The 144,179-nt window shown below is 43.7% G+C and overlaps 3 protein-coding genes and 1 pseudogene across 5 annotated transcripts; all 4 read left to right on the top strand.

Moving 5' to 3' along the window:
• Positions 1 to 28,848: 28,848 nt before the first annotated feature.
• LOC134385058 (AP-1 complex subunit sigma-2-like) lies at positions 28,849 to 29,329 on the top strand. Its single transcript, XM_063106926.1, has one exon. The coding sequence runs from the start codon at positions 28,856 to 28,858 to the stop codon at positions 29,327 to 29,329; it is 474 nt and encodes a 157-aa protein (XP_062962996.1). The 5' UTR covers positions 28,849 to 28,855.
• A 27,333-nt stretch (positions 29,330 to 56,662) lies between these two features.
• Positions 56,663 to 104,096, top strand: LOC134384285 (elongation factor 1-alpha 1-like; annotated as a pseudogene).
• A 174-nt stretch (positions 104,097 to 104,270) lies between these two features.
• Positions 104,271 to 118,301, top strand: ETV3 (ETS variant transcription factor 3). 3 transcript variants are annotated; one of them, XM_063106436.1, is made up of 6 exons: positions 104,271 to 104,370; positions 106,302 to 106,357; positions 106,956 to 107,193; positions 108,435 to 108,550; positions 113,715 to 114,788; positions 115,501 to 118,301. In XM_063106436.1, exons 2-6 carry the CDS (start codon positions 106,312 to 106,314, stop codon positions 115,638 to 115,640), a joined length of 1,614 nt encoding a protein of 537 aa, XP_062962506.1. In that variant the 5' UTR covers positions 104,271 to 104,370; positions 106,302 to 106,311; the 3' UTR covers positions 115,641 to 118,301. The 3 variants fall into 3 exon arrangements, with proteins under 3 accessions (XP_062962506.1, XP_062962507.1, XP_062962508.1); XM_063106437.1 differs by having other exon boundaries at positions 106,299 to 106,357; XM_063106438.1 differs by lacking the exon at positions 115,501 to 118,301 and having other exon boundaries at positions 113,715 to 114,912.
• Positions 118,302 to 138,180: 19,879 nt separating this feature from the next.
• On the top strand, positions 138,181 to 143,283 carry ETV3L (ETS variant transcription factor 3 like). Its single transcript, XM_063107021.1, has 5 exons — positions 138,181 to 138,256; positions 138,354 to 138,591; positions 138,836 to 139,025; positions 139,422 to 139,542; positions 142,808 to 143,283. Exons 1-5 carry the CDS (start codon positions 138,196 to 138,198, stop codon positions 143,281 to 143,283), a joined length of 1,086 nt encoding a protein of 361 aa, XP_062963091.1. The 5' UTR covers positions 138,181 to 138,195.
• Positions 143,284 to 144,179: the final 896 nt, after the last annotated feature.

Raw genomic sequence — 144,179 nt, 5'->3', positions numbered from 1 at the left:
TTTTATTTTTTCCATAGAAATTCACATTTTTTAACATACTGTGTAATAGTTTCTTGATTATGTTAATGTTTGCCTTTCACTCTCCTCAGCTAGAATATAGATCACAGAAGAGGAAGTTCTGTGTGTTATATAGGCGGATGTATCCCAAGATCCTAGAATACTTGACCTAGGTGTATTTATCCAGATAGTTAATACTACCTGCTGTAACAAACAACCCTAGAATCTCATGATTTTCTCAATCACATCACTGTGTTACAGGTTAGCAGCTCTCCTTAGAAACTTACCTTCAAGGATCCAGGCGCAGGGATCCAGGCTTCTTCTTCCATCACGCGGCTCTACCAAATTGGAGTTCTTTGCTTCAAGCCACTGAGACAGACAGTCATACAGTTCTAAATTGCCTCAGCCTAGAAGTTAAGAAATTACATTCCATTCATCAAAACTTAATCACATAGTCCATCTAACTACAGGAGAGTGGGGAAAATGTATCTACCTGTGTGACCAGAAAAAGACAAAGGAAATTATTTGATGAATGTTATTCTTATCTTCGTAGTTGTTCAACTAATATCTGTTGAATTAATTGAATTAATTCACTTCCAAGACTCTTCTGGTCTACTTTGATTTTTTTTCTCTCTGGCATAGACCTGCAACTTGTACATTTTTTAAATAATACTTTGTGCTTTATATTTCTTCTGGAGTCTGTTTTAGTAGGTTATATTTTTCTAGAAAATTATCCACTTAACCTAAGTACCTAAGTGTTCAAATACATTAGCCTAAGTTATTTATTATAATTCTTTGTAATTTTTTTCTTTTTTTTTTTTTTGTATTTTTATTTGCTTCTTTTGTATAGTAGTATCATTCTTTGTAATCTCTGCTGTCTCTATGGTGCTCTCTTTTTTATTTCCAAATTTTTTGTGAGCCTTTTCTTTCTTTTTTGTGGTCATTCTTGCCAAGTTTTTGTCTACCTTTCTGTCTTTTCTAAAAACCAGCATTTGGCTTTGTTGAATATCACTACTGCATCTTTATTTCAATTGCATTAATTTATCCTTTTATCCTTACATTTTATTCCTTTTATATTCAAGTTTATTCTTTTTTTCTAAACTTACAAATTGGACAATTTGCTCATTAATTTTCAGCCTTTTTATTTTCTAATATAAATATTTTTTATAAAGAAATTTCCTCTAAATAATATTTTAGCTGTAGCTCATAAATTTATACATATGCTATTTTATTATTATTTAGAAGATGGTTTTACAGTTTTCAAAACAGGGACTTGTATAGTTATCTTTCATCGATTTCTACATAACTAGCATTGAAATTGGAGAAAAAAGATACTAACTCTTTAATAATTATTCAAATTTGCTTTTGTCCTAGAATGTAGTCGTTTTACATATATTCCACAATATGTATCTGAAAATAATATGCATTCTCTGACTATTGGGTGTTAGGCTTGGTTTTCATCTATCCAATCAGTCAACTGTATTTTTCAAATCTTTCCCCTCCTTACTAATTTTTGTGTGTATGCTTTTTCAATTACTAAGAGTTAAGATCTACTATGAAAACAGATTTGTCTTTCTCTCCTTGCAATTCTGTCACCTTTACATTATGTTTCATGCGGCTGTGTTATTAAAAGCATTTCATACATTGCAGTATATTTAGAATTGTTATATGATCCCCTTTCTCCCTAATAATGTCTCTTGAAAACGCTGGATTTGCATGTATAAATAACTAGATTGAGTACAGCTGGATTGAGTTTTCTATTCATTCTGTTCATGTCCATTGTCTAATTGGTGAGGTGTTTTGCCATTTAAAGTATTGTGATTATTGACGATGTGGCATTATTTCTATCATCTTTTTATATCCTTCTATTTGTTCTGTTCTGTCTATGCTTCTTTTCTCCTTCCCTTCATGTAATTAGGTTTAAATTTTTATTCCATTTTCTTCTCCACTTTGGTGGAAGTTATACACTGCATTTCTTTTCATTTAGAGATTTGACTTAAATTATTAACATGAATACCTAATTCAAAGTCTAAATCAATATCTCACTCACTTCCTGGAACTGGAAAAGACCTTTGATCACTTTCGCTCTTCTCATCTCCTCTTGTCCTAAACATTATTGTTATCCTATATTTTTGTTCTACTTTTTGCTACAACAATTATAATTATTTTTATGCAATCAGTGTTCAAGTTTTCTCTGTTTACCACTTTCTATCCTCAACATTCCTTTTGTTTTCAAACTGCTCTTCTAGATCATTTTTCATCTCTATGAAGTAGTCCTTTAGTGTCTATTAGTGGTAAATGTTCTCAGTTTTAATTTGAATGGAAATATCTTTATTTTGACCTTATTTTTAAATGATAGTTTAGAAACAAGTATAATCCATAACTGGCAATTATTTATCTCACAAACATTTGAAAATATTACACATTATGTATTACCACTGTGAAGTCATTTTCTGGTCATTCCTTTGTAGAAGATCCACCTTTTCTATCTCCGGTCGTTATAAAATTTTATCTCTGTCTATGGTGTGTGCTAAAGCTGTAGTACATTTGGTTTAAGTGGAAAACCGCCCCAAACCCAGACAAATCCAGTGCCAAATGAGGAGCTGAGAGAGTTAGACCAATGAATAAATAGATAAAGAGGAAAAAATGAACACAGACTGTCATAACGATAAATGCTTCCAAGAAACCAATGTGTATGGAAAACAATCAAAGGCCCTTGGGGAAACTGGGGCAGCCCACGTCTAGAGTTAGCTGTCTGAGGCTAACGAGCCTCCAGCTTCCGCCACTGGTGCTAGACCACCTCCCGCACCAGTGGTACTTGGAGATACATGATCCCACTGTGACCCTTAGTGTGATAATCAGTCAGCGGAGGTCCATGCCTGACAGGCCCAGGCTCCAAGGCCATGGCTACCTGGATTGGCTCACAACAGCAGGTCTGCAGACAAGTTTGAGATATTATCTAACTATATATACAGTTATTTTTATATATATGTGTGTATATATATATACACATATATATATGTCATATTTATACATAGTTACCATCAATACTTTTTTAGATTTACTAATATCTTACACATATTTCTCTGCTCAAAACTTATCTTTCTCATTCCTTTCTGCCTGTTTTTCCTTGGAAATATTTTGTTTTTGTGTTATAGGCTTCACTCCTCCATTTATCTCTTTGAACAGTTTAAGCGTAGTTCTCTGAAGTTCTCTTACACTCTAACTGTAGTTCCTAGACAATGGCTCCCCCTTCTTGGCCTCTGCAGGCTCTCAGAGGGATATGCATTTCTTGGCCTCTGCAGGCTCTCAGAGGGATATGCATTTCTTGGCCTCTGCAGACTCTCAGAGGGACATGCATTTCTTGGCCTCTGCAGACTCTCAGAGGGACATGCATTTCTTGGCCTCTGCAGGCTCTCAGAGGGATATGCATTTCCTAAAATGTTGGTGTTTTTTTTACTGTTATCATATGTTCAGCAATAATTGTTCTCTGCAGGAGTCCCTACATATGCCCCAAGTTGAGAAATTCTCCCCCTGGGTCTGTTTAGTGTTTTCTCTGCTCAGGCCCTAAATGAGAGCTACCAACCCCCTCTGCTTTTGGATTAAGAGTTACCCTTCATTCCTTGCTCTCTCTAATAAGTCTTTCTCCTTTCCCCCCTTTCATTCAATATTCTGATTGTGCAAGACAGCCTCTCAGTGATAATGACTAAGGCCAAAATGACAATCAGTCCTAGCCAGTTTGGGCCAGATCAGAGATTTTGCATGCAAGCATCAAGTTTGCCTAAAATTTCACCTTCTGATGATACAAGGTCAACCCCATTCATTTTAATGCTTAAATTTCCACCCTTTTGGGAATGAACATTGGTCACATTGAACACATGCCACACTGCCATGTGTGCTCATTCCCACTTGAATATAAAATATTATTTCTGTAGAAATAACCCAGCCCTTGTTGAATATGTATGAGTTCCCATAGCTGGACCCTTAGAAGATTGTGACTCCTGTCTGCTTGGGGAGCTTGGCATAGGTCATGAGACCAGCCTCTCTCCTGGCTTGTGTAACCCAAATAAACTTCCTTTCTACATGGTCAAAGGCCCTGTCATTGTGATCCTTTCAGCGTTTACAAAAGACAAAGACCCTGAGGGTGTTTACACGTGACAACACTAAGGCTTTGCCTATATTTAAAGTAGCCCTTAACCTTGATCACCTCTGCAAAGTCCCTTTTGCCATGGAAGGCAGTATTGTCACAGAGTCCAGGGATTAGTGCACCTCCACATTCTCACTAAGACAATGAGTGGATAGTGAAGACAGGTGGTCTGGGTGGTCAGCAGAAAAGGCTGGAGAGGGCTGGGTCAGACCTTTCCACAAGGTTCACCTATTAAAGCCCACAGCAGCCCCCACCAAGGAGGGAGTATGGACACTGTATATCTATTTTTACCATCAAGTGCCCCTATCCCAGGACAGGGGAAGATCTGAGGCTGTTTTCCTAAGACAACTCCTGGCTTTGGCATCTCAGGGTCTTTCTCTGAGAAACAGAAGTCTGGGAAGAGCCTGAGATAATACAAATTCCTCTTCCCATTCCACAAGAAGGTGGGTTTGGGTCCACAGACTGAGACTGAGGCTCAGGTCCAGACTAGCACAGGTGAAAAGGACGGTGGCTTTGTCCTGGGTGTATAATGTGCTCCTACCACCCATGCTGTGTCCACTGACCCCAGCCCAGAATCCAGAACCCAGATCCTAACTCCTCCTCTGGGGAACAGTCAATTCCTCTACACAGTCCCCATGCCTTGGCTCATGTTCTTGGAATCATATGCACCAGTGACACAGCAGAGGCTGTGGGGATCTGCCACCTGCACAGTCAGACAGAGTTCTCTTTCAGAAGGCTTCTGGAGGAGAGCATCCAGGAGCCATGTCAATGACAGAGGGTGAACCTTGGCCCAGCAGGCATGATGATCCTGAGTGTGAGGGTACCTCGGGAGAGTCGGAGGAAGCAACCTGGTCATGTGCACCCATAGAGCTCTGGCCATGAATTCAGGATAACACAGACCAGGGGCAGCTGCAGATGAAGCAGAACTGGAAAGGGCAGGTGTCTGCTGGAGTCAGGCTCAGAGTGCAGGTGTCCCACCAGTGCCAGATACTCCTGCTTCCTCCAGTTGAATGATCTTCATGGCCTGACCTGGGTTATGGACCTCACTGTAGACAGTATTGAGAGGCCCCTTTTCTTCCAGATGTTGTTCACTGATAGCCTGGAATGCAAGACAGAGGGTTCATGGACCAGCTAAGGGATGGATGAATCCAGAGGGATAGGGCAGAGCCAATGCCCACTAACATACACTTCTTATGAATTCCCCAAAATGCCCAGCACAACGATGGCTTCACTTGTAAATTTTCTTAGTAAATAATGACTAAACAGGCAGTGGGACCAGAAATGACATATGCCTGGGTATAAAAGCCCAGGGTTGGGCAGTGAGGGACCTGAGAGTGCCCAGACTGGCCACTTCTCCCACCTCTCACCTTGTCCTTGCCCTCCTGAGATGCCTTCTCCATGAGATCTGCATAGTAGATGCCACCATCATCTTCCATGTGGTCCTCCTGCAATCCTGCACCTGAGTCACATACAGACAAAGCTTGAACCTGTGCCTTGGAAACCTGTATACTTCCCCATTACTATGAACCCCAAAGCCATGGCCACAGCCACCATCCCCTCTGCCAGGCCAATCCCTGGCAGCTAAAGCAGGAGAAGGGAACCAAGGGTCCAGCGCAAGAGGAGGAGGTATCTGGGCCCAGAAGAAATGCAACCTGCCTCTTCCAGTCTCCATCTTCTTCTTCTCACGTGTCTTCCACAGGTACAGTCCAGCACACAGGATCAACAGCACAGCCACTGTGGTCCCTAGGATGCCTGGCAGGAGATTAGCCATGGACTGCCCATGTGAACCTGTTTCCATCACACAGTGAAGAAAGTTAAGGCAGGAGAGAATTGGGAATGCCCATTGCCAAAGGGAGACAGCAAGGGAGAAAGCAAGTGGAGAGTTGGTAAGGGGCCATGTGTAGAAGCTGAAGAGGGAGGAGAATGGCAGCTTCACTCATTCAGCCGGTTACTGAGCGCCTACTTGGTGCCAGGGACACTGAGATAAACAGGACAATGTCCACACCCTTGAGAAGCTCATCATCCAAGACAGAAGACTGAGAAAATACCAACTGCCAGATGGAGGGATGGCAGCTGCAATAGAGGTTTACCTCTTGTGCAAGGACTTCAGGTAGGGGCTCCCAGAGGAGGTGCTAGATGAACTGAGTCTCGAGGGAGGAGTAGGAGTGTCCCAGATATTCAGGGTGGAGCATTCCAGGAAGGAGAGGCACAACATCCCAAAGTCCAGCCCTAGGAGTTGGCAAAACCCCACTGCAGCAGGCAGGGGAGAAACAGGGCAGGGAGGAGCTGCGGATGAGGAGGAACAAGAGGGAAGCAGGAGTCTGTGTCCAGAGGATCTGTGGTCATGCTAAGGATTGAAATTTAGCTGAGACTCCAGGACAAGGGTGAGGGAGGAGGTAATGGGGTTTTTAGTAATGCTGACATGTCAGATCCCTGCAGCAGCTCCTAGAGGAAAGGTCAGAGAGAATAAGATGCACACAGAGTACCAGGTCATTCATTCACTCAGTGATTCTGTTTGTGAGCAAACATTGCCAGAAGCTGGCTTGGCACAAGGCCTCAAATAATAAAATGTGGCCTCTACGCTCAAGTTTGTCCCACTGATGGAGGACAAACCCATCATTACTACTCAGTGCAGAGAGGCCATGGACAACTCCTTAAGGAGGTGGTGCCTGAGAGCAGGACCAGCTACATCATTTTCAGGATCCTGTGCAACTGAACTTTGGAGGCCCTTGTGCAATAATCGATGCAAATTTCCACGTAGGAATGGCAGAGTTTTACCCACATATGGGGCCCTTCTCAGTGTGGGGCCCTGTGTGACTGTGTTGGTGTCATGCCCATGAAGCCGGCCTTGCTGAGGGGAAGGCTTGAGTAGGAATAAAAGAGGAGGTGAAGGAAATTGGGCATGGGAGGGCTGGTGGAATAGGAAACAACATGTCCAGAGGCTCAAAAGCTTGTAAAAGCAGGACACACTGGGGATCTACAAGCACGCCGTTCAGTGTAAAGTGTGTGAGTGAGGCCGGCAACATGCGTGGAGGAGCATCTGAGCCTGTAATCCTACAGGGAACAACTGGAGATCCCAGAGACAACACAGCAAATGCCTCAATCCAATCTGCTTCTCCGAAATGCCACTCTGCACACGCAGTGGATGATGGATGGGGTGGGGAGAGCTAATGGCAGGCTACTGCCTGAAATAGGAGGGGAAAAGCATGGGAGGAAGGTATGGACAGGAGAGACATTTGAAGGCACAAACAAGCTAGATGTGACTCCCAGACCTCTGTATGGGGTGACAGGTAGAAGGTGGGGCTAATAAACATGGCAGGGGGAGAAAAGCCCAGAATCCTCTGGCCCCAGTGCTACCTAAGCTCCAAGACAGCCCTCTTCTGCAGGTTGCACTCACCTTGGTTGCAAACTTCCTCAAGGTCTGAGGTGGCATTTTTCTGGTCCACCTGGTTGCTGACCACACAGGTAAGGCTGGTGTTGGGCTGGCTCAGGGGCAGGCTGACAGCCAGAGTCCAGAGGTTGGGGGCTGGTCTCCATGTCCCTCTCCACTCCAGTTCCCTTGGAAGGTCCTTACTCTCCCAGGTCACATTCATGTCCTCTGTGGCCCCTGGGGCCCCACACTCCAGGGTGACATTGCACCAGCCTGGTGTGATGGACAGTGGCTTGACCAGGATCTGGGGACTGGGCACCGGCTCTGGGACAGGAGGGAGGAAAGAATGGAGCTTCACATGTGTGGGATGCTCCGCACATTGCACTTTCTCACCAACCCCCATCAGACCCGTGGTGTGCTCCATATGAGGAAAGGGGTGTGTTTTACAGATAAAACACAATTTCTCAAACCTAAATGCTGAGCAAGTCACAGTAAAAAAGGAGCCACTGCATTCAGCTCTTTATGGTTTCGTTAGATTAAACACGTATTGAAAATCTGTCACAAAAAATATAGGATTCCACCTTCCCAAGATTCATTTTAAAAAAAAACAAAAAAAAAACGGGTCTCTCCAGGAGGTGGAAGAAGTCTGGGGATAAGGGCTGATCCTGGGCCAGGTCCTTCCCTTGCATCTCCAGCAGAGAAACCTCCTGACACTGCCTGCCCTTGTGCAGCAGGACATCAGGGCAGCTCTGGGAGGCCAGAGAAAGGCCCCATGCTCCCAAAAGCAGACACATTTATGGGAAGTGCAGTGGCAGGGACTAGGAACAACAGCCTCAAGTGTGGTTAGGACAAGCCACTGAAGTTGTGGTACAGACAAGAAGAGAAGAATCAGATTCACAAGCCAGTCTTAGAAATCACATGGGGCCAAATGCTGCAAAAGCCACTCTCTCCATAGCAGGCTATTTATGCAGAAGGGAACTTTATGCAAACAGGAATTCTAGGGAAAGAAGGAGTTGGCTAATAAGTTTTCTAAGAGGTGTCACAATGTAAACTTTCTCCTACACCTATTGAGGCTTTAGAGCTGGAATTGTGAAGTCTGTGTGAGTGAGGCTGGCCTCAGGCTGGTGCTGGATGAGAAGAGAGGGACAGGGAGGACTAGAAACACCTGGATTTCTAGTTGAGGTGGGCAGAATCCTGGCCCCAAAGATCTACATGTCCTAATCCTCAGAAAACACGAGCATGCTAGTAACATGGCAAAGGGCAATAACTATAACAGATAAAGTTGCTAATTGACTGACCTCAAAATAGGGATATTATTCTGGTTTATTTGGATGGGCCCAATGTAACCACAAGAGATTTTAAAAGCAAATGAAGGAAGGAGAGAGGAGGTGAGAGGGACACAGTGTGGGAAGGACCTGACCCCCTTCGCTGGCTTTGAAACGGAGGAAAGGGAGCCTCAAGCCGAGGAATCACGGAGGCCACTAGAGGGTGGAAAAGTCAAGAAAACGTTTTCTCACCAAGAGCCTGAAGAAAGGAGCACAGCCCTGCCAACACCTTGATGTGACCCCAGTGTCTGACCTTTGGCCTACAACACGGTAAGATAATAAATTTATGTTGTTCAAGCCAGTAATTCATATCAGCAATAGAAAACTATTACACAAATTAAGTGACATTAATCATATAGAGAACAATTAATATTATTGCAAAAATTCCCATTTTCTCCAAATTTCCATTATCCTCTCCTAAAATACTGAAGTGATTTTTTTCCCCAGTGTGAATCTCAGTTCTGCCCTCCATTTGTGGTGACCTCACTTACCCTGTTTTCAGTGGAGAAAGAGTCTGAAGGCTTGTATCTAGAAGGAGTCTCGCAAAATGGGGCCGACAGGGCACTTCTAGGGACAAAAGAAAGAGACAAGCCACGGGGTTGATGTGAGGGGGTGTCACTTACCATAGACAATGAGATGGAAAACCTGGATAAATTCTCTTCCTCCAGGATACTTGGCCTGAGCCCGGTACTGCCCACTGTCCTGAGGAGTCAGGTCCTCAATCCTCAGGGATGTCACATTGGGCACATGGACCCTCTGCTTGTATTTGTCCTGGAGGCTGATCCAGGCTGGAGCGTCTGCCCCACTGTGGACTCGCAGCATGACTCTGTAGTCTGACTCGGGGCCAAAGCCCCATGAGATCTCCTCCAGCTTGGCTCCTGGATCTACTCCCGGCTTCGTGGCCACAAGAAACAAGACAGAACCTCCTCGGATCCCCTTCAGAGGAAAGTGGGCTCCAAAATCCTTAACTCCAGAACCACGTGCTCCAGAACTCCTGGCTACAGTGCTGCAGATACCTAGGGTATTGGAAACAGGAAACAGGAGTCTTTTCTCACTGAGAATAAATTAGAGAAACACAGAACTTTTCTTTTAATGAAATCCACCCCAAATTCTCCCTTGTTTCTGGGAAGGCTGCCTACTGCAACGAATTGGAAGCAATTCGGAGATCAAGTCCTGGTTCTAGTGGAATGTAGCCTAACCTTCAGTTTTCTCACCTGCCCCACAATGATAGTCTGAATCACATTAGGTCATGGATCAAAAGCACCTGACACAGGCTAAGTGGGTAACTGCAGGGGCGGCTTCTGCAGTGGCTTCCAAAGATCCCCCCTCTTTGTGTTCACACCCTTGTGCAATCCCCTCCCCTGAAGTGTGGGCTGCACCTAGTGACTTCCTTCTAACAAACAGAGCACAGCAATGTGATGGGGTGTCACTTAGGTATACCAGGTTATGCAAGACTATAACTTCTGTCTTCTTCACACTCTCTCTGTCTCTTTCGTGCTCTCTCTTGCTCACTCTCATGAAGCCAGCTGCCACGCTGTGAGCTGCTCCATGGAAAGGCCCACATGCCAGTGAAATGAGGGCAGCCTCCAGCCAAGACCTCGATTTCATCCTAAGCCAGAGGACCCAGCTAAACCACACCTGGATGCTGTCCTCAGAAATTGTGAGACAATGCATGGTACTGTTTTAAGGCACTAAGTACTGGGGTGAGAGGTCACACAGCAATAGATAACTGGTGCAACTACAAGGGTTGCTTACCTTCCTCCTTCCTTCCCCGCAGTGTGTTAGTCAGCATAGGCCAGGCTGTGCTGTGGTAACAATCACCAAATTCAGGGCCTTGGGACAAGGTAAGTTTGCATCTCACTCACACTACATGTCCCATGAGGGGTAGTGAGGGAAGAGCTGTGTTATACATGGGTGGGGGCTCTGCCATCTTCTAGAGGCTCCATATGGAACCACAGTGTCCTCATAGCCTCTTTAGCCCCCACAGCAGGGAGGGAGGCAGGAGAGACACGGGTGGCATTTTCATTACATCATCCAACTGCCAGGGACTGAAAGTAGACTGTTGGGTGAGCACCGTGTCCCTGACACCAAGAGAGCACTTCCCTGAGCAGTCCCCAAGAGGTCCCTGGTCAGTCTTCCTCAGTCATTCTCCCTGCAGAGCCCTGACCAAAGGGCACAGCCTTCCCAGCCCCCCTCCTCCTGAGCCTCTCCTCACCCATCAGGCACAGCCCCAGGGGACATGGAGACCTTCCGTCCTTCCTGGGGACAAGGATAGGACCGATCTGAAATTGCCAGGAGAAATTGGCCACAAAACAACCTTGTCCTTAAGGGATGAACAATCTCCTCCTTTCAGCAGGTCACCATCTACCTGCATTTGCTGATACCTGCTTAGGCACCCAGTCCTTTCTCCAGATCAGTAAATTCTTCCTTGTATCAGGCCTGGCCTTCTGCTGTATGTTAAACCGATTCCAGTGTTCACTGGAAGCAAAGAACAGCTCGTGCCAGGACTCACAGGGAGAGGTGCTTCAAACATCTCGTTTCCTTTACTCACTGACTCACTCCATCAGGCCTCTGCTCTGGGACAGGCCCTCATCACCCTCTCAGGACTAGGCCCTCAAACCAGGCTTGGCACCCCTTAGCCCCAAGGCCACAGGCCTTCAGGACCACATAGTGGGTCAGGGTCAGTGCTCCGTCCGTCCCTGCTTCGGGCCATCCAAAAGTAGGAGGTTGTCCTCCAGCCTCTGCATGGCTCCTCCCCAGTCCTTCCTTCCACATCTCACCCCTCTGACATCCAATCCAGAAGGAGGCTTGCTACAAACCCCACACTGTCGTGCAGAGCACACAGCCTAGGGGGCAGGACAGACACACAACCCAGCCCACAGAAGGTCACTAAGAAGAGCTGGATGAGGCTATGTTGCCAGATTCCTCTAAACAAGTCAGGACACAAACGCTGTGTCCCCACAGGTCCCCAGGACACAGGGCCCCATTGTCAGTAGCAATAGGCACAGAAATGCACTCTCCTCCTCTCCTAGCTCCAACCTGACAGAGAATAACAAATGCTGGCAAGGGTGTGGAGAGAAGGGAACACTCCTACACTGTTGGTGGGACTGTAAATTAGTACAACCACTGTGGAAAATAGTATGCAGGTTTCTCAAACAACTACAGATAGATCTTCCATACGATCCAGCAATCCCACTTCTGGGTATATACCCAAAGGAATGGAAATAATCATGTCAAAGGGATACCTACACTCCCATGTTCCCTACAGCTCTGTTCACAATAGCCAAGATACGGAACCAACCTAAATGTCCATCGATGGATGACTGGATAAGGAAACTGTGGTATATATACACCATGGAATACTACTCTGCCATAAAAAAGAATGAAATTCTCCCATTCACAACAACATGGATGAGCTTGGAGAAACTTATGTTGAGTGAAATAAGCAAAGCACAGAGGGAAAAATACCACATGTGCTTGCTCATAAGTGGGAGCTAAAAGAGAAAGTAGGAAGGAAAGAAAGACCACAGTGGTGTGTTGGACTTGCAGAGGGAGAGAGCATACGTAGAGATACAAAGTGGAGTGGGGGACAGAGGGATGGGAAGGGAGGTAGGGGATAATTGGGTGGGGGACACGGGGTATAATCACAGTTTGTGGTAATGGGCATGCTGCCAGTATGGATCAGGCCATCACATCTTGGGCATGAGGGGTGACAATCAGCTTTGTACCTCATAAATATTCATAACCAATAAAAAATCTTAATTAAAAAAATTAAAAGCCCTTGTCAAAAAAAAAAAGATAACTAGAAATAAGTCCCTATCTATAAATAATAACTCTAAATATAAAAGAATTAAATTTCCCAACTTAAAAATATATATACACCCAGGGATCCAGAGTATGTTGGAATTACTAGTGCGGTTCTAGTTACAGGCCTAGCCCAGGCTGTCCTAGCCTGGCGTGCTGGCTGGAGTATGGGGACATGTGACACCCACTGCTATATCGAATCTTGATGGATCTTGTCACTTGAACAGAAGAATCCCTACTTCTCTAATAGTGACCAGTGACAGGACACTGCTCTGACTGGCAATTGCATGTTCCCTGTCAGGCTCCCTGTCCACATGTCCACCCTAAGTGAGGCCAACTACCAGTCACAGTAGCCTGGTGCCTCCTAGTTAATGCGGCCCACAGGGCTTACGAATGTCCCAAAGAGGAAGGGATGGGACAGAGGCTGGGGTGAGACAGCCAAGGTTTGGGGTGGCCACTGCCACTGGGCTCTGAAACCCTGATTATGGGGCAGATTTGCCTCTGTGGCCTGGAGCGGGAAGAGGGAGAAAGGACAGACAAGTGAGCTGAACCCACTTAGGACATTCCTTCAACCTCTCTGGGGAAGAAGATGACCACACAAGGGTGACCATATCCCTGAAGGGAGGGTCCTAGACATGGTGTTGAAGCTGTGGAAGAAAGGCCACCCATCTTCCAAGGTCTCGCCTAGATGGCAGATCAGAATCAACAGTCTGAAGCCACAGGACTGCAGAGTAGATCCCATTTCAGTTCACACACACGCTTTCTCCCAGGGCCTCACAGACCCTGAACCATGGGCCACCCCATCTTCCACATCAATGAGCTCCCACGCTAAACCCCAACACCTATACCCATCAACCCCCAAAGTCACACTTCCCACAGGAAGGCACTGTGAAATGTCTCAAAACCCTGAAGGTCTAGTTTCTCCTTCCTTCCCCAAAAGTGAGACCCACTCACATTACATTCTCATAACCAAGGGAAAACAACTGAGGGAATTTTTCGTGATGACCTCTTTCAATGCGATTTTTTGTTTGTTTGTTTGCTCATCTAAGAATGCATCTGGCAACATTTATTAATAAAGAAGAAAAAAACACAAAGGTAGTCTCCAGCAAGCACCACAGGATGCAGGGAGGTGAGGTGCAGACATATTTACCAGAATCTAGTGTCTTCCAGTCAGGAGGGACAGGAAGGGGGAAATATTTATTATAAGTTTAATTGTACCTTCAGAAAAATATACATGTTGAATGTATCTCAGTATCTTAGAATGTAAACTAATTTGAAAATAGGTTCTTTGCAGATACGGTCAAGATGAGGCCATTAGGCTGGGCTTTGATCCAATATGACCAGTGTCCTTATAAAAAGAAGATATTTAGACACAGGCACAGACATGCACAAGGAAGATGATGGGAAGAGACACAGGCAGGACTCGCGTGAGGACGGAGGATTGAAGTGATGCAGCTACAAGACAAAGGGCACCACAGATTGCAAACACCAGAAGCCAGGAGACCCAAGGAAGGATCCCCTGGTTACAGACTGAATATCTGTGTTTGCCCGAAATTCATTACGTTGAAGCCTTTCCCCCGAGTGTGGCTATATTTGGAGATGAGCCCTCTGATGAAGTAAATAAGGTTAATGAGATCATAAGGAGGAGGCCTTGATCCAACAGGATTTGTGTCCTTGGAAGAGGAGACACCACAGAGCTCTTTCTCTCTCTCTCCCTCCGTATACATACACCGAGGAAAGCCATGTGAGGGCAGAGTTAGAAAACAGCCTTCTACAAACCAGAAAGAGTCCGCACCAGAAAATGAATTGGCCAGAACCTTGATCTTGGACTTCCAACCTCCAGACTGTGCAAAAACAACTTTCTGTTGTTTAAGCCACCCAACCTATGGTAATTTGTTATGGTAGCCCGAGCTGACTAATGAACACCTGCAGGTTTGGGAGGGAGTATTGCCCTCCTGACACCTTGATGTTGGGGCATCTAGCCTCCAGAACTGTGTGACAATAAATTTCCACTGTTTTACCCACTTAGTTTTGGTACTCTGTTATGACAGTCCTAGGAAACTAGAAAAGGAACTCAGGAAGTTTGGCACACAGGGACTAAATGTTGACACTTTGAGGATTTCTTTGGTAGCTGGGGCTGGGTCATTTGCCAGCAAATCACCTGAGGTGTGAGCTCAGGAGTGAGACAGACCTGGTTGGATCTGAGAAACTTAATTTTCAGTATCTATTCCCCTTTCCTTCCAAGTCCCAGATCCAGCCTTTTCTGGCTGAGGGATCTTTAGTAAGTTCCTAAATTGTCTAAGCCTTGAGTTGCCATGTGTGAATGATGGGTCTAATAATTGCAAGCTCTTACTGGGCTTCTGTGAGCATTAAATAGGATCACACATGAAAAGCACTCTCCAGTAAGTGTTTAGTTGTAATATCATTACTATTATAAGGGACCACCAGCTGTGGAATCCACAGTTAGCTAGATTTCTCCTGATGCTTCCACCTGGGAAAGAAGTCACCCATTCCCCATGATCATATTTCCCAGTTCCTACATTTCAGCAGCTCCTTCAGATACTGAATGTGTAATGATACTCAAGACAACCGACCAAGGTTGGCCAGTTACAGAGGAGATTGCATTGCAGCATCATCAAGTGGCTTTTTAATTTTTTTATTTTAATCAAATTATGCATTCATATGGCAAAGAAAAGGAAGGAGGAATAGATACTGAAAATTAAGTCTCTCTCTTATCTCTGTCTTGCACTGCCCAGTTCTGTTTCCTGGAGGCAGACACTATTATCAGTGTCTTGTGTGTCCACCCAGAGAGAATCTACACATTTACAAGCACAGGAGTGTGTCTCCATGTGCGCAACACACCCCATATGCCTTGTCCTGCTCCTTGCTTTTCTCATAACAACGTACGTTGAAACACATAGATGTGTCTCATTTACTACCTGCATACTATTCCATGTGGGACTCTAGTTCTCATCTCCTTCTGATGTTTGAGTTGCTGCTTGCCACTGCAAACAATGCTGGAATGAATCGCTGTGTATTTGAGCCTTTGCACGCACAAATGTGTATATATTAGGAAAAATTAGGATGGATTTAATGGAGCAAAGGCATATATACCTGAACTTTTCATGGATATTATTAAATATCTCCAAAGAGTGTTCCTATCTACACTCCTACAAACACATAATGATCAAACTTTTTATTCTTTGCCAAATTGAGAGGAGAAAATTAAATCTTGTTATAGGTTTAATGGGCATTTCTCCTATAAATAAAGTTCATCATTGTCGTTTCATACTGAGTCATATTATTTCCTCTTCTGTGAACTATAAACTGTCTGCTAATATCCTTTGCCCATACTTGGTTTTTTTCTCTTAGTTTATAGGAGTTAGACATATTTTAAGAAAATTAACTTTTTTTCTAATATACATAATACAAACATTTTTAAAGTTTGTTTTTCAACTTTACCTATGGACCATTTGCCATGCCAAAATGTTACCTTCGTGAAGTCAAATGCAATAAATTTTTTAGGGCTTACTGGTTTTACATCTTCCTTAAAAAGATAGCACCCACTTCAAAAGTATGCTTTTAATGGTCTCCAGTTTCCTTCAGGTACTTTTATAGTTTCAAGTCTTATGTTTAACTTTTGATCCGCCTGAAATTTATTTTGTGGTCAGTGAGGCAACGGAGCTGAGCAGTGTAACTGAGTGGTTGAAAGCTTGGACTTTAGAGTCAGCAAGACTGAAGTGGTGTCCACTTCCTCCATTTTCTGGGCCGTGTGAACTTGAGCAATTATTTAACCTCTCTGGCTTCAGCTTTCTCAACTGTGAAATGGAAGTAATAGCAGTACTTGCCTCAATGAACTATTCTTTGGATTTAGTAGAGAAGACCTTTCAGCACAGTGGTCAGTAATTATTCTATTAATCTTAGCTGCTCTCATTCTCATGATGAGTGTCACTTCCCCGAGCACACCTGGGTCAGACATCGCCAGTTCCCAGGCCAGAGTCCTTTCCTCCATCAGCTGCCCTCCCAGGGGTCTCCTCCTGGGTATAAAGGTAGGTTTCAGGGAGTCAAACGCCCTGTGGGATCAATCCCATACTTGGCTGCAGGGTGTGAAGGTCCAGCCAGGCCCTTTCTGTTTACCAAAGCCCCGAGTTTAGAAGGGAGCTCATTGCTCTATACCCACACACAGACACCATCAACTCCATGTTGTCAAGTACCTGAGGACTGCTGTATAATCAGGAGAGTGGTAAAGATGAAGGGAAGGACAGACTACTTGTTATCCAAAGCCTGGGCTAAATAAATTTTATATTATTAACTCTGTCTTGTCCACTTTCACTTTTCTTTAGTGGGTTGTCTTGTAATATAAAAATATGATATGTTACACTGAAAACAATTACGTGGGTATTGGAGTTGCTTCAAGTAAAAATTCAAAGTGGCCCTCCTTCCAAGGGTACACCCAGTAATCGATGTGTGTCCTCCAGATACTTCTCTATGTACCACAAACACCATAAACACCAGCGAGCACAGGGCGTCTATTTGTAAATTCATTTCAGCGTTCCTGCGGGCCTCCATAGGTGTCTTCTGTGGTTCTCTCTTTGAACTGGTTGTAACATCCTGTTGGTTTCCTCATTAATTAACCAGCAAAATAAAAGTATCCTTTAACACCTCAGTCAGCCATCCCACTCAGTATTAATCACGTTTAAATATACAATTTTTGATACCACAACAGAAACTAAACATAAGTGCTCTTAAAGGTAGGAGACAGAGATGATGCCCTTGAGACGGTAGTCTGAGTACACCAGCCCCCAGACCCCTGTTGGGAACAGAAGAGGCAGAGAAAACAGAGGGTCAGGTGGAGGAGGCTGGAAGGGGAGGATTTCTTCCCTCCTTTGTACGGCTGAGGAAGTGGCCACAGGGACTGCTTGGGGTCTTCTCTCTGAAGGAGCCCTAAGACAGAGCAAAGGCTTTGACTTAGCCACAGGAGAGTCCTGTCTGGGCAGACTCACCAAATCCTAGAATGTCACAGTTGGGCGGGGCCTCAGAGGTGATCAGCCTAAGCGCTTCCTTTTACATAGAAGGGGCCTCCCTAGGGGGTGACTTGTCCTGAGTCATTCAGGGAAGAGCCAGACCTGGAGCCCAGGTCTCCTCTCCCAATCCCAGGCCTTTGCTCCCCATCACTTCTTCCACCTTCTCCCCACCCTCCCCAGGAGCTCAGCCCCTCACTGCTCTGCTATCTGGTCCCAGCAGGACCTGAGCAGCTGCTGAGTCTCTGCTTCCCCTCCTGGGAAGAGGAAGCAAGTTCTGTGAGTAGTTCATCAGAGCAGAGACCTCTGGCTATCTGAGGGTCAAATAGCCAGCCTGGCCTGACTCATTACATCCTGGAAGGGGGAACCAGGGGGAGAAGAGGCTAAGCCCTCAGGCTGCCAGGGAGGATCTCCGCAGAAGCTGGAAAGTGAGCAAGAGCTGCAGGGAAGATGATGGAAAATTCAAAGAGAGAGAAGGTAGCAAGAGCTCTGGGATCTACAAAAGATGTTCATTTGGAAGAAGAAAAAGCCTGGAAATGTGTGGTCATTCACAAGGTAGAGTTAAAAATTTATTTAAATAATGTGAATTTAAGACTCAACAATCAACATAATTTTTTTAAATCTTTCTGATCATTCCCCCTAACACCACACTGGGAGACCAACAGTAGCTCCTCTCCACTCACACATGAAACCGAAACTCCCTCTCCCCGCGCTGTCTCCACTGTCTCCTTGTTTCTGCCTGGAGCACATAATTTCTTCCTTTCTTCCTTCCTTCCTCCCTTCCTTCTTTCTTTTCTTTCCTTCCTTTTGTTTGTTTTCATAATCCTCCAAACAACAGTGCCTATGGAGAAAACTGTACAATTTAACATATTTCTTCAGGTCAACAACATTGCTGTCAATAGAAATCAACCTATTTAAAGGAGACCTAACATCTTGCTATTGCAAAACTCATTTTTTATTCAAGACTTCCCGTTTTACGGGTGCTCTCTAATCTATAAAATTTATATAGTTCCCTGCAAGTTCATTTAGTGGCTGGGACAGTATAACAAACAAAAAAATTTAAAAATAAAAGAGTTCACCAAATTCATACTCACTGTTATTTTCTCATTAGTTTTTATTGAATTTCATTCTACATACAAACATATAATCTTCCATAAAATCATAAATGTAATAAACTGCCTTCACTAGGGCAGTCTTTCTTTCAGATCCCTTTTTTACTTAACCCCTTATGTTCTCTTCTTTCTTCCCCTCCATGTTTTTCTCCCCAATTTCATGCCCCCCTGTAGCACATATTACCAATCTACTCTTATAACCATATGGGAGTATAGACATCCTGAAATTTTGGAGGCTGCTTTTCTTTTCATGAAATAAGAATTTCATTGTATTTGCTTTTCTGAATAATACTCATGGAAATCAACCTCATGGAAATTAAAAATCTGTCCCAGACAACTGGTATACTTGTTTTTTTAAGCCTCCACAATATTCCATGGCACAGATACTTCTCAATTTTCCAATCATTACCAAACTAAGGGGCATCTCCTCTTCTTTTCCAGGGTTTTGCCCAAGAACAGTGCTGTGATAAATATGCTTTCATCTGGGGTCTCCTGGGTTCCAGCAGCACTTCAGGGTGGAGGGAAAGGCACCCACAAGGATAAGAAAGGACATCCTCCTAGAGTCCTCATTTTACCCAAAGATAAATTCTAACATTTTAAATGAAAACTAACACTAAAGTGGAATGCAAATTACATAAGCAATTTTAAGATGAACCTGAGACTTCCAAGGACCCTCTCCTTTGTAATGATCTTCTTGGAGCTGATCCCCAAGCCCAGGCTGGAGGGTGCACGTTCACACTCCCTTTTCAGTGGAGAAGCACAGGAAGTGCAGACCAGGGGAGCTTCCTTTGGCTCAGACACTGGGCTTTTAGGTTGGCCCCATCCTCCACAGGACAGCTGCAGAGACCATGAGGTCCCCTCTGAGCCAGGAGTGCCCCTCTCACCCCCTCTGTTTCCAGGAGCCAGGTTTTGTCTGCCCCCATCCCACTCTCCAGGCAGCCTCAGACTCTCATGGTTTCCCTGTGATTGCAGCAGAAGCAGCCTCACCTCCTGGGTAAAGATTCCCTTAATGCAGCCAAGGCTGCCTTAGCTCAGGGTTCCCAGCTTGTGACCACCAAAAGACATTTCATTCTTTCCATCAACCTGGGGCTCTAACCAAATACACTGCATTTGTAAGTTATATCAGAATGGTTTTCCTTTTTTCTTCATCAAAGACATCAGAATCTAAATACCCTCCTACAGCTCAGGGGCCCGGCCATCCCAACCCCACTCAGTTGCCCTCCCTTCCCAGGGAGCCCAGCACTCACTGAGCAGGAGGATGACTCCCAGGAGCCGGGAGGTCCAACAGAGATGGGGGTTTTCCAAGCAGGGCCCCATTGCAGGCTGTCTGCTGTCCTGTTCAGCTACAGAGGAAACAACTGAGGGGGAAGAGTCAAGACAGGAAGAGAAGCCTGAACTCTATGAGCCCTTACGAATTTTCCCTCTGAGAGGGCGGGGCTAGGAAGGCAACTACTGGGGAAACAGCAGATCAGCCTAGAGAAAGCCACTTAGCTCTTTCATTTACGCCAGCAGCTATGGTACACACTCAATGACTATTTACAGAATAAATATGTAAACAACCACACTCTATTATGTGTTTGTAACTGCATTGAACAGACCCCTCCCTGCTTGGAGTTCTCATGCATACACACACACATACACACACACATACACACACACACACACACACACACACACACACACACACACACACACACACACACACACCCTCACCCCTTCCCTGGGTTAATAGCTCTGGCCCAGGCATCCCTGCTCACCAGTGCCAGCCTGTGCTCAGGCACAGAAGTCGCACTCTTACAGCAAGACTGGGCTAGGACCCTCCTGAGTTCAGTGGATTTCCTCTGTCTCTACCCCATTTAATAAAACAAATTTCTTTTCTGATTTTCAAAAGATTTTAAATGTCAGTTACCTAGGTAAGAATCTGTGAGCAAGAGAACAAAGCTCTTCGTCAAGAGTGTTAACTCCAACATCACCAAGGCAAATATTGGTCCTTATCTATTTCTGGGAGCCATATGGATTTCTCAGCTGCCACTATATTATTAGTCATTGTCTCTATACACTCATGGCAAAGACAAAATCCCACAGAAGCTGACAGGCTCTTTGCTGCATCTCAACGAAGAGTTTTCCTGTAAGCCTCTGCCAGCCCTGCTCCTGCTACCTCAGAGGGGCGAATAGAGAGCTGCACATTTCGTCTTAGGCCTCAGCTTTAGCTGCTTCAAACTCACCTCCACCTACTGAGGCTCAGGCCCTGGCCTCTTCTCTCCAGAACAGAATACCCTACAACATCTGAGTGCCACGACCTCCCCCCTCCCCCCTTTATTATCCTGGAAGCAGCACCATCTTCCTAACTACTGGGAAGTGACTTTTTCTCCTCCCCTCTGAGGCTTTCTCCTCAGCTGCCCAGGCAGAACACCCCAAAGCTGGATCTGCAGGACTTGACCCATGTGTAGTGCTGGATCTCAGATCCTTCTGCCCCTTCCTGTGTAGGTCGTGAGTCAGGTAATTAAAAGAAGATATCTGGTAGCTTTGTGCAAGGTAGACGTATTTTACTCTTCAAATGTGAGCTTCACAGACATGATTTATCCTTAGAAATGAGCTCTGCCATTCTCCACTGACCCTCCATGCTCTGCCATCCAGTGGTTCAGAACAGTTACCTTTATACTCGCAGTACACAATAGTGGACACAAGCAAGCATTATATAATTATGACAATCATGCTGAATCAGTTAATGGGTACACATGTGCAGTTACACTACTTTTATAATTTGTTTCTAGTGAATGTGTTGAATCTTGCCCATTTACAGATGTAAGGCAAGAGATCCTGACTAAACTTTTCTACTTTCCTTACACCATGACCTCAAGGTAGTGAGGTCCTACATATAAAACCCATTTTAGGGATATAAGACCCTAATCCCAAACAGGTTATGTTACCTGTAATGTTTGCACAGCTTATTAAGGGCAGTGTCTGGACTCCTGACACAAACTCAAGACTCAGTATCACAGCCGCCCTCCCAACCCAGTGTATGGCCTCAAATGAGTCACCTGGAGTCCAGTCTATGCTCTCCCCAAAAGCACTCTGCAGGTTCCCAGACTAGGTGTTACTGGACAAGGTTCTTTGACTCCAAGTGTAACAGAAATTAAAACAGTGTCAATCAGTCCGTACAAGCAAGGCTTTATTAGAGTTTATGCCTCAGCACAAGGGAGAGAGCATGGAAGGCTCAGCCTTCTACTGGCATCCCAATGGGGAGGTCTGGGAGAATCTTAAAGGGACTCAGGTGGGAAAGGGGTATCTTCTATGCATATAGAAGTGGGGATTTCTTGGGACTTGTGCACTTGGAGGTCATGCTTCTTCATGTGTCGCATGTCTCATTAGCATGTTAAATTTCCACCCCTGGGTGTGAATTTTAGTATTATAATGAAGGAAAAAGTCAGTGAAAGGTCAGCACTGGAGTCCATCTTGGCACAGGCTGGTTTGATCCAGTTTTTGCAGCTAGGTCTTTTCCTTTGGGTAAACATCCAGTCCTTGCATCCTGCAAGATACTGCAGAAGAGATAAATGTCTTAGCCTTCTCTTTATCCGGGTATGGGCTGGATTCCTGTGATTGGGAAACTATTTGTCTCAGCCCTTTGTAGTCAGAGGTGAGGGGACCAGAATCCAGTCCCTATTCTGTCTCAAAGAGAGTTTTCACATAGGCTTGATTCCTCCTACCTCACCTCCTAATGGGAAGTTACTTCAAAAGACAGTGCATGAGTCCCATGGTCAGAAACTTATTATATGGAGTTAGGATCTGGGTATCTCACCTACTCGTCACTTGGGGTGATGAGGATCAAGTCTCACACCCTGTACCACCACTACCCCCATGTCTACAGCTCTCCAGAAAGGACTTCTTTGAGAACCACTTGGTTATGAAATTGATTTATATGGGAGGGGGTAGGGAGAAGAATCCTACAGAAATGGAACCAGCCGTGTGGCTGGAATCCAGGAACTCAGGGAGAGTGTCAGCCAGTAGACTTTCCATGCTGGCAAAATGCCACTGACTTAAAAAATCCAGGCACCTAATCTCATTTTCAGCATCCCAGCCATCCTGTGGTAAGGCATAACTCATACACAAGCACAAACCTCAACCACTGAAACTTTGGTGAGTTTATGACAGCACTTCAAAAAGTTTGTGGAGAAATAGACCCCCAAGACTATCCAGTTTGGTGATGTGTAATTGTTCATAGTAGTCTCTTATGATCCTTTGTATTCCTTAAGTATCTGTCATAATCTCTCCACTTTATAATGTTTTTGTATTTGAGTTCCGTTTTTTTTTCTTGGTTAATGTAGCTAAAATTTGTCAATTTTGTTTATCTTTTCAAAAACCAACTCTTAGTTTTATTGATCTTTTTTATTCTGTAGTCACTATTTCATTTAATTCTGCTCTAATGTTTATTACTTCTTTTCTTCTATTAACTTTGGGCTTAGCTTGTTCTTTTTTTCTAGTGCCCTGAGATGTAAAGTTAGGTGTTTACTTGAGATCTTTCCTTTTTGAGGTACGCATTTATCGCTGTAAGCTTCCCTCTTAGAACTGCTTACTTCTGGTATGTTGCATTTTCATTTTTGTCTCAAGATTCTTTTTTATTTCTCTTTTGGTGTCTTTTTTTTAATTTTTGATTCATTGAATATTAAGGAGTGTGTATTTAATTTCCACATGTTTGTGAATATTTCAAAATTTCCCAAGTTGTTGACTTTTAGTTTTATACTGCTATAGTTAGAAAAGATACTTCATATAATTTGGATCTTTTCAATTTTTTTATGACTTGTTTTGTGGCTCAACATATGATTTATCCTGGAGAGTGCTCTGTGTGAACTTATAAAGAATGTATATTCTGGTGCTGTTGAATGGAACATTCTGTATTTGTCTTTTAGGTCCATTTGGCCTATCGTGTTAGTCAGGTTTATTGTTTCCATATTGATTTTTCTGTCCGGATGATCCATCTGTTGAAAGTAAGGTACTGGAGTGACATCATCGAGGTGGCAGAATAGATGATTCCCAACATCATACCTTCACAAGTAACCAATTTACAATTATTAAAAAGCAAAGACTGCCAGCCTAGAACTGCTGGAGCCAGGGGAGGAAGAGGAGAGATCCATGGAGTTTGAAAAGGCATAAGAGGGAGTGGTGAGAGAGTGTAGGAATGGCACCTATCATTCTGAACCACCACAGTAAGGAGGCTGGAACTAGCTGTTATACCAGCCAGAAAAAGCCACAATGGCCTCCTTCTCATAAACCTGCTTGGAGTCTGTAGGAGAAAGAAGAGCTTCTTAGTGTACCACACCAGCACACAGGCCATAAAGACCACTTGCAGGATTCCCCAGGGCCCACAAAGGAGCAGGCAGCTGCAACCAACTAGAGAGGAGAGCCACCCAGAGACTGGTGAGATATCACAAGGGATGCATACATGGCCTGCCCCACGGTAAGCAGTTGGAGTGTGGAGTAAAGGCTGGCCCACTGGGGAAACACTGGGCTCAGCATAGGCAGCTTGTGTCAGTGGAAATCAGGCAGGGCAATAGAATTGTAGAGGGCACAACCTGCAGGAAGAAAACCCATCCCAGCCCCAATTTCCACATAGCCCAGATCAGAAGTGATTCATGATCATTACAAAAAGCCTTTCCTGGTGAATCAGCAGCAAATAGTAGTCTCCTCAAATGCCTAGGCATCAATGTAAAGACACAAAGATCGAGAAAGAACAGAAGAATATGTCGCCACCTGAGTAAACAAACAAATCACTAGCAACAGACCCAGAGAATGAGCAGATCTATGAAACATGTGACAGAGAATTCAGAATAACCCTCTTAATGATGTTCATGGAGTCACAAGAAAATACAGATAGAACATTAAATGATATTTGAAAAATAACTCAGGAGAAGAATAAGAAGTTTGACAAAGGAATAGAATCAATTAAAAAAAATAAATAGAACTTCTAGAAATAAAGAATACAGTAGCTGAACTGAAAAACTCAATAGAAAGCTCAAAAAACAGACAATCAAATGGCGAAAAGAATCAGTGAACTCAAAGATAAAACACATGAAATTATCCAATCAGAGAAGCAAAAAGAATAAGAAAAAATGAAACAGAAACACAGCACATATGGGACTCCCTCAAGCAAAATAACTTCTGCATAATTGGCATACCCAAAGAAGAAAAAGGAAGAAATGTAGAGGGCATATTCAAGAAAATACTGGCTGAAAATTTCCCAAGTATGGAGAAGAATGACAGCATCCAGATATAGGAAGTTAAGAGGTCACAAGTCAAATTCAATCCAAAGAGGAACAACCCAAGGCACATCATAATCAAATCATCAAAAAACAAAGGCAAGGAGAGATTACTAAAACCAACAAGAGAAAAGAAACACATAACATTGAATAGAGCCCCAATACATCTCTCAGCTTACTTCTCAGTAGAAACCCTACAGACCAGAAGAGAATGGGACAATATATTCAAAGTGTTGAAGCAAAAAATAAAAATAAAAAAGACTGTCAGACAAGAATTCTGTATCCAGCAAAACTAACCTTCAGATATGAAGGAGAAATAGTCTTGCCCAATAAACAAAACCAAGGTAATTCATCAACACTAGACCTGCATTACAAGAAATGCTAAAGGGAGTTTTTCAATCTGAAGGAAGATGATGCTAAGGAGCAGCAAGAAAACATTTGAAGGTACATGACTCATTAGTAAAGGAAGTTCACAGACAACCTCACAATAATCCAATAGTGTAAGGATGATGAATAAACTGCTTACATTGCTAGTATGAAGACTAAAGGACAAACCTAACAAGATGGTAACATATAAAGGAACCATATAAGAGAAAGGCAATATTACAAGATATACCCTGAAACAAAAAAATTGGCAAAAAGTGGGGGGGGGGTGATGCCAAAGCATAGAGTTGGCTTTGGTTTTTATTTTTTCTTAGATATCAAAGTTAAGTTATTACTAGTCTAAAATAATGTGTTATAATTATACCATGTTTTGTGTAAGTCTCATGGTAACAATAACAGAAAAACTTAGAAGAGGCATACTAAAAATAAATAGCTAGAAAGCAAAATGTAAAGCTAGAGAAAACCACTCCACCACAAAAGAAAATAGTAACACAACAAAAAGGAAAAAAAGATACAGAAAACAAAATAGAAACATGGCAGTAATGAGACCCTGTATATCAATAATAACTCTAAATGTAAATGGACTCGATGCCCCAATTAAAAGACACAGAGAGACTGAATGGATTATAAAACAAGAACCAACAAAATACTGCCTACAAGAAACTCACTTTACCTATAAATACACACACCAGCTGAAAGTGAAGGGATGGAAAAAGATATTTCACGCAAATGGAAACCAAAAAAGAGCAGCAGTAGCTATGCTTATATCAGATAAAATAGACTTCAAGCCAAGGAAAGTAAAAAAAGATAAGGAGGGTCATTATACAGTCATAACGGGATCGATTCAACAAGAGAATGTAACAATTCTAAATATATATGCACTCAACTCCCAAGCCCCCAGTTATATAAAGCAATTACTATTGGACCTAATGGGAGATATTGACTCCAACATAATAACTGTTGGGGGGACTTTAATACTCCACTTTCAGCAAAGGACAGATCATACAGACAGAAATTAACCAGGAAACATCAGAATTAATCTCTACTGTAGGCTGACTTGACCTAACAGACATTTATAGAACACTTCATCCAACAGCTGCAGAATACACACTCTTCTCAGCAGCACATGGAACATTCTCTAGAATAGACCATATGTTAGGACACAAAACAAGTCTCAACAAATTTTTAAAATTGAAATCATATCAATTACCTCGTAGGACCACAATGGAATAAAACTAGACATCAAAGGGACAGTAGAAATCATACAAATACATGGAAATTAGACAATATGCCCCTAAACAATGAATGGATCAAAGAAGAAATCAAGAAGAAAATTAAAATATTCACAGAGACAGTGAAAATGAAAACACAACATATTAGAACCTATGGAATACAGCAAAGGCAGTCCTAAGAAAGAAGTTTATAACAATAAGGACATACATCAAAAAGAAGAAAAACTCCAAGTAAACAACCTAACTTTCCAGCTCAAGGAGCTGGAAAAACTGAAACAAACCAAACCCAAAATCAGTAGAAGAAGAAAAAATAACAAAGATCAGAGCAGAAATAAATGAATTGGAGGTTAAAAAAAACAACAAAAAAAGATCGATGAAACAAGGAGCTGGTTTTTCAAAAAGATAAACAAAATCTATAAAAATTTAGCTAGACTAACGAAGGAAAAAAGAAGACTCTAGTAAAATCAGAAATGGAAAAGGGGACATTACAACTGATACCACAGAAATACAAAGGATCATAAGAAACTACTACAAACAACTATATGCAAACAAACTGGAAAACCTTGAAGAAATGGATAAATTCCTGGACACATACAACTTACCAAAGTTGAATCATGAAAGACTGGAAAACCTAAACAGACCAATAACAAGTTATGAGATTGAAGTAGTAATACAAAGTCTTCCAACAAAGAAAATCCCAGGACCAGATGGCTTTACTGTCAAATTATACCAAATGTTGAAAGAAGAACTAATACCAATTCTTCTCAAACTCTTCCAAAAAAATTGAAAAGGAGGAATGCTTCCAAACTTATTCTATGAGGCCAGCATTACCCTCATACCAAAACAGGAAAAATACACACAAAAAACTACAGACCAATATCCCTAATGAACACAGACGTGAAGATCCTCGACAAAATACTAGCAAACAGAATCCAGCAACACATTGAAAAGATCATACATCATGATCAAGTAGGATGCATTTCAGGGATGCAAGGACGGTTCCTGTTGGGAAAATGGTCAGGGCCCCTCAGATGTTCGGAATCTTGCCGAGCATTTGCTGTGAACAGGTTGTGTGTGGGTGGAGTTAGTGTGCCTGTGGGGCACCGCCACCTTGGCTGGAGCTTACTACCTCGAATGGCCGCCCTGCTCAAGCAGCCATGCCTTTCCAACCTGCAGCTTCCAAGGACCTGTTTGCCAATTATCTAGCCCATAAACCTGTGTGTGAGGGGTCTGGTGACCCAGCCTGGCATGTGAGGGGTCTGGTGACCCAGCCTGGCATGTGAGGGGTCTGGGGAGCCAGTCTGGTGTGTGAAGGGTTTGTGACCCAGTCTGTGAACGGGCTTGAGAGGTCTGTGAACTCCAGACCCAGCCCTAGCATGACAGTTCCACATACACAAATCTATAGATGTGATGCAACACAGCAACAGAATGAGAGGAAAAACCATCTGATAGTGTCAATAGATGCAGAAAAAGCATTTGACAAAATCTAACACCCCATCGTGACTCAACAAATTAGGTATAAAAGGAATGTATGTCAACACAATAAAGGCCATATACAACAAACCCACAGCTAATATCAGACAGAATGTACAAAAATTGGAGGATTTTCCTCTAAGATCCAGAACAAAACAAAAATGCCCCTTTCCCCAGTCTTATTCAACATAGTAATAGAAATTCTAGCTTGTGCAATAAGGCAAGAGAAAGCAATAAAGTGTATTCACGTTGGAAAAGAAGAAGTTGAACTATCTCTATTCACAGACGACATAATCTTATACATAGAAAACCTTAAAGACTCCACCAAAAAAATTACTAGAACTAACGAATGAATTCAGTAAAGTGGTAGGATACAAAATCAACAAATAAAAATCAGTAGTCTTCCTATATGCCAACAACAAAATAGCTGACGAAGAAATCAAGAAAATAATCCTATTCATAACAGCTACCATAAAAATGAAATACCAGGGAATAAATTTAACCAAGGAGGTGAAAGATCTCTACAAAGAAAACTATAAAACATTGGTGAAAAAACTTAAAGAGGACACAAATAAATGGAAAGGCATCCCATGCTCATGGGTCAGAAGAATTAACATCATCAAAATGCCCATATTACCCAAACAATCTACCCATTCAAAGCAATCTCTATCAAAATACCAGTGATGCCCCTCCCCATGGCAGCACAGCCCCTGCCGCACTTGCGCCCTTGGCCGCCATGCAGTTTATGTTGCTTTTTAGTCATCAAGGAAAGCTTCGACTGCAGAAATGGTATGTCCCACTTTCAGACAAAGAGAAGGAAAAGATCACAAGAGAACTTGTTGAAACCATTTTAGTATGGAAACCTAAAATGTGCAGCTTCCTTGAGTGGCCCGATTTGAAGATTGTTTACAAAAGATATGCTCGTCTGTATTTCTGCTGTGCTAGTGAAGATCAGGACAATGAGCCAATTACCCTGGAAATAATTCATTGTTACGTGGGATTACTTGACAAGTATTTTGGCAGCGTGTGTGAACTTGATATCATCTTTAATTTTGAGAAGGCATATTTTATTTTCGATGAGTTTCTTTGGGGCAGGGAAGTTCAGGAAACATCCAAGAAAATTTTTCTTAAAACAATGGAGCAGGTTGATCTACTGCAGGAGGAAGCTGAAGCCCCATGTAGTGTTCTTGAAGAAACTGGACTGACGTAACTGTCCCCCCTTGTTGATGATTTCTTGTGGCATTTCACACACTGTAGATGGTCACTGCCTTCATGGCCATGTTAGCTAATGGTTTAAGATGTCTTATCAGTATTACTGTTTGGCTAAGGTGCTTCACACAGGCCTACACAATTTTTTTAAGGGAACTTTGTTTAATCAAATGATAAATTAAAGAACGTAAATATGAATTAAGATGATGCAGAAAAAGAAAGATACCTTTTCTGGATATTTTTAAATTTATAGGTCAGTCAGTTTCTCTTAATCTGACTAAGCGCGTGTATGAAAATGACACATCTACATAGATGTAAAATCAAATAGTCAGGCAATATACACTTATTAATTACTGTATTTGATAAAGGAAACTTAAATTATACTGTGAAACCTGGTTTGATGAAACCAAACACTAGTGCAGAATTTCAGTATATATAAGAATAAAGGGAATTGACATGTCACGTATCAAATGAATGAAAATTTAACTCTGTTAAAACTTAAAAACAAAAACAAATTTTTATCAAAGACCCGTATTGAAAACTATGTATCTTAAAGCAAGGGGAATATAGGTTATTTTAAATAACTAAATTGGAATAATGTTGTTTTACACTAAAATGTATTTCTTAGGCATTTGAACCTGGGATGACAGATTATTTCATAATGTTGAGCACCCAATTTTTAAGGCCAAGGCATATTTGATTTCTGAGATGAATTTTTTGTGGTCATAATCATTTACTTAGTTGGTTTCCTTTTGATACTCCCAAATAAACTGGGAAAGTTAATTTACTAGGAATTCTTCATAACAGTATCTTACAGAAAATGTGTTCCTCTCTTCACAAAGTACTGCATGTAAAGTCACTGTTTAAAGCACTAATGTGCCTTCTGGGTGCTTGTTAAAGCCAAATTTATTTTGCTTCCCTCCTCTTAGAAGTGCTACAAACTTTACAACAGCTTCCTTTCCTTCTATGGCACTGCCTAGTTATCAGAAGTCATATAAATTTTAAAAAGACACCTTTCATATGAAAAAGTGAATTAAGTGAGATAAAATGGCATTAGTTGGCCCTATATTTTTAAAGCTATATAATTGTTCAGCGTCACTTTTATATTGTACTTATACATATCTAAATATGTCTTCATGGTTTACATTTTCACTTGCGTATGCTGGGCTGGATTAAGCTTTGTTGTGACTGACCAATATTGAGGCCACGTGAGCACTGTCTTATCACATAGCCAATTAGTTATAATAAATGTTCAACGTATAAAAAAAAATACCCATGACATTCTCCACAGAAACAGGAAAAACAATCTTAAAATTTATATGGAACCACAAAGATCTCATATAGTAAGAACAATCCTGAACAAAAGAACAAAGTTGAAGACATCACACTTCCTGCTTTCAAAATATAAAATAAAGCTATACTGTAAACTAAAACTGCATGGTACTGGCAGAAAAACAGACAAACTAACCAATGAAATAGTACAGAGAGCCCCAAAATAAACCAATGCACTTACAACCAACTGATTTTCAAAAAAGGTGCCAAAAACATACAATGGGGAAAAGACAGCCTCTTCAACAAAAGGTGCTGGGAAAACTGGATATCTGCATACGGAAGATTGAAACTAGACCCCTCTCTCTCACCATACACAAAAATCCACTCAAAATGGATCAAAGACCTAAATTTAGGAATCAAAACTATAAAACTACTAGAAGAAAACACAGGGAAAATGCTACACAAAATGGGAGTGAGCAGTACTTTTTTAAGCGAGAGTACAAAGGCACAGGCAACTAAAACAAAAATGCATAAATGGGACTACACCAAATTCAAAAGCTTCTGCACAGCAAGAGACACTATCAACAAAGTGAAGACACAACCTACAGAATGGGAGAAAGTGTTTGCCATTACACATCACACAAAGAGCTAATATCCAGAATACATAAGGAACTTAAATGACTAAACAGCAAAAAAACGAATAACCTAATTAAAAAATGGGTAAAGGACCCAAACAGACATTTCTCAAATGAAGACATACAAATGGCCAACAGGTACATGAAAAAATGCTCAACATCACTAATCATCAGGGAGCAAATTAAAACCACAATGAGATATCATCTCACTGCAGTTAGAAAGGCTATTATCAACAAGACAAAAAAATAACAAATGTTGGCAAGGATGCAAAGAAAAAAGAAACTCTCCTACACTGCCAGTGGGAATGTCAATTGGTACAGCCACTGTGGAAAACAGTATGGAGGTTCCTCAGAGAACTAAAAATAGATCTACCCTATGACCCATCTATCTCACTGCTGGGTATATACTCAAAGGAAATGAAATCAACATATCAACAGACACCTGCACTCCCATGTTTACAATTCACAATAGCCAACAGATGGAATCAACCTAAATGTCCACCAATGGATGAAAACATTAAAAAACAACCAACAATAATGACAACAAAAAAAACTGTGGTGCATAAATGCACAATGGACTACTACTCAGCTATCAAAAAACTAATATTAAGTGAGGTAAGTCAGGCACAAAAAGACAAATACAGCATGATACCACTCATATATGGAAACTAAAAAAAAAGGAAAAGAAAAAAAGTGGTTCTCATAGAAGTAGGGAGTAGAATAATAGTTACCAGAGGTGGAGAGGGTATGACAGTGGGGGGAAGAAAAGTTGGGGATTAATGAGTACAAAACTATGCTACCTACTCTAAGTGAATCAATGTGCAGTATATGCATGTATTGGAGCAGAATATTGTACCTCACTAATATGTACAAATAAATGTTAAAATATTTTGAATTAAAAAATAAAATTTAAAAAAAGAAACTAGTATATTGAAGTCCCCTACTATTATTTAGTTTATAAATTTAGGTGCTTTAATTAGTCTGTTTTTGTGTTGATATAACAGAATACCTGAGACTGGGTAATTTATAAAGAAAAGAGTTTTTTGGGCTCATCTGAGACAGCTGCATCTGGTGTGGGCCTTAGCCTGCTTCTACTGATGGCAGGCAGCCAGTGAGAGCAGAGAGATCACATAGTGAGGGGAAGCAAGAGAGAGTGGGGGAATGCCAGGCTCCTTTTAATAATCAGCTCTCGCAATAACTAACAGAGCTAGAACTCACTCACTAACTCTCACCCACCAGAGAAGGCATTAATCTATACACGAGGTAACTGCCCCCATGATCCAAATACCTCCCAACACTGCCACACTGGGGAATCGTATTTCAACGTGAGCTTTGGGGGGACAAACATATCCAAGTTATATCAGTGCTCTGATGTACAATGCATATATAGTTACAGTTGTACTTACAATTATATTCTCTTGATGAATAGACCACTTTCTCATTACATCCAAACCATGTCTCTTGTGACAGATTTTTACTGAAAGTCTATTTTGTCTGATATAAGTATGGCCACCTCTGCTCTCTTTAGTTACGATTTGCATGGAGTATCTTTTTCCATCTCTTCTCTTGCAGCCTATGTGTGTTCTTAAGTCTAAAGTGAGTCTCTTCTAGGCAACGTATTGTTCTTTTCTGTGTAGAATTTAATGCATTTACATTTATAATAATTGTTGATAGGTAATGATATGCTATTGCCATTTTTAATTGATTTCTGATTGTTTTACAATTCTTTGTTCCTTTCCTTGTCTGTCTTCCTTTGTGATTTCTTGATGTTTTCGTAGCATTATGCTTTGATTCCTTTCTCTTTATATTTTGTGTACCTATAATAGCTTTTTTTTTTCCTTTTGGATTACAATAAGGCTTACACAAAACATCATATAGTTATAACAGTCTGTTTTAAGCTGATAACAAGTTTACTTCAATCACATACAAAAATTCTACAGTTTTACTTCTCCCCCCTCCCACATAGTTTACACTTTTAATGTGATCTTTTTAGGGCTGGCCAGTTAGCTCAATTGTCTAGAGTGCAGCCTTATAACACCAAGGTCACAAGTTTGGTTCCCTGTACTGGCCAGCTGCCAATAAATAAAGCAATCTTTTTATCTTCTGCATCTGTTACAAAATATTTAATACTTTACCCTTTAACATTTATACTAGAGTTAGAGTGATTTACACATTACTTTATAAGAGGACTTTGAATTTGACTATATAAGTACATTTACCAGTGACATTTACACTTTCATATGTTTTCGTGTTGTTGGTTAGCATCATTTTGTTTCACTTCAGATAACTACCTTTACTATCTTCGTAAGACAGATCTACTACTGATGAACTCTCTCAGCTATTGTTTGTTTGGGGATGTCTATCTCTTCTTCATTTCTGGAGGACAGCTTTCTCAGACATACCATTCTTTGTTGGTAGGTTTTTTCTTTCAGTATTTTGAATACATATTCCCACTCCTTCCTGATTTTCAGAATTTCTCTTGAGAAGTACACTGTAAGCCTCATTGGGGGTTCATTTTACATGATGAGTCTCTCTTATCTTGCCACTTTCCAGATTCTGTCTTTGTCTCTGAATTTCGGCAATTTGATTGTAATGTGGCCTCAAAGTATTCCTCTTGGGTTGATCTTCCTTGAGGCCCTTTGAACTACATGAATCTGGATATTCACATACCTCTCAATATTTGGGGGGTTTTCAGCTAGTATTTTCTTTTATCTTTTTTGTTTTGGTTTGGTTTTTGGTTTTTGGTTTTTTGCAGCAGCCCTGTATGGGAATCTGAATCTGAACACTTGCTTCACGTTGGTGTTATGACACCATGCTCTAACTTACTGAGCCAGCCCTCAGCTTATAACAGAAATACCTGAAACTGGGTAATTTGTAAAGAAACAATATTTATTGCTTACAGTTTCAGAGTCTGGAAAATCCAGAGTCCATGGAACACATCTGGTAAGGGCCTTTTCCTAGTGGTGACTACCGTGATGCAGGGTAGCACATGGCAAATATGGCAGGAGCAGAGAGAGAGTGAGCCTGACCTCCTCACTGGCTCTCCTTTTAAATCACCAGAACCATGCCCATGACCACCATCAAACCATCAGTGGATTAATCCATTTACTAGCGTATGGTCTTCACAGTCTAGTCACCTCTTTAAGGTCTCACCTTTCAATTACCACAATACAATTTTCCACACTCTTAACATTGTCACAGTGGGGATTAAGTTTCAGGGGAACATTCAGTCCACAGCAGTTAGTATTTCTTTAAATAAGTTTTCTTCCCCTTTTTTTTTCTCCTTTGAAGACTCCCATAGTTTGTATTTTCATACAAAGGTGGTTTCCCATATGTTGCTTATACTTTCTTCACTTTTTTTGATTCCTTATTCTTTGTGTTCCTCTAATTGTCTAATATCAAAGGACCTGTCTTCAATTTCGGTAACTCTTTCTTTTGCACGATTGAGTCGGCTGCTGAAGCTCTCTATTGAATTTTCCAGTTTTGTCATCATATTCTTCAGTTCCAAAATCTTTGTTTGGTTCTTTTTCATGGTTTCTATTTCTATATTAAACTTCTCATTTAGTTCATGCGTGGTTCTCTGATTTCCTGATTGTTTATCTGATTTCTTTTACACCTTATTGAGATGCCTTAAGATGATTATTTTGCATTTTTTGTCAAGTAATTTATAAATCTCCATTTCTTTGAAGTTTATTACTGCAGTTTTATTAGTTTACTTTAATGATGTCATGTCGCCTGATCCTTTATTTTCCATTTAGCCTTGCATTTGTGTCTGTGCATTAAAAATCAACCACCTCTTACAGCCTAGTTATGGAAAATAAAGACCTTCTCCTGTTGCATCCCCACGCTGATAGGATTTTTTCTGGGATCAAAGCTGAGTGGGGTTGGAGCCAGGTCATATAGCTGCTGCTGGGTCCACAGGGTGCCAATGGTTGGCAGGCCTGTTACTAGGGCCTCAAGAGGGTGTGAATACTGTTTGGATCTTGGGTAAATTGGACTGCCTCCAAGATCTTGGTCAGTAGGGCTGGCACAGGGACAAAAGTCAACAGTTGGGTCCACAGATCGTGGTCCTATTTTCTGGTGCATAAATGGGTATATCTTCCTCCTGGTCAATGAAAGGGTTCCTGCAGGATCATTGAGTGGGCCACTGGGTGGGCAGAATTGGCCCAGGACTGTGACTGAGCAGACTTGAAACCAAGTCCAGGGCTGCTTTAGGGCCAACAGTTTGCAGGCTTACCTCCAGGTGAGTGAACAGGCATATCTCCTGCTGGGTTCCTGAATAGGCAAGACTGCCCCAGATCACAGCTGAACAGGGCTGAAGCTAGGTCACAGGGCTGCTTCAGAATCTGAAGTCTGAACAAATGTGTATCCCCAGTGGGCCCATGGGTGGGCAGGAATACTCTCTGACCACAGCCGGGAGGGGATGAACCATGTTTCGGGGTCACATCAATATCCACAGTGAAACTGAAGTTGACAGGAAGTAGAGCAAGTTATAGGTCCGCTTCAGGGTTCACTGCCAGGACCGAGGTTGGCAGGCCTATCACCTGAGGCCTGGGTATTTGTGACCTCTCCCAGGTCCCTTGACAGATGGTTCTGGTGGAAGGACCAAGGACAAACAAAGTTGTAGCCAATTCTACAGGAAGATGGAGCTGTTTCCAGGTTTGTAGCCAGGAACACAACCAGTAAGCCTGCCTCTGGGGTGTTAGCCTGTCCTTTCAAAACAGCCCTCCTCAGTCTTGGGCTCCACTGGAGTTTTGCAACCATTTATCTGTATCCCAACTCTCTCACAAACATACTTTTGCCTGTAGAAGTCTGCCAAAGATTTGTTGCTGTGGGGAGATCTGAGTGGGGTACCCCCTATTCCACTATCCTGCTCTCAAACTTTACTTTTTAAAAATACACTAAACTATGTACAATCAAGAAGTTCACTGAAATCCTAGTAGGATAAGTTCAAAGAGATAGCATATCAAAGTCAGTATATGAAAGTCAGAGTCTTCAGCCTATCAAAGTCAGACTCTTAAAAGACAATACCTAACAGAGACTCTTCAAAGCAGAAATAGAGGGGAGATGCAGCATGCACAAGGGATTTCCAATAAGATTAACAGCTGATTTCATGGATGCCGAAGGCTCTGGGGTGACATACTCAAAGTGCTCAGGAAAAAAATCTTACAGTCAAGGATTCAATATCCCACAAATCTAGCCTTCAAAAATGAAGGAGAAACTAAGTCATGCCTAGAAAAACAAAAACTGAGAATGTGTCCCTGCTACAGTTGCTGTATACCAAATGCTAAAGGGAGTCATTCAGGCCAAAATAAAGGAACATTAGACATTAACTAAAATCCATATGAACAAATAAAGAACACCCTAAGGGTAATTAATTAGATAAGTATAAAAAAATGTGAATGGCTTTTTTGTGTTTATGACAGTGTATTAGTCCATTTTCTGTTGCTCATAACTGAATACCTGAAAGTGGACAATTTATAAAGAAATGGAATTTATTGCTTATAGTTTTGAAGGCTGGGAAGTTCAAAGTTCAGGAGGGACAACTGGAAAGGACCTTCTTCTTGATGGTGACTCTCTACAGAGTCCCGTGACAACACAGGGTATCACATGGCAAGAGTATATCCATGTGCTTTTTTCTTCTCTTTATAAAGCCACTGTCTATTCCCTGATAACCCATTAACCCACTAATACATGGATGGATTAATGCATTCAAGAGGACATAGTCATCATGATCCAATCACCTCTTAAAGACCCCATGTTTCAAATACCATAGTCGAACTTTCCACCTACTTAATACTGTTATTATAAGGATCAAACTCCAACATGAGCTTGGGGGGACTTTCAAACCACAGCATAACAGTTTTTTCTCCTAATTTAAAATAAATCTGCAGAGTTCCAGTCAAAGTGGCAGAATAGACGGTCCCCAGCATCACTCTCTCCCACAAATCAACAAATTTGCAACTATAAAAATGTAACAACAGCCAAGCTGGGTCTGCTGGAGCTCAGGGGAAGAGGAGGAGAGACCTATGGAGTTCATGAAGGTGGGAGAAGCCATGATGACAGAAAGAAAAAACTGCTTAGAGCATTTTGGGCCACAGCCACTTTAATGCTGGAGCTGCTGAGCACATGGAGCAGGAGCTGCTGAGCACATGGAGCAGGAGCTGGCAGAAGCTGCAGCTGTGCCCTTCAAATGGAGTTGCTTGGAGGCAGCAGGGGAGAAGAGAGCCTTGGTGGCTTCCAGGACAGCAAGACCACTAATAGGGATCCTGAGGACCCACGCAGGAGCAAGGAGCCAGAACAACTGAAAAAGGGGACACATTCAGAGGCTGGTGAGTCATCGTAAGGGACTGGCAAATGGTCTGTCCCCTGGGAAGTGTTTGGAGCGTGGGCAGTGAGGGGGATGGGCCCACCAGGAGAACACTGGGACACAGCAAGGACAGCTGATCCATGCCCCAATCAGCACAGGGCTACTGAGAGGAGACTGGTCAGGAATGCAGAATAGCATGGGGTACAGTTTGATAAAAAAAAACTCAGGCCCAGATCAGAGTTTCTACACAACCCAGGTGCACTGGGTGTCTGGAGAGCCAACACCTTGGGGCCCCACCTGGGGGCCCAGAGTATGGAGCCAGGGACCAGAACCCTGCCAGCACTGCCAGCACCGCCAGCACCTCAGGGGCCTGCCCGGAGTTCTGAGGCATAGAGCCAGAGACCAGACCCCCCCACCCATAACCAGGCACACCACCAGTGCCAGGGAGCTTGCCAAAAACATCACCTCCATGTGGGTGGCCCACCACAACCACCACAGTAACCACAGCTGCTGCAAAAGTGGCTAGATGTCACAACTACCATGCAGATGGTCCACCAGCCACTGGAGTGTATTGACACAGGGAGAGTCACCAGAAGAGACCAAAGAAAAGAAGAGGATGTCTCTGTCCACAAAGCCTATTCCAGAGTAACAGAAGAAGCGTCTGCTCTATGATGTCATTGGGGGACCTGATCTCACCTCTCAGCATTGGACAGAACATCTAGGCAACAAATCAACACAGTAAACATCACTCTTTCAGAGGAAGAGAAGAAATCTAGGATCATCAGTGGTGGGAGGGGGAAAGGAGAGGGGAATGGGGAGAGATTGGACAAGGGGCATAAAGAATAAGTACAATTTGTAACAATATACATACTAGTAATATTGATTTGATCAACATATGTCAGCATTGAATCTCAAAAATATGTATAATCAATTATGATTAGATAAAAAAATAAAATAAAATAAATTTGCAAAACATCAAAATTATAAGTCTGTGTTAATGAGTACACTAGGTCAAAGGCAGACTTGTACAACAATGATAGAACAAGGAGGTGGAAACACAGCTACATAGGATTAAATTTTTGTATACTATTGAAATTAAAGGGGTACTAATCTATTTAGAAATGCATAAATAAAGGTGTTAATTTTATTTCCCAGAAATTAAAAATATTGTGAGAGAATACCATTAACAATTGTAGGACAAAAATTAGATAAACTAGATTATGGACTAATTCCTAGAAAGATACAAACTGTGAAAACTGACTTAAGAACAAATAGAAAATCTACATAAACCTATAAGTAAAAAGAGTAAATTAGTTACCATTTGTATGTAATGTCTTTTTTCCATCTCTTCTCTTGTAGCCTATGTGTGTTCTTAAGTCTAAAGTGAATCTCTTGTAGACAAAACATTGTTCTTTTTTATTTTATCTATTCAGCCAATCTGTGTCTTTTCATTGGAGAATTTAATGTATTCACATTTAAAATAATTACTGATATGTAATGATGTACTATCGCCAAATTTAATTGTTCTCTGATTGTTTTGTAGTTTCTTGGTTCCATTCTTTCTGTCTTTCTGTCTTCCTTTATGATTTGTTGATTTTCTTTTGCAGCGATATGTTTTGTTTCCTTCTCTTTATGTTTTGTATACCTACTGTATGGGGTTTTTTTTTATTAGCATGAAGTTTACATAAAACATCTCAGAGTTATAACATTCTATTTTAAGCTGATAACAAGTTTACTTCAATCAAATACAAGAACTCAACACTTTTACTTCTCGCCCTTCCACATATTTTACACTATTGATGTCATACTTGAAATCTTTTTATCTTATACATCCATTAACAGATTATTGTATCTATATTTATTTTTAACACTTTTGTCTTTTAACTTTTTTAGTAGAGTTAAAGGTGATTAACACACCACCATTACATTTTAGAGTATTTGAATTTTACTATATGTTTACTTCAACTAATAAGATTTATTCTTTCATGTGATTTCATGTTGTTAGCATCGTTTGGTTTCAACTGAAATAACTCCTTTTACTATTTCTCATAAGGTAGTTCTACTGGTGATAAACTCCCTCAGGTCCCTCAGCTTTTGTTTATTAGGAAATGTCATTATATTTTCTTCATTTTTGAAGGACAGCTTTGTTGGAGTAGTATTCTTGATTGGTAGTTGTTTTTTGGTTTTTGGTTTTTTCAGTGTTTTGAATATGTATTTCCACTCCTTCCTGGTTTACAGTGTTTCTGTTGAGAAGTCCATTGTAAGACTCATGGGGGGGGGGTCCCTTTTATGTAATAAGTCTCATTTATATTGCTGCTTTCCACATTTAGTCTTTGTCTTTGACGTTTGGCACCTTGATTTTAACGTGTCTCAAAGTTTTCTTCTTGGGTTGATCTTCCTTGAGGTCCTTTGAGCTAGATGAATATGGACATCTACATACCTCCCAATATTTGAGGGGTGTTTAACCATTTTTATAAATAAATAAAAGCTTATTTATTTAAATAAGATTTCTTCCTCTTTTTTTCTCTGTCTAAGACTCCCATAATTTGTATATTTATATGTATAGTGGTGTTCCATAGGTTCCTTATACTTTCCTCACTGTTTCTTTTTTTTCTTTTTGTTCCTCTGCTTGTCTAATATTAAATGACCTGTCTTCAACTTTGCTAATTCATTCTTCTGTATAACTGAGTCTGCTGTTGTAGCTCTCTATTGAATTTTGCAGTTTTGTCATCATATTCTTCAACCCCAGAATTTTTGTTTGGTTCTTTTTGGATTCTATTTCTTTATTAAACTTCTTATTTTGTTCATTCTCGGTTTCCTGATTTTTTTTATTGAAGCATAGTTGATGGTACATATCTGTGGGGAACAGAGCTGAATATCAATACCTGTTTGCAATATATGATCCTCAAATCAGGATAATTAGTATATTCAACATTATATAATGTAATAGTTTTCCATGGACCTTTACCAACTCCTCCCTTACTCCACCTCCCCCTCCCCCATTCCCACCTCTGGTAACCTCAGTTCTATTCTCTCCTTCTGAAAGTTCAACACATCATTGTGATTGTAGCATCTTTCTTTATTTTATTTGTTTATTTTTTTAACTCCCACTAATGAGTGAGAACATACAGTGTTTCTATCTCTGTGCCTGGCTTATTTCACTTAACATAATTTCCTCTAAGTTCATCCATGTTGCTGCAAATGGCAGAATTTCATTCTTTCATGGCTCAGTAATATGCCACTGTGCATGTAGACCATATTTTCATTATCCAATTATCCATTGATGGACATTTAGGAAGGTTCCAGCTCTTGGCTATTGTAAGCAGAGCTGTGATAAACATGGGAGTGCAGGTATCCCTTCTACATGACACTGTCCATTCTTTGGGCGTATACCAAGCAGTAGAATTGCTCAATTATATGGCAGTTCTATCTGTAGTTGTTCGAGGAAACTCCATACCATTTTCCATAATGGCTGGACCAATCTACACTCCCACCAACAGTGTGCTTTTTCTGCTGTTTTGGTTACTATAGCTTTGTAGTATAACTTGGAGTCAGATAGTGTAATGCCTCTGGCTTCTTCCACCCCACCCCCCACCCCCAGGATTGTTTTAGCTATTTGGGGTCTTTCATTGTTCCATATGAATTTTAGGATTTTTTTTTTTTCTATTTCTGTGAAGAATGTTGTTCGTATTTTAATGGGGATTGCATTGAATCTGTTGATCACTTTGTGTAGTATAGATATTTTGGCAATGTTAATTCTTCCAATTCAAGAGGATGGAATGTATTTCCATCTTTTTGTATCCTCTTTAACTTCTTTCAACAGTGATTTGTAGTTATCATTGTAGAGATCGTTCACCTCCTTGGTTAAACTGATTCTTAGGTGGCTTTTTTTGTTTGTTTCATTTTGGTTTTTGGTTTTTGGTGACTATTGTAAATTGGCTAGTTTCCTTGATTTCTTTTTCTGCCAGTTCATTGTCTGAGTATAAAAACACTACTGATTTTTGTATGCTGATTTTGTATCCTGCAACTTTACTGAAATCATTTATCAACTCTAACAGATTTTTTGTACAGTCTTTAGGTTTTTCTATATATGGATCATGTCATCTACCAATAGAAACAATTTGACTTCACCTTTTCCAATATGGATGCTTTTTATTCCTCTCTCTTGCCTGATTGTTTTGGCTAGCACTTCCAATACTATGCTAGATATGAGTGGTGAGTGTGGGCATCCTTGTCTTGTTCCCATCAGTATGATATTGACAGGGGATCTGTGATAGAGTTTGGATGTATTGTCCCCCCAAAACTCATATGGAAATCTGATCCCCAATGTGGCAGTGTTGGCAGCTCCTTGAGTCATGGGGCAGTTCCTTCATGAATGGATTAATGCTTTCCCTGGGGGGTGGGGGTAGTGAGTTGGTCCTCACTTCATTAGTTCCCATGAGAGGTGGTTGTTTAAAAAGACCCTTGCACCTACCATCCATCTCTCTCTCTCTCTCTCTTTTCTCTCTTTCCTGTCTCTCTCTCTGGCTTCCTCTCGCCATGTGATCTTCTTCTACCCACCCACTGACTGCCAATTTTCACTATCAGTAGAAGCAGCCTGAGGCCAGCACCACATGCAGCTGTGCCAGAATAGTGAGACAAAAAAAAAAAACTCTTTTCTTTATAAATTATCCAGTCTCAGGTATTCTATTATAGCAACACAAAAATGGACTAATATAGAAAATTGTTATGGAGGAGTGGGGTGTTGCTGTACAGATACCTGAAAATGTAAAAGTGGTTTTGGAACTGGGTAATGGGCAAAGGTTGGAGGAGTTTGGAGGACTCAGAAGAAGACAAAATGATGATGGAAAGTTTGGAACATTTTAGAGATTGTGACCAGAATGCTGATAGAAATGTGGACAGTAAAAACCATGCCTGTGATGAGGTCTCAGATAGAAATGAGGAACTTATCAGGAATTGAACAAAAGATAACCCTTGCTACATCATAGCAAGGAATTTGGCTGCATTGTGTCCATGCCCTAGGACTTTGTGGAAGGTGGGACTTAAGAGTTGTGAACCAGAACGTTTGGCAGAAGAAATTTCCAAGCAGCAAAGCATTCAGGAAGCTGCATGGCTACTTGCAACAGCCTTTGCTGAGTTATGGCAAAAAAGGCATGATGTAAAGCCAGAATTTAAAAGGGAAGTAGAATGTAAAGATTTGGAAAATTTGCAGTCTGGCCATGTGGTAGAGAAGCAAAGAGCAGGAAAAAAATGCAAGGGTAAAGCAGATAGACTGATTGCTAAAGATATTAGCATGGCGATGAAGCAGCCAGATGCTAATAGCTAAGACAGTGGGAGAAAGGCCCTGAAGGCATTTCAGAAGTCTGGAAGGGCATCCTTCCCATCACAGACCCAGAGTCCTACGAGGCCCAAGTTGTTCCAGAGGACAGACCTCAGGTGCCACTGCCTTCAGGAAACTGTTCCTTGCACCTCAGCTGCTCTGGATGGAGCAGCCCTGCCTCAAGCCACCTCAAGTGTGGTTTGTGCAGCAGCTCTGGAGAGCACAAGCCAGAAACCTTGATAGCATCCGCGTGGTGTTAAGTCTGCAGGCCAGCAGAATATGAGAGCAGTGGAGGCATGGAAGCCTCCACCCAGAGTTTAGAGGATGTATGGAAAAGCCTTGGGGCCCAGGCAGAGACCTGCTGCAGGGATGGAGCCACCACAGAGGCCATGTTCTAGAGCAATGCAGAGCAGAAAAATGGAGCCAGAGCCCCCACAGAGAACACCCACCAGGGAAATGTCTAGTAGAGCCAAGGCAGTGGGAACCCCAGAACTGTAGGGCCAGTGCCAACGTGCAATGCCAGCCTGGAAAAACCTCAGGCACCAGTGCAGCCCAGTGGGCTGTGCTCAGCAGAGCTGTGGGGGTGGGGCTGCCCAAGGCTTTGGGGGCCCAGATGACCTATTGTGCCCAGGATGCAGGACTTCAAGTCAAAGAAGACTATTTTGAAACTTTAAGATTTAATGTCTGCCCTGCTGGGTTTCAGACTTGTTTGGGGCCTGTTTCTCCTTTCTTTTGGCCTATTCCTCCCTTTTGAAATGGGAATGTGTACCCAATGTCTGCTCCACCATTTCATCTTGGAAGTAGATAAATTTGTTTTCAGTATTTACAGGTTCATGGCGGGAAGGAGTTTTGCCTTTGGACTCAGAGGAGACTTGGACTTTGGACTTTTAAGTTGGTGATGGAAAAAGCTAAGACTTTTGGGACTATTGTAATGAAATGATTGTATTTTATATGTGAATTTTGGGGGGCCAGGGATGGAATGATAGAGTTTGGATGTATTGTCCCCACCTGCCTGCTAAAACCTATTAGGTAAACTGATCTAACTCCCCAGCCAGCCTCCTAAATGCCCTTGTTCCACCATCACTCAATCTCACATACTGAGTAAATCATGAAACTTGGATTGATTGAACTGTTCACCTCTGCACAACACTCATGCTACCTGACAGAATCATCAACCTCCTGGTTGACACTATTATAAATTGATAATACCTGACCTCAACCAAATTTTAATGCTATTCAACAATCAGTTTTTTGCACAACAGATATTTAAAGATAATATAAATTAATGATAGCTCACACTTATTGAAAGTTTGCTATGTGCCATGCATTGTTCTAAGAATGCCGCATGTTTTAACCATTTAATCTTCATAAGTACTTAATGAGATAGGTATCATTATCCCTATTTTACAGATTAGAAAAAGGAGACATAGAAAGACTAAGTCCTTTGCTCAAGTCTACACTGCTGAGAAACATCAGAGTCAGCATTCAGATCCAGGTAGTTTGACTCCAGAGCCCACATTTTTATCATTTTGCTGACTGTCTCTCATATTTTCCAAACCTCTGCCTGGTATGGACTGGATTGTGTCCCCCCAAAATGTATAGATTGGTTCTCTAACCCTAATGTGATGGTATTTGGAGGTCAAGACTTTGGGAAGTAATTAGGTTAGATGAGGTTATTATGGTGGAGGCTTCATGGTAGGATTAGTGCCCCTATAAGAAGAAGATGTCAAGACCTTGATCTCTCTCTCTCCCCCCCCACCCCTCTCTCCCTCCATCTCTCACTCTGTCCCTCTCTCCCACTCTCTCCACCAAATGAGGACAAACTAAAAGGCAGCCATACACAAGCCAGGAAGAGAACCCTCACCAGAACCCGACCACACTGGCACCCAGATCTCAACTTCCAGTTCCCAAGACTATGAGTAAATAAATTTCTGTTGTTTAACTTTTCCAGTCTGTGGTATTTTACTATGGAAGCCTGAGCAGACTAAGACAGTGCCCTATCTTATCATTCATGGCAAATAACAGGACTTCCTCTTTCTTAGGGAAAAATATACAGCAGAAAGTAATGACTTCAAGCTTTTACCACCTAACTTCCAACTGACCTACATTTATTCATATCTGTCTTGTCTCCTGTTCCCACAGAAGGCACTGTGCTCCTATTGTCTAAGGTAAGGACCTATGTCTAAGCCCCTTCTCCTCCCACCTTTTCAAGAACCTTGCTCTCTAATGTATTTCCTCTTTCTCTGGTATGTTCCACTGACCCTACTCACTGTTTTGCTGCAGACATTAAACATTCTCAATACTCTCCCTTCTTAACATCCCCTTAACCCCAACTTTTGCCCTATTTCTCCATCTTGCACATCACAGCCACACTGCTCCACTTGCTCCAAGACACTCATTCCTCCACCTTCCTCCACCAGCGCTCCTCAGAAGGTCACCAGGTCAACCACCCAGCATTAGGCACTGTTGACCCTCCTTCCTGCTTAAAATACTCTCTTCCTCAGTTTCCCTGATATCTAACTCTCCTGGATCTCCCCCTTCCCCTCTGCCATCCTCCTCAGGTTCCATTCCAATGGTCCCTCTTCCTCTACCTCCACCTTACCCTCAAACATTGGTGCTTCCATGGATTTTGTCATTGGCTCCTTTCATCTCATTTTTCATTCTCTCTCTAGGACATCTATTCCCCTGACTTCAGTTATTATTCACATGCTGCAATGCCCAAGTCTGTATCTCCACCCCACACCGTCCACTTAGCATCAGACCTGCATTCAACTCTCTGCTAGTGTCTCCACTGGGACCTCACACCTGATGTGTCCAGTGCTGCATTTATCTTCATTTTCTAACATATTTTTGTGTTCTATTCTCAGTCAATAAGCCCCCATCCAAAACCCTGGGCCTTATTCTTGGCCACTTCCTCTCCCTGACTCCCTACAGCAGTTGATCAAGTAACTACAACATGTCAGATCTGTTGCTAAGCACCTCACATGCAATGATTTTATTTTACTGTCAAGATCTTAAGAAGGAAGAAATAGTAAAACTTTAGCTCTTTCTAGCACTTACTTGTGAGGACATTGAAGCACAGCCCCCTAAACCATCACACTTTTTCTCAACTTTCCCCTCATTTTATGACATCTCAAACAGGCTCCTCTATCCTCACCCCTCTCCCTGGCCCCAGATCCATGGATGTGACCCTTTTATGTCCTCCACTTCCCTCTCATCATACCCTATTGCAAGTGTTCATTTTTTGCATTATATGGAACTTGTGGAGAAGGAAGATGCATTATTCTCCCACAGAAAACAAAAGCAGAAGTTATTATTGTGTGTGCTTTCTGACAACAAACTGCTTTTTGTTTTACGAGAAATGTTGGAGTAGTTTCAGTTGATTAAACTGGGCCTACAAAAACATATTGAAAGTTTTTTCTTCCTACACAGCAAATTCTCTCTCCTTCCTGTCTCCACCGTGACCATTACCCCTCATACAAACAAAACAACTTGTTATTTGCTCATTTGTTTAATGCAAACAAGACGAAACTGTCTGCAATATCTCTTCCCTTCAATCTTCCCAGCTTAGCCTGCAGTTTCACCTGCAGCAGTTAGCTTCCCAGTGATCAGAGGGAACCAGGAAGTTTATCATTCCTAATCCCTGGACTCTGCAAAGGGATACACACACAACACACACACACGCAAACACATACATACACACAACACACACATATACACACACACACACCAGCCTACGGCCATACATCCGTGTGTGAATTATAACTAAGGCCATCCCAAAACACACAGATTACAAATAAAAGAGGATTGTAAATACCCTGAGAACATCGTCAGGGAACACTAAGATGTGTTAACTACAGCAGGCGGTGATATTATTAACTATTCTCCAAACAATCTGTGAGGCAAGTGCCCCCAACTTGAATGAAAAAACGATTCATATTTTCAATTTAGACCAAATGGTAAAGGGGATGGATCAGGAACTGGAAGTGAATACACAAGGCCAAGGTCATTGCTGCAAACACTAACGGCTCCATGCACCAGTGCCCTGACCCAACCTCTAATCCACTTTGCAGACCTGGATAGATTAATCTCCAGCTTTGCAGACCCCTTCAGGAACCTTACTGAACTCCTCTTAACCTGGAATCCAAACTTTTCACCTGGTGTTTATGTCTTTCAACAGTATAAAAAAGTATGATTTATTTCTTTCCATTGGCCTTGTATCCTGTGCTCTTGCTAAACTTACTTATCAGTTCTAAATGGTTTTCAGTGTAGACCTGCATGCTGTCTACAAATGACAGGATTTTCTCCACTTTCCCATCTGTATATCTTGTATCTCTCTCTCTTTTTTCTTTCATTAATTTTTCTTTTTGCCCTAATGCACTGTGTCAAACTTAAATACAGTGATAAACAGAAGTTGTGAAATTGAACATTTTTATTTTTTCCAATCTTAGAGAAAAAGTATTCAATTTTTCACTATTAAGTATGACTTTAACTAAAGAGGTTTTTTAACGTACCCTTTGCCAGATTCATCAGCTTTATTTATTTCCCTTAGTATTTTTATTATTTTCTTCCTCCTACTTGCTATGGGTTTATTTCACTTTTATTTTTCTCAATTCTGAAGGTAAGAATTTAAATTTATAGTGATATATTTTTTCTTCTCTAAATCTTTAATCCTACAAGTGTCCCTGTAAGTACTGCCTTAGCTTCATTCCACAAATTTTCGTATATTTTTATTTTTATTCAGCTCAGATATTGTCTAATTTCCTTGAGATATGCTGTTTGGCCCATTAAATATTTAGAAGTGTGTTGTATAATTTCTTTCTTTTTTTTTTTTTTTTTTTGGAGGCTGCCCAGTATGGGGATCCAAACCTGTGACCTCGGTGTTATAACACTGTACTCTAACCAACTGAGCTAACTGGCCGGCCACTCTCGTATAATTGGTTTAGAGAATTTCTGTTACCTTTTGTTATTAATTTCTAGTCTCATTTCATTATGATCAGACATCAGACAATATAACTTATATTACTTCAAATCTTAGAAGTTTGTCAAGATTTTTTAATAACACAGAACAGGACATATGTTAGTAAATTTTCCATGTGCACTTGAAAGAATGTGTTTTCTGCTGGATGAAGTGTCCTATAGATGTCAATCGGGTCAAGGTGGTTGATGGTGGTGTTCGGTCCTATATTCCTGCTGACATTTCATCTACTGGTTCTGTTACTGGGAGAAAAGTGCTCAGGTCTTTGCCTGTAACTGTGGATTTATCTATTTCTCCTTTCACTCTTGTCAGTTTTGCTTCATTCGTTTTGAACCTCTGTTTTAAGTGCATGCACATTTAGGATTGTTATCTCTTCTTGGTGAATTGTCCTCTTCATCATTATGTGATATTCCTTTTTTTCCTGGTAATTGTCTTTGCTCTAAAGTCTGCTTTCTCTCATATTATTTAGCCATTTCAGCTCTTTGAAGTCCTGTTTGCCCGGCATATCTTTTTTCTCTTCTCTTACTTTTAACTCATTGATGTATTAAAGCCACACCAGATGGAGAATTATTACTGAATGACAACCTCCCTTATCTCTGTGTCCACTTGCCAGTCTACTCCACCAGCTGAGGTGCTCCCTTGACCATCCTCTTCTTTCTTATTTTTGTTGCCCTATCCGAGGATCCATGTTAAAAGGTCCCACCTCAGTTGCATCACCCCATTATCCATACAGGGCCTTTGGTTTAGTTTGGTTTTTAACATTTATTTGTACATATTTTTGTGGTATAGTTTGTTGTTTCAATACATGCATATACTACACACTGATTCACGTAGGGTAGATAACATAGTTTTTTACCCATAAATCCACCACTGTCCTTCTCCCCGACACCTTCTCCACCTTCTGGCCTCTGGCAACCATTATTCTACCCCCTTCTTCTATGAGAACTACCTTTTTTTTAGATTCCACATGAGTGAGATCATGTGGTATTTTGTCTTTTGGTGTCTGGCTTATTTCATATAACATAATGGTCTTCTGTTCCATCCATGTTGCTGCAAATGACAGGACTTCATTTTCTTTATAGCCAAATAGTATTCCATTATGTATATATACCATAGGTGTTTTTTTATCCATTCATCCACTGATGGGCATTTAGGTTGATTCCATCTCTTGGCTATTGTGAATAGTGCTGCTATGAAAATGGGAGTGCAGGTGTATTTGACATATTGATTTTATTTCCTTTGGGTATATACCCAGTAGTGGGATAGCTGGGTCATAAGGTAGATCTATTTTTAGTTCTCTGGGGAACCTCCATACTGTTCTCCACAAAGGTTATACCAATTTAGATTCCTACCAACAGTGTAGTAGGGTTCCCTTTTCTCCATATCCACAATAGCATCTGGTATTTTCTGTCTTGTCAACAATAGCCATTCTAACTAGAGTAAGATAATATCTCATTGTGGTCTTAATTTTCATTTCCCTGATGATTAGTGATGTTGAGCATTTTTCCATATGCTGTTGTCCATTTGTATGTCTTCTTTTGAGAAATTCTTGTTCAGGTCCTTTGCCCATTTTTTAATTGGGTTATTTGTTTTTTTGCTGTTGAGTCGTTTGAGTTCCTTATATATTCTAGATATTAACCCATTGTCAGATGTGTAGTTTGCAAACACTTTCTCTCATTCTGTGGGTTGTCTCTTCACTTTGTTGATTGTTTCCTTTACTGTGCAGATGCTTTTTAATTTGATGTAGTCCCAGTTCTCTATTTTTGCTTTTGATGTCTGTGCCTTTGTAGTCTTGTTCAAAAAACCACTGCCCCCTCCTATTTCAAGTAGCATTTCCCAATGTTTTCTTCTAGAAGTTTAATAGTTTCAGGTCTTGAATTTAGGTCTTTAATCCATTTTGAGTTTATTTATTTGGGTATGTTGAGAGACAGGATCTAGTTTCAATTATTTATATGTGGATATCTAGTTTACCAACACCATTTGTTCAAGAGGTTGTCCTTTACCAGTGTATATTTTTGGCATGTTTGTTGAAAATCAGTTTGCTATAAATTTGTGGGTTTATGTTTGGGCTCTCTATTTTGTCCCATTGGTCCACCTGTTTGTTTTTATGCCAGTACCATGCTGTTTTGGTTACTGTAGCTTTGTAGTATTAATTGAAGTCAGGTAGTGCAATGCCTTCTTTTTTTTTTTTCTTTCTTTTTTTTTTTTTTTTTTTTTTGACTCAGGATTGCTTTGACTATTCGGGGTCTTTGATTATATTTCATATGAATTTTAGGATTTTTTTCTACTTCTGTGAAGAATGTCATTCATATTTTGATGGGGATTGCATTGAATCTATAGATCACTTTGGGTGGTATGGACACTTTCACAGTGTTAATTCTTCCAATCCATGAGCATAGAATGTCTTTTCATCTTTTTGTGTCCTCTTCAATTTCTTTCAGTAGTGATTAGTAGTTCTTGTTGTAGAGATCTTTCACCTCCTTGGTTATATTTATCTTATTTTATTTTATTTTATTTTATTTTATAATTATTTTATTTTATTTTATTTTATTTTATTTTATTTTTTATGACTATCATAAATGGGCTTGCTTTCTTGACTTCTTTTTCTGCCAGTTTGTTGTTCAAGTATAAAAATGCTACTGATTTTTGCATGTTGATCTTGTATCCTGCAACTTTACTGAAATCATTTAAAAGCTCTAGGAGTTTTTTTGTAGACTCTTTAGGTTTTTCTGTCATCACAAACAGGGACAGTTTGACTGCATGCTTTCCAATCTGGAAGCCCTTTATTTCTTTCATACCACCCAACCCCCAATTTTTAAAATGTACACTACATCTTGAAGTCAAGTAGTGTGATGCCTCAAACTTTGTTCTTTTTGTTTAAGATTGCTTTGGCTATACAAAGTCTTTTGGTTCCATACAAATTTTAAGATTATATTTTCTATTTCTGTGAAGAATGTCATTAGTATTTTGCTAGGGATTGCAGTGAATCTGTAGATTTCTTTGGGTAATATGAACATTTTGATGATATTAATTATTTCAACCAGTGAACATGGGGATAACTTTTCATTTATTTGTGTCTTCTTCAATTCTTTTCACCAGTGTTTTACAGTTTTGTTGTAGAGGTCTTTCACCTCCTTGGTTAAATTTACTCCTAGTTCTTTTTTGTTTTGGTTTGGTTTGGTTTTGGTAGCATTTTCTGAATGGAATTACTTTCTTGATTTCTTCCTCAGGCCTTTTTTTATTGGCCTATAGAAATGCTATTGATTTTTGTATGTTGATTTTCTATCCTGCTACTTTCCTAAATTTATGTAATAGTTCTAGTAACTTTTTGGTGGAGTCTTCAGTGTTTTCTGCAGATATAATCATGTCATTTGCAAATATGGATCATTTGACTTCCCTCTTTTTGATTCTTGGTTTCTTTTTCTTGCCTTGCTATACTGGGTATAACTTCCAGCACTGTGTTGAATGAAAGTGGAGAAAGTGGGCATTCTTATTTGTTCTAAATCTTAGATGACATGCCTTCAATTCTTATTTGTTCAGTATATTAGCTGTGGGTTTGTCCTATATGGTCTTCATTGTGTTGAGATACATTCCTCCCTATACCTAATTTGTTGAGTGTTTTTATCATGAAGCACTATTGGGTTTTATCAAATGCATTTTCTGCATCTATTGAAATAACGTATAGTTTTTTTCTTCATTCTGTTGATGTGATGCATTGTGTATTGATTTGCATATGTTGAACCAAACTTGCATCCCTAGGATGAAGCCCACTTAATTATGGTGAATGTACTTTTTGTTTTGTTGATTCTATTTGTTATTTATTGAAAATTTTAGTATCTATGTTCATGAGAGATATTTGTCTGTAGTTTTTTGTTGTTGTTGTTTTCCAATTTTTGTATAAAGGTAATGCTGACCTCATAGAATGAATTTGAAAGTTTTCTCTACTCTTCAATTTTTTTTGAAGGGTTTGAGAAGAATCAGTATTATTCTTTAAATATTTGGTAGAATCTGCAGTGAAGCCATCTGGTCCTAGGATTTTCTTTGTTGGAAGACTTTTTATTACTGCTTCTATATTATTACTTTTTATCGGTCTGTTTAGGTTTTCTAACTCTTCACAACTCACATTTGATAAACTGTATGTGTCCAGGAATTTATCCACTTCTTCTAGGTTTTCCAGTATGTAAATATATAGTTGTTTGTTATAGTTTATTATGATCCTTTGTATTTCTGTGGTATCAGTTGTCATGTCTCCTTTTTTATTTCTGATCTTATTTATTTGAGTCTTTTCTCTTTTTTTCATTAGTGTAGCTAAAGGTTTACCAATTTTGTTTATGTTTTCAAAAAAACAACTCTTCACTTCATCAATTTTTTGCATTTTTTAAATTTCTAATTATTTCTGCTCTGACCTTTGTTATTTCTCTTCTTCTACTAATTTTGGGTATGGTTTGTTCTTTTTTTTTAATTCCTTCAGGTATAATGTTAGGTTGCTTATCTGAAGTCTTCTTACTCTTTTGAGGTAGGCATTTATTGCTATAAACTTTTCTCTTACAATTGTTTTTGCTGTATCCCTTAGGTTGTGGTATGTTTTGTTTCCATTTTCATTGGTCTCTAGGGATTTTTCAATTTCCTTTTTAATTTATTCTTTGACCCATCCATTGTTTAGGAGCATGTTGTTTAGTTTACATGTTTCTGTACAGTGTCCAATATCCTTTCTGTTAGTGTTTTATTCTGTTGTAGTTCAACAAGGTAGTTGGTATAATTTCAATTCTTTTTAATTTGTTGAAGCTTGTTTTGTGACCTAATATGTGGTCTACTCTAGAGAATGTTCCATGTGCTGCTGAGAAAAAAAAATGTGTATTCTGCAGCTTTTGGATGAATTGTTCTATAAATGTCCGTTAGATCTAATTGGGCTAGAGTGGAGATTAACTCTGATTTTTTGTTGTTGTTGTTGTTAATTTTCTGTCTGAATGATCTGTCCTTTACTGAGAGTAGGGTATAAAGTCCCCAACTGCTATTGTGATAGAGTTTATTTCTCCCATTAGATCTAGTAGTATTTGCTTTAAATATCTTGGTGCAGTGTTGGGTGTGTCTATATTTAGAATTGTTATTTCCTCTTGTTGAACTGACCCCTTTATAATTATCAATGACCTTCATTATGTCTTTTAATTTTCCTTGGCTTGAGGTCTACTTTATCTGATATATATAGCTACTCCTTCTCTTTTTTAATTTCCACTTGCATCAAATATCTTTTTCCATCCCTTTACTTTCAATGGTTGTATGTCTTTATAGGTGAAGTGAGTTTCTTGTAGGCAGCTTATTGTTGCTTCTTGTTTTACAATCCATTTGGCCATTCTGTGCCTTTTAACTGGGGAATTTAATCTGTTAACATTTACAGTTATTATTGATATATAGGGGCTTGTCACTACCATTTTGTTACTTTTATTCTGGTTGATTTGTAGATCCTTTTTTCTGGTCTTATTGTCTTTCTTTGTGATTAAGTCACTTTCTATAGTGCTATATTTTGATTTCTCACTGTTTATTTTTAGTACATCTATGACTGGGTTTTGTGTTATGGTTACCATGAGGCTTACAAAAAACATGTTACAGTTATAACAGATTATTTTAAATTAATAATAACTTAACTTTGATTGCTTAAAAAAAAAGAAAAAACCAAAACCAACTTTATGCTTTGATGTCACTACCCACACACACACACTTTTTGACACTTTGTTGTTTCAAGTTACATGCTTTAATCTTGCCTATCTCTTATACTGTTGTTGAGTTTTTTATTATCCTGTTGGGTTTATCCTTTAGACTTCATAGTAAGGACATAAGTGGTTCATTCACTACCCATAGAACATTGAAATATTCTGAGATCTTCTGTGTACTTACTTTACTAGTGAATTTTGTACCTTCAAATGTTTTCTTGTTACACTTTAGCATCATCTTTCAGCCAGAACTCCCTTTAGCAATTCTTGTAAGGCAGGTCTAGTGTTGATGAATTCCCTTAGACTTTATTTCTCTTTCATATTTGAAGGTTAGTTTTGCTGGATACAGAATTCTTGGTTGACACTCTTTTTCCTTCAGCACTTTTAATTTATTATCACAGACTTCCCTGGCCTGTACAGTGTCTACTGAGAATTCCACTGACAGCCATAGTTGGGCTCCATTGAATGTCATGTGTTTCTTTGCTCTTGCTGCTTTCAGTATTCTTTCTTTGTCCTTAGTTTTCAATAATTTGATTATGATGTGCCTTGGGGTGTTTCTCCTTGGATTGAATTTGATTGTTAACCTCTGAGCTTTCTGTAGCTGGATATTGTCGTCTGTCTCCATAGTTGGGAAATTTGGGGCCATTATTTCCTTCAATGTGTTTCTAGGTCTCTTCCTTTCTCATCTCCTTCAGGTATATTAATCGTGAGTAAGTTATTTCACTGAAGGAGTCCAATTATTGCTGCAATTCTTTTTTATTATTATTCTTTTTTCTTCTTCTCTGATTGGATTGTTTTGTATGTTCTGTCTTTAGGGTCACTGATTCTTTCCTGTTTGATCAAGTCTATTGTTGAAGCTTTCTATAGAGTTTTCCAGTTCAGACAAAGTATTCTTTATTTCTAAAATTTCTATTTTTTTAAATGATTCTATTTCTTCATTGAGTTTCTTGTTCTTCTTCTGAATTGTTTTCCAAATATTCAATTTTCTATCCTGTGACTCTGAATTTTCTTGTGACTCTCTGAACATCATTAAGAGGATTATTCTGAATTCTCAGTGAAACATTTCATAAATCCACTGCTCTTCTGGGTGCATTTCTGGTGCTTTTTTGGTTTCCTTTGCTGGTGTCAAATTACTCTGTTCTTTTTTGATCTATATGTCTTCTGGGTCCTGAACATTTGAAGAGATGACTGCCTCATCCAGGTTTTACAGTTGGTTTTTGGTGGTGTTAGATCTTTCCTGCTTAATGTCAGAACTTTGTCTGACATTGTAGGGATTTTTCCTAGAAGAATTTTATAATTAAGTATGAAAATTGCATCTAGAGAAATTTCTCCTGCATAAAAATTGCTAAGCTTAAGTATTATGTAAGTATTTCAGTGAAATTCAGTAAGTTTAATAAGAAGTAAAAAAAAAAAAAAAGAAAAAAAAGTTTCAGCCCAGTAAGCCTAAATTTTAGCAAAATTTTGAATTTTAAAAAAATTGCTTTACTTAGGAGCTGGACTGAAACTTGGTTCTAGGTGAATTTATAATTAGGTATAAGGATGTGAGCATGAAAAGTTTTCTAGTTAATGATAAATATAAATTCTTTTGTGTGTGTGTGTGTGTGTGTGTGTGTGTGTGTGTGTGACCGGTAAGGGGATCTCAACCCTTGGCATGGTGATGCCCGCACCGCACTCAGCTAGTGAGTGCACCAGCCATCCCTATATAGGATCCGAACCTGCAGCCTCAGTGCTTCCAGTGCCGCTGCACTCCCAGTGCCACACTCTCCTAAGTGAGCCACAGGGTCGGCCCAATATAAATTCTTGTTTGGGGGGTTTGACAAGAAATTATTTATATTTATAAGTTTAATAAAAGTTAGAAAAGGGGGAGTTTGTGGGTTTAATCATTATATGTATAGAGGTATGCATACATGCATATGCATGTATGTGTGTATGCATGTTCATAAGCATGTAAGCATAAGTGTATGCATGTGCATATGCATGTATAGTTCAATTGCTTATGTCTGGCAAGCAAGAATCAATTAGCACCTTATGGTTGGTATGTGAATAAAGGATATTGATTTATAAGTCCAGCTACAATAGACTTGATTGTGTCAAGGCCTTGCCAGCCATGTTGAGTCACAGCATCCCCCAAAATTAAAAAATAACAAATGCATGAAACCACAGTTATGCATGATCATGGGCTGATTAATCTTTAGTCCATCGAGATGTCTTACTGAAGGGGAATGAGTGGGTAAGCTTAATTAGATGTCCCTGAAATAAGAACCAGATGCCAGTTATAATTTCACATTAGAAACCTCCAAGTATTATGGTCCAAGTGCAAGGAGAAGGACACTTCCTGAACAGGTTGCTGATTTCTTGAAGCTTGGTGGTAAATATAGCACTGTTGGAGGTGATACACATGTTGTCTAGAATTGATTTTACTTAATGCTCTATGTACAGTCAATAATAATATATCCTATGTACTCCAAGAATTTAGCTAGGTCAAGAATTTCATGATTAAGTGCTTTTTTTGTTTTCTTTTATTTGGGTGAATACAATACTATTAATCTTTTTTTTAAGAGATAATTTATTGTACATATATGTGTGGTACAAAGTTGACTTTCAATAGTTATGTACAATGTGTGACAGTCAGATCAGGATAGTTAGTTTATTCATCATTAAAATATGTAATCATTCTTTGTGTCCATTAACCAATTTCTCACTAGCCCCCCTCCCTCTACCCCCTCCCCTTTACCACCTATACTAACCACAGTTCTTTTCCCTCTTCTAAAAGTTTAACATATTATTCTGATTGTTGTTTATTTCTTTCTCTTTCTCTCTTTATTGTTCATGTATTTATTTATGGATTCAGCTCCCATTTATGAGTGAAGACATAACTATTTCTCTTTCTGCACCTGGGTTGTTTCACTCAGCATAGTTTTTTCCAGGCTCATCCATGTTGCTGCAAATAGCAGAATTTCATTCTCTTTTATGGCTGAGTAGTATTCAATTGTGTATATATATCACATTTTCCTTATCCAGTTATCCATCAATGGACATTTAGACTTTTTTGTAATGGGTTTGCTGCCAGAACACAGGTGTTGTGAAAACCACTGCTAAATCAAAGCCAAAATGGGAAAGGAAAAGACTCATATTAACATCATCATCATTGGACATGTAGATTCAGGCAAGTCCACCACTACTGGCCATCTGATCTACAAATGTGGTGGGATCAACAAAAGAACTATCAAAAAGTTTGAGAAGGAGGCCGCTGAGATGGAAAGGGCTCCTTCAAGTATGCCTGGTTCTTGGATAAACTGAAAGCTGAGCCTGAGCATGGTATCACCATTGATATCTCCCTGTGGAAATTTGAGACTAGCAAATATTACATGACTACCATTGATGCCCCAGGACAAAGAGACTTTATCAAAAACATGATTACAGGCACATCTCAGGATTACTGTGCTGTCGTGATTGTTGCTGCTGGTGTTGATGAGTCTGAAGCTGGTATCTCCAAGAATGGGCAGAACCATGAGCATGCTCTTCTGGCTTACACACTGGGTGTGAAACAAATGATTGTTGGTGTTAACAAAATGGATTCCACTGAGCAACCCTACAGCCAGAAGAGATGCAAGGAAATAGTTAAGGAAATCAGCACCTACATTAAGAAAATTGGCTACAACCCTGACACAGTAGTACTTGTGCCAATTTCTGGTTGGAATGGTGACAACATGCTGGAGCCAAGTGGTAATATGTCTTGGTTCAAAGGATGGAAAGTCACCTGTGAAGATGGCAATGCCAGTGGAACCACGCTGCTTGAAGCTCTGGATTGCATCTTGCCACCAACTTGTCCAACTGACAAGCTCTTGCATCTGCCCCTCCAGGATGTCTACAAAATTGGTGGTATTGGTACTGTCCCTGTGGGCCGAGTAGAGACCGGTGTTCTCAAACCTGGCATGGTGGTCACCTTAGCTCCAGTCTATGGTACAACTGAAGGAAGGTCTTTTAAAATGAACCATGAAGCTTTGAGTGAAGCTCTTCCTGGAGACAATGTGGGCTTCAATGTTAAGAACTTGTCTGTCAAAGATGTTCATCATGGCAACATTGCTGGTGACAGCAAAAATGACCCACCAATGGAAGCAGCTGGCTTCACTGCTCAGGTAAGTATCCTGAATCACCAGGCCAAATCAGTGCTGGTTATGCCCCTGTACTGGATTGTCAACAGCTCATAATGCTTGGAAGTTTGTTGAGCTGAAGGAAAAGATCGATCAGCATTTTGGTAAGAAGCAGAAAGATGGCCCTAAATTCTTGAAATCTGGTGATGCTGCCATTGTTGATATGGCTCCTGGAAAGCCCACGTGTATTGAGAGCTTCTTTGACTATCTCCTCTGGGTCATTTTGCGGTTCATGATATGAGACAGATAGTTGCTATGGGTGTCATCAAAGCAGTGGACAAGAAGGCTGCTAGAGCTGGCAAGGTCACCAAGTCTGCCCAGAAAGCTCAGAAGGCTAAAAGAATATTATCCCTAATACCTGCCATCCCAGTCTTAAACAGTGGTGGAAGAATGGTCTCAGAACTGTTTATCACATTTGGCCATTTACGTTTAATAGTAAAAGACTGGTTCGTGAAAACAATACATCGTAAAACCTTCAGAAGGAAAAGAGACTATTTTGTTGATCATTTTGTTTTTTGTGTGTGGCAGTTTTAAGTGATTAGTTTTTAAAATCAGTACTTTTTAATGGAAACAACTTGACCAAAAAGTCTGTCACAGAATTTTGAGACCCATTAAAGCAAATTTTAATGAGAAAAAAATAGACATTTAGTTTGGTTCCATACCCTGGCTATTGTAAATAGAGCTGTGATAAACATGTGGGTGCAGGCATGATTAAGTGCTTTAATGTACAATAACCATTCAGTGTTTTATGTACTGCATATAATTTAATGTACATGCTCATATGCATGGGGTAAATTCATGGACAATAAGACACATACGTACTATGTATAATCTAGCATATATAGTAGTAATACATTATTAATGGGGCAAATCACAATTCACAATATATGTAGGGTGTTTGTAATTTCACATTTATTCTTTCAATACTGACATAATACTTGAAATAAATTGTTTTGTTTTCAAATAGCAGAAATCAAGAATAGTTTAAGTAGAATTTCAGCTTTGGGTGCTGATAGTGGGGTGGAATGCTTCTTCCTTGATTGTCCCGGGGAGATGTTTTTCTCCACTTTTGGTTTAAAGACCAAAATAATATATTATACTACAAGGACTCTTCATTTAAGGAATGTATTCTCTATTAGGCTTGTAAGAGGTATGAGGATGAGAATAATGAAGAAATAAAGAATTTATGCTGCTTGTCCAATAATAATAAAAGGATGTTCTACTGGCTGGCCTCCAATTCATGTGAGTGCGGGAAGGTCAGAGACTAAGATTCAGAACAGGAACTGGCTTAATGATCAGAATATTATACTTCATTGTTTGGATAACTGAAGCATGGAGATGACTGCTAGGATTAGGATAGATGGGATGAGGGCTAAGATACCCCCTAGCTTATTAGGGATGGATCATAAAATTGCATAGGAAATACCATTCTGGTTTAACATAGGGTGGTGTGGGAGGGGATTTTCTGGGGTATAATTGTCCGGGTCCCCTAAAAGGTTGGGGAAAAATAGAACTAGGGGGAATAGGAGTAGTACTAGGAAAAGAAAACCTAAGATATCTTTAGTTGTGTAGTAGGAGTGAAATGGGATTTTATCTGAACTGGGTGAGATCTCTGATGGGTTGTTGGGTCCTGTTTCATGTAAAAGTAAAAGATGAACAATAACTAAAGCTGAAATAATGAATGGTAAGATGAAGTGAAAGATGAAGAAATGTGTAAGGGTGGCTTTGTCAACTGAAAATCCACCTCCAATTCATACTACTAAGCTTGTTCCAATATAAGGAGTAGCTGATAATAAATTTGTAATTACTGTCACCCCTCTGAAAGATATCTGTCGTCATGGTAATACATAGGTTATAAATGCTATGGCTACAACTGTGAAAAGTAGAATAATTCTGATATTTCAGGTTTCTAAGAAAATTTATGATCCATAGTATGGGCCTTGCCTATGTAGGAAGATAAAGAATATGGGCATTCCATTGGTATGCATATAATGGAAAATTCAGCCATAGTTCTTGGCAGATGTGCGATAGAGAAAAATGCTGTTGTTGTACCTGATGTATAGTGTATAGCTAAGAAAACTCCGGCAGTAGTAATAAGCAAATACCTATGCGTGAGCAAAAATTTCATCATGCTGAAATAATTGATGGCGCAGGTAAATCAGTGAATGTGTGATTAATAATTTTCAGGAGGGGATGAGATTTTTGTTTTTTGTTTTTTTTATTTATTTATTTTTTGGGGGGGGATGAGATTTTTGAATGTTGGTCATTAAAGTTCTTAAAGTTGAAATACAATGATAATTCTTCATGTCATTAGTTGCGGTTAGATTCCATGAAAGAATCATGACATATATTGTATTTTTATTAAGTATCATTTTTGTTATTGGTTTTATAGGATTTGCTTCAAAACCTTCACCTATTTATGGAGGCTTGGAGTTAATTGTTAGTGGCATATTGTGCTATTGTGATAAATTTTGGTGGGTCTTTTTTAGGACGTCTTTTTCAATTTATTTAGAAGACACACTAGTAGCATTTGGTTACACTACTGCAATGGCTACTGAAGAGTACCCTGAAACTTAGGGCCTCATGTTGTGATTTGGGGGGCTTTATTGCTGGGTTTCATGATGAAATTATTCATGATCTTATGAATAACAGATTATGATGAGATGAAAATTATTATCAATTTTAAAAACATAGGTGATTGAGTAATTTTTGAGAGTGAGGGGATTCTTCTTTGTGAGGATTCTGTGGTGTGGTTGTGCCTGTGGGTGTGGCTGTGCCTGTGGGTGTGGCTGTGCTGTATAGAATGGAAGTTAATTAATGGTGGTAGCTGGTTGATCTTTATCAGTATTCTTATTGTTATTGAGATTACTCATGGTAACTAGATAATAATATGAGTAAGACTGAGATAAGAAATAAGAAGAAATAGTTTGATTAAACCTTTTTGGTTAGAGATGGCTACTGAGCCTGTTATCTGAACATGGGAAATGTTTTTTGGAGTTACTTTTTCTAATCATGTTAAGTCTAGTACTAGAGAAGCTGTATTTTGACTTGCAAAGAGGTTAAGATAGGGTGATGGGCAATGAATAATTACTGGGAAGAAGTCTAAAAGGTTAGAAAACTTATATGAGTGTGAGGAAATTTTGAGTCTTGGATTTTATTTATTTAGATTTAGCACTAGTGCCACAGGGAAGCCTGAAATAATTATAGCAATAGCTGTAAGTTGTAGGTGAAGTGGTAGTCAATAGCCCGCCCAATAACAGGGTTTGTTAAGATGGCAGAGCCCGGTAATTGCATAAAACTTAAAACTTTTAATCAGGTTCAACTCCTCTTTTTAACAACAGGTTTATAATTAATCTTCTCCTACTCATTTTCCCCACTATTCTTGCAACAGCGTTTCTTACTCTCATAGAACGAAAAATATTATTCTATACACAACTCCGCAAAAGACCTAATATTGTTGGCTCTTACAGTCTTCTTCAGCCTTTTGCCAATGCAACAAAACTATTCATTAAAGAACTATTATGACCATTAACATCTTCTATTCATCTGTGTATCATTGCACCCATCCTTGCCCTCGCCTTAGCCTTTACCATATGAATCCCATTACCAATAACATATCCACTAATCAATATGGACATGAGTGTTATTTATTCCAGACACATCAAGTCTAGCTGTATTCTCTGATCATCACGCTCAAAATATGTATTAATTGGTGCTCTCCAGGACACTAGCCCAAACAATTTCATAGGAAGTTATATTAGCTACTATCTTATTATCATTCCTACTAATAAATGGATCCTACACATTATCAACCTTAATTATTACTCAAGAATTCATATGATTGCTTTTCCCATCATGGCCCTTAGCCGTAATGATTCATTTCAACATTAGCAGAAACCAGTCAAGCCCCATTCGACCTAACAGAAGGTGAATCAGAACTTGCATCAGGCTTTAACATTGAATATGTCGCAGGTCCATTTGCCCTATTTTTCATAGTTGAATATAGTAATAAAATTATAATAAATGCCCTAACCACTATTCTTTCTCTAGGAGCACCCACAATATCCTTACACCAGAAATCTTCACATTTAATTTCGTCACCAACACACTTCTAACAACCCTATTTCTATAAATCAGAGCATCTTTCCCACAATTCCAATATGAACAACCAATACATCCTCTATGAAAATATTTCCTACCACTAACATTATCTCTACGCATACAATATATTTCAATGCACATCTTATTATCAAGTATTTGACCACAAATATAAGAAATATGTCTGACAAAAGAGTTACTTTGATACAGTAAATAATAGAGGTTTTAATCCTCTTATTTCTAGAATTATAAGAATCGAACCTATTCTAAAGAACTCAAAAATCTTCATGTTACCTATTACACCATATTCTACAGTAAGGTCAGCAAAATAAGCTATCAGGGCCATACCCCAAAAATGTTGGTTTATATCCTTCCCATACCAATTAACCCTATAATTTCCTTCACAATTCTCTTTACCTGTTTACAGGGACAATAATTACAATATTGGGCTCACACCAAATAATGATTTTCATAGGATTAGAAACAAACACATTAGCTGTTATCCCTGTTCTAATTAAAAAAGCAAATCCACAATCAACAGAAGCAGCTACCAAATATTTCTTAACACAAGCAACAGCATCCTTTCTTCCAATAATAGCCGTCATAATCAACATAATGAATTCAGAACAATGAGCAATTACAAACATAAGTAACTGAACAGCATTACACTAATTACAATAGCACTAATTATGAGATTCCGACTCTCCTCCTTTCACTTCTGAGTCCCAGAAGTAATACAAGGAGTCTCATTAACATCAGGCATAATTCTATCAACATGACAAAAAATAGCTCCAATTTCAATTATATTCCAAATATCATCACCAATTGACCTATGTATTATTTTAATTATTGCTACCTTCTCTATTCTTGTAAGAGGGTGAGGAGGTCTTCATCAAACACAGTTATGAAAAATCCCAGCCTACTCACTAATTGCACATATAGGATGAATAATATCCATCCTCATCTACAATCCCCCGTCATGATTTTAAATTTGTCAATTTATATTACCTTAGCAATTACTATCTTTATAGTGGTTAAACTAAAAACAAATTTCACTATGCTATCATTATCATTTATGTGAAATAAAATATCATTAATCATCCCCATAAAGCTTATAAGTCTCTTAACATTAGGAGGGCTACCCCCACTTACAGGATTTTATACCTAAATAGATTATTATCCAAGAGCTAACAAAAAATAACAGCATCATTATACCAACATTTATAGCTAGTGTAGTATTGCTTAATTTATATTTTTATATATGTTTAATTTACTCTACATCACTGACTATATTCCCAACAACCAATAATATAAAAACAAAATGATAGTTCAAAAATACACAACAAATACTATTTTTACCAACACTCATAATATTATCAACATTCTTTCTCCCGCTCTCACCAATATCATTGATCCTCAACTAGAAATTTAGGTTAAACAGGCCAAAGGACTTCAAAGCCCTAAGTATATTTCACTTATTTTCTGATATTAAGGACTGCAAGACTCTATCTCACATCAACTGAATGCAAATCAATCATTTCATTAAGCTAAATCTTTACTAGAGTGATGAGTTCCAACCCCATGAAAATTTAGTTAACGGCTAAATACCCAACTCAACTGGCTTCAATCTCCTTCTCCCACCATGAGGGGGAAAATGGCAGGAGAAGCCCTGGCAGAACTAAAGCTGCTCCTTTGAATTTGCAATTCAACATGATTACTCACCTTGAGGCTTGGTAAAAAAGAAGATTCAACCTCTGCATTTACATTCACAGTCTAATGGTTTGCTCAGCCATTTTGCCTTTTAGCGTACATCTTATACTTACATTCATCAATCATTGGCTGTTCTCAACAAATCATGAAGGTATTGACACACTGCATTTATTATCTGGTGCTTGAGCTGGTATAGTGGGAATCACCCTAATCTAATCAAAGCTGAGTTCAGTCAGCCTAGTGCTCTCTCAAATGACAACCAAATTTATAATGTTATTGTAACCACCCATGCACTTGTAATAATCTTTTTTATAGTAATGCCCATTATAATTAGATTCAGTAACTGATTAGTTCCACTGATAATTGTAGCCCCAGGTATAGCATTTCCTTGAATAAATAATATAAACTTCTGACTTCTTCCCCCACCTTTTCTGCTTCTGCTTGCTTCCTCAGTGGTAGAAGCTGGCGCTGGAAAAGGATGAACCGTTTATCCACCTTTAGCTGGAAATCTAGCATATGCAGAGACTCCGTAGTTCTTACAATCTTTTCCCTACATCTGGCAGGTGTTTCCTCTATCTTAGGAGCTACTAACCTTATTACTACAATTATTAATATGAAACCTCCAGCTATATCTCAATATCCAACACCCCTATTCATATGATCTGTATTAATTACAGCTGTACTGTTAGTTCTCTCTCTTCCAGACCTAGCAGCTGGTATTACTGTATTATTAACAGACCAGGAGAAGACCCTATCTTATATCAATAACTATTTTGATTTTTTTGGTCATCCGGAAGTCTACAGCCTTATCCTACTCAGCTTTGGGATAAATTTGCACATAGTGATCTATTATTCTAATTAAAAGAGAACTGTTTAGTTATATGGGAATAGCGTGAACTATAATATCAATTGGTTTTATCATATGCGCTCATCTTATGTTTACAGTAGGAATAGATGTTGATACTTGAGTGTATTTTACATCGGCCACTATAATTATTGCTATTCCCACGGGAGTAAAAGTACTCAGCTGTTTAGCAACACTACATGGACATAATATCAAATGATCTCCAGCCATACTACGGGATTTGGGCTTCATTTTTTTATTTATAGTTGGAGGGCTCTCAGAAATCGTCTTAGCTAACTCATCACTAGATATGGTTCTCCGTGACACACATTATGTTGTAACACATTTCCACTGTGCATTATCAATGCGAGCAGTCTTTGCCATTATAGGAGGATCTGTCCACTGATTCCTACTATTCTCAGGTTACACACTTAACTCCACCTGAGCTAAAATTCACTTCACAATTGTATTTGTACATGTGAATTTAACATTCCACAAAACTTCCTCAGTCTATCAGGAATACCACAACAATATTCCAAATACCCTGATGCATATACTATGTGAAACACTGTATCATCTATAAGATCATTTATTTAATTAACACCAGTAATATTAATAATTTTATCATCTGAAAAGCCTTCACCTCAAAACGAGAAGTCTCAGTAGTAGAACTTGCCACTACAAATCTAGAATGATGTGTGGCTGCCCTGCACCATATCACACATTTGAGGAACCCACCTCTTTGAAAGCTTAAGACAAGAAAAGAAGGAACTGAACCCCCTAAAACTGGTTTCAAGCCAGACCCGTAACCACCATGACTTTCTCAACAAGCAAGATATTACTAAAATCATTACATAACTTTATCATATTTATTTTATAGGTTAAAGCCCTTTATATTTTTATGGCATTCCCATTTCAGTTGGGTTTCCAAAATGCTACCTCACCAATTATAGAACAACTTCTACATTTCCATGACCACACTTTAACAATTGTATTTTTTATTAGCTCTTTAGTTGTCTATATTATTTCTCTAATGTTAACAACTAAATTAACTCATACAAGTACTATAGATGCTCAAGAAGTGGAGACAGTATAGACTATTCTGCCTGCTACTATCTTAACTCTAATTGCATTACCATCTCTATGAATCTTACATATAAGAGATGAAATCAATAATCCTTCTCTAAGTGTTAAAACTATAGGCCACCAGTGATACTGAAGCTATGAATATACAGACTATGAAGGCACAGATTTTGATTCACATATGATTTTCACTACAGATCTTAAATAAAGGGAACTTCAGCTATCAGAAATCGACAACCCAGTAGTTCTCCCAATAGAAATATCAATCTGAAAATGTATCGCATTCATGAGCCATTCCACCACTGGGCTTAAAAACAGATGCAATCCCAGGACGCCTAAATCAAGCAACCTTAACATCTCCATGGCCATGCTAATACTATGATCAATGCTCAGACATTAGTGGCTCAAATCACAGTTTTATACATATTGTGCTTGAACTAATCCCACTTAAACATTTCAAAAACTGATCAACATCAATACTATAATGTCATTGTGAAGCTAAACAGCACTAACCTTTTAAGTTAAAGAAAGGAAGCACTGATCTTTCTACAATGAAATTTCTCCCCTACAGTCTCCAAATAGCTTCACACAAAGGGCACTGCTGCAGCTTTTCCATCTTAGGTAGCTGCTCCATGTGCTGGTAGCTGCTCCATGGGTTAGCATGGAGGAAAAAGAAGTGGGAGGCCTATGGAACAGTAACATTGGACATTTACAGAAGCTATAGAGGGACTTTGTTGTGCCAAATCATAGAAAGGGGTCAAAGCAAGTTCAAGCAGATCTCTAAGGACAAATTGCAGATGACATGAACTTGCTGATCCAACACCCTTCACATCCTGATCCAGGATGCCTTCCTGTGCCATGGTGGATAAAAGCTCAAAACTACGTTTTCCACACTCATATCAGCTAAAGTCCCACCTGTCTTTGCACATACACAAGACTTTTATTTGAGACTGAGTTACATTGGAGTCGAGGCAAGTGCGGAGCTCTGATTCATGGGCATGGGATGCTGGCAAAGACGGCATGTTTACAGACTAGCAGTTCCTGAACTTGCATTTTTCTGTTCAAGACACAGGCAGCAGCTCTCTCAGCAGCCCAATTCTGCAGTGGAGTTCTGGAAGTCATTTCTGGAATCTCTAGCTTCAGTTTCTTTCTTTAGCCTAACTGAAAAACATCATGGATCTGAAATACACCTTTTAGTAAACCTTTTCCTTCTAAAGAGAAAAGGTAAAGAGAATGCTGTTGTCTCTACTAAAATCTTTGAAAAACTAATAAATAATTTCACAGATTGTTACTGGCAAGGTAATCTATAGGAAAATAGAACACGGAATTCTCTATCTGACCTGCGTGGGTTGGGTTTGAAGGTCATAAGGATCTGGTATATCTTATTTAACTTCTTTGCAATAGTGTCAAAAGAGAAAATAAAAACAGCTGCACTATTCTGTGTGAGACAGTTGGGGATTATCTCCATTTTGTGAGGCTGGGCAGCCTTACACAAATCATTCTGGGAATAAGGGTCCCCCAAAGCTGAGTGATGGGAGGACCTGTGCTCAGGTCACTGAAATGGGCCCCTGCACCCATGGCAATGAGACAGGAGCCTGCCTTGGGCTAGTTCCATAGCATTGGGATGGGAGGAGTCTGACCCATTTGTACACGGAGTCTGACCCATTTGTACACGGAGTCTGACCCATTTGTACACGGAGTCCTTGTTTAATCTCCTGCTGAATCTGCATAACAAACATCTCCCAGAGAGCTAAGTCTTCATGACCACCTCGCACTGGTCTACAAAGACTTCACCTGTGAGAGGCACATGGGTATGGTTACCTTCCCATTTTACAGATGAGGAAATTGAAGTTCCAAAGAGGTGAACAGGTAAACCCATTTCCCTGGAAAGTCAGGAAATGGTAGAGCCAGGCCTAGGACCAAGTCTCCAGCCTCCCAGACCAATGGTCCTTCCAGATCCAAGTCACCCTCTCAGTGGAGTGAGTCTCCCACAGAAGATGTCCTCAGAACTTGAGAAGCTACACTGAGCGGAAGGGAGGCTGGGCCTGTCCCAGGCAGCATTGCGCCTCCCTACACCACCCTCAGGCCAACCACAGCCACCTCTTCCTGTCCTCAGTGGGTCACAAACAGGCCTGCATCTCAGGCCAGGACTGACCTCTAAAGGCTGCTGGCCTGAGAGCCTCAGCTGGTCTTCCGGCAGGGCTAGGGACCTGCACCATCTGTGAGCTGGAAGTGGTGAGCCCTGCCCTCCTCCCTAGAGCAGGAACGCTGTCCTCTTCGGAGTCTCATAGTCCAGCTTTCGTGAGCTCTTTTCATTTTAGTCGTAACAACCATCCTGTCAGTCATGACAACTGCATTAACTTTTAAACCTGGAGAAGGCCCCACTGGTGAAGAGGCAGCTCCACCCTGGGCTCCTGACCAACCTCAGTGTGTCAGTGACACTCATACCCTGACACATCAGACAGAACCTCCAATGGTTAACTTTAGGTGTAACCTTGACTGGGCTAAGGGATGCCCAGCATGCTGGTAAAACATTATTTCTAGGTATGTCTGTGAGGGTGTTCATGGAAGAGATTAGCATTTGAATGAGTACACAAAGTGAAGAAGATACGTCTTTACCAATGGGGCTGGCATCATCCAATTCATTGAGAGCATTGACAGAACAAAAAGGCAGAGGAAGGGCAGATTCACTCTCTCTTCTAGAGCTGGGACATCCATCTTCTCCCACCCTCAGACATCAGCACTCCAATTTCTCAGTCCCTCGGACACAGACTGAATTACACTACCAGCTTCCCTGGTTCTACAGCTTGCATACAGCATATCATGGGACTTCTCAGCCTCCATGATTATGTGAGCCAATCACCATAATTAATCCCCTTTTATATATATATATCCTATCCGTGCTGTTTCTCTGGAAAACCCTGACTAACACAGGCACCTTTCTGCTGGGTTTCCTTTATCACAAGTTTTTCTGGCAGCCCTTGGCTCTAAGTTGTCAGAATCTCCTTTCATCCAGTGGGGGAGGACAGACCACGACACCAGCACAACCTTCTACCCACCCCAGGGGCTCAGGAACAGTTACTCCACCCCACAGGGACAAGTGTGGGCTCTGTAGATCCCCATCCACAGCCCCCAAGACCCGCCCAAGGACCTGTCAGTCACCCTCCCAATAGGACACAGCAGGGAGGGAGAGCCCCAGCAGGAGCTGTTCATTGAGAGAATGATTCCCCATTTATGGGGAGTCAACCTCATCCCTTATAGACCCAAGAGGGGTGCCCCATCAGCCTCCAGCCTGCCCACCTTCTCACACTCTCTGGAATAAGACCCTTCCCAGTTGTCCCCTGTCAAATGTCTGCTGAGCCTCTCAGATGCAGCTCAAAAGGCCTCTGGGAAGCCTGCCCTGACCCGCCCTGGAAGGAATTAGGTAATCCATGTTCTGTGTTCTCACAGCACTCTCAGCAGGTGGTTGGTCACTTGTGATATAACCACGTGCACTGGCTCTGGCCCTCCCCGTCTGATGCAGGACCTGGCCCTGTGAACAGGTGAGGCAAGGATGCCCTCACTCCCAGGCCTGTGCAAGAGCAGGGTGAGCACCTGAGAGTGGGAGTCTTGTTGCCTCGTCCTAGTCCCAACTGTGCCTGTGAACATCCTGGGGGTGTCACATATGCTCAGGAACAAGACAAGCAGCTTTTGGCCAAACTGCTTGGCCAAACTCAGCAGCTTGTACTATTTTCCATTCAGCAAATATTTACTGAGCACTCTTGTGCCCCAGGACTGGTAGGACTTTCCAGTCTTATGTGCACTGTCCTTCTACAGCTGACCCACAGGCCCTCTGACCTGTATGGGCACCTCCCTCCTCAGGGCCCAGGCACGACTCCTTCACATGGTTGGACCCAAAGACCAAGTCCAATGTCTGCCATCTTGCTGTCTAGTGGAGGCACATCATATATAGGCTTAACTTATCAAATTCAGTTATTTTCCCTCAATAACAAAAGTGAGAAAGAGAAAAAAAAAACAGCAATTTAAATTGTGCAGCAATTCTAGGTAGGTCTGAAAGCAACTATGAGACAAGAGCTATAAATCCATGTATTCTCTTGGTCCATCTCTCTGCTCCCACCTGCCTCTCAGGTGTGAGCCTCCTGCCGCCCAGTGGGCAGTGCTATGCAGGTAACTGTTTAACATCTGGCTCTACGGGAGGAAAAAGCCCAGTTTCCAGCATTGACAATTACTATAGTATAAATACCCCCATTCTGGTTGATTTCACATCATGACACTGAACATAGAGTTGGGAAGAGAAATGCATAACCAGCTCTCACAGCCAGTTCCAGCTGGCTCCAGAATGCCAGCGTCTGCAGGTGAATCTAATATTAAATATGCAGGACACATTTTTCACAGGATGGCACCTAAACACCAGCCAACTGTTTCATCAGAAAGAAAAGGCAGTCTCTTGCAAAGCAGGAGGAAAAACTTGGTGAGAGGTGGTATGTTGGTCTCCAGTATAGCAGCACCCTAAGGGATTCATCAGAGTAATTTTAACTGTACTTGATTTTCACTTTAAAATTGAATTCCTCTCTTCAATAACCAATGATAACGCTTGGTTACTCCTCATCCGCCCTCCTCCTTAACTAAGCTCTAGTGAAATCCCCCCTGTCTACTTACTCCCCACCAGACTGTGTATCCTTGAGGGCTCAGAATGATCTTTCCCCTGGGAGCCCAGCATGCCAGAGGAAGAACTTGGGAGCCAGGAAGACATTGATTCCATTCCTGCTTCTACCACTAAGCTGTAAAATCGGGGGCAGATCCCCAGTGCCTTCATCTTTAAAGTGGGATCATACGTACATCCCAGGATTGTTGGGAGGGCTAATAAATATAGTGAAAAAGCACCTGGCACAGCCACACACAACAGATACAACCCTTACTCTTCCCTTCCCTCCGTTCCTCCCAGGAGAGACAGGGGCTGAGCCATCGTCGGACAATGTCGTCACCTAGTGGCTATTCTCCGAATTGTCCAAAAGGCAAAGACTTGTTCCCCCATTTGAGGATAACAGGAAAACCACTTAGAGGAAGGAAGTGGTGGGTTTCTGGCGAGGATCAAGTCCACATTTTCTGGCGTTCCACTTGGTCTTATGGAAAGAGATTGTGCACTGCCATCTGAAAAACCCAGACTCAGGCCCTGGCTTTACCAAGTATTAGCTATTCGGCCTTAGGCAAGTGTAGGGAAAGTGAAAATAAATGGTCAAGGTCCCTCAGGCGTTCAGTCTTGCCAATCATTTGATGTAAATATGCACGTGCGCCCAGATGTTCCTTGGCTATTGTCTGATGTAATTGCTCATGTGCACCTAGGTGTCCTGGGTTATCGGACTTAAGTATAAAGGACGAGTGGCTCTGATCCACAGCACCTCCCACCCCCACCCCAGGACGGGGAGGGCCACGGGGAGGCTGCTACTACTGCTGGAGACTGCAGCTGCCACTGCCGCTGAGGACTGAGCTCGTGTCATCTGCCAACGGCTCCTGGGGTCTTTCCCAATTACCTAGCATGGACCTGCATGTGAGGGGTCTATGACTCAGTCTGTACAACGGGTTTGAAGGGTCCGTGGGCCCTAACCCCTAGCCCTGACAATACAGACGTCAATACAAATTGACAATACAAAATGTCAATACAATTCTACAACAATACAAAAACTTAGTGTAACTAAAATAATGAGACATTTTGGCTTTAGTTATGAATTGCTTAGCCATGCAATTGGCATAGTCCCCAACCACACGGCAAGTTATTTCACTTCTCTAAACCTCAGTTTTTTCATCTGTAAAATGAGAATGATTTCTGCCACATTAGATAAACATTCAATAAGTGCTTGTCGCCCTTCATCATGTTTTTGACCCTATTCTAGGCCCATTCCTAGATCCTCATAATATCACCTTCCTGCTCCTGCCCCTCCCCCTCGGTAGTCCCACCCCACTCCGGCCCACATCTTCTCAATCCTGTTTTCAATATTAACTTTCCACAAGACCCTTCCCCTCTGAAAGGGAGATTCTCAAATTCCTCAGCAGTTCAGGTCCAAAAACTCTAAATTTTTACAATATTAAGTCAGACTCCTGGTGATACACTTATGCTGACAAAATTAGGTCGAGAATGATATATACAGTAAAATGCCAAGCATACAAAAAAAGCATTTTATTATATTAATGGTATATAATATATATTATTATCATATAATTCTATAATAGTATATATTTATAATGTATGTTATATAATTATATATTATTTTTATCTCTGTAATTATATAGTTTATATATTATATATTTATATATTTTATGATTGTATATGATAATATAGAATGTTGTAATATATAATATTATATATTATTATAATAAAAGACATTTCTAGTAAAAGACATCCCTGTCTGGGGACAGGTACCCAACCAGCAAGCCAGAAACCCCCTCCCCCATTAACAAGCCCTCCTCCCAATAAGAGATTTTGCTGGACCAAACCCTGAGATGGTCAGGGTTGGAAGATTGTTTGTGACCCTGACCCCAAGGACACTCACTGACCAGTGTTGCTTCTGCACTGAACAGCCACCCTTCAGGTTATAAAGCCCTCCCTACAAGTGCCAGTGTAGTCTGCTGTCATGGGAAAGCCTGAGCTTTAGAACCAGATGGAATTAGGCTTGAATCTCCCTTTTCACTTATTACCCGAGTGACCCTGGACAAACTGCTGAAATTTTCGGAGCCTGTGAGCTCATCACAGCACTGGGCATTTGCACCTGCTTCATGGAGGTAGGTTTAGTAAATAAACTCCTGTTCACGAGCCCAGAGAGGTCACTGGCAGAGGCTCAAAAAATATTCCTATTTTATCCCAAATTTCTGATCTCAGACTGTAAAGCTACAGGACTACACCAGTTTTGAGTAAGGCAAATCATAACTAAAGCCAAAATGTTTTGGTATTTTAGTTATACTAAGTTTCCATTTGTATTGTCAGGGCTAGGGCACAGACCTTTCAAACCCATTGTACAGACTGGGTCACCAGACCCCTCACACGCGTCCACGCTAAGTAATTGGGAAAGATCCCGGGACCCGTTGGCAGAGGACACGAGCTCGGTCCTCAGCAACGGCAGCAGCAGCTTGCAGCAATAGCCTCCAGCAGCAGTTGCGCCCCCCACCCCCACCCCCAGGGTGGAGAGCAGCGTGGATCAGAGCTATTCGTCCTTTATACTTGTCATAACCCAGGATACCTGGGTGCACATGCGCACTTACATTAGACAATAGCCAAGGAACGCCTGAGTGCACGTGCATATTTACATCAAATGTTCGGCAAGATTCTGAACATCGGAGGGGCCCTGACCATTTTCCTATATTTTCCCAACACAGAGATACTTCCTTTATTATGAATGTGCTGGTTTTACTACCAGACCAGAATTCTAGCAGCGCTCCTTGTGACACTACATTTTCCTACTTTTCTTTAAAAAATAAACAGTCTTTGGGGATAGAAAACATAAGAATTTAAATACCCACTTATTCCTTCAGCTAACTTACTTCTACATTTTAAAAATAAGCCACTGAAACTCATTTTCAATGAAGGAAAAATGTAAATGTGTTTACAACGAACGCACTTGCCCCCACACACAAAGGATTCTTCACTCACCGGAAAGAAATGCCGTTAAAACTAAGCACATGGATGATCAGAGTAAATTATAAATTTGTGGTCAGAGAAAGGAAACAAACATCACAAAAAAAGAAAGACCATTGCTTCACACAGGCAGTAGAATGAAACATGGGGTAACTGGATAAATGTTTACCCAGAGTTGCAGTCTCCGGAGTGGAGTTTTAAATGCATGGCATGATTCCAAGTGTCTCAACCACCAAAATAGCTATGGAGATAAGACCAGTCTAATAATGAGGCACAGACCTCCCATCCCATTTGGGGATTTGTGTAGAGAGCAGCCTTGTTCTTTCCATGATCATCACTTGAGACACCAACTCTACAATGAGTGGATGCTTTCTCCCCCACTGGCCTGCAGAGCCCATGAATTCTCCATAAATGATGTTGGCATCTATTTCCACACCCCTCAAAATCTCCCAACATGGGTGATGGAAGATTCTCCCTTGCAGAGATGGCTCTCCCCTGGCTGAACCCTTCCATTTACTTAGAGCTGCCTCTGAGTCTCACTGAGACCTGGAGAGAGAGCTGGCCTCTGCCCCTCCCACCAATGTAACAACTCTACTCTCTGACAACCCTTTCTGTCCTCTGGGCCTTCTGCCTAGGAAATGTGTAGAGGAAGAGGGGCAAGTCCACTGTCCCCGTTCTCTGTAGAGTGGACAGATCTAGGAGGACCCTTTATCAGAATCTAAGCAATAAAGCAGTACCTCGAACCCCACCTGGGAAAAATATCTACCACTAATTTCTCTGCCTGGGTGTCACCATATTTGGGACCTTGAAATAGTTTTGACCAGTCTCCTAAGGCTGTCCCCACCAAAGGCCAAAATCTGTTCTTCTAACAAAATGTACTTGTAGGTGTGTGATACGGGCATCTGCTCTAGGTGTTCCCCTGGCCAGGTGCTCCCCAGCATATTTTGGGCAGTTGACCTTATTGAGTGCTTCCTGTGTGGCAGGCACTGAGGCTAAGCACTGGAGATGCATCATCTCATGAATCTTCAAACAACTCTATGAGGTAGGTATGACCACTATATCCACTTTACAGATGAGAAAGTGAAACTTACAGGAGAAAAGGGACTTTTCCAACCTCTAAGGCAGGTAAATAACAGTGAGGATTCAAACCCAGGTCAGTCTGGCACCAAATTTCTCCTTCTTGTCCTACACCTTCCATATAATCTTGAGTGCTTTCATCAACAGACCTTTATAATTACATCTGAGCCTTGACAACTATCATTGATCTAGTACAGTAACAAACAGATTCTCACTATGCTTTCCTTACCTAATACCTCAACTTTTTCATATTTTGAGAGCCAAATGACATTTTCTTTGGTGGCTTTTATTTTAACCACTCTTATTTCCTTCTGAAGATGTTTGTGATGAATTTCTGGCCCATCTGTGCTCTTAAAGTCTGCTCATGTCCAAGAAAGTAGGCAAATAAATGATAAGGCCTTATGGACTTAGGTGGGATCTGTGTCTATATATGAAAAATCCCTCTCTCAATTGCTAATGCTTTAAAAAGTGCTACCACCCCCTGTGGCAACAAGCACAGCTAGTGTCCAGATCTTGGTTTCTAATACCATTCCCAATGAAAGGAAGTGGAACTCCTGGGAGAAATGGCAGATTCTTGATTCTAGAACTTAAATAAAACATACAAGATAAGCGTGGAATATCTTATGATGCCATAAAGTAAGGAAGTGCTCAAAAATAAAAGACACAAATCGATGGGGTGTGTCAAAAGCACACAGGAGCCTACTAAAGAGTACCCAATGGCCAAACTGGAACAAATTTGAGCAACAAAAATAGATAAGATAGTACTGAATTGTAATCCAAGATATCAAATGAATATCAATGAGTTCATACTGATATAAATAAATGACTGGATAAATAAATAAATGGAAAGGAAACAATTTCCTGTACAGAAGAATGCCAAATATACATGAAGATACTCCACCCTCAGGGCGGTGAAGCATAACTCCCCACTCCTAAAGTTTGGGCTGCACATGATGACTTCCTGCCAAGGAGTACGATATGGAAAGTGAGGGAAAAGGGTAAATTTACAGTGGATGAACCTGACAGACATGACCTTTGGCAGGTGTTCAAGGTCAAAACCAACATGATCAGTCATGTTGATCGTACAAACCTCTGATATGATGTGATGAAAATGGCACTTCACCTCTGTGGCCTTCCTCCCCAAAACCAAAACCAAAAAGCCAATTCTCATCATGAGAGAAACATCAGGCAAATCCCAGCTGAGGAACATTCTGCAAAATATCTGACCGGCACACCTCACAAATGTCAACAAAAACAAGGAAAGCCTGAGAAGCTGTCACAGCCCAGAGGAGCCTAAGGAGACATGTAGGGTGGGATCCTGGATAGGACCCTGGAACAGAAAAGTACATTAGGTAAAAACTAAGAACAACTGATTAAAGTATGAACTTTAGTTAATGATAATGTATCAGTGTTAGTTCATTACATGTAACAAATGTTAACAGTGTAAGATGTTGATAGTAGGGGAAACCGGGTGTGTGGTATATGGGAACTCTGTTCTATCATCCCGATTTTCATGTAATTCTAAAACTGTTCTAAAATATAAAGGTTTTTTCTCTTTTTTTATTTAAAGTGCTACCACTCTTGAGCTCACATTCCTTTTTGTCCCAAAGGCCCATGAAAGATATTCAGGCATGTCCAGTCACCATTTCCACAAAGGCCTGCGAGATCTGTGTGAGTCTTTTCCCCTCTCTCACTCAGGAACACTTGTTCCCGAATAAAACTAGGTACCCACTTCTGACTCCACAAAAGGAGAATTGAAAACTGACTGGGCTCTGTCCCAAGCCCTGGTTCACAGAGGCTCACTCAACATGTATTCAGTAGATATTTATGAGCACATCCTGTGTGCCAGACCCAGTGCCAGGTGCTCAGGACACAGAGATAAAACCAACACATATGCTCCTGCCCACATGGGATGTGCAGTTGAGAGGGGAAAGAGACTTTAAATAAGGAAATGGGGAAGGGGCAAGCTAGCTCTCTGGAGCCTATTTTCTAAGGACTCTAATCCCATTCATGAGGCTCTGCCCACATGACCTAACCCCTCCCACAGTCATGATGGAGGACGGGTCTACAGCACGGCAAAGAGGTGGCAAGAGTCCTGTTCGGCATTTTCTGTCTCGAAAAAAGACTAGGCCTATGGCATCTCCTCCCTGAGGAACATCCCTATGCCACAGCTAAGTGCCTGCGATGCCAGCCCCACCTTCTCACTCTGGGAACTACAGAGTCCAGCTCCAACTGTGCCTACTGCCCATTTAGTTTCTGGAACACAATTCTTCCAGATTATATTTTACGGCATTTCAGCAGTTGTTGCCAAGGGGGTATCAATGACACTAACCAGTTTTCTGGTCATCTTCTCCAGGCCACTGCCTGCTGGCATCATGCCAAAGAAAGGAGCCTCAGCTCTAATGACTTGGAAGACATCATCACCCACCATTCTATTTTCCAGGAGCCTGCAGCAATTGGTGGCTCAAGTGAAATCTGGACAACATCAGAGGCCTCCATCTAGCAGACCTTGAAGTCCCCCAATGCTGAATCCAGACCAGTCGGCTGGTGTTGCCCATGTGGTTGGATGTATCCATGGCCTTGTGTGGGGCATATAATTATGCCTTCCGGAAGGTCTGTTTCAACTGTAACTTCCCAAAGTCATAGAAATGATGATAATTGGTACCCCACCCCCACCTATTCACACATGTAATATTCCCACATCCCTGAAGAACAAGAAAAAAAAAAGTCTGAAACAAAAAGCCCAGGAGGCCATCTTGAGGAACCATTTCAAAGGTATCTGACACTCTGTGAATAGAACCACTTTGGGCCTGAATAAGGCCCTGGCTCCCTTCATATCTCTGATACCTGTGATCTACTGGGGCTTCCCCTGATCCAGGCAGGGCAAATATTTTTACAACCTAAATCTCTTCAATCAGTATATTGAGGGGTGCTGCTTATAGCAAATAGCATGGTAGGAAATGCTGGTTGTGTGGGAGGACCAGAGGTAAGGGCATTGGAAGGGGACATGAAGGAAGTTGTCTTCTCTCTGCACAGGTCTCCCCCAGTTTGCTCTAAACCCCACCCAAGCTAAATACCCCTGAGGACACCGAGCAGGTGCACTCCACAGAACAGCTCCTGTCAGCACTGCCCATCCCCAGCTAGGATGAGCCAAAGGGCATGAAAACCAATGTCCACCCACAGGCCTCTGGATCAGCTACTTTTTCTTTTTCACTCATTTTGTGGAAGCATTTTTCAAACTTATCTTTTAAACCCTCAATTAATTATTTTAAAATAGATTTTATTCACTAGGAGTTTTAGATTTACAGAAAAATTGTGAAGCTAATAGAGTTCTCGTATACCCCAAAAGTACTTCCCCCAAAGTTTCTTAGTACAAAGAAATGTTCCAACTGAGGAGGATCTAAATTAATAGGATTTATGAGTAGGTTGAAAATGGCTTGATTTTTCAGCAATTCTTTTTATATTTGAGGCATCCTAATTATAAAAATTCAGCCACTAAATTGGTAAATCTACTCTATACACTTCATTAGAATGAACCTCTCTGGATTGCACCTACATTTGTAATATGGTGGTAGCTTCTCCTCTTATCAGGAGGCCTGTGGCAGTCAGGTTAAGGATGTGCTCTTATTAAGGACATGTATTAATTATATTTATTTATTATAATTAATAAACCAATACTGATACATTGCTAATAACTAAAGTCCATGCTTTATTCAGATGCCCTTAGTGTTTTATCTAATGTCATTTTTCTGTTCCAGTATTCTAATATTCCATCTAAACGTATTCCACACTACATTTAGTCATCATGTCTCTTTAGGCTCCCTTAGCTGTGACAGTTACTCAGACTTTCCTTGTTTTTGATGACAGTTATGAAGAGTACTGGTCAAGTATTTTCTGAATGTCCCTCAATTGGGATTTGTCTGATCTTTCTCTTGTGAATAGACCGGGGATATGGGTTCTTAAAAGACCACAGAGGTAAAGTGCCATTTCCATCACATCATATCACAGGTACGTACTATCAACATGACTTTTCACTGTTGATGTTGACATGGATAATAAGCCCAAGATTTGCCTTTCAGTAATTTTTTATTCCTGCTTTCAGTTCTCATCTCCATTTCTAGGAGAACTTTCTCATTTTCAGATCATTTCTTTCTTGTATTCCTTTGCTAGGTGTATGCATTTTTCTAGGAAGGTGTTCCTAGCTCTTATCAATTCTCAGAAGGGTCTGTGATGCAAAGTAGAGGTAACAAGACTCTAAGGAGGCCAGGGAGGAGCCCATCAATTCACTTCCAGCTCAGTCAGTACTGATCAAATATGGACTAAGACCTCACAGGGGTAACAGGTGAGGGGGACATGAGCCCTCCCATCACGGATATTATCTTCCTGCAGAGAGAACACAGCACTCTTCAGGGGACTGTTAACCATTAGTCACAGGAGCAGGGCGGATCAAAGAAAGAGGCTGGAAAACCTCACTGGCAAGTGAGGACTTGAGTCAGTTCTTAAACCAGGAGCAGGATTTCAATAAGCTGAATTAGGGGAAAAGAGAGGAAAGCCACTCGGGGGGGAGGAAGCAGCTTAAACTGAGCCACTGAGAGAGGAAAGTCAGATGCAGGATTCAAGGAGAATGTGGTCTGTGGGCTACTGAACAGGGTTCAGGGAAGTGGGGTGAGGGTGGCTGCTAGTCAAGAACTTTCAGGCTCACATTTTCTTAACATTTAACATTTCTGAAACTGGGATATGTTTTTGAATCAGTGTTACACAGTGGTACACAAAATATTAATGTATCTAAAAATTCATAGAAATGTAGATTTGATAAAATGCAGTAGCTATTATCAATTGAAAGAAAATAAGAGAGGTTACCCTCTACGAGAAGCGCTAAAGAGGAAGGGATACTGATTTTCTTTTTTGTAAGTGTTCGCTTGAATTTTTAATCATATGTATACTACATGATTGTTGTCAACGGGAATCATCTGCAGGAGAGGTATAATTTGGTTTTTTTGTACGTCACTAATTGCTTTTTAAATTAAACTAATAAATGTTAGATTATTTTTCAAATGAGTATTATTTGTTGGGTATTTCTGCTAGGCACTGAGTCATGCATTATTTCATTTAATCCTTACAACGGCTTCATGATGCTTGTCCCATTAATATCCTCATTGGCTAATGAGAAATCGGAGGTACAGAGAGATTAGATGACTTGCCCAACGTCACATGGCAGGGAGGGGGAGCCAGGCTTCCAAGCCCAGAAGACAGGTACCCAGCTGTGAGTCGAGATGAGACCCAGGCAGCAAGTGCCCTCCAGATTCCAAAGCACTGCCCGCCCATCATTTCAGGCTGTCTCCACAGTGACCTGACCGGCAGAGATGTCCGTCCCACTGCACAGTAAAGAAAACCAGCTCAGAGGGATCAGGGAAGTGAGGGTGGGAAGGTTGACAGAGACGTAACGGGGGGAGCTGGGTTTGCTGTTGACTTGGGCGCCTTTCTTCTCAGTCTTTTAAAGCAGGTTCCATTTCCAGGGACCTAAAATCCTCTCCAGAGCTGGGAATATCCCGACTGAATGAGCCCCCAGCCCCAGAAAAACACCTGTCACCCATCTCCCCCTCCTTCACATTTAACAATCTGCCTCCGCTTCTCGGAGTCTGTCCCCAGGGCAGGGACAGAGGCTCCTCCGCTCTCTCTGAGGCTGTTGCATCTCAGAAGTCTCTTATCAGGATGTAGACTTCGGATCTGAGAAGCAAGATACTCAAGGGTCGCCCATTCCGCACTGATAACCACCCGCTCCCAGCCAAAATAATTCTCACCCAGCCCAGTCGGAGTCGCGGACCTCAGGAGCCCCATGCGAATCCCGAGCCTGACCTGTCCTGCGTGGTGAAGCCACCCTGACTCCCCACCTGGCCTCACATCGCCCGGGGGCTTGGAGCCCAACCGCTGAATCCGGGGCCTCATGTTTACACTGAACTGCTGCCACAGCTATCGACCTGCCACCTCCTCCAAGTTTCTCTGGCTCTATCCGCTCCTATCCCCCGCTGTGGTCACTCTGGGAGAGAAAAGAAGAGACTCCACGACCCCCACAGAACCACCTGCAACCCCTGACCAAGCCTCTTTCAAACCCACCTCCAGCCCCGCCTACTGTCAGCACCTGAGCACTATCGCCACCTGGCGGCTGAAGAGTGAATGACGCTAGGGATTTCCTGAAAGGAGGCTTTCCACCAGGTCACCCTTGGAGGAACCTGCAATGAGCGCCTGCTGTGTGCCAGCACCGCTGGAGTACAAAGAAGCAAAGTCATTACCCTCAAGAAGCCCTGGCCTAGTCCGGAGGTAGAAGCAGAAATCATTTCAGATCTTCTTCCATTAGGAGACAAGAGCAGCTCAGAGGATAACTGAAATAAAGCAGGATGTCATCTTGGAGGAGTGCAGGATGACCTGCACAGGGCAGGTGGAGCCCACAGGCCTCCAGGAGAGGAGAGGGCTGCAGGAATGGCAAGAGAAGCAGCTCGGGTCCCAAGGCCCAGGTCTCTGCTCCTGAGGAGGCTAAGGCAGATGTAACCTGGAGAAGACTGAGCCAAGGTGTTAAGGGCTGGATGCTCCTGAGTCTGCACGTAAGTGTCCTGAGGAATGTTGTGGCTGGACAAAGCAATAGCCCTGAAATTAATTAGGAAAGAAAAAGAGCAAAAATGAGCTTCTCATGCATAAAAACCAGTAGCATGACAGTCTGAGGGGTAGATAGAGGAGAAGTAAATGAGCCCATTGCCTGCCTAAGTTGTCCCAGAGTCCCTCTTCACAGAGCTGCAGAGGAGTCATGCAAAGTTAGGGGTCCCAGCATAGGGGATGGAAGCAAGTAGGACTGGGGAAGGGAGAACTGACTCCCTCCACCACCCCCTCCCAGCTGTACGATTCGTTGTCCGGATGCGCCAATGTGGATTGGGGGGGTTGAGGTGAGGGGTACATGCCCAGGCCCTGAAAGGGTGGAGTGTGACAGCAGGAGCCTGGTGGCAAGGGTGGGAGCAAAATCAAGCAGCAGCAGGTTCCTGGTAAAACACGCACTCAGAGCAAGACACAACCAGCAACGAGGAGGAGTGTGGAGAGGAGAGAAGAGCCTGCCATGCTGGGAGGCCCAGCCGCAACCTGGGGTGAAGGCCAGGAGTGCAGTCCACTGGGTCCAGGGATGGGGACAGAAGCCCAGTGTCACAGGCCAGATCAGCCTGATGAAAATGCAGAAGGGTACAAGATTCACCTTCCCCTCAAAGGCTTAAGGCAAGGGTGCAGGTTCCATGGTTTCCACAGGAAATGGAGCCCCTGAGGCCAAGGACAGCCTTCTCAACTCTGTGTCCTCAGGCCTCCCACAGGCCCTTCAGGTGGCGGGTGCCAAATAAACGTTTGCCGGATCTGGGGATGATTCAGTTTCCAAATGGTTTGGGGGTGAAAGGCTGTAGAACTGAAACAATTCTCCTCGGGAGACTAATTTCACAAGAGGGTGACAGCACCTCAGACAAGCCGAGAATTCCTCTGACAAGTCGAGAATTCCTCTGACAAGTCATCACTGCAGATAAAGGCTCAGAGTTGATGCTCAGAGTTAACTTTTCTCCCAGAAAGTATTCCAAATGCCAGTGTGTGCGCAGAGCTGCCTGCTTGGAACTCTCCTACTCGGCCTTCCAACTACCCAGGTCCCAGAGGTCCCAATTTCTGCTCAGCCTGAGACTTTTGGAGAAGGCTGCTCACATCACCCCTGACCTAACCTTGTCAGCACCTACTTGACACCTGCCACTACATGTCAAGACTGAGGACCTGGTGCAGGCTCAGGACTGGGGACGGGGACTGCAAACTATGGGCCCTGGCATTTCTCTCAATCTGAGCACACAGACTTCATCCATGGATTCAGTGAACATGCTCAACCATCTCTCAGCCTCCTAGGAAGCCAGGAGCAGAACTGGACACAAATGGCCCTGGAGCTCAATCTGGGTTCCCTGGACACACACCAACTGTTATTGGGGGTTCCTCCTCCTTCCAGGAGAGTCTGCACCCCACAGACAACTTCCCATAGATCATTAGGTCTATTTCTCAGTCCAGCAGACTTACAAATGCCCACAGATCCCCAGGTGCCTGGTGCTGGGCAGCTGGCTCTCCCAGACACCTTATAAATTACCGGCACCCAACCCAGACTCCTGGGGTCAGTGATCTGCCTGTCCCCTCACTGTCCAGGCTGTTCTCACTCCTTATTTTGTAAGAAGGAAGAATTACCTGGGAGCAAAATCCCTTCTCTGGAACAAAACCTACTCTCTATGTGTTCAGCAAGTCTCTGAGGCCAGGCCCTGCCTTCTGATGACATGATGACAGGACTGATCACATTCCTCTTCCCTTCTTGCCAACCTCTCTTAGTTAGCTTCCCCAATAAAGCCCATTCCTTAACCCATATGAATATTCAGGAAATCTTCCTATGGCCTGGGACACAAAGGTGGAAATCACAAAAAGACCAACCTTGCAAAATGGAGCAAGACACTGAAACTAAGCCCTGAAGACAGGAAGTGAAGTTTTAAAGGACAGAGCATAAAAGGGGGAGGGGGAGGAAAAGGAACCCAGGCTGTTTCTCCAGGCCCTGCCCTGCCCACCATTGCCCCTGCCCAAGCCAGGCAGCTTGCCCCTCCACCCCCCACGCCTGCCAGCCCTATACACCTTACCTGGGCTCCACTTTCTAGATTTCGTTCTCTTGCCTCAACGTCTTTGAAAAATGTCTAGAAAAGCCTCAGTATTAATCTTCTTCTGAAATACAGATAAAATACAGATTTAACATTCCAATTCAAATTAAATCTCTACCTACTGAAATTTGAGGTAGCCACTGTCTTTCCAACGAAGGGCCTTAGTGAAGAATGAGGAGTGGGAGACAGGGCAGTGGGCTCAGCCTGGGTTGGCTTTTCTTGTTCCTGGAAGAAAATCCTAAGGAATCCTCGCAGGGGCAGGTGAACTGCATGGACAAGAAAGAAGATAAAATGCTGGGGGTAAGCTCTGTCCTTGGTGGCCCTGGGGGTAGAGAATCTGAATTCCAGGTTGGTGGCAAGAAGTGGTGGGAACAGGAAGGAAGCAGATTGGTGCTGTGCATGGGTACAGGGGACTCCTGCTCCAGCAATGGAGCTGGGCCTGTCTCCACAGAGGAAAGGGAAAGAATGACACCTGTATTAATTGCCCACCACATGCTGGACACTGTACTAGGAGCTGATACACCTCATCTCACGTAGTCCCTATGACTCAGTGATTCTACCCCTAACTACCTGGTCTACAGAAATGCACCTGCACTCCAGGACAGCTGGAAAAGCCTCCTGTGATGATGAGTGAGAAAAGCCAGAGACAAAAGAACACCAACTGTGATGACAGTCCTGTGATGGTAAATTTTAGCAGTCAACTTGACTAGATTAAGAAATACCTAGAAAATTGGTAAAGCATAATTTTTAAGTATGTCTGAGAGGGTGTTTTCAGAAGAGATTAGAATGTAAGCCTGAGTGGACTGGGTGGGAAAGACCTGCCCTCAACACGGTCGGGCACCATCCAAACCACTGGGGGCCTGGAGAGAACAAAAACAGAGGAAAAGGCAAGTCTCTATCTGCTAGAGTTGGGATGCACTCTTTTCTCCTGTCCATGGACATCAGAACTTGAGACTCTTCAGCCTTCATGTTCCAGGACTTATACCAGCGGTACCTCTGGCTCTCAGGCTTTTGTCCTCAAACTGAGAATCACACCATCAGCTTCCCTGACCAGGTCTGGAGGCTTCAGTACCAGCACCCAAATTGCAGATGTCCTATCATGGGACTTCTCAGCCTTCATAATCACATGAGCCAATTCCCCTAATAAATCTCCTCTCACATGTTTATATATGTATCTTATTGGTTCTGTCTCTCTGGAACCTTGACTGATACAACTTGTGTTACTCTCAAGCATCAGGCAAAGCTAAACCTGTTCATGGATGCATATGAATTGAGGAAGCCAAGCTCTGGGAAAAAACAAGGAGTGGTCTTCAGCCACACACCCCTGACATCTGCACCCAGCCCAGCCATGACCAAGCCACCACTGGAAGCCCCCTGGTCTCCCCTGCAGGATGACAGGGGTGCCAAGGCCTCAACCATGTCCCCCTCCTTCCTCCTTCTCACACCCTATTTCCTTCCCCTTTCCCTGTCCCCCTCCCCCACAACTGCTCCACAACATCTTAGAATGTAAAAAAATAATATTAGTAAATAAATAAATAAACTTAAAAAGAAAAAAGAAAACAAGGAGTGGTAACCTCAGGGTGGAGAGAGGGAGGCAGGCCTTGTGATTTACAAGAGACACACAGAGAGTCCTGGGGTGCTGGTGGCGTTCCATCTCGTGACATGGCAGTGCTTACACTGTGTTTTTGCTATATAATAAACCATTAAGCTGTACATTTACTTTTAAATACTTTTCTGTATGTTATTTTTCACAATTAAAAAGGTCTTTAAAAAATACTGTGGATAACTTTTGAGTATAAGCACTCTCAACATTTTTGTTTTCTTCCTTAGGATTTATTCTCAGATGTGGTAACTGAGGCACATAGTATGAGTATTTTTACAGTTCTCGATACACGTTATAGACAATATTGCATCTCATTGTTTAATTTGCATTTATATGACTACTAATAAGTTAGAACATGTTCCCAAATATTTGTTGGCTGGTTCTATTCTCTACTTTGTGAATTATCTATACACATCTTTGAATATTTTCCACTGGGGAAATCCAGTAACATTAACGATGGTGCCTACTCAGCTTTTTGAAGGGAGAGAAGGATCCAAGGGGGGTGGGGTAACAGGAGGGAGCAGCCAGGTCCCTCTTCTTCTGGAATGTGTGATTGGACAAGCTGGTGTCCATCCCTCTCTGCAGCCAGAGAGCCATGCCAGTCCTTTCTGCTTGGTTCCATTCATCTTGCATCACTGAAGCAGCTCGCGGGGCAGGGCTGGGGAGACAGATGAGCTGCCTTCTCACCTGCCTGAGGGTGCAGGTCCAGGAGGCAGCAAACACAGACAGGGCAGGATGGAAAAGCCAGTGATGGGTGTAGACAATGCACGGGGGGGCTGTATGACCTGGGGCAGTACACGTGGGGAAAGGGGTGGAAGAAGGTTTGGAGGATTGACTGTGGCGGGGGGGTGGGGAATGAAAAGACCCTGAGCATATAGGAACTGCACAGGATGGGAAACTTGGGGTATGTTTGAGATTAGTCTGGGCAGATTGGAAGAGACCACGAAGGCCTTGAATGCTGTGCTCAGGAGTCAAGCTTTATCTTGTAAGTTGCATTTCCAGAAGTATGTGGTGATTCAGAGCACCAATGCAGCAGCAGCTCAGAAAGGCTTTTACTGAAAAAAAGAAGGAAGGAATGTGGAATCCTGTGGTCGTATATGTTGTGAAATGCCAGATTAAAGAATTTAAACTGATATTCCTACTGGAGTCGTGGCTATGAATATTTCAGAAAGGATCTGGTCTGTAGCATTTCCCAAATTTATCTTACCTTCCCCTTCTCCTTCTTTTTCAAAAAGCATCTCTCAGAGTTGATGTTCTCTGGATCATGCAGAGAATTTCTGATGTGGATAAACTGGGTGCCAGTTTGTTGATACAGTGAGTGACAGGAGCCCAGTTATTTTCTACTCTCCCCTGTGAGCTCTTGCCTTCTTCTTGCTCTCCCACCTATGACAACTCATCAGCAGCGTGGACACTTTCAATGAAACCCTATTTTTGTCACAATAGCACAACCACATCCATACACTAAATATAAGCTCTTAGGGTGGACTTGTCTGCCCCCAAGCCAGACCCTTGTCAATGGTACACTCATTCCTTCCACAAATAGTGAATGGACTCCCAGTATGCGCCAGCCCCTGTCCTAGGTGCCTAGGATACATCCATAAAAAAAACCCACAAAACCCCTTGCCCTTGTCATTCATTAGAAGGAGAAGGGCACTCACAGCAATCATAATAATAAGGAAATGGCATCATATTTTAGAAGGGGACAAGGGCTCTGGAAAGGAGCAGGGTGGGGAGGATCAAGGCCTGGGGGCGGGGATGGAGGGGTTCAGTTTTACATCAGGTGGTCAAACAGGCTCCATCAAGAAGGAGACCTGAGAAAGACTGGAAGGAAGTGAGTGAGTGGCCAAGCAGACATCTGCAGAATAGCTTTCCAGACAGAGGTAACAGCTGGTGTAATGGCTCTCAGACCGACATGCCTGGTCTGTTCCAGGAACAGGAGACCAATGTGGCTGGAACAGATGTGAGGGCAGGCAGGAGGGAAGGAGATTCTGGAACGAGAGAAGAAATGGAAATCAGATCACGTCTAGCCTGACCTAGAACCTCGAGAAGCCAGAGCCAGAAGGGACCTCAGATACAGCGTGATAAACCACCACTCCCTGGACAGATGAGAAAACAAGATGGACAGGTAGGAGAGACTTCTCTCAGGGGCACTGACAGTCTTTCTCGAACCCAACTCTTGCCGGAGAGTACTTTGCCCGGGCTATGTGCAGGGCTGTGCTCTACTCCCTCTGGACTCCACCAACACCCAGTGTAAAGACGGCTCACGTGGCCTCAATGCCTGGGAGACCTAGTTCCCAGTGGCTGCCGCTGCAGCACTTCCCGCCAGGGGGCGCTGGTCCCTCGCACAGCTTCTCCATCCCCAGAAACTCCCTGTTCTTGTCTCTGCAGTGCTGCCCCCACCCGACCCTGACCTTAAATCCAGCCCACATAGTGTTTCCTTCCCACCCATGCCTGCCCCTTTTGCCTCAGTTTCTCTCTCTTCTCTCTGTCCCAAAGTATGGAGTGGGACAGCCCAGCCCCCAAGATGAGCCCTGGAAAAGGGCCCCGGCCTGGGTCTTGAGGAGCAGAAGAGGAAGGGGGAGGGGGAAAGGACACGTAAGGGGCTGGGTGGGGCAGAACGTGGAATGTGCAAGTCACCAGTGTTGTCTGCCCGGTCCCACCGGGGCTGGCTCTTGCTCTTTCCCTGTTGTGTTTGCTGCTGAGGGGGCCCCAGGGGCTCATTTGGAGCCAGGGAACGGGGCAGCCAGGAGGTAAGGGCAGAGGAGAGATTCAGAGGAGAAAGAGGAGCCATATTGACTGTGGGCGGTCCCCCATAATCCCATTCACAGGGCTTATCACTTTCACAGCCCCAGGAAGGGGGAAACTGAGGCACCTGAGAAAAGGACCAGCTTCCAGATACCCCCTGGATGGCTCATGATGAGATCACATGGGGACCCGCTCTTTTCTAGGGCTGCAATTGGGGATCCCAGGATGGCTGGGAGGGTGCTGCTGCTGCTGTCCCCTTATCAACCCTGAGGATGCAGACACCCTGTGTGCCCAGGCCACACCCGCCTGGCACACATACCAGCTCAGGAGAGGAGACACACTCCAGAGAGCCAACACCCCACCACTCAGCAGGGTTAGGGACAGGAAAAGCCAAGACTGCGTGATGTAGACAGTAGGATCAGCATAGTGTCTCTCTCATCCCCTACCCTCCAGCGCCCACCCTACTCCCTCTCATTTGCCTGACCCCTGACCTTGCTTTCCAGGCTCAGAGACCTAACCCCCCAAATCCTGATGAGTAAAGGTCAGTGGGAGTCCCCAGCTGACCAGGGAAACAGGCTCCTCCCCTGAACTTTGGTCTTGCTTAGCAGCTGGACAGAGGCCAAGAATAAGGTTTCCCCTCTCCAAGCCAGACTTCCTGCTGGCTGTAGGCTGGGGAAATCCCAGAAGCTGAACTGCCCTGCCCCCAGGGACTCACAGCCTGCCCAGGCCAGGGCAGGGCTCACTGCTGTGCCCACCTGAAGGGGGGAGAGGGGAGGCAGAGGGCAGGGCTGAGGGGCACTCAGGGGAAGGACTGGGGCTGGGGCACACTAAGGAGGAGAGACTGGGAGGGGAGGAGTGGGGCCGGGGAGATAGTAAGGAACGGGGCGGGGGAGCCAGAAGCCCAGAGGGAGAGAGAGGTGGCCGCATTCATCCCTTCACTTCCTTCTGAGTATCAGGGTTTTAGCACTACCAGCAAGCTCAGCGGGGAGAGGGAGGGCTATGGGAGAATGGAGGGAGAGAGATGGGGTGGGAGGCAAGGAGGGAGGCTGATTCGTTTGTCAGGAGCAGAGTGGGGGCCCTGCCAGCCTGGGAGGGAGGGATCGTGATGGGCCGAGGTGAGGGAGGAGACAGGTGGCCAGGCCCACTCTCCCCTCACACTAGGAGGTAGTGGGTCTCTCCTCCCCACTGCCTGCTGGTGTGGAAAGGAGGGGAATGGAGGAATGAGAGGGTGGGAGTGAGGGGTGCCCACATGGCAAAAAGCAAAGCCCCCGCAGGGAGAGAAGGCAGCTGAGCTAGGGAATGGTCCTGGGCATTAGAATGGTTATTCTTGTCCTTGTTTCCCGGGAGATCTCATTCCGGGCCCCTCACAGCAGCTGCGATCAGCAATTCCTCCAGCACTCCCACTGATGGATTAGGGGACCATGCCCAGAATCCCAGCCAGGGGCAGGAAGCCTCATCTTCCCTGTAGTGAGCAAGCCCCCACCCCGTCCCTTTCCCCTCCTTTGCAGCTAACTGTTCCCCTCCTGATCAAAGCCGAGCCTCCTCCTTCTCCTCCTCCTCCAAGAAGCTCTCCTAGACTGACCGCCCCAGCTCCTGCATCCACACACACACACACACACACACACACACACACACACTCTCTCTCACTCACTCACTCACTCACTCACTCACTCCAGGTTCCTCACCTCACCACCAGGGCCACTCTTTGCATTGCCGGGCATTGGTAGGTGACCATGCATGTGTTCTAAGCACTGTGGTTTCCTGGGTGTGTCTGAGGTCTCTCCCAGTAGGGGCAACTCCAGGCAGGGATCTTGGCATCAAATCACAAGCCAGTCCACAGGGAAGGGTGGGGGAACTGCTGGGTGGATTTTGACAACACGGATCCTAATTAAATGGCCCCCATTTCGACATGGAAACCTATCTGAACCTGACCTTCACATCCTCCCTTCCCCCCACTTTCTTCCAAACCCAAGCCATCTGCTTCTCCCAATTTCTCCCCAACTCTGCCAGCAGTTCCAGCATTCTCCTGTTCACCCAGACTTGAAACTTCAGAATTATCTCTGCTTCTTTCTTCTGATACCCTGGATACAGCCTCATATCCAGCCCTGCCTTTGCCAGGGCTCTGACCCCAATCACCTCATTTTATTTCAAGTCAACAAACATTCCTGAGCACCTTCCAGGGGCTGGCTGATGTCAGGTGCTGGTACGTAAAAGATGAGTAAGACACTAACCTTGCCCTCGAGGGAGTCACCACAGCATAAGTCGGGCTGCAATAAGTATTATCCTAGAAGTATAGAGGGCTTTGGAAATCAGAGTGATGGATTTCTACTTGGGGACTGAGGAAGGCAGGCTGTATATAGTTTCTGTTTCTCCTTCATGGAACGAGTGAAGCTCTGGCCCTTCAAAGGCTGGCTGGGTGGCCTTGGACAAGTTCCTCAACCTCTGAGCTTTTGTTTCCTCAACAACAATATGGGAATAATAAAAACCCTTGCAGGGTCTGGGGAGGATTAGTTGTAATAATAGCTAACATTTATTAGCTCTCATTATGTACCAAGCCCTGTCCTAACTGTTTTATATGTGTTACTTAATCCTTGCACCCAAATCTCCACAACATAGGTAACATTAGCATCCCTATTTTCAGATGTAGAAACCGAGGCTAAGAAAAATTAAGTAAATTGTCCAAGCTAGCCCAACTAACAAGGATTGGAGCCAGGGTTTGTTGCAAGACAGTGTTTCATAATCTGATCCTACTCACCCGTGAAACTTTATCTTCCAAATAATTGTTATAACAACTAACATTTTTTTCCTATTGAGCACTGCTCTGTGCCTGGCTCTATGTTGATTGCTTTACTTGCATTTAATCCTTAGAACAACTCTGAATAGCAGATACAGTACTATTATGTTACAGGGAAATCGAGGCTCAGGAAGGTGAAGTAACGCCCAAGGTCAGCTAGTTCCCTTCAGAGCCACGCTTCTGTCTGACTCCAGAGTCCTCGCTTCTGCCCAGCACCCACCCGCGGCTCAGCCCGTCTGCTTACCTCCCAACTCACACAGTCACCGGGCTTTGTTCTCCCTTCTGCTTTGGTATGATTCCCACTCACTCCACACAGCACCTCAGAATCGCCCCCTCCCCTCTTCCAATTCCTACTCACTGTTCAAAGCCCAACTGAAGTACCACCTTCTCACGAAGGCCTGCCTGCAAATTCATTCCAGCCAACCCTGGCTTCTCCTCCATCAGACAGCACATAGCAAGTAACATTGGTGACTTGTAGTTTAGCACTTGATCATATTTAATTGACAGTGTAATTATATATTACTTGGCTTTGTCTTCTAATTATTTAATGTATAGAAATCTTATGTCCCAATCAGAGTGCAAAAATTCCTTGAGGACAAGAACCTTGACTTTCCCTTTACTTATTCTGCCTCTTCCCCTCGTCACTTAGCAGAGTGCCAGCCTACAGTTAGTGCTCACTAAATAAATAAAGACTTAAAGAACATTGAAGAGCCAAGAATTCCTGGATTATTAGTGATGTTCATATCTTATTGTGTGGATGCATAGCTACATAATATGTTATCCTGAGTGCAACGTAAACCTTACCTGAAGGCAGCTCCCCCAGGTTTCTGGAAGCTGAAGGTCCTTTAAGGACAGATCAGCCAAAGGGCAGCTTTACCCTCCCCTCCTCACTGGCTGTGCCAGTTCCTTGGCCTTCCGTGCCTCCCTCTCCTCCCTATATGAGGGTGCTGAGACATTTACCAGAAGGAAGGAGAGGGCACACAGGGGCTGCTGACAGCACCTAACCCCAGTGTATCTGACCTTCCCATGTGTCTGCAGCGACCCACACAATCAGGCCTGGCTTCGTGGGTGGCAATCCACATAGTCATACAGGGTCTTGCACTCAGACCCGCACTTGCTATTGCCATCTTGAAATTCTTAATAATTTTTGAATAAGGGACCCCATGTTTTCATTTTGCCCTGGACCCCACAAATTATGTAGCTGGTCCTGCATGCAGTGATCCTTTCCACAACACCAGAGCCCATACAGATGAAGGTGAAGACACAGCCTGATGTCCAACAGCCTGGGCTCCTTCCTGACTCCACCACTGAGGACCGATGAGGGATTTGTGGGGTAAGGTGGCAAATCTCTCTCAGTCTGAGCCTAGCTCTGTCTCACAGTGTCACAGTTTCCTCATTTATAAAATGCAGACTCCCTGTTAGTGTTTCCAGGAAAGTCAAAAGAGAAAATGCATGTAAAGAACTTCATACAGTGCCTAGCACATTAGTAAGCATGCAACCAGGGGTGGCTGTTATGGGTGCTCTTGTGAGGCAGGAAATTGCTGAGGCAGAAGATGCAGGTGGGGGATGGGACTGTAGATGAAGCTAGGGTGAGCTGGAGGCTTGGTCTTGAGACCTGGAGGTCCAGAGATTCAGTGAAAGAAATAGACCCTAAGAGTGCAGGCCTCCCTCCACTGTTAATCACCCTTTCCCTCCCTCCTCTTTCCTAATCATACCTCTCCTGTCTCCTCAGCGAGGGCATGTGCTCTATTTCAGGCAGTTTTCTTATCATGTCTTGAACATGAACATTACTTGTCTCTGCTTCTGAAACTTTGCACAAAACATTTGCTTCTAGAATATCCTCTCTCACCCCTTATTCCCAATTCATTCCTATCACCTCCTCTAAGAAGCCTTTTTTTAAGTACTGCCCTCTCTACTCCATCTCTCCTTGATTCTGGAGCATCATTATATTGCAACTGCTCAGACCTTGCAGATACCATATTCCCTTCTAGAATGTAAATGGCTGAGGCCAGACACCTGACCCCTTTGGAATTCTCCCCACCACACAGGAATGCCTCTTTCCCAGCTGAAAGCTGTGTGCAAGCCCACTTCTCCATTCTCAGTCTCCATCGTTGTCAAAGATAGTGGAACACACCTGCCCCTTCTCACCTTCACAGAGTGATGGAAGATAACCATTCAGAAAAGAAGGCTGAACCTCTGGGAATGGGCATTCCAGAGAACTGCACGATAATCATTACTTAGATGTGCTCTGTCTTCAGCAACATGGGTGAAGGAAGTATCATGGTGCAGTAGAAAAATCCCTTGGAAAAAGAGCCAGGTGAGCAAGCATCTGAATTCCAGCTCCACCACTGACATGGTGGGTGACCTGAGCAAGGGACTTCCCTATGACTTTGTTTTCCTGATTTTAGACCTGAGTGTTGGGGACAGTGCCTACGTTGAGTGTTGGCTGTGTACATTGCTGGCCCCTCTGAGATAACTTGGGCAGAGCTTTTCCTTGTCCACATATAATTGAAGGAAAACAGAACTGGCCCTAAGCAAAACTGTCATGTTCTGGACACTGTTTTGTAGTCCTCTTTCCAGTTCTTTCAGCCCAGTCCCCTTCCACCCTCTTCCAATATTCAGAAGGAGGAGAAGGGAGGGTCTCCCCTCCCAAATATTTTATCTAAAAATATTTCATATAAACCCCCTCCTAAATTTTTTCATCTAAACATGAAATAACTTGAATGGCAGAGATCAATCTTGCAGGAGCGAGGTGAGTTTGAGTCAATTGCCTTTTCCAGGTCAATTGAACCTTAGGCCTTTAATCAGTAATGGTGATGTCATTGACTGTATTTCTCATCCCAAAATTATCTCTGAGAATATTTTGATGGAGATCATGAGCTTCCCTCCTTATCTCTGAAGTTCCCTTATGTCCACTCAAAATATTGTAAATAAACCTTATCTTGTCCTTATTGTGTTCTGTTATCTATTGTTGTGTAAGAAACCACCCCAAAATTTAGCTGCCTAAAACAAGAACCAGTATGATTTTGTAAGTCAGGAATTTGGACAGGGCTCAACTGGGCAGTTCTGATCCACACGGCATTGACTGGAGCTACCCGGTGGCGTTCAGCTGGTGGCTCACCTGGGATGGCAGTCCAAGATAGTTTTTCTCCTTTGTCTGGTACCTGCCTGGGATGGGAGAAGGGCTGGACCTGGGATGAGAGAAAGCTGGATACATTCCCCCTTTCATGTAGTCTCTAGTAGGGAGGATGGACTTCTTAAATGTCAGTGCAGGGTAACAAAAGAGCAGGTAGAAGCTGCAAATACTCTAGGCCCAAAATATGCAGTGTCACTTCTGCTTTACTCTATTGGCCAAAGCAGTCAAAGCCCAGCCAAAATTCAGGAGAGGGGGAAATAGATCCCATAGCTCAAGAGAGGCATATCAAAGAGTTTATGGCCCTCTTTAATCTACCACATTGGAGAAACCTGATGGGGACTCAGAAAGAAAGATATGTGATAGAGGAAGGGAGAACTTGAGACGAATCCAGTAGGGAGAGTTTCTTGACATGAAGGTTGAAGTTTCAGATTTGGCTGAGTCCCTGAAGAAGGTAGTAAACACCTCAGCCTCCCAGATATATCCCTTCTCTACACCTCAAACCTAGCTTTGCCTGGTCAGATCCCAGGAGTTGCCCTCACTCGATAATTCAAAATCCAGCCTGTGGTCTAGAACCCACTCTACCCATACACCTGACCCTCTTAGAGGATCCTCTACTCCCCATGTCCTAACAATTCCTTTCTTCTCCTTTTATCCTAAGGAATCCAGAGCCATCTCACCTTGGCCTTACTGTCTCCCAGGTGTGGTTTCTCTAATCTGTATGTCCAACTTCCATTAATGGGCACTTACTTTGTGCCAGGGTCTGTGCTAAGTGCTTTATATGCAGTATTATATTGACTCCTTGCAAGAAGATACTACTCTTATTTCACAGATAAGGAAATTGAGACCCGAAAGATTATGCAACACACCCAAGCTCAAGTGGTCCAACTTAAAAGTCCAGGCTTTAAGCAATATGCAAGACATCTCATGTAATCATTTACTACTATTTAAATGACCTACCCATATCTTCATGTCTGTGTCTTATATCTTAGGCACACACAGGCAGTGGCGGGGGGCCGGAAGCCTCTCAACATGCTGTCAAGGACCCCTTTACATGGCAGGGGAGGGGAGGAGAAAACTCAGGAACCCTAAAATCCTTAAAGGAGGGAATGCAAGAAATCTTTGTTGAATAGACTCAAGGTTTTTGTCTTAATTTATGTCATGATGTGTGGGTTGGTGACAAGGATAAACCTGTATATGATATCATAGAAAACTGGTTACAGAGAGATAAAAGAGAACTAACTAAGCAGGAAGAGTAAAAACTGAAGAGTTCATTTGGCAGTATAAAAGCACCATAGTTACACCCCATTTAACTGGAAGTTAAGCTTTGACAACCTCAATTCTGTGCAATGTAGAACCAAATCTGGAAGTGAAAAAGACCTTTAAGCACCAAAAATAGCAGGCACAGATTGAACCAAAGCCAGATCCTTAGGCCTGCACAAAGAGACTTCCCGGGTTTCATTAGATAACATATTTAAGAGGTTTCACCTCTGGCTTCCCAGCCCATGGCCCCTGGAGAGCAAGGTGTGGTGTGGGTGAAAGTCCTTCTAGAGAGGGAAGCATTTTGAGAACAAAAGAGACAGCAAACAACCTAACAACAAAGGACATAGGACTCAAAAGTAGACGAGCATTGTGTCATATGCCTCTTCACTTCAGAAAAAGTATATAATACCTCGTTGCGTGATGCCCAATGCTTTACCAAGCCTTTTCACACACATTATCTCATTCATCTCCACAGCAAACCTGTGAAATAGGCAGCCAAGGAAAAAACAAACAGAGAGGCTTAGTGACTTTTCCATGACCACATAGATTAGCAAGTGGTGGAGCTGGGAATAAACCCAGATCATATGATGTCTAACACAGGGCCCTTTCCTCTACACCATGACACCTCCCTTTTTCATAATGATGACCATGAGTCATCAAAAAAGGGTTATTTGTGTCTAATAAACTGTGTTGAAGAAGAGAGGGAAGTAGGTCATACATTTTAAATTTTTTTATGAAAAATTATAAAAATAGCGTCTGGCTTTCAGGATAAAGTTCAGCTTTCTGTTCTAAGCTCCATTACAAGTTATAGTCATTTACCTTTATACCCAATTGCTGTACGGCACAGTAATGTCAATGTGCAACATCATCTGAGCATGCCTCCAGAATGTTCTGGCATCAGTTGCTCCTCTCCATCTCTATTCTACTGCCTTAATTCTGTTCCCTCCCCTCTCTCCTGAACTCTCGTAAAATTCCTGACTGGTATCCTGTCTCCAGTTTTGACCCCTTAATTTATCCTCCATCATTATGACCAAGACAACAGGGAAAAAGCCCCAGCTCCTTAGCAGCAGTTGAGCCTTCGCTCCACTCTCCAATCCCTTCCAACCTTCGCGTCTCATGTGTTGCCACTCCCGGCTCTGCGCTTGGATTCCTACAACTCCAAAGGCTTGTAACTGCAAAGTTTCTCCCACACATTTGGCGGCTTCTGCTCTTGTCATTATCCTCTCTGCCTGAAATGCCCTTTGTCCATACCTTTATTTGATTAATTTCTCCACATATTTTAAGACCTAAGCTTAGTTGTCACCTAGACACCTCTTCTTGGTCTCCCTGCAATTCCACAATGCCTCTATCCTTGCATGCATCAATTAGGATGCTTGTGGTTGTGAGTAACAACTCCAACACCTAAAGCAGCTGACACAATGGAGGCTAATTGTCTCTTCACATAAAGTCTGGAAGTAGATGGTTGCAGGGTTAGCTCATTGATGTCAGGGTTCTAACTCAGCTTCTCTTCCATTTTCTTGGCCCTTCTGCTAGATGGCTGCAGCAGCTCTGAACTCAACATTCAAACTCAGGGAAGGTGTGTATTAGCTTGCTAGGCTGCCATAACAAAGTACCACAGACTCGGTAGCTTAAACAACAGGAGTTTTATTTTCTCACAATGTTGGAAGCTAGAAGTCCAAGTTCAAAGTGTTGGTGGGGTTGGTTTCTTCTGAGGTGTCAGAGCTCCTTGACTTGTAGATGACCATCTTGCCCTGTCTTCACATGGTCTTTCCTCTGTGTGTGTGTGTGTGTGTGCCCAAATGTCCTCCTCTTATAAGAACATTGGTCATGTTAGATTAGGGCCCCATTTTAACCTAATTACCTCTCTGAAGACCCTATCTCCAAATACATTCACATTCTGAGGTACTGGGAGTTAGCACTTAAATATATGAATTTTGGGAGAACACAATTCAGCTCATAACAGAAAGAGATTCAGAGATAGGAGTTCTCCTCTGAGAATCTCCTTTTTCAGATGAAAAAATCTTTCCCAGAATCTTTTCAGCGGACTAACAGACCAAGAGTTGGTAACCTACCCTTTTCTTTTCACAAGAGAAGCTATGAAAGCATCTTTGCTTTTATAATGGGAAGAGGGCTCTGGAATCCAGATAGAAAGGGTTCAGAATAACTACTGGGTAGGTTACCAAACTGCCTGTCACACTGTGCTCCCACATTGTGTCATAGTTGTCTGCTTATGTGTCTATCTCTCCCACCTTTGAAGACCTCTCGGTTTCAAAGACCTCCCACCTCTCAGCTCTTTGAAGCAGAGACCAGTGTTTCAATCATCTATGTACCCCTAGTGACTAGCACAGTGCCTGGCCCATAGTATGTGATCAACCAATATCTGCTGAAAGAACGAACAAATAAAATTGAATGAACTAGATGAACCTGTTTGTGTTATATTTGATTACAACATTAAACTCTGTTCATATGTTTGGCTTGCATAGTCTGTGGATCACACCTTTAAAAAATTGTAGGGAATATTGTTAATGGAACTGTTACTACAATCAAAGGAAACCAAGCTCCATGAGCTTTGTCTCCCCAAAGCCTAGCATAGTAAATGGCATATAGTAGCTGCTGCATGAATTTTTATGAAATGAGTAAATTCGTAATGGATGAATGAATTATTAAAATATTAAAAATTCTTTAAAAAATATTATTACACAGATCTAAGGAGTTATGTTTTCTAGAAAAATGTCTTCCAGAACTGGGCATCCATTCTGTTCTGTTGTACTTGCAAAGGTGGTTATCAGGTATTTATATCACCAGGCCATTTCTATTCTAATAAACAATGATCCTGATGAACTTAGCCAACAGGCCCATAATGCTCTGTTATGCTCAGAGCAATTTCAAATAAGAAGTGAAGATATGCTAATAATTACAAGAGTGAGCTGCTTGAAATTGTGCTTGATTTTAGGTCTGTGGAGTTGCAGGAAGCATGTCACAAATCCATACAAAGTACTGCTGGATTCTAGCATGTGTCACTTTTGCTCCACAAAACCCCACATATCTGACCTTCAATGTTCTACAGAATAGGGAAGAACCAAGCACTTAACTAACAAACGGCATCAGTTGCAGGGGTAAGTGAGTGACTGATTTGGAGATGGTTTCCCAAATTTTGGCCACCTTCCCCCGCCTCAGTGTTAGACTCTCACAATTTCCTTCTAATTCCTACTTCTGTCTCTGCATCAAGGTGAGAGGACTTGGGCAGGTAGGGTATGAATTACACAGCATACATGAGGCGCAGAGGAGGCAAAAAATTAAAGTTGCCACAAGTAACTGGGTTCCCAGAGGCAGTGTATTTTGGCACCATGAGACAAACTGTGTAATAGAGTTGAGTCTCCTCTCACCCTATTTCAGACCCAGGGGACCCATACACGACACACTCCAAGTAATGAGGTTCAATTAAACGTTCAATTAGTGTTTCAGGGCTTCAGGGGCAGTCTCAGGGCAAAATATTTTCCACAAGGAACCTAAGAGAAACTAGCACTATTCTGGACCAGATTGGCATGCAAGGGCAGGAGAGGACTTGGTCTGCAACCAGCATCTGCATAATGGAGAAGCTGGACAAGATGGCACTTGCGTGTGTTTGCGCTTCTGCAGTGCCTGTTCTCTGTGCCCCGGGTGCTTTCCTAACAGTGGTAGAAGGAGATGAATGCTGGGGTGTTTTCCTTACAAGTTCAGAGTTTTTCTTCTTTCCTCAGAGTAAAGCATTGGCAGCCCAGATTTTTGCTGCAAAATCAACACCTATTACTATAATGATGGTGATTTTTTTCAAATTGTGCCAATAAATCTGGTCTTAAGACATTACTGCAAGCACATTAGCCAAGTCCATAACAATAATCTATTGTTGAGAGGAAAATATCCTGGCAACACACATTTCTAGAAGTTCCGCCTTCTGAATTAATGCCAAAACATGATAGATTCCCAGTTCCTTACGATGTCCAACTACTTACTGTACATGAACTCCCACTCTTCTCTCCCCGCTGCCAACATCATGACTAGCCTTACTTTGATGTTCTCTGTTTTCCACAGGGGATTTAACTCTCTGCCAGTCTCATGCACTAAGCACTCTGCTATTTGGAATCCCATTACCTGCAAAGCTGCTAACTCGCATCGCATAGATCAAAGGTATAATAATTGATGAGATACTGCAAGAAGTCACCCTGCAGTGACTTCTGAACCATTTAGAAAATATTTGGCTGTGTTTAAGATAGTTTAACACTGGTGTCTTAATGTATTCTCTATAAGTCACTTTCATGCTTGCTCCAAGTAGTCTATCAATAAATTATACATTCTAATAAATCAAGATGATATAGACAGGCTGGAATGAATAACAGACCAAAACCAACAAAATAAAATTGACAGGAATTAATGTACTTAATGTAAAGTAGGTTTAAAAACTACTAAACAGAAGAGACTCAGGTTAATAGTCTCTGTATGAAAGCCATAAGGATTTTGACTATCAACTCAGCAGTGTACTATGGCCTCTGAACAGTCAATCTTATCCTAGGCCATCTTTGAAAAAAAAAAGGTGTCCAAATCAAGGAGGGAACAGTTTCACTGTATACTTTGCTAGTCAGACCAGGTCTGCAGAGGACTGTGTTTGGTCATGGAAGCCACATTTGAAGAGGAAAGGAACTAAGGGTGTTTCTTCTGACAACTCTCACTTAATACCTGTCTTCAAATAGCTGATAGGTTGTCACATGGAAGAAACATTAAATTTCATCACATAGCCCCAGTGCCCAGCACTAGGAGTCATGGATAGACGTGTCCACAGAACACATTTCAGTTCCATATAAGGAAGAACTTTCTACAATTAGAGTGATCTAAACATTAAACTTGGATGAAATCAGGAAGAGGCAAAAAAAAGACTTCTGGGGTATGGTCATTTCTATTATTTGCCTGGGTGGTAGGTACTTAAGAGTTTTGTTTTATCATTGTTCTTCAACTGATCCATATACTCTTTTGTAGGTATATGTTTTACAATGAAAAAACAATCACTAGCATGCTGGGAAAATAGTGAACTACCCATCATTGTGAGAGAAGAATTCAAGTAGAAGCTGGTAGCAGTGGATAAGAGTATGGGAGAGATGACCTCTGACATTCTTTCCATCTCTACAATCCATAAATACATGGGCAATTATTAAAGCAAACTCTTCTAGAATACTCTTAAGGTGACAGTCTTTTAATTAACTGGATTTGAGTCCTCACTCCATTGTTCACTACAATCATTACTGACATTGTTAGACTATGATCACCATGTCGCTGTTACAGTGATTATTCTTTTTATTGGCCATTATATAATGAGAAGTAGATAGACACAGTCTCTGCCCTCTTAGGGTGACAAATGATACAGACAGTCATAAAGAGAATACAGTGAGAGCCGGATATGAACAGTGAATAAGTACAAAAGAAAGCAAGAAAGGTCTATGTGGTAAGCAGTCAAGGTTTCAGGTATTATAAGAGTGGGGAACAAATGCCGAGTTTTGGAAAACACATCCTAGATAGGTTAAGACCACGAGAAGCTAGACCTCTGCTCCAATTAACTTCAGCAGGCTTCCTGGAAGAAGTGAGCTTTCAGAAATATATATGTTCTGGCAATCAAGCATTTGGTTAGGGGAATCCTTCTCCTGGGCTGCCAGGAAAAAAAAAAAAAAAAAAAAAAAAAGCCAAAATAGCTTAAGTGGTCATTTCCTCATGTTAATCCTGTTCATCCGTTCTGCTCCTTCGTGATCTCCCGCTACCCTCTCCACTGTGCTGATTTGAGAGGAGGGAACCAAGACCTAAAAAAGGGAAATGAGAGGAAGGGGTATTTGTGGACTGTGATGGATGTGGAATCAGGGAGAGTCCTTGAGTCCCCAAGTCACTGATAAATAAACAGCCAGGCTGTCTGCTCCTTCTGGCTGAGCTGTAACTTTGGGCAGTTACTTCTGCTTCGGACTCATTTAACCTTTAATCTGGGGATCCCCAATCATATCACCAATGTTAATTCCTCTATCCACACAACAACCTTGGGTTGATGGGAAAAATAAATCAAAACACAAGATCCTATGAGCTATTCAAGCCCAACGTGGGAAAATGCAAATAATATTTAGTCAAAGTTTATTCTCTTACAATAATTTATTTTCATTTTACTGAAGGGGAAACTGAGTCACGTAGAGCAAAAATAAATCAATTTCATATATGTCTTTCAGTCTTTGACTTCATCAATGTCAAGTATGTTCTAATGTCATAATATTTTTCTCCCTGGAAATTCTTATCATGGTCATTTTATGGATGGGGAAACTGAGGCACAAGGTGATTAAAATGTATCACCTCAGGCTAGGCCTCATAAAATGTGCCTAGATGAGAAACCCAAGAACCCTAATACTCAGGACAAAATTCTTTTTTCATTAGATTTCTATCCAAGTTTGAAACATTAAATCCACTCAAAATTTGTGAAATTACGTGTTAACTACTATAAATTTTGAGTTTTTGAAACCAGGCACAATGTTAAGGTCTGGGATGGTAGCAAGAGTAATCATGATCCTTGACCTCTGCGAAGGTTTCATAGTTTACATGTGCTCCACAGCTACTATTACACTCTGTCCTCATCAAGGGCAACAATAGCATCCCCTTTTCGAGATGAGGAGGCTGGAAATCAGAAGTTAGCAGATTGTCAGAGAACAGAGTTAGCAAAGGGCAGAACTGGGACTGAAATTCAGGTCTTCTGAATTCAAGTTCAGAGAAAACAAACTGAGAGAAAGAGCCTACCTGCCTTTTTCAGGGAGACTTAGAGGAGACTGAGGGAGGGAAAAAGAAGTCAGTCTTGTCAGAACATCAGCCCATATGATTGAAGAGAAGGAAATTATCATTAGGTATTTCAAATGATGGCATGAAACTGGGCACCATGGGGACCTACTGCCTGTGTCTCTAACCTCTGAAGACCTGCAATCCAAGACAAACAAACTAAAAAGAACAAATATGTACGTGGCATACAGATGGTATAATAAGAAGCGTAATCTACTACAAGAATAGAGAGGAATGCATTTATATCATATACATGTCTGCGTAAGTTTGGGGTGTGGAGAATATAAGTACATAAATGAAAATGGGAGCAATAAAGAAGCACAAGCCAGGGAAGAAACATACACACACACACAACCAATCCAGTAAGGGCTTTTTGGAAGAAAAATAAATTTTAGCAGTTCTTTCTTTTCTCCTTTTTTAATTTAAGAAGTAGTAGAGTATCTTTGCTGTGGTGAGAATAGAGAGAGAGAGATTTAGAGATTTAAAACAGAAACTTATTCTAGACATATGGAACACTTACAAAGCTGGGTGGAAAGAGGGTAGGAGGGCAATGTCAGTGGACAAAGAGAGCTTTGAGCAAGTAGAAATTCAAGAGAGATTACAACCTGTCTTCACTCCTAGGCTGTGTCTTAAGTGTTTCCACCCCCATGCTTTCAGAGAGCTCATGCTCTCCCTATTTCAGGAACATGAAGAATCTCCAAGTTGTGAAAGCTTGTTTGTAGCAGATGGAGAAGGCAGCAGTGGTGTGGTGAAAGAGATGGTGGATAGGGACCTTGGGTACTCTGGGCTAGAAGTCCCTAGCCATCCGAATCTCCCCAGATTCTACCACCACAGAGAGGTTCCCAATGCACAACTCATTTATCTGAACCCATTAATTGTTAGGGAATTTCAAGCTTGCTTTACCAAACCCAAATTCACCTGTTAAGTTCCAGGCCAGTGTTTAGACTTTTGATGTTAAAACCCTGCTAAGTTGTGCGGGCATAGAAACATTTCTCAATATATCAATTCAGACTCCAGCCAGGTAGAGAGACCTGTTTATCTCTGTTAATTGTGTTTACTCAAGTCATCCTTTGTCACCCTCAGTCAGAGAAGCAGCCATAGAGAACCACTAAGAGTCTGAGGTGAGTAAAAATATGCAGAAAGAGTCCCTATACTCTGGTTCCCATCCCTTTATAGAACACAGGCACCTTGGAGTTGACAGTGCTGGCTCTAATCATGACCATTTGAGTTCTAGCCAAAGGTTAGCAATTTCAGAATTTTAGTAGGAGCTGCTCATTCCCGATCACCCTAGTTTCTGAGTTGACACAGTTACTAAGATTTGCATGGGTGGTGAGAGAATTTGAGAATTCTTATGATAATGATTCTTATGATTATTATTTTTGCCAATCTTTATTCATCTGCCATACTTGCAATGTGCCATTCTCTGTTCTAACCACTCTACATGTATTAACACATGTAATACAACCACATGATACTATAGGTATTATGTAGATACTATAGCATTATGTTCATACAGACGAGGAACTGACACAGAGAGGTTAAGTAACTTAACCAAGGTCACAAAGCTAGTTGAAGGCACAAGGACCTAAACACAATCTCCATCATTTAGCTAAACCCAATATTTTAAAGAAATGTTCAGCCAAACATCTGTTTACATGTAAGATAGTATTCTAGGTGCCCTGCAGAAGATACAAAAGATATATATACACAGTTCCTAAATTCAAAGAGCTCATGGACTAATTGCAGATACTGGAAATCCCGTGGCGCTTAAATGTTGCTCCTTACTTTTTTCACCTACAAATTAGGATTTTCTAACTAGAAAAGATCTTATGTCACCATACTATTATCATTTCTTTTTTAAACAGGTAAGGAAACTTTAGGCCAGAGGGTACCAACCTACTACTGTAGTTAATTTACTAACAGCTGGAGAACACCTAGCAGCACATCCAAAACTGGAAGCCAACTTTTGGTGACCAATGGTGATATTTCCACGGTCTATTTAACACACAGGATGGAAAGATGTTATTAGAGAAATGGTACAAAACAACATTCTGATCCATTTGATCAAAATTGATCTTCAATTTTCCTCCAATCACATCTCTCTTCTTCACCGCCCCAACATTTATTCTTTACTCTAATTTATTTAACTCGTATTGATCCCCACTCCTCCCTTTCTTCTGCCTCTGCAGTGAAACTAGGCCTGGACACCACTCAGACTTACGGGAGTAGAGGATGGAGATAAAGTTGAACTGCTTGAGATCCTTAATCATTGGGCCTTAAAGGAAGAAAAAAAATGCTTTGGACAAAGTATTTGTAATTGCTAGAGCAGAAACAAAAGGTAAAGGAAAAAGAAAGGGGAGATGTGTTTAAATGATTTAGGTAGAAGACTTACAAACTGCTTAGATCGGGACAAATTAAGACAAAATGCAGAGGAATGGGGACAAGCAGAGAAGCGGTCGTACTCCCTGGTCTTTACAGGGAGGAAATGCCAAAGCAAGGTGCTTCAGAGAAAGCTTCGCGGCTTCTTTTACACGTCTACGCAAGGGCCCCTTCTTACAGGGTAGAGAACTGCGTCTGAATTCTGCAGCCCCCTCTCTTCCCATTGTGAGGGCTGTCTCCTCCCTGGGAGGCCGCAGGGCCCTTTTTTTGAGAAACGGGGCCTCCTCCAAGAGGCCTAGGGGAGGCTTTATCCCGGCGCCTGGGCCCTTCCTCCGGGGTCTGTGAGATCCCCTTTCGCGGCAAGTGGGACCCGGGCGCAGCGCCTCGACCCGCAGTACGGACCCAAAGCGCAACTACACGGCCGCCCTGCGCCTCCTGGCGCCGCGTCACCCCGCCAGTCATGAGGACCTCGACCCTGCGGCCACGCCGGGCCACCCGCCGCGAGCGTGCGTAACGTGCCTACGCAGCGTGACGTACGCGCACTGCCGGGGCGGAGTGCGGGCGGAAGTCGGCGTCTGCGGAAAAAAGAAAGGAAAGGGAGACGCGGCTGGGTGCGGTGAGGCGAGGCTGGGAGCTGGCGGGAGGGCGCCGCCTCCTCCCCCGCCCTCTCTGCTGGGGATGGAAGTGACGAAAGCAGCCGAGGAGGTCACTTCCTGCTGGGGTGGATGAGGAGGAGCCGGAGACGCCGCGGAGGAGACCGGACCGAAGACGGACCGTGCCGGGGAGAGGTGAGTCCGGGCCTCGCCGGTGCCGCCGGTCCCCTCCTGGCTGGCCTCCCGGACCCGGGAGGAGACGGCATCCTGGGGTCGGGGCCGCTCACCGGGCTGCGTACCAGTCCAGCGCGGGGGGCGGGGGAGGAAGGGGGCCCCGTGTCTGAGGAGCGACAGGGACCCAGGGCAGCGTTCGTGCAGTGGCTGCGCCGAGCCCGACGCCACCGGGCAAGGGAGGCCCGGCCGGGACGTCAGTGAAAAGGAGACTCTGAGGGCTGTGGAAGCCGGGACCGGGAGCTGCTGCAAGAGATTTGCAGTGCCAGACTGTGTTGCTTCACTCTTCGGGGAATGGTCCCGATTTGAACAAGGGCAGGGGGGCTGGGGTTTGCAGAGTTCAGACGAATGGCCCTACTTGGACATTGTGTTCTCATTGCAAACTTGTGAAAAAACATGCAGAGGCGCCTCCGGGCTCCTGGGAGCGGGGTCTTTATGAGGAAAATCGGGGAGCAGGGATGTCGAGAGGGCTTTTTGGTCAGGTCATCGTTGCAACAAGGTTTGGACACTATAGTCATAATGGTTGAAGGGCATTCTTGTGGCGGGTTAAAGGCCCCCGCGATCCGGCAGAGTAATCTAGGAGTTAGAGACCAGGGCAGTTTCCTGGAACGGTGGGGAAATTAGTTTTTCCTCCCCCATTGTCACGGAGATGGGAGAGGAAGCTCCTGCCTCAGCCCTGGTGCCGTGCTATTGTGTATCTCGTGTTTATCTGTGTCTGTTTGTTTTCTTTCCTTTGGGATATTTATATCGTCCTCAGCCCCTGGTAGTTTTATAGACTGAAACTTGCTGGTTTCCTTATTGTGTATGATGAGAAAAAAATTGTAAGGTTGTTAAGGAATCCTAGGTTAGACAAAATTTCCAAGGTTCGGAATTTATCTCCACCCTACCCTGGGGCCACTGAGGCACCTACCTTCCCTCCAGATTCCTGCTAATGTGGGTGCTGAGGGCTTATCATCCGCCCTGGAGAACAGTGAGGGGACATCTGCCCTCTCCTGCCCCCATCTCCCTCTGGCAGTTTCATCCTGTCCTCCTTTTTGCTAAAGGATTAGCAGACACAAAGCTACTTGCTGCTAAGAACTGGAAATTTATTGAGGAGCTATAAATTTGGATGGAATGACCAGATCTTAGCCAGACTCCTTCCACTCATTGACCAGAATGTCCTCAGAAATGCCTGCTTTTTTTTTTTTTTTTTTTTGCGTTCCTGTTAATGGGAGAAAATGTAAATTTTTTCTCAGAAAAACTTTGGCAGTGTGTGTTTCTTGTATAGAGTGACTGTACCTATGATGTGTTTGCTTCCTGTATCCAAGAGTATTTTTCAAGGGGGGGAAGGCAGTTTCTAACTGGGAGGAGTTTTCCTTCTCCCATCTCACATAATTCAGTAAAATAAATCAAAATCAGATGTTCATTCGTGAGTTAGAATCAGATGGACTTGGATTTTTTCACCCTTCCTTAAACTGGTACATCTGGGTGAACTCAGTCTTGTGTATCTTGGCATCTGGGCCTGTCTAGTAATAGAAGACAAACTGTTTGACTTGTTTTGGCTGCCTTTTTGGATCCGTTTCACTGTACCCTTACTTTTTTTTTTTTTTTTTTTTTTTTTTTTTACATTTGATGGGTTGGTCAGGAGGAAGAAAGCAAATATTAAGGACAGTGTTTACACTTTGTGGTTTAAAGTCAGGTGAGAGATAATTATGGCTTTTGAAGCTGATGACCTGAGGACCATCATTTGATGAATTGGGGATTAGCAGTTGGAGGTGACATGTTTGAAAGAAAGAGAATTGCATAAGGAAGGAAAAACAGGGAAAAGGAAGTTTAGGAAAAGGCTTTGCCAGAAAATCTTGGGAGGAAAATAAGTAGCGTCTTAAAGTAATTGTGTGGCTTGTGTCTCTCAGCAGAAGTGCGAAAATGAAAGCAGGCTGTAGCATCGTGGAAAAGCCAGAAGGAGGAGGAGGTGAGCAGAAGTTAATTATCTCTGATGTACCTGGAATGTCCCTCAGTGGTTCCTGTTCTCTCCACTTGGGCTCAGTTCACAAATACCAGACCATGACTGACAGCCTCTTGACTGGGTGGATACTTCTAGGACAGTTGTAAGCTTGTTTCCTATGAATGTATATTCAACATGTCTGATCACCACACCCTTATCCCAAGCTTTCTTATTAGAGTCTCTTTCTTATTAGAGACAACAATTCCAACCTTGGGGGTAAGGAGTTTTCTGTTCTGTTTTCCTAAAACGTTAATTTATCTTTCTAGTTTGTTCCCTTTGGAACTTTCATGCTCTCATATAAAGTAGGTGTGAGATTTAGTAATGTATGAAAGGGTAAGAGATTAGGATAGTGTGCTGCTGCCCAATTTTGTCAGATTTAATGATTGCCACAAGAATAAGTAATTTCTCTGTGCTTTCCTCTCCCCTGTTGTGGTTAGCCCCAGCTGACTGAAGGGGTGTTTGTGGCATGTTTGCAAAGCACTCTAGAGATTCTGAGCAGTGGAATGTGAAGTTGGGGGTGCTGCTGCATATGTACTACCTTCATCTTGCCCTTTTCACATTAAAGGATATCAGTTTCCTGACTGGGCCTACAAAACAGAGTCATCCCCAGGCTCCCGGCAGATCCAGCTGTGGCACTTCATCCTGGAGTTGCTGCAGAAGGAAGAGTTCCGCCATGTCATCGCCTGGCAGCAGGGAGAGTACGGAGAGTTTGTCATCAAGGATCCAGATGAAGTGGCCCGCCTCTGGGGCCGCAGGAAATGCAAACCACAGATGAATTATGACAAGCTGAGCCGGGCCCTCAGGTAAGGGAAAGTATTCCCAAATCACTGGTGTTGACAGATTGGAGGGAGACTAAGCAGTTTGGTGAATGTTAGATAAGAAGGGTATCAAGTGATAAGAGACTACACTATCAGTGAATAATGTGTAGCTTTAAAGCAGGAATAGAAAAGGTATTGAATCTTAGTAGCACAGGCACAGGAGGAGAAAAGGCATATCTTTGGTTATATGTAGGAGGGAATTCCAGTGTGGCTGGCACTGGATCCTAACAAGACAGCTGATTCTGCTTTGTAGTGGGCGAGAGTGTATGGTGAAACATGGGTTGGAGCTCGTTTATAATCTAAAGGATTAGTTTAGACTTCACTATTGGGACTCAATTAGAATTTCTCTTTGTTGAGCTTCCCTGAAAAGAAAACTAGAAAAGGGTAAAGCAAACCCAGGAGGAAGGCTCCCTGAATAGTACTCACCTAGCTGTTAGGAGCTATATCTGTGAGCTCAGTTGTCAGTCCATAGGATGTGTCTAAAAATTGATCACTGTAAATTTTCTCAGGCCCTCTTTTCCCTTTGTGAGTCTTTAAATTTCATTACCCTTTAGCCCTCAAGGGGCCAGAAAGCAGTTTATAACCTGTGCCACTGAACAGATGCAAGGCTAAAGGTTCCAGGTACTTTGAAGTTCGCCTACCTTTCTTCATTCTTAGTGACCCTGAATGTAAAATCTGTCCAGTGACTTTGCTGGAACTTTTCACATCCCTTTGAGTCTTTGAAGGTGAAGCAGGCCAAGCTGGCTATTTTTCAGATTAGGCTATGCCATTGTTGGACCTGCCACCATAAAACAGTTCTGCATTCCTTTGTCTATGCCTCCAGACTAACCACATCAGGTCTGCCAAGAGACTTGTCTGCCCCCAGCTGGGCAAGACAGAAAAGAGACTAGGCAGTTAGTAACTCATAGTAGAACAGGAAGGAAACGGAATGTAGAATTAATGTTGTAGAGAGATGGAGAAGAAAGGTGATTGGGACTAGGATAAGTGTTCAGGATCTTAAAGCAAGGTCGTCTTTGTGAAGCTCTAGCCTAACACTAGAGTTTAGTTGCAAATTGAATGAAAAAAGTGAGTTCTTAGGTCTCCCAGCCCTAACCAGAGGGCCAGGCTACAAAAGAATGATAGTGATGTTCGTAAGTAATACTTAGAGCAAGAATTGTTGCTCTTAGTGATTACAGAAGTGTATCAAAAGCTAAAAGATAAATTGGCATGCATCCCTGTTTTTACAGATACTATTACAACAAGAGGATCCTTCATAAAACAAAAGGGAAAAGATTTACTTATAAATTTAACTTCAACAAGCTGGTGATGCCCAACTACCCATTCATCAACATTCGGTCAAGTGGTAAGATGCAGACTCTCTTAATGGGGAATTAATCTTGAGTTGAAAAAGAATTTTAAAAACCCAAGTCTAAGACGTGACATATTTAAAGGGATTTTAGAAACATTAAAGTAATGTGATCCCTTGGATTGCCTCAGTGTTCTTGTTCATAAAGGGAGTAATAAGCTACATAGTATCAAGATAGATTTGTTTGGTTTCTTTTTCTGTATATTATTTGTAATCTCCTAGATATTACACTATCCTGTTTGAGAATGATGTTCCATAGCTTAGTGTTGGTCTTTAAATTCAGGCCTCAGTTTTAACACCCTGCCCAGTGACTCTTTTATAGACAGGAACCTGTTTCTACAAACACTTCCGATTTTCTTTGAAACTACCAAGCTCTCCCTTATCAAGTAAATATCATCAAAACCACAGCATCCTTGATCAGAGAATGGAGGTTCACATGTTTACAATGAAAAGCAGTGTCTTTGATCTGCACCAGCAACTCCTCAGAGAACAAGACTATGGGGTTACTTGACCTTCTCTCCTTTAAAGTGCAGCAGGGCTTCCCCTCTAGGCTGTTCAGTTTACAGCTTTCCATCGCAGCTGCTCAGAGAGGCTTTGTGTCTGCCTCTCTCCTAATGAAGAAGGCCGTGTCTTTATAAGGTTTTGTTGTTGTTGTTCATGTGTGGTTTTTTTGTGGTGGGGTTTTTTTTAGATGCAAGTCATACCCCTGCCCCAGAAAATAGACTGTATTAAACTATTTTCTGACCACTCCGTCAGTACTCTTTGTGGCCTTGTGTGTTAAGGCAAAAAAAAGCTGATCATGATTCTACAGTAATACAACTTCTCAGAGAAAAGTTGGAAGAAACGTGAAAAATTAAAGCGGAGGTGTGGCTGAGAAAATATAATGCTGAGATCTATTGCAGATATGTAATTACTACACACAACAAGTTAGGGCAGTTTTAGCTTGACTCTGCTATCATTACAGTTCCATCTCTCCTTCTCTAACCACTCCCTCCTGTCCCTGGGGCATGCATTTAAAAAAAAAAAAAAAAGAAAGAAAGAAAAAAGTGGTATTGGAATGCATCTCTCTAATTACAACCTGTTTTCTTTCCTTGTGCCTGAGGGAGAGGCATTAGGAAATCAGACCTGTTCTAGCCATTGGAATCTTGTTTCCTCTATTTCTCACTCTTGCCCCTTCCCTGTGTGCCTAAAGGAACTAGAAGTGTAGATAAATGTACTAGCAATTTTGAAGAATGTATCAGTGTTTATGCTCCTCCACCCTACCCCCCCAAAATGCTTCACTGGTCTTGTTCTTCTGTCTTTGATCCATTTTTGTCGATTGGAAACCCAGAAGTCTAGCTACTTGGACAACCTGGAGTGGGGCATCCATCAGACCTTGGGAGTAATGTGGTTCTCCAGGGCAGGGAAATCTAAACTCTCTGAAAACTCTCTAACAATAGTGGCTAGCACATCCGTTCTGCCTGTAGGCAATTGAACCAACATTGGCCCTTAAGCAAGTTCAAGATCCTACTCAAAAAGTCACAGGTAAAGCAAAACAGTGTACATTTCTTTTAGGCATACTACTTGGTTGCTTACATCCTAAGTACAGATAACTCCAAAGAACTAGAGTCATTAGTTTATAGAAACCCTGATAGCCCAAATGTTGTTAAAAGTTGACTTGATGATGACAACGGAGCGTGACATTTATCGAACATGTGCTTAATGGAGGTATTTTTGCTTAGAGGTTTTGTAAATTATCTCATTCAACCCTTTCAGCCCGGGGAAGTGTATGTCTGTCATCCACATTTTAAAAATGATAAAATTAAGGATGAGGACAGCAAAGTCAGAGACTGATCAGGGTAGGCCAAATAGTTATCTGTTGAACAGTTTCTCAGGATACAATTCCTGAAAGATTGAACTGTTGAAATCTAGTTCTTATTTAATAGATCATACATTCCTCTCTTAACTTGGGATTCATTTGTTGAACAGATAATGTGTTAAGCCCTAAAGACAAAAAAAAAGATTGTGGGGGAATTCTTTCCTTCAAGGAATTTAAAGTTTAGCAAGAGAGATAAGATATACTAGGTTTAATACAACGTGGAATGTGTGTGAAAAATGTGAAAGAAGTACAGCTGTGTGGATTTAGATCTTGGAGGCCAAAGATGTGTCTACAAGGTAGGTGGATAAGTTGCGCTGTTTTGGTCTGTGTGTTTTTAAAAATAAAGGCTGTTTGTAACATAACCAAATAATACAGAAGTTGGTAGAGTAAAAAGGTAAATATTCTCTTTTCCCTTCCCCACAATACTACTCGCTGTTAACAGTTTAGGGTAGAGTAATCAACATGTGGATAGTGGTGAAAGTACTTCTACATACAGTATCTCATTTTTATCATTAAAAGCATCCTATAAAATACCTTAATATATTTTAATATTTACTTGTATTTGCATAAGAAATATTGGAAAGATACAGAAGATACTAGTAAAGACGGTTACCCCATCAGAAGGTGGGAGGAGGACGGACTAGTTCAAGGATGGAATTGAGACCTCTCAGCCTCCATACTCCTCATTTTTTTATGTTTATTTGGGAAAACTTCAAGTCTACACTAATAAACAGCAAACACCCTGTATCTTTTGTCAAGATTCACTGAGGTTAACATTGTTTCCATATTGACTTTATCTTTTTCTATTTATATACACTTTTTAAAACTTTGAAATTAAGTTGCAGACATCATGACACTTCTGTGTACTTCAACATATATCACCCAGGAACAAGGGCATTCTCTTCCATAACCACGATAGCATTACTACACCCAGGAAGTTTAACATTGCTCTAATACTATTATGTAATATATGGTCTAATATTATTCTGTAATATATGGTCCATATTTGAATGATATACATTTAAGTTTTGATTTTTGAACAATGATTATCTAATTTAAAAATTATTTAACAACTACATGCAGTTTGTTATGCACTGGTACTATTCTTAGGGCTTTACAAATATTAACTTTTTAATCCTCATAAGATTAGGATTGGTCCTGTTATTACCTATTTTACAGGTAAGCAAACTGAGGCAGAGAGGTAAGTTGATCAGTGGCACACAACTAATAAGTAATAGGACCAAGGTTTGAACCTAGGCAAAGACCTTATTATTTCCATTTTGCCAGAGGGGATCTAAGACGTCACACTTTGTTACTTGCACTAAGCTACAAGATAGCAGGTGCCAGAACTAAGATTCTGATCAAAATGTTCCAACCCTACTATTTTCCATCATGAATTTCATGATGGCTCCATGGAGGTGGTCTTCTTCCAAAGCATGGTTTTCAGACATATTTTATCAGCAAACGTTTTCCCAAACAAAATCTTAGATTTGATATCTCAACATACTTAACATATAAAAATAGGGCTACTCCATTTAATCAGAGGTAAGGGGGCCGGAACGCAACCTTCCCAACATTGCTCCTACTCTCACCTTCATTTGCTCCGCCTAAATACATTTGGAAAACTGTATGCATTATGTCTCCTTGGAGATTTACAGTCTACATTAGCATGTGTAAAGATGGATATCCTCCAGATGTTAAAAAAAAAAAAAAAACTAACAATTTAAACACGCATTTCTGAATTGCTTAGGAGACAGGACCTTCCCTTCTGCATCCACATTGTACTTATTCCGTCTTTCAGAACACACAGAAGTGGTTTTTTGCTTTTGAATAGATGTGCACTTAAAAAGTCAGGATTTAAAAGAAACAAAAAGGGTAGAATTTTAGCCCCTTTAATAAGCTGGCAGGAGAGATACTTATGGCAAAGTTCTGCAAAACAGTTTTCTGTGGAACATCAGTTAAAGAAATGCTGTTCTGGTACAATGTTACTCAGTCACATGTACCTAGAAAGCTACAGTCTTGCACATACCAGCCAACTCCAGTGTCATAGCGGAGGATGACTCTATTATACCAAGAGTAGAAGGCGGCATCTGATTAAGAGTAATTCCTGACCACGCTGTATCCTATGCACCTTTTTTGTTTCCTCTCCTTTGATTTATTTGGATTTTTCATGTGTTTTCTTCTCCCTTTTTTCCTTCTCCCTTATCTCTGCCTCAGAGTCAGAGAGCCCTCCTGACATCATGATACAAACCCCTGACACCTCCCAGGAACCTGCAGGGTCCCTGAGGCCTCAGATGGCATACCTTTCACATGCCTTATTTATCAGAAGGACCTTTGTGGGAAATTGAGAATTTGTGAGCCTCTGAAGTTGACTTGGTTAGCACAGTGTTAGTTTCCACTCAGAGCTCCAAATTTTAGCAAGCAAACTTGAGAAAGGGAATAGTAGATCCTGTATTTTTTCCCATCTTCCTCAATGCTTGATTTTTTCCCAGCTTTCTCAATGCTTCCTCAATGCTTGAAAGCAGGATGGGGATGGAGATGATTATATTGAATTCGTTATAGGACTATGGATTTGGAGCGACCGAAAAATATTTGAATCTCTGTGAAGTAGTAATTACATATCAAATAATAAAAGATATCCCACACGAATTTACCTTAACAATCATATAGCATTTTTTATTAATCTGTCTTCATTAAAATATGGTCTTTTTCATGTCCATATATGTGAGGTGCAGGGTCTTTGGGTTTTTAACGCATTGCTTTACATACATGTTATTCCCAGTTTTGTTTGTTTTTTGGTTTGGTTTTCTTGCTTTATGTATATGGCCAAAATTATGAAAATAAGAAAAAACTATTTGCAAAGCTGAAGATTGAGACAGGTGATATATACACGATATTTAGAGTTGTAGAGGAGAAGGCTCTTGTACCCATTCATTCATTCAACTAATATTTATTGAGCACCTACTAATTGTTAAGCCCTGAACTGCGGGGAATACCGTTGTGAACAATAGGAAGTCCCTGCCTCATGGAATTTATGGTTTAGAATATAGATGAACAAGTAAATGATACTTCAGATAGTAAGGAGTACCGTGAAGACAATAAAGTGAGTGAGAGGCTAGAGAAAGATGGCAACTAAATTAAGAAGCTCAGCAATAGTTAATGGGAAGATGGAGATTTAGTCCAGTTGGAATGTCTTATTCCTGTTGCTACTGAACATTTTGTGCTTAGTTAGCATAAGTAAATGTAATGGTAAATGATTGACCAGACCTCTAATGCAGCCTTTTGTTTCTTTCACCATCACAGGTGTTGTTCCTCAGAGTGCACCACCAGTGCCAACAGCCTCTTCCCGATTCCATTTCCCACCTCTGGACACTCATTCTCCAACTAGTGATGTGCAGGCAGGGCGATTCTCTGCTAGCTCCCTAAGTGCTTCTGGCCAAGAGTCAACTAATGGCACTGATAGAAAGGCAGAGCTTTCGGAGCTGGAGGATGGCTCCGCCACTGATTGGCGCCGAGGTGTGGATCTCATGTCCTCCCGGAATGCTGTCGGTGGAGGAGGGATTGGCCATCAGAAACGCAAGCCTGACATAATGCTTCCTCTGTTCACTAGGCCAGGGATGTATCCTGACCCCCACAGTCCCTTTGCTGTCTCTCCAATCCCTGGCCGTGGAGGTGTACTTAATGTCCCTATTTCACCAGCCCTTTCCCTAACTCCCACCATCTTCTCCTATAGCCCATCACCAGGCCTGAGCCCCTTCACAAGCAACAGTTGCTTCTCCTTCAACCCTGAGGAAATGAAACACTACCTTCATTCTCAAGCCTGTTCTGTGTTCAACTACCATCTTAGTCCCCGGACTTTTCCGCGTTACCCAGGGCTCATGGTTCCACCACTACAGTGCCAAATGCATCCTGAGGAGTCAGCTCAGTTTTCTATCAAGCTGCAGCCCCCGCCAGTTGGGCGGAAGAACCGGGAAAGAGTCGAGAGCAGCGAGGAGTCAGCGCCTATCACTGCATCCAACATGGCTCCTTTGCCCCCGAGAATTAAGGTGGAGCCTGCCTCTGAAAAGGATCCTGAGAGCCTCAGTCATTCTGCACAAGAAAAGGAGGAGCACTCTCAAGAAGAGGGCACTGTGCCAAGCAGGACCATAGAAGAGGAAAAGACAAAAGGCACCATCTTTGCCCGCCCCACTGCACCACCCATCTGGCCCTCTGTACCCATTAGCACCCCTAATGAAGAACCCCTAGAGGTGACTGAAGATAGTGAGGAAAGGCCTGGCAAAGAGCCCAGTGCACCTGAGAAGAAAGAAGATGCCCTGATGCCCCCCAAGCTTCGGTTGAAGCGGCGCTGGAATGATGACCCTAAAGCCCGAGAGCTGAGTAAGAATGGCAAATTCCTTTGGAATGGGTCAGGAACCCGGGGCTTGGCAACAGCAGCTGCTGATGCTTAGAACTGGAAGTGGATTGGGAGCTGTTTATACTATAATCAAATACATACATGTATTTATGTAGCAAGATTTGGGGGGGAGGGAGGGGGGTAGTTAGACTGGTTTGATCATTCAAGGGGCATAGACTTGTATTTTTATGTTCGGGGGATGGGATGGGGTATCTTCTGTTGTAAATTAGGTGGGATATGAACATACTTTTTTTCCTGGTGAGTAGGACACAGGGAGGGTATTAAACTAAAAGGAGAAGGATCCTCTATTTCCTGTTGAGGCTTACACTTTCTGACAAGGAAACTCCTAAAGGACCATGATACTTTTTGGTCCCATGATAGTTCAGGTTCCAGACTTCTTTCTTTTCTGTCATATTTATATATGGAAAGCCATTAGTGAGTTTATTTTGTTCTGAGAAATATACATAAAAGGGAAAGGGCCGTGTTTGGGAGGCTGAATAGTGAGAGACCATTAATACTAGGTATTTTGCCTGAAATGTTTCTTTTTAATTATTTCAGGGGAGGAATAAGATAATTTCAGTCTTACTGGGGCTGGGGGATGTTCAGACGTTGCTCTTTTTCCTTTTTCCTTTTATTTCCTTTTTTGTTGTTGTTGTTTGGCATTTCTTTCTTTTCCTTTTTAAAAAATGTTTTCAGGAAACATGAACGTACTGCCAGTTAGAGTGGGGCTGGGAAGGCACAGGAGCCAGCCACCACTCAGCTACATGGTTGAGACAGGAAGCCCTGCTGTGAGTTTCTTGGACTTTTCACCTACTTCACCTATTAAGAAGCCATGAGGAGTTGTAAACTCTTGTTCAGGGAAGAAAGAAGAGGGCAGGAGGAAGTAACCCAATGCCTTTAAAAACAAAAACAAAAAAAAAAGATCGTCATTTTTCCTTTTCCATTATGGGTTTGGGGAGCCAAACCAAAGTGTGACTGTAAGCAAATTCACTGAGAGGCATGACAACCTTGTTGAAGATGTCTTTCTATTATGTCTGGTTCTCTTATCATTTTCTTAAGTCAAGCCTTAATTATGAACATACTTTAAGATGATACGGGTCTATCAACATAAACCTGTACAAGGGCATGGACAACTTTTCAGATAATCCAGGAATGTTGAGACATGGTTAAATTCCTAGCTGATAGTCATTCCCTCTTGATATATTGGAATGGGTAGCAAAAAGGCAGGCTGTGGGAGTTAAGGGCAGATGATACCTGGAAATGCAGAAGGTAGCTAGGGTAGTACAAGTGGATGTTTGTTGAGACTGAAGGAAGAGGTGGGAAAAAGACCCAGAAAGCAACCAGATGCCAAAAGGCCTGGTGTGAATGAAAGAGTTGGTGTCTGTCCTGTTGTAGTGGTGCCATTCTTGCCATACCCATCTGCCCAGATTTTCCTAATTCTCAAGATAAATTGACTCTCCTGCATGAGAGTTTACAGTGAGGAATGGTTTCTTCATGGGAAATTCCCTTCCAACAAATTCGAAGGAATTGAAAAGTACTGATCTTATGTGAAGCAAAGGGGCCTGGACTAGGGGCAGAGAGAAGGAAACAGCAGCCACCCTTCTGTGTGTGTACACGTGTACCTACATAGTGTATGTAAATACCTAATTGTGGCTCAGATCCACCAGGCTGCAGAGCAACAGGAAGAGAAGAAATAAATCCATATCTGATGAGGGAAAAAGATGGCACAGGGATGGTGTCTAGGAATTGGAGAAATTCCTGATGTCTCCTTAGCCTAAGTGAACTCTGTACAAAGTAACATTCAAGGGTCATCTTTTAATGGTGGAGGGTGTTTTTTTCTATTTTAAACTGGAGTACGTGCTCAGGAAAGGTTAGAACAGGTAAGTGAGACGTTAAATGGCTTGGGATGACTTGAGTCCATCATGTTATTACTTGGCAAGGGTCCTCCTCCTTCTTTGATTCAAATTCCATGAGTGACTTATCTTTTCCCGGGAAAGGGACTGGGAGGGAGAGTGGTCCCTAGCAACTCAGGCTTTGGTCAGGCTGCCTTTGGTGGTTGTGTTTGTTTTCAGTTTCTTTCTCTGCACCTCAACTTACCTCTAAATCAGAAAGCAAGCCCAGCAGGTGAAGGAAGGATCTCTGCTTGGCATTGTCCAATCTAACCAGGGAGGCTGGCTGACCACCCACTGTCCACTAGAGGGGAGGGCCAGCAGATGTCAGTATGAACTCAGGAATAGAAACATGAGGCCTTTAAAATAAGAGGGAGAAAAATCCATGATGCATACCTGTAACCCCCTAGAACCCAAGTGCCAGAATTAATTCCTAGATGCTGCTTTTGTTTGAACAAAAAGTCACTGCTTGTACACTTGAAAAAAACACTCTAAAAATGTTCAACTCCGTGGAAAATGTTTTTTGGCTTTAAGAAATTAAAGTTAGTTTAACTTTAGTTAAGTGTTTAGTGTTTAACTGTTTCCTTTGATTGCCATTCCACCAGTAAATTTTTGGTTGATTTGCACTGCACACTGGGGTTGGGGTTGGGGGAGGGTCCTTATACAGAGCCGAACTTGGGCTTGCTCAGGAAGTGGGCCAGGGAATGTGAAGGTCATTGATATTTCCTGGGGCAAAGGTGTGGGAGATAGTTTTTCTTCCCCCAGCCCGCTCCTGGCAGCACCCATCAACAGCCCAGTACAAAGCCAGGACTTTCTCTTCTGTGAGCATCTCATCACTGTCCAACAGCTGGTGGAAAAAAGGGGCACAAAAACCAGACCTATTTTTTCTGCCCCATTTTTTCCAAATTTTGCTCTGCCAAATGTTTAAAACTTTGCAAATATAAATCTATTGAAATTTCATTAATCAAGAACTGGTTCATGTAAACAGTTTGCTTTTTTAGCTCTAGAAAAGAACAGTAGCCTCTTTAAGGGCATCCGGCCTTGCTAAGCTCACCTTTTTTCCTGAAGAATGGGTAGGAGTGAAATATAAACAATTCACCAAGTTCCTTCACCCTGATTTTCAAGCTGCACTGCATTAAACTCAATTATTGCACCCTAGTCCTCTGTGGGCCGAGAAACTTCCAGAAGCATTAGAGACATAGTTTTAATTATATCACTTCTCACCAAGTAGATAGAGTCAGTTGGCTGTTTGTCCCTTGTTTTTTATTTATTCCATAATTATGTTTGTGCTTTTTGTTTTGTAAACAGTAATAGAAAATACATTTTTATTTTGTTTAAAAGAAAACTTTGACTCAATCTTTCAAGAACTGTTCCATTTTTAGTTTCTTCTTGAGGAAAAAAAAAGTTACCAGTTAATTTGTGTTGAAGTATTGAGGCATTTTTTGAGTTAAAAAATTGTGATGCAGGGATTTGTGAATGAGACATTCACATGTGAAATGACTTCACTAGGTTATCTGCTTACACAGATTAAAGTGTGTATATGTATATAAAATGTAAGTAATCTTAACTCCATTGTGCAGTGCCTTTTAGATGTTCTGCTTTCTATAAAGTCTTCAAATTTTTGCATATATATTATATATATGATGTAATGTTATAGAAATATATGTATAATATACATATTTTTTTCCAGGGGTATCTGATAGCTCTGTATTTTGTTATGGAAGTCGAAAGAAAAAAGTATTTTACCTCAGAAATTAAAGTTAAATAAAAACAATACTTTTAAGTATATCTGCCTTGTGTTGGTTTTGTTGTTTATCATACACTGTGCCAGGGTGGTCAGGCCAGAGAATTTGCCAAATTCGTGCTAACCTATCCCATCCCACACTTCTTTATTCCTATTGTGCAGGTACCAACATAGTGAGGAGGTGGGTCTCTTAACAGTTTTGGAGATTGTCAATTTCTTTGAATGAATGGCTGCTGCCAGATAAAGGAAACCAAAGCCAGAGACACAAGGTAGGGGGAGATTTCTATCTCAAGATTGTTGTGAGGATCCATTAATAGTACATGGCAAAACCAGACACAAAAGGCCACACGTTGCCTGATTCTATTTATATGAAATGTCCAGAATAGGCAAATCCATAGAGATTGAATACAGATTAACGGTTGCCAGAAAAAGTGGGGAGTGACTGTTAATGGGTCTTTTTGAGGTGATGAAAATATTCTGGACTTAGAAAGTAATGACAAATGCACAACAAAAACCACTGAATTACAATCACTCTGAAAGGGTGAATTTTGTGGCATGTGAATTATATCAATAAAGGTGGTTATTGTTGGGGTTTTTTTTTTTGTTTAAGTATGTGGCAGGCCAGTTCTAGGGAAACCTAGTATTTCCCAGTAGAGGACAAGAATCCAAAGAGGTAGGAGGGTGTCTTGGTGGGGTATTGAATATGAACACATCTTAAGAAGAATGGTTCCAGGCAGTAATCTTATTTTACCTATGGGAGATAGGCAAAGTGGCTTTCTGAAGGTCTCAATATGCCTGGTGTTAGATTTGACTTGAAATTGGAATTGAGTGGTGAAGGATGAGGCTGAAGAGGCAAACAAATGGATTATGAAAGGCCCTAGGAGACACCTGAAGAGTTTGCATTTTATTCTGCAGTAATAGTCATCCCAGATATTTTACAAAAGAGTAAAAGTTTCGGCTAGGCCAGTGAGAGCATTGAAAGCCATAGCCCTGAGACACTAACTACCCCGTCAAATTACTCTGTCTACTCAAGACTTAAGTCATTTAGGCAGGAAAAAGTAGAGCAACAGGAGCTGACTGATCAACTCTGAAGTAACCCAGGTCAAGAAGCTGGGGATGGACTTGGATGAGACCCTCCTGCTTCTCTCCCCTGCTCACTGCTGAAAGCAAAGGGAGATTCATTTTAGGAACAAACTTGGACATAGTTTTGAGATCAGGATCACAGACATCTGATTCTGACAGCCTAAGTTGACCATTCAGTGCTTAGAATGGGAAAGTGATTATTCAAATTCTAAGCAAAGAGGGGAGGGAGTGGTGATGAGCAAGGGGAAAAAGTGAGGAGAGAATTGGGGCCTGGGGGTGAGAATGCTGGCAGAGGAAAGATGAGCCCCAGAGCCCTTCATGGTGAGTTAGCAGGGAATAAAGCCTTCCAAGGCTCCATATTACAGTCCTTAGTATAACTTGGAAAGGCCGTTCCTAATCTGGCCCGCTTCCCCTTACAAGAGTAATTACCATGTGCCAGGCATTTTTAAGGACTTGCTTGTTTTAACCCATTTAATCCTCATGATAACCCTCTGAGGTAGGTGCTGTGTTTATCCCTACTTTCTTCAGGGGAACACTGAGTCTCAGAGAAGTTAACTGGTATGAGCAGGGCTTTAGCACTAGAACTTGTGCTCTTAACCACTCTGCTAGGAGGCCTCTCTGCTATGCTGAATGAACTGCTGATCTGGTCGGTCCCACTTTGCCTGGAACACCCTTCTTTCCTCCACTTAACCTAGCCAGTTACAGCTTATCCTTCAGAATTCAACATAGATGTCACCGCCCCCAGGGGCCTTTCCTGGCAGGACAGGGGCACCATTCTGTGTTCTACTACAGCCCATGTTTACCTCTGTGCCAGCCCTTACCACACTGTGTTGTCATCACACTGATTAGCCTCTTAAAGTACAATCAAGAAGCCAAGGACCAGCACAGGGTTCAATTCATCTCCCCTTCTCCAGTGCCTAGCACGTTGCCTAGAGCCTAAGGGTGCTTGCTAAATGTTTGTTGAATAAACTAATAGCAAGAAACATATGAAGGAAGTTTGACTGTTGGGATAGAAAATACAAGTTTCAGATAGGAGGACAGGCAAAGGGATGAGGAGAGAGTGACACTTGTGCATACAGTGTCAAGCTTCCAGACCCCAGAGTACAGCCCTGCGGACCCTATTCATCCACAGCTTTCTCCCACCCTCCAGGCCCCTGCCCCTGCAATTGTCCCCTCCCTTTCCTCTACCTTCAGGCTCTCTCCCCTCTTTCTGCAACTGTACTCCTTCCTTCCCTCAAACCTGCCCCCCTCTCAGGGTACTCACAGGACATTTGCTGGGTATTTACTTATTCAAATACAATGTGGAGCAAGAGAAAAATGAACTGAAATTGTAGAGAACCCTCCCACTAAGTGTGCTGCTCTGGTCTCCGAGTTTCCAAGACACCTATAGTTCTAAACAGTCTCAGCTGGGCTTTTCCCTTCCTGCCCCCTCTCCTAGGATTCAGATTCATTAATTCCATCTTCACTCACCTATCCCTTGTCCTGCAAAAAAAAGAAAAAGTGGGCAGGAGTGCAGCAGGAAACCCCAAGAAGGTCTGTGCTGTCTCAGACATGCCCCTCAGTCCCAGCCCTGCCTCTCCTCTCCCAGGAGCTGATGGTACTGACTCCCTGAGGAAGGGGGGTGCTCTGGGACTGGCTCTAATCCCTAGTCCCACCCCTGCCTCTTTACTGGCTATGAGACCTTGGGCAGGTTATAGAAACTTCTGTGCCTCAATTTCCCTATTTTATACGTTTGTTGTAAAGATTAAATGATGCACATAAAACACTTAGTACTCGAAATCTTTTTTTTAATGAGATGCCCAAGATGTTTATGTGAGTCCTACTCTGTCATCATGATTACTGGACTCTGGGGGGCTCTCTGCCTTCACATCCACATTTCCAATGGCCCCTCACAAGAAGAGCTAAATACTCAGTCCCTGTTTCACAGATGAGAAAAGTGAGGCCCAGGGTGGGTGACTTATCCTAGTCTCCTGACTCCAGATGGCATACTTTCCCTGCTGCCTTGGATCTCTGAGGCGAGAGTGAAGACACTTCTTCCCCCCAGCATCTAAGAATCAGAGATGCAGACTGGGGGTTCTGGAAGTGGGGAGGCCCAATCTTAAGGGTTTCTCCAGGTGTCAGGCCAGGTGTCCCAATCTGCACTGTTGAGATCTTGGCCAGAACCCAGTGGAGGGGGAGGAAGCACCTGTGGGCAGGCCCAGGGAGAGGGCCCTAAGCTGTGGTTAAGTAGGCTCCTAGTGGTAGACTGCGTGAACTGACAGAGAAAGAAAGATCAAAGATCAAAGCCTTCCCAGAATGCAGATGAGCCTTCAGTAAGACCCATCCGGACCTACTGACAGTGGAACCTGTGCCCAGGTGGATGGGAATGGGAAGGGGAGCTCCACCCCACTGTCTACAGACCCCTGGCTCCAGGATCTGGGGATCTGGTCTAGGCAAACAGTGAAGAGAATCCATAAACCCCTGCTTACAGCTCAAACAATGAGAAGTGAAGATGGGGCCTGAGTAGCAGCAGAGCAGGCCTCTGTCCCCGTCTCAGCTGTCAGGTCGCTGACTCCACCCACCTTCAGCCCAAGACTGGTCTAGTAGACTGTCCCTGGCTCTCACCTGGAGTCCTGCAGGGACTCACCAGGAAGGGGAGGGTGGAAGGACCCCTCTCTCTAGAGAGCAGAGGTTGGCCTTGTCCAGATTCTGGCCACAGCAGAGGGACCCTTGGTTCCAGTGTGTCATTAAAACTGTCTTCTCTTTTTTCCCAGCATTCTTCAGAGTAACATAAACAGATGAGGGGGTGGGGAGCAGTCATATTCTGATGAGTGTTTTGAGATTTCAGAGTCTTCTTTGCATTACTTTTGTCCCTGCAGTACCTAACTGGAAGGAGGGGGAGGGGAAACTGAGATATGTAGGTGTCGGTCTGTCTTCAGAATATAATAGATATAGGAGGTTTGTTTTTAGTCTCCTACTCCTGGCCCAGCTGGAAAAAATCTTCATCTGCACACGTTGAAAGTTTGCCCCTCTGTTGACCAACTCCTTCTACCCCCATGTTGAAAATAACAATGAACATTTATATGTTCTTGTCACTTGTGTTAATTTACTTGATCCACACAATGACCTTCTGCGGAAGGTACTATTTATATCTGCATTTTGCAGGTGAAAAGAAGGAAGGGCAGCAAAGATAACAGAATTGCCCAAGGTCAGCACAGCTGGTGAGTCACAGAGCCAGGACTCTCCCAGAGTCTACAACTCTGAAGTCCACGTGTTTTCTCAAAAACTTCTCTGTCTTGCAGTGGTGACACCTATAGCCTAGAAGGAAGGGACGGCGGACTGAGTTGCTTTAAAGAGGCCCCTGAATTCTCTAAGGGAATCTCGTGAAATCGTTGCCAGTTTGAGCTCCCCTGGACTGACCTTAAGGCCAGAAAGGGAGAGTCTTACCTATATTGTCATTCACTCATGAAGCAAACATTGTTGGATGGCTGCTGAATGCAGGGCTGGGTGCTGGAGATACACAGGAGGTCCCTGGCTCTCTAGGGGCTCACAGTTTAGCAGGGGAAACTAGCCAACATAAGGAACTGAAATAAAAGGCAGACTGTGGGCAAGGTGACTGTTCATTTATTCAACTAACATTTCCTGAGTGTCTGCTGGATGCCAGGCCCTGTCCTGCGATCAGAGAGTCAAATAAACATACTCCTGACTGTCCAGAAGCTTCCAGCCTAGCAGTAATGGAAGATGGGAATAAATTAGGAGTCTCTGCCTCCTAGTCCAGTGCTCTCTCCACAAGGCCACAGCCCTTCTTTTCATCCTCTAGTGAGCTGTAACTTTTCTAGTTGCCATAGAATTTTCAATACTGACTTGGGCCAGCAGGACCTCAAGCATTCTCGCAATACTGGGGGTGAAGTTCTCACTGTCTCCCACTCCCCTTCTGAAAAAAAACCTCAGCCCCAAGGTCCCCTTCTAGACACAGGCAGTCCCCAGATGGACTAGTGCCTTTCACGGTCAGCACCTTTGGATCAGCAGGAACCAGGGACCTCCTCCCAGCTCCCACTCCCAGAGTCTAGCACAGCCAGTGCCTAGCACATCAGGAGTGCTCCATAAATGGTGTAATTAGGCTGTATTACCACCAGCGGACTGAAGCAAGAGGTGCAGCTGCCTCCGCAGTCAGGTCTGGCTGATGGGGGAAGACTTGCTCCCTGCAACCTAGTTCTGGGGGACGGGTGAGACCACCTCCCCACACTTGCTCCCAGGACACAAGTGTGGGCAGCTGGCTATCCAGCTGGCTTGGGCTGGGGAGAGGTAGAGAAAGAGGAGGAGGCTTCAACCCAGACGGGCTGATGAGAGAGCAGGTTGAGCTTGGGAAGGAAGGAGAGGGAAGTGAGTGAGAGGAGAGGAGGTGGAGAGGGAGTCTGGGTGGGGGTGGCAGCTTGGGCACAGGGTGGGGGCTGGGAAGGGCAGGGGATGATATTTCTGGGGAGCAGAGTGCAGAGGCTGAGGAAGGCAGACTTAGGGATGAATTCCCAAGGAGGTGGGGCGGGGGCCTCTGAAAGAGGAGGGGCGGGCAGCAGGGGTGGTCAGGGGAGCGGGGCTGAGAGTAGGGAGCGCCCCCCCCAGCCTCCTGCCCATGCTATTGATCTGCTAGATTACTCAATTTCACCCGTATTGATCAGGTAATTGCTTTATCTCAGTTCTCATTTGAGCTCTGCATTCTCCTGGCTTCCCTTTCTCTCTCCCTCTTGTTTTTTCCTATCAACCTGACACAGGGCTCCTTAACACAGAATATATATATAGTTTGGTTAGCCTGCCCTGGGTTGCTGTTTGGGGTTGGAGGGAGGGTGGAGGGAGGGGAGACCAGCTTCCCCTTGGAGGCCCTGAATTCTCTTCATGTGAGAAATCCTTCCTGGCTCCAGACAGTGGAAATGTCTGCCTACCCCAGGTTCTCAGAGGCCCAGAAAAGAGCAGGGGAGGTAGAACCTATGGGGGACCCCAAACTCCAGAGGCCTAGAACTCAGCCTCAATCTGCCTCTTCTCACCATTTCACCCATCCCGCTTCCTGTGAGCCCTCGTGTCCCCCAGCTCCTGTGCCAGGCTTCTGCACATCACTCAGCATTCAGAGGCTCACCTCCATCCCCCTGCTGCTCCTTCGGACACTCTTAAACCACGTGTGATGCCACTTGACCCCTGCCTCCTGTGGCCCTGTGTGTGTCCTTCCTGCCTGCCTGCCTTACCACTCTCTACCCCCCAGTGCTGAGTAGCACACCTGGCCTCCAGCTGGAGGAAGGGGAACTAGGGAAAGAGCCTCTCCCAGAGGACCCCCAGTCTCAGGAAGGAGATACAGTTTCCCCAGGGAGCCCCTAATCTGAAAAGCAACAACTCCTGGCTCCCACAAGTCCCAAGTCTGAGGGAAGAGACAAGACCTACCTGAGCATCAGGCAAGAATGCTACACAAAAGACAAAAGCATGAGATCCTGGACCAGGCTCAGTTCTCTCACCATCTTCCAGAGCTCAGCCCTGGATCAGCTCACAGGCCAGCAGCACAGAGGGGCAGGGAGCAGATACTGAAACTATAATTCTCAAGGAGCACCACCTTGAAACCAGGGCAACCAGGGCCCCAGCTGGGTGAGGGCAGGGCCAGGGGACGTGCCCACCTAGAGCCATGTCCCTCCCTCTAGCCCACACTCTGGGTTCTTTCACCCTGGAATTCCCTGCCCAAATGGTGGGAGCTGCATCCAGGAGTCTGGGCACATCCTCACGAACAGTGCAGCAGGGAGCAATTATCCATTTGTACCTGCAAATGTCAGGAGTGGGCCAGGGTGCAAAGATTTTTAGTACTGGAGTTCTATTTTCAAAACTTCTACTGAGAACTCAGTTTATAAAACAGATAAAAGCGGGCTGAGCCCGTGGCGCACTCGGGAGGGTGCGGCGCTGGGAGCGCAGAGACGCTCCCGCCGCGGGTTCGGATCCTATATAGGAATGGCCGGTTGGCCGGTGCACTCACTGGCTGAGTGCCGGTCACGAAAAAGACAAAAAAAAAAAAAAACAGATAAAAGCCTTATGTGATCTCCAATGGCAGTTTAAATATATATGGTTGTGCCAACCCTTCAAACTCATGGAAGCTCCAAAGGGCCAGTGTTAGGGTAATTTGAAAAACACTGAATTGATACAAAACAGAAAAAGACAGTGGAGAGGAGGACAGCAAAAGTGCCCAGGAGCTGGGGGCAAAGCTAGAAATTTAGTCAATAAACATTTCCTGAGGGACTATCATGTGGCAGGCACTGAAGTAGTGGTTGGGAATCCCATGGCAAACACAATGGGTAATGCTCAGACCCTCCTCATGGAATTTAGAGAATATAAACCAGCTCCCCACCTGAAGCCTCCTGGCCTCCTCCGCCACCCATGCCCACCACCCAGGGCCATCCAGGCCCTGCTCTGTCCCCTTTGAGGAGGAGAGACCATTGGGCAGAAAGAGAGAAGAACTCAAAGCCAGGCATCCTCACATTCTGCATGAAGGGAGTCCCACCTCTGAGCCATGCTCTCATCCCTACCCAATGAGGAGGTGGAGAGAGCAGCACGGGGTGTGCAGGAGGGTGGGAGCCCCATAGGGCCCTCTATCTGGATGCACCCCAGTCAGGAGCAGGCAAGCACCATCACTCTCTCTCAGCCATTGGCCCCCATGGAGCCCAGCATGACTCTGGAGTTTTCCAGAGCGGGGTACAACCCATCCCTTTTCCCTCCTGTCTTAGTTTCTAAAGTCCCAGTCTGTGGCCTGGGCAAGTTTCTCTTTTAGTCTAGCCAGCATTCTTCCTACTGCTCCCACAGGGCTTTGATTTTTTTTTTTTTTTTTCTAATTCCTTATCCATTCAAATGCCTCGACCTTTTCATCTTCCCCTTCAACTCTCCCTACCCCATCTTTCTCCCATCCTTCCTTCCCTGACACCTGCATTGCCATTTGTTTTGGCCTCATTGTGTCCAGGCCTGGAAGTAGTGTGACCAACTGTCATTTTTCTGCACTGTCCCAGTTTCAGAACTGAAAGTCCTGCGTCTGGGGAACCTCTCAGTCCCAGGCAAAGCAGGACATCTGAGCACCCTCTCTGGAAGGCAGGACACTGCCTGAGGTACAGATCAAGGGACCAGATTGGGGCAGGATTTTGGTCCAAGTACTGAGAGGTCAGCAGCATTTTCCTACAGGAGACAAAGACAGCCACACACACACACACACATACACACAGACACGTACACACAGTCTCCAAAACAGCACAGCTCACACACCCAGAGCAGACACCCACAGAAACATGGACCCATCCACTCAGATTTACACACACAGAGGCCCAGGCTCACAAACCCACATTCCCAGAGATAGGCATATGTGGACATAAATGAGCACACACAGCACACCAACACCATACACTGGAAACACAAAAATTGACACAAACACCTACGCACGAAAAGACACAGTGGCAGAGACAGAGAAACATAACACTCACTTCATAAATCCTCAGAGAAACACAGACACACACCCACCAACAGAGACAGACTGACACACAATCAAACACCCACGCAGAGGCACAACGGACAGATGATCTCCTGTAGACCCAGGAGTACAAAGACGTCTTCATCTGTCCACATGGGGTGAGCTGATCAACACATTCCAGACCTTTCCCCTGTTCTGCCTTGGAAGTACCCATAGGGTTTGGGAGGGGATCCCAGCTCTTCCTCACCCCCAGACAGGGGGAAGAAGGTGGGCCAGGCAGGGGATTTCAGACCGCAGGCAGTAGACCCTGGGCCCAGGCCTCACCAGCCCCACCCTGCCCACTGCCAGGGCTGGAGACAGCTCTGAGAGCAGCCTCTCTGGAGAGCGGGTCAGGGGTGGGAAGCCCTCGCTCCCTCTCGTGGGGTGGGGATGGCGGGGGTGGAGAAGTGTGAGTGAAATGGGTTTATTACTGGGAGTCTGTTGCCTCGATTGGTATCGATCCCCACATGTCACCTTCCATTGCCGCTAATGGGACATGAAGAGTCTCCACCGACACCACAGCCACGGGCTCCACACACACACGCGTGCGCGCGCACACACACACACACACACACACACACACACACACAGCCTCCCCTCCCTGCCCTCCCGCCCCCACTTCCAAATGAGGATGTGGCATTCCAGGGCCGCCTGACTGGCCACTGCTGGGCCGGCATCCTACTCTGTCCACACTGCTCTACGGCTTCTCCTCTTCCTCTCCAATTCTTTTCCTTTGGCTCCTTAGATCAGACTTCCTCCTCCTTCCCAACCTTTACTGGCACTCCATTCTTTTCCCCCTTGCCCACCACCTGGGGGCCTATCCCTCTACTCAGGAGTGCCCCTTTCTCTCCCCTCCTCTGAGTCCAGTCTCCACCACCACCACCTCTCCATCCCTGTCCCTCTGATGGGGGTGCATTGGGCCCCATCCTGTCTTGGGGAGCCAATGCAGGAGGCAAAGGAATTACCCCATGGGAGTAGCCCCTCTCCAGCAGCTGGCAAGAACTGCTGATTAACGACTGTTCTTCTTCCATCACAAACGAACTGGCCAGACGGACCCTCCTGCAACCAGCCAGGCCCCCCAAACTTCACTCCACTGGCTTCTGTGAGCCCAGGCCAGACCCTAGGCAGAAGAGCAAGGAGAGAGTGGAAGACAAAAGAGCCTGTTTTCTTGGCTTCTTCCTACTCCTCAGGGAAGATGACACCATCTCCTCTCCACCTGCCTGGCAAGCCCCACACCCTGTGTGGCCCCTTGAGAAGCCCTCCCCCAGGCCTGTTTCTGCCCCAGGCCCTGCCATTTTAATGTCAGGTGGTTACAATGTCAGGTGAGGCCTGAGAGGACCCATTCAGGGTGGTGAGATCTTGATGAGGTCGATAGGCTCTGAAGTTAGCCTCTCATGCTGGTTACTCAAGTATGAAAAAAGTCACTAACTAGAACAGGAAAATTCTACTTGAGACTCAAATAGCACATCCTTCGTTTACTCCTGTGAGAAGCACACTCTACATGCCTGAGTCCCTGCCATTAAGCCCTAGGGGCTGGGAGGGGAGCTGAGGTGGGGAGCTGTTCCTAGTCCCTCCTGCCCCTCCCTCAGCCCAAGTGGATGCTGGGAGACACCCAGAGCCAGCACTAAGCCCCAGAGTAGGAAGGCTGCCTCCTGCCAGCTTCCGTCTCCAGATGGAGGAGCAGCCTCCATCCCCACCCCACTTGGCCCAGACCCCACTATCGTGTCACCATGTATGTCACTGTATCAGTGAAGTTTAAGAGGCTAGATTGGGCCAGAGACAGTTAATGGAAATGAAGTGGAGAGTTCTGAAGACATTTTAAAATGCGTTGAGGTGTCTGTTGTGAGTTAGGGTAGTTGGACTGACTAGAGTGTGGGGAGCTGGTTAGAGCAGGAGGTAACTTTTGGTTTATTCACTTAGTAGTTACAGATAGAGCAGCCCCCTTATTCACTTAATAGTTACAGATAGAGCAGCCCCCAGTCCAGGCACTGTGCTTGGCACTGGGATGCACACAGAGATTCTCAGGATCTAGAAGGGGCTTGATTTGGTCTGGAGATCCCCTCCCAAGCCCCCACTGCCCAAAGGGCACTAGGCCATTCATTTATATCTTCTGAAAGAAACAGAGGAGTCTCAGCTTGCCACCCCAGACGGCAGTGTCTGAACCAGGCCCTGATTTCCTAATGCCACGGCCAACCCAGTCTACAAGGGCCAGCAACTCCAGGGTGACTTGGACAGAAAGTGGGGGCGGGTGGGAAGGATGCTTTTACGGGTTTCCCAGAAGATCAGAGGAAGTGGGTAGGGACCATGTATGGAGCAGCAGAGAAGAGAAGGGGAAACCCAGCTCAGAAGCAGCCCTCCAGTTTTCAAAAGGACTTGAAGTTAGCCACATGAGGGACTTTGCCAGGAGTGGATGGTGGCAGGAAGTGGGAGAACAGAAGGGCCTTGAGCCTCATTGTCTGGAGGCCTTTCAGATGGTTCCCTACCCTGACAGCTTGTGCAGGCAGGAGGTGGCCTGAATGACCCCGGGAATCCGGGGCCTGGGACTAGAGCCCTCTTCTCCCACTTCAGATTCTACTCTGATCCCTTCATTGAACAGGGCCTTCAGGAAGAGGAGGGGGACAGAAGCTCTTGCTAAAGGAGCTCTCCTTGGCCTGCATCTCCCTGCTTCTAGCTCAAAGGATCCTGAAACTCTTAAGTGAAGGAGATGGGATGGGGTGAAGGTGAGTAAGGGGCAGGACACGCTCTCCAGATGAGGAAACACCAGTGCCACCTAAGAGAAGTGCCCAGGATTCCATATCTTGGTTCTGACCTTGGTCTTTCTTGCTGTATATCTCTGTCCTCTATGGATATCAGGTCTGCCCTGTGCTCGCTAATATTCCTCCCCCTCTGCCTGAGTCCAACTCCCTGGAACAGTGTTCTGCACCATCCCTCCCTCTGCAGCCCTTTCCTCTTTCTCCTCCGTGGGCCAGTGCTCTGTCCTCCCTACCTTCCCCCACGAGGACCCTCTCATTGTGGCCCCCAGCTCCTGTCTCTTCCATCAATCAGCCTCTCTCTCTCACCTTTCCATCATGTTAGCTTCGGTTGATTTAACCAGAAAACAACCCCCAGAATTTAATTCCATGGCCCTCCATTCCCATCTCGATCAGCTCATGGTTGGGAGGGGCTGTGTAATGAGGGGGGAGTGGGGGGAATAGAGGGAAACTTGGCCTCTCAGAGTCAGGGGAAAACAAGAGAAAATCATATTGATTCCCCCAATGACATCCATCAATCTTCTCCTCCCTGTTAGGGATTGGGGAGATTGGACACAGGCCCGACAGGCTCCAGGGTTGCTTGGTCCCCAGGACTTTAAAGACAGAGACTCTGGTCTTTGCATCCACCCTCCTCCAATTTCCCCTGAAAAGCCTCTCCAGAAGGTCAGTTACCTAAGTCCTCCATACCCTCCCCAGGAGCTTCTGGAATCCTGCCCCTTATCTTGTTCTTACTATTTCCTTTGGAGACTATCTGATGCCCCTGTGGTCACTTTCTCCTGGCTGGCTTATCTCTTGGAAGTTCTTCCTGCTGTCTAACTTCAAGTCATATTAATAAGGAAAAGGAAAAATCATTTTTCAGAACTCTAAGAGGAAAGAAACATAATAGGCTCTTTAAAATCCTTAGAGAAAAGAATATTAGGTAAACTAGAAGTGTCATTTTATTTGACACTAAAAAAAAGTCACAAATTGTGAAGATCCAGCACTACTGTATGAGCAGAGTGGAGGTCTGGGGTTCAGAAAACGAGGAGCGGGGTGGCGTTAAGAGTCATGTTGTAAAGAGGGATTCTTTTCCAGGCCTGGACTCTATCTCTGCAGAAAGCTTCATGAGAGACAGGCTGACACAGTGGGAAGGCTAGACAGCTGGAAGGACTTCCATATAGGTTAACATCCCTTTTCCTGGAGTTGAAGAAGGGGTAGCCCTCCCACCAGTCTCTCTGTGGTCAGATATTTTAGGAACCATCTGCTCCAGAGGCAGGCTCTGGATGCAAAGGACCCAGTAAGAGACACTCCCTCCCTCTCCACCCCCCACAGGGGTGGGGGCGCATGGGAGGGGGCGCAGATCCATGGTGCTGCCGGCCCCCAAAGGGTTAATGCTATTGTCTGAAAACCACCTCGGCTCCCCTGGGAGCTTGGAGATCCCGCTCTCATTTTAAGTAACCCTAACGCGTGTGATGAGTGAGGGGTCGTCACTGGGCAAGGAGGAGTGAACCAGAGGAGCCAGACGGAGCACAGGGACCTGGCTGCTGCACCAAGGTAAGGTACTCCAGCGGCAGGTTTGCTGCTGGGGCTGGTCTTCTCTGCCCCTACCCCCACCCCAACTGTGGAGCCAGTTGTGGGGCAATTGGGAAGGGGAAAAGTAGAAGACCCTAGCACCGGGTGGAGATGGGAGCCCAAGGGCTGCACTGAGCAACCTGAGAGGTAGCAGCGCTCTTCCAGCTGGGGGACAGCCACAGAGCCAGGTGTTAGGCACTTGGGCAGAGAGAGCCTTGGCACCTGCGGGAGGACATCAGAAAGACAGCAGGTCCAGCATGGCTGTAGGCTCTTCTCCCCAGATGGGCACAGCTGGGGCCAGATGTTTGCTCTCAGGGGCAGATACAACTCCTGGGACTAATGGGTGCAGTTGGATTCTGGGGACTGAATGAACGATGTTCTCAGCCATCTCCCTGTCCTGTGGTCTGTGCACAGAGGGCATTCTGCATCCAAGCAAGCTCACTGCTGCATTTGTGTGGCTGAGGTTGAAGAGCAGTGGGTGAGGGTTGACCATCAGCTGCAGGCAGAGGGTGGCGGGGGACAGTGTGGGCATCCTGTATGGGGATGGGAAGGAGCAGGAGCAGCAAAGGGGTACCAGGACGGCGAGAGCTAGAGTTGTGCTCCCAGCTGAGCTAGGTTGGGGTGAAGTGAATTGAAACCTCTGACAGGGTGAAGGAATTCTGTCCTATCCACCTGCCTTGCTCTCTTCCTCAGACTCCTGAGGTCTTTCTCAAAGAATTAGGACCAAGAAGCCCCAAGTGTGAGAGCCTGGTCCCCTGACCACGAGAGACCTTGTGATGGTGAGGGCAGATGCAGGCTTGCAGGCTGGAGAGGCACAGAGAGACGATGCTCCCATGGCAAAGAGAAGAACTACTCCTCTCCCAGCCCCTTCCCAATGGAGACCAGAGGAGAAGGGCTGGGAAGAGTGTGGTGTCGCCACAACTCCACTCCAAGCCCCTTTCTGGCCCTGCCCAAGGGGAGTGGGCCCCACTGGGCATAGGGACCAGGGCACATGGTTGGAGCCCTCTGTTGAGCTTGGGACTGTGTGGAAGTTGAAGGGTTCATGCTAAAATTGGGGTCGAGGTTGAGGCTGAGAGTAGACATGGGGATTGAGGGCTGGGGATTGAGTCAGAAGGTGTCAGAGGGCCCCTGGCTAGTGAGAGCCACCTCAAATGCCTGCTGCTGAGGCTGCCCACTGCATTCCTGCTCCCTGTACTCAGCGCCACACCAGCCCTGCCAACTCACCCAGCTCAGCTGATTGCTAGCAGCTTTCACTTCCTCTCCCTCTGGCCTGGCTCCTTGGCCACCTCAGCACCCTCTGGGAGGGGATTTCTTGTCCCTGGTTCAAGGGACAAAGGGAAGGATGGGGGTGTCCAGTCAGGAGGCTCCCCTGGGGCACAGCTGATGGGAATGGGGTGAAAGGAACCAACCTGAGGTTGCCACTGGGGGAAAGGCAAGGGGTACTGTAGGGATTCAGGGAGGAAGTACGGAAGTGGAGGTGAGGCTAAGCTAGGAAGCCCGTGTTCAGCTTCCAGCTCTGAAGAATGGGTGGGAGACAGGAGCAGGAGAGGAAAGACAAAAAGAGAGGCAAGAAAAGAGAAAGTGACAATGAGAGACAGTAACAGAGGTAGCGAAACAGAGGTCTGGGCTGGGTGAAAAGTGGTGAGACAGAGACAACACTCTGGAGGAGGGAAACAGGCATCCCCAGGGAGACAAGACAGGGACAGCAACAGAGAGAGGACATGCGATCTGCAGACATAGGAAGGAAAGACAGAAATGGAGAGACCAAGAGAAACTGAGACAGAAAAAGGTGAACAACGGAGAAGAGAGAAAAGAGTGGGAAAACATGGGCAGAATGAGCAGCAGTGGGCAAGGTTGGGGGATGGAAGTGGAAAGAGAAAGAATCAGTGAGAGGGAAGAGGAATGAAGACTAATGAAGAGCAAATGAGGTAAAGAAAGATAAAAAGGTCAAATAGAGTGAACCAGTGACCTACAGGGGTTGAACACACAGAGGGATGGGTGAGGAGCTGGAAGCTGGCCTCCTGACACCCCATCCCATCTCCCAGCCCCTGGGTCCCTGAGGGTCTGTGTGAGGTGTGACTTTCCCCCTGACCTTCAAATGCCCTTTGGGGCCTGGGGGTGTCTGGGTTTGGATTTCTGCTGCACAGAGTTACACAAACCTTTTAAATCCCACGGTCCCTGGGGACCACAGAGACAACAGTCAGAGGCGTCTGCAAGGGGTGAGGGCTGGGAGGAGGGACTGGGCAGAGGTCTGAGACTGGGTGAGGGGACTGGGCAATGGGAGCAGTCAAGAGGGATCCTGGAGAGGGGCTCAGGGCTGGGGAGGGAGAAGGAGAAGCAGGACTGCTGGGGACCCGCTGGGGAAGCATTTCTCAAGTGTGGGGCCTGACTGGGAAGGAAGAGGTGAGGCTGCAGGAGAGACGGGGCTCAGCCAGCACCCAGCATCAAGACGTCTTTGGGGTCTCTGCTGCCATGTCCTTTGGTCATCGGAGATGGAGGAGAGGTTGAGGGGAGGGGAAGAAAGGGCACCTATCCCTGCCCTTCCCCGAAATTCCCTGAGGAAAAGGTAGCTGGCTTTGCGCTTCCCAGGTTCCCAGCCCCTCTTGCTCTTGCTCCTACCTAAGCAGATTTAACTAATAGTATTAAGGGAGATCTCAGCACTAGCCACTCTCCACTTGGGGCTGAGAACAAGAGGAGAGACCAGAGACTTCTAATCAGATTGGGGATTTGGTGGAGGGGTAGCGGATGCGCAGTTTGTTTAAGGCTAACAAGCGTCTGAGAGGGGGTTCTCTCCCAGGTCTTTCTCTCCTCTGGGCTGGCTTCTCCACTCTGATCTTTCAGTCCCCTGGGCCATCTTCTGACTTCAGCTGAGTCCACGGCTCCTGACTTCTGCAGCGCTGTTTCTCTCTCTGATTCACTCTCTCTCTCTCTCTGACTCTCATGGTCTTTATCTTCCTGCTGCCTGCTCATTTATAAACAGTCCTATTTCCCCACTGAATCCATCAAGCAGTCACTGAAAAGACTTGGTTTTGTCCAATCAATCAGATTATGCAGTCAATCCCCTTCAGCCACTTAGAAGGCCCCAACAACAAAGTGACTTGATGGCACGTTTCTACTTTGCATATTTTCAACATTGGTCTTGAACTCTCTGATTCTTTTCCTATATTGTATATGTCCTGTCTTTCTCACCCTTTCTGTATTGCTCTCTGCCCATCTGGCTGGCTGTCCTCTGTTTTCCTGGGGCCTCCGCTGATAGTTTTTCTGGCAAAGAGTCCACATCATAGGTTTAGACTGGAGTGCTTCCTTCAGGGCCCAGCACCTCCTGCCAGCCTTGCCTCTGCTCCGAAGTTTCGTCCTAAACTTTTCTGCCCTGATTGACTGATTACAGCTCACAACCTGGAGTCAGACAGACCTGTTCCCATCCAGCTCCACCACTTGGCCAGGATCTTACGCAAGTTTCATAATCTTTTTGAGCCTCAATTTCCTCGGCTTGCAAAATGGAGATAAGACCTACCTCGAAGGGTTGTTGTGAAGAAGAGTCGGTGAAGTAACATATGGAAAAAAATGTCAAGCCCAGTGCTGGGTGTGTGACAGGGACTAATTCATATTAACTAAAATCTGCAGAAGGTAAAATCTGCTTCAGACATTTCCTTTGGATCCAAGCCCTCGCTTAAGGCTTATACTCTATGGTTATCATTTTTATCTATATTGCTTTTATTAAATAATGACCTAGAACCTACATGAGTTGTAATGAACACTTATATTGCCAGGGGGATTAATCATATTATTAGGAATCAGAATGGTGGTGATGATGACAGTAATAATGGATTGCTGCTATAACCCTTCAAGGAATACCAAGTGCTTAAGAGAAGCTGCTCATCATTCAAGATTGGGTTATGATTCTTTTTGATTTATGGTTCTTAATACTCGTCCTCCTCTAGGGCCACTGCCCTGGTTCTGCAGTGGGGGCTACAGGGGCTGTAGGAGCTCTGCAGAGCCATGGTTAGAGCTTCCCCAAGCTTTGTGTGTTTAGCCCACAGCACAAGGGGGAAGGACAGGGGGTCTGGAGGACAGGGAGGGGGAACAGAGGGGACTACCTCCCCCAGCCTTGGGAGCATCACCATCAGAGTATGGATTAAAGTGAAGCACGAGGAATTAAGGTTAAGCACCAAGAACAGTTCTTAGACTTGAAAGTAGAAACTTGAAATCTGCTCCTCTCTGAATTCCCCACAGTCAGCTCAGGGGCTCAGGCAGAAAAGGAAGACCTTGAGAGCAGACATTTGGCAGGACTTGTCAGCAGCGAAGGTTTCCACACCCAGAACTGGCAAGCTCCTCAGAGAATGGAGGATCCACGAGGAACTGTCACAGACTCAGAGAGGCTGGGGAGGAGGATGCTGGCATTCAGGAAACTTGACCTCACCTATTGATACCACTTGGGTTTTGTGTTTTGGGGTTTTCTTCTCTTTGCAGGTAGGGGAGAGGATGTTGGGACACTACCTAGGTGGCTGAATATTATAAATCTTGATTCAAGGCCTTGCTTTCCATTCTTTTCCTTAAGAGCTGTACAACCTTAGGGAAGTTGCACAACTCCTCCTCCACCTCCTCTGCTACCCGTGTGAGGTTTCAGTGTATGTCAATTTCAATCCCTTAGCTCAGGCACAAGGCACACTGAATGTCTGATAAGTGAAGGGTTTTATCATTCTCACCTTGCCAGATCCTAAATCTGCTCTGAAGTCTCAGATCCTTCAGACCAGGAAAGACCATCGGATTCAGCAGGCACCAGGACAAGCCATAGGGATTCTATCAGCTTCCTCCAGAGAACAGTCTTCCCTTGGAATCTCTTACCTCTGCACACCTCACCCACCATTTCCCAGCCCGTTTTCCTAAACTGAGGTAGGAGAGATCCAATCTGCTTGAGATTAGACAAAGGAGGAACTTCCCAGTGGACAGGGCAGGAAAGGAGGGTGGGAGAGAAATGCAGGCATCTGCTTCAGGGGAGGAAAGGAGAGAAGAGGATTCCAGAATGTCAGCTGTCAGTTTAGCGACAGAGGAATAGGTGGGATAACCTATTCATCTGGACATCGAGTGGGCATGGATTTACTCACTGTCCTATTTACCTTAATTTCCAGAGATATTCTCAGCTCAGTCCAGACTGGGAGCCCCCAGAAACTCCTGTCCCCTGTGGTCTGTCGATTTGTCAGTTGAACTCCCTGGCATTGAGCATTCCCTGAGAAAGGAAGAGCAGATGGCCAGATGACATCTTGGTGCTGGGAGTGGGGGGAGCCAGGAAAGTCTTACAAGCTGAGGTGTCTGTGATTCCTTGACTTTCTAACACTCACAGCCTCTTTTTGTTGTATCCCATGGATTCTTGCTACTCAAACCATGGCCCCACAGCCCAACAGCCTCAGCATCCCCTAGGAGCTTGTAAGTGCAGACCACCAAGTCCTACTGAATCAAACTCTGAATTTTAAAGAGAACTTCAGATAATTCTTATGCACATTGGAGTTTGAGAAGCCCCGCCCCACAGATGATTCTTTTCAATTGTCTTAAGGCAACTCAGTCTATGAGAAAGTGCTATGGATTAGGAGTCAGGGGTTTGGCGGCTAATTCACCATGTGTCTTTAGTGAAGTCCCTTTCCCTCTCTGAACCCCCTCTAGAAATTGAGGAGACAATTCCAGATAAACCCCACATGTGCCCTCCAGCCCTGACAGCCTGCTAAGTTCCAGTTGAGAATCAAGGTTCCCTCATACTAACTTCATCAGAAACAGAAACCCAGAACCCAGCTTGCATAACCCTGTTTACACACAGTGTTAAACACCTAGGAGTCTCCCCTGCACCCCAGCAACTCCCCGTCCCCCTCCCCCAGAAGCAGGCCCCATGTTCTGTGTCCCCAGCACCGTCTCTCCTATCCCTCCTTAGTCCTCTTGCACACCGTTTCATCTTCCATTAGAGGTAGTGGAAACTGGCCTTTTGCACCATCCTCTGTCCCAGCCAGAAGGCTTTGGGGCTTAGACACTTTCTCTCCTCCCTTTGCCTGCATCGGGCAAGTTGATCTCACTGGGGCTCATTCTGCAACCCCATACCCCCACCTTCCCCAGTGGAAAACCCTCTCCCTTGCCCATGGTTCATTAATTCAACAAATATTTACAGAGCACCTGTGAGTACAATGCCCAGTGGTAGAATGGGATATGGGAGCTAGCCCTGAGCAAGACAGCTAAGTTCCTGACCCTCTGAGGAGGAGGATAGATGTAACAAAGAATGGCACTATTGATCACTGCCATTCATTTGGTCTATCAGCAGTCATTTATTGAACACCTGCTATGTGCCAGGCACTTGGCACTCACTGGTGAAGAAAACACTCAAACATCACTGCTCCTGTCAGATGTAAAATTGTTCTAAGTACCACAAAGGTATGCATACATGTATATATCACCTTCCCCCACTCAAGATTTAGAGAGAGCCAACATTTAATTACATTTTTTCTTGTCTTCTCTTGGGAAAAACTCCAATCCTGTTAAGCCCTAAGGAGAGATTTCATTCTCTATCTAAATCCCCCGGCAGGGGCAGGATATAGGACCCTTTGCATGCCTCTCCATCTATATGAATGGCTCACCCTTGAGCCCCAGTCCCGAATGAGCCTCTAGGCAGAGGAGACTGGGCCCTGCCCTGGGTATGGGGGAGCTTCCTGCCTCAGGTTCCCTTTTCTCCCCTTGACTGGCTTGTTCCTTCCCTCTCATCTCTTTCCTTCCTGGCCTTCTCCAGTCCTTCCTTCCTTCCTGCACTCCTACCCTCCTCTTTCATGGCCCTTTTCCTGACTCCTCCTTTCCTTTCCTCTCCCCCAAGGCCCAGGCACAGCCCTCTCTCCCCCGGAGTGGACCATGCACTGCAGCTGCTTGGCTGCGGATGTCCCAGCCACTCCTGGCAACTACTGGATCTCAGGTGAGCATCTTTACCAGGTCTCCCCATGCTCCTGTGGGGCCTCGGGGAGGGCCTCCGGAGCAGTGGGGTAGCCCTCACACTCCCCTCCCCACACCAGGCCTGGCCTTCCCTGACTGGGCCTACAAAGCCGAGTCATCCCCAGGCTCCCGGCAGATCCAGCTGTGGCACTTCATCCTGGAGTTGCTGCAGAAGGAAGAGTTCCGCCATGTCATTGCCTGGCAGCAGGGAGAGTACGGAGAGTTTGTCATCAAGGATCCAGATGAGGTGGCCCGCCTCTGGGGCCGCAGGAAATGCAAACCACAGATGAACTATGACAAGCTGAGCCGGGCCCTCAGGTGAGAGGAGGCGGCCAACGTGGCCAGCGAGGGTAGAGTTCAAGGAGGGGCTGTGACTTCTGGCACCCCTGTCTGATTCCCACCACTTCAAGGCTTGGGAAATGTCCTTGCATGTGGCAAGATGCCTAGTGGTTCTCCAGGAACAGCTTGGGCTTGTCCTTGCTGGGGAGGGGGGTGTGGCTGGGTCACCGACTCCATTCTCTGCCCACTGGGTCAGCTCTATTTTCAACCTTGGATTCTCTAGGTATTACTACAATAAGAGGATCCTGCATAAAACCAAAGGCAAAAGGTTCACTTACAAGTTCAACTTCAGCAAGCTCATCATAATCAACTATCCTCTGTGGGAAGTGCGGGCGCCACTGTCCCCCCACTTGCTGCTGGGGGCCCCAGCCCTGTGTCGTCCAGCCCTGGTGCCCTTGGGTATGCAGAATGAGGTAGGCATGAAGGCAGCCCCTGTAGGGCTTCACCAGGCCCTGCCCCTCTTCCCAGGAGGCCCTCAGCCCTCCTCTCTGCCTCAGGGACCCATCAGCCTTCAATATTCTTCTCCCCCTGCATCCTAGTCCCAGAGTGGCCCAGGAGCAAGAGTATTTAACAGTCCATTGGCACCACTTCTTTAGTGGTGGATGGATCATGGAAAAGGGTGTGGGGGTCTTATGAGAAGGTTCGGGTCATCTGAGACTGCAGGCAGCATGTGGTAGCGGTTATTGATGAACAAGTATGAGAGTATTTCCTTGTTTTAACAACTGGGTGGTGATACCAGTGTGTGCTGGAGGAATATATGCCAGGGAGAGCCCATCCCACCCCCACACCTACTTCTCCTCCCTCCTCAGCTCCTGCACAGCATGCTGTTTACCCATCAGGCCATGGTGGAGCAGCTGGCCGGACAGCGGGCCCCCCGAGGGCCACCAGGGCCCTCTGCGGAGAAGAAAGGGAGCAGTGGCAGCAGCCACCGTGAGTGTTCAGGACTGGGGAGGGTCCAAGGGTCTCAACCAGAGGAGCGGAGGGCCCTCCTGGCTGAATGCATGGCTGAGGGGGCATGAGACAAGGGATAATATACCAGTCATTCATTCATTCAACATTTATTGAGCACTAGCTATTTACTAGGTGTGGGGGTGCAGAGATGAAAAGTGGCCCTCAACATGCTCAGAGCCTAGTGGAGAGCAGAGATGGGAGGGACTGCCAGTGACCGTGCTGAGATTCATGTAAGCACGAGGTGCTACAGGCACAGAGAAGAAGCTGGGGCTTGCTAGAGGGAGCCACACCTGAGCAGGTGAAGAAGGTAGAGAAAGACACCTCCGCAGAGGGAATAGCATTTGTAAAGCAAAAAGCTGTGAGCAAGTGTAGCAGATCTGGAGAACTGCTGGTAGCTTGCCTTGGTCAGAGTTCAGAGAGGATGTGAAGGGACGGGAACCAGCAGGAAGGGTGAGAGATGGGGTGGTGAGGCAAACTGGTGTCTGGTTACGGAAAGCCTCAGAGCCATTCTAAGGGAGTTGGACTTTATCCTGTGGTCAGGAGGGGACCAGAAGGAAGAGGCATATTCAGATTTTCATTTTATAAAGGTTACTCAGGTTGTGTATAGAGTTCGGGTTGGAGGAGACATAAGGCTTTTGAACATAATGTAGGCAGATGATGGGGCCAGAACCACAACAAGGGCCACAGTGCAAAGAAGGAGGCTCAGCTGGAGAGAGATTGGGAAGATAAAGTTCGCTCACTCATTCATTTCTTCTTTCATCAGATGTTTAATGACCTCGTGTTTAATGTGCCAGGTACTGTCCTAGGGGCTGGGGGTGCCAGTATGAGCAAGACTGCCTTCATAGGGCTTGAAGGCAAGTGGGGAGATGTGGACATTCAATTAATAATAGACATGTAACTGTAACTGCACGAACTGCAACAGAGGAGAAGTTTAGGGTGCTGAGGGCATCAGGGAAGACTTCCTCGACAAAGTGACATTGGAGCTGGAACCCAAAGTGTACATGGGTGTCAGCTCAGAGGGAGACCTGGCAAGCAGAGAGAACAGTGTGTGCAAAGACCCTGAGACAGGGAAGAGGAACTGGGAGGAGGCCAGTGTGGTGGCACACATGATGGCATTGGAGAAGAGGATGAAAATGTAGGCAGACGTCAGCTCTTACATGTGCCATAAGGTGAGAAGTGACAAAATTAGATTTTCTGTGAAGAAGATCAAAGAGACACCTGACCAACCCAAGGCTCTTGTGCAGAGGCCCAGGAACTACCCTTGCACTCCAGACAATTTCATGGAGTAAGGACCCTTGGCCTTCACTCCACCCTGGTGCAGCTGGGGGCCCAGACTCTGCACCCCGATGAATGCAGCTGAGGCCGTGGGTGTGGGGCAGCCCAGGGCCTGCTGGGACTCGCTGGGCCACCGGTCTGGCAGCCTGGAGCTAAACAGCACCTGAACAGCCCTCCCTGTTCCTCCACCCCCACCCACCTCCTCCCAGCTCTGGGAATGCCTTGGGCACAGAGCGTCTCTCTTTGGGAAACTATGGGGGGGTGGGGGGGTGGAAGGGAAAAGCATTCCCTCCCAACCCCCAGCTTGAAGTGGGCCATTTTGCACCTCCCTCCCCCACCGCAGGGGCACACACATGCCCTGCCTATTCTTGGGCCGTACATGTTAAGTAGGTTTAGGCCACCAGAGGGTTAGTAGCAACCACATGTCCCACTTCTGGACTGGGATTCCAAAGGCTGTGCCAGCCCGTCACCTGCAACCTCACTCAGAGGAAGAGAGGAAGCTGCTTCCAGGCACAGGAGTGCTGGGACTAATGAGCCAGAGTCAGGCAGCCGCAGGGCTGGTGTCAGAAAGCGGGTGGGAGAGCGATAGGAGGAACTCTTAGAAACATCTCCTCCTCATGCCCACCGCGCCGTGAAGGGAGACACTGCCCTGACCTCAGGAGCACCAGGGACACGGCACTCCCAGGGGAAAACATCAGTCTCCACCTCATCAAGGACCCAAGGAAAAGGACAACAACCAAGAAAAAGGGTGCGCTCTGGCAGAGTCTCCACACTTTTCCTCATGGAAGATCATTGTTACTGTTCTCTCCCTCCCTAGATCCGACTTCAGAAACAGTGTTCCTATCAAATAAAATGGAGTAATTAGTAAATGAGTAATTAGTTTGTTTTTCCAGGTTTTAAGTACTTTAGGCTTTTTGAAATATATAAAATGGTGTGAAGTTCTATATAATCATCTCCAAGGACCCTGGGCTGGGAGTCCCTATTGTAGGATCCTGGCAGTATAGGAGAGGGAAAGAGGGTGGATGTGGAAAGAATGGGAAGACGGACGTTTTCTTGGAGGAGGAGGGTTATGGGCCAGAGCCAGACAGAGAGGAAGGCTGCGGCTCACCCTGTATCTGCCCTGGGCCTCAAAGCCATGAATCCTGCAGGTCCCTTCTTACCAATGATGACACTTGATCTCAGCTAGGAGAGGGGATTTTATGGGTGAAGAAACAGAGGCCTGCGAATTTAAACAACAAGCCCAAGGCCACACAACAAATTCTTTGCCCAGCTAGAACTAGAGGCCTTGGCTGCAGGGGCAGAGAGAGTGGAGAATGGATCCATTCAGTTATGGCAAAGAATACACTTCATCTATTCATTCAATGTGTTTTTATTGAGCACTTAATATGTGCCAGGCTGGGCTGGACTCAGGGGAAAATAAAACAGATACAGTTACTGCCCCCACAGAGGCCAGGGCACAGATATGAAATCAACACATAAATGACTACATGACTCTAACTGAGCTAAGTGCCCTGGAGCGAGGACAGGCAGGTGGAGAGTGGTTCTCACCTAGGCTGGGAGTATTGGGAGGCTTCCCCAAAGAGATGACATTTATGATGAGACCTGAAGAAAAGCAAAAAAGGAAGGGAGGTGGCAAAAGGAAGAGAAATGTTCAAGAAAGAGATAAAAAGGAATGATTAATGGGAGGAGCAAGGGGCAGCTTGGAGAGATGGGGGCTCACTCTTGACCTTTTTTTTTTTTTTCTGTTTATTGCAATATATTTTATATCATGGATCATAGCTTGAAAAAAACAGAAAATCTCTATAAGTTCACATATTAATATACATCTTGAAATATTACAGCTATACTTTTAATATAAAGATATATTAAAATATAACATAACATGCTGTACATGTTTTGTCATTGTTGGTGTTATAGAATACTTCTGTTGACCTTTTCTCTCTTTCTCTTTCTCTTCCTCTTTCTCCAGGACTTGGCTCTGCTCCAGGCCCCTGCCAGCCCGGCCCTTGCTGCCGTTTTGGGAGCCTTCGAAGCGAGCTGCCCAGTTTTGCCTCCTTCACCCCTTCCCTCCCACCCTCTCTTCCCTCTGACTGGACCCACCTCCCAGGACCCTTTTTGCCTCCTCTCCCCTTAGAGCAGCAGCTCCCAGGATCCTCCAGGCCAGACACCCTGCTCCCAGGACCTGTGTGCCCCCTGGGGACCCTGCATTTTCCAGGGCTTCCCCAACTGGCTAGGCTGGGACAGGGTGGGACTGAGAGGCTTGAGCTCTTGTCCCTTAAGCCCAAGGTGCTGGAGGTAAAGCCTGATTCCTTGATGAGGGCAAAGGGGTGCCTGGATCCCATGGGTGGCTTCTCACAGGCCCATGGACTCAACACTGGGGAGGAAAGCCCTGTGTCCCCCAATCTGGGGACCCTCAAAGCAATGTGGCCCTTGGACCCTCCTTAATTGGAGAGAAAGATGTGAAGCAGGGAGGGGTCCTCCAAACTCCCTGTCTTCTCTTGCCCACCTCCCTCTGGTTTTGTACCTTCCCCTGGCTGGACACAGGCTGAAATTGCAGAAGCATTTGAAGGGGTGGGGTTAAACCCAACGTGCAGGGGTAGGGGGTGGGGGTGGGCATTGCAGGGAAAAAACAAATGTGGAAACGGGGAAAACTGAGGCAGTGTACCCCCTCCTCTCCCACCAAATTGCTAATCCAACTAAGATTACATTCTTAATCTCAACATTTTTTGAGGTAAATGAGGCTAAGCTTTGCATCATTTGAAGCACCCCATATCTGCCCACATGAGGGGAAAATAAAAGGGTTTGCTGGGGAGGAGGCAGGGGTTATTTCATCCACTGAGTCTCAGGTTGTTCCCTTTCTTCCCTGGGGCCCATCTCCCTAATCCAGGCTAGAGTCTCCAGTCCCTCTCCTGCCCCTTCGTGCATTTCTCTCCCATCCCTCTTATTTCTGAGACCCTGGAAACTCCAGTCCCGTGCAGGCACTTCCTTCTATCTCCATTTCCCTAAGACCCAGGCAGGTGGGGTAGGGAGGGCCTGGCCTCCTCAGCTCTGTAATACTCCACTGACCATGAATAAAATGCCTTTGGCAAACTGCCCTCTTGGGCAATCACCTCCCTCTGGTGGGCCCCAGGCCCCTGTTGCACTCCTGCATTCTGATCTGGTATGGCTGTAAACCCCACCCAAGAGACCTGAAACCTGACAAGAAAAGAGCACGGGGGCGTTGGGGGAGGGCCTGAGGCCTGGAGTAGAACTGGAAATCAGACCAGCCAGTCTCCTTCCTCCTGCCATCACCTCCAAGAGAGAAAAGCTGAAAGAACTGGTAGGAAACCAGCCTCAAGGAA

Source organism: Cynocephalus volans, chromosome 8, assembly GCF_027409185.1.
Source record: "Cynocephalus volans isolate mCynVol1 chromosome 8, mCynVol1.pri, whole genome shotgun sequence".
Classification (NCBI taxonomy): Eukaryota; Metazoa; Chordata; class Mammalia; order Dermoptera; family Cynocephalidae; genus Cynocephalus; species Cynocephalus volans.
The sequence above is the reverse complement of the archived record's forward strand: the minus strand, read 5'-3'. Positions and strand labels throughout refer to the sequence as shown.

Bases quoted from the DNA above. Each gene is read 5' to 3' on its own strand.
- LOC134385058 (XM_063106926.1), top strand. From the start codon at position 28,856: ATGCAGTTTATGTTGCTTTTTAGTCATCAAGGAAAGCTTCGACTGCAG.
- ETV3 (XM_063106436.1), top strand. From the start codon at position 106,312: ATGAAAGCAGGCTGTAGCATCGTGGAAAAGCCAGAAGGAGGAGGAG. The intron at 107,194-108,434 runs GTAAGGGAAAGT...CTGTTTTTACAG, and splicing joins AAGCTGAGCCGGGCCCTCAG to ATACTATTACAACAAGAGGA. The intron at 108,551-113,714 runs GTAAGATGCAGA...TCACCATCACAG, and splicing joins CATCAACATTCGGTCAAGTG to GTGTTGTTCCTCAGAGTGCA.
- ETV3L (XM_063107021.1), top strand. From the start codon at position 138,196: ATGCACTGCAGCTGCTTGGCTGCGGATGTCCCAGCCACTCCTGGCAAC. The intron at 139,026-139,421 runs GTAGGCATGAAG...CTCCCTCCTCAG, and splicing joins CCTTGGGTATGCAGAATGAG to CTCCTGCACAGCATGCTGTT. The intron at 139,543-142,807 runs GTGAGTGTTCAG...CTCTTTCTCCAG, and splicing joins GAGCAGTGGCAGCAGCCACC to GACTTGGCTCTGCTCCAGGC.